Below are 144,179 nucleotides of genomic sequence, written 5' to 3'. Positions count from 1 at the left end.
TCTCCTCTCGCTCCGCTCGCTCTGTCGCTAAATTCTCTGTTCCTTTTTCTCGCTCGCTCTATCTATCTCTCTCCTCTCTCTCGCTTCTTCCATTTTTTCCCTTCTCGCTCTCTCTCTCGCTAAAATTATCGCTCTCTTCCCTTTCTCTCTTACCCATGCGCTCTCCCCTTCGATCTCCTTTCCTCTTGTCTTTCTCTTGCTCCGGCTTTCCATTTTTTCTTCTTCTCTCTCTCTCACCCATCTCCTCTGACATTTACAGAAATACGGCAGTGATTCAGAGGCTCTCTTTTGAAAGGAGAACGAGAACAGTCAGCCCCGTCGCTCGCTTTCGGTCCCCTCCCTCCCTCTCTTTGTGCTAAAGCAGAAGGCTGTGCGGACCTCGTTGGCCCTGCGTGTCGTTTGCCATGCCACCTCACACAAATATAAACTGGTAACAACGAAGCTATGCTGCTAGCTTCTAACTCGAGTCAATCTGTTTGGCCCTTGGTGTGTATATGGAGTATTTCAGAAGCAGCACCAAACACCTCCTGAGAGCTGGATTTTTTCTATTCTGCCAGATTCACTGCACTCAACCCATACCTCTCCAGCTGTCTTAAGAGTTAGTCAAGCAGCAGTGGTGGGAAAAGTAGCCAATTGTCATACTTGAAGTAAAAGTAAGACGCATTATATAGAAAATGACTCAAGTAAAAGTTCATGTCACCCAGTAAAGATACTACTTGAGTAAAATGATTTGTTTATAGGATCGAAAGTAAATATAATGTTAAAATGTACTTTATCAAAGAGTATAAAATCATTTCAAATTCCTTATCTCAGGTCAAACCAGACAGCACAAATTTCTTCTTTTACGGAACAGCCAGAGGGCACGCCACACTCAGATGAATATTTACAAACAAAGCATTGTGTTTTAGGTGCAGTCTGCCAGATCTAGGAGAGCAGTCGGATGACCAGTGATGTTGTCTTGGTAAGTGCGTGAATTGGACCATTTTCCGTTCTATTCTAAGCATTCAAATGGTAACAAATCATCGTCAGGTGTCAGGCCAAATGTATGAGTAAAATAGTACAATTATTTTCTTCAGAAATGTGTGTATGGTAGAATATTAAAGTACGCAGTATTTTACAATATAATACCTATGAGAGTAGTACTTAGCACTTGTTGCTGTCTATGAGTGTCGAGGCATAAAGGACCACAATAGCGTCACAAAGTACTTACTCTGGATACTCACCGCCTGTTTAACCTTTCAACGAGTACAACCCACCCGGATACCGGAGCACCCCCCCCAGCACACACTGATTAGCATAGCTTAGCATAGCTTCAAAGTAGATAGTAGATCTAAATATCATTAAATCACAAGTCCAAACACCAGATGAAAGATACACATCTTGTTGAATAAAGCCACCATTTTCAGATTTTTTAAAATGTTTTACAGGGAAGACAAAATATGTAATCTTGATTAGCTAAACCAACGTTAGCAAATACCACACTATTCTAACTCCATCAGTTTCTTACTCCTTCAGGTGCATCCCAATTCGGCTCACCTAAGATATTCGATTATCCACTAACCAAATGAAAAAACTCTTCAGCTGACAGATCTGATAACATATTCATGGTATAGGATATTTTTGTTAGAAAAAACAGTGCATATTTCAGGTAGAAATCACAGTTTTACAAATGCATCCCACCATCAAAATCGACTAGAATTGACTAGATAGAGCAACAGTGTATGACCAAATTTAACTCATCATAAAACATTTCATAAAATAGACAAAGCCATAGCAGGGAAAGACCCAGTTCTTGTGATTTCATGACCATATTTCAGATTTTCTAAGCGTTGTTCAGCGAAAACACCAAATAAATCGAGTAAGTTAGCATACCACATGACAAACGTTACCAAGAGCATCCGATTCAGCCAAAGAGCGCTATAAGTAATCACGCAAAATATATTAATTTTTCAACTAACCTTCTCAGAATTCTTCGATGACACTCCTGTCAACATAATTTACAAATATACATATACAGTTTGTTCGAAGAGGTGCATTTAGCCATACAAAACCGGATCGGTTACCAATAAAAAATACTAGGAAAGTTAAGCCTCAATATGCTGACGTCATCTATTCAGAGTGATGCTAGTTTTAATTGAAGGCTAATCATTCATACTTGACTCTAAAAAAATACAGGGTTGACAGCAATTCGAAAGACAAATTAGTTCTTAATGCAACCGCGGATTACATTTCTTAAAATATCTTACTTTTCAAATACAGGGTTGCGCAAAGTGAAGCCTATACAAACAAATATGGCGAATTTATGCGCTTTAGAAATATTGCGGACAGAAACTACGGTTTATCATAATTAAATAGTTGCTGTACTGGAAGCTGTCTTCCATCACTATTCTTGGGCAATGTATCCTTTTCTATGTATAAACGTCCCTTTTTGGTCGATAGAGTTGCTCTCATGTCTTCCGAAATGTCCACGCAACCAACGACCGACTCCCTAAAACGTGTGTCCAATACTTGTCAGAACGCTACAGCAAAGAACATTCTCAAATCGCACGTAAACGGATATAGAATTGATGATAAAGACGGTCTCAAATTAACTACACTTAATGATGTTTTTAAAAAACTATAACGACTGAAAACATGACCGATGAAATAATTGCTGGTTAAGAAAACGATTTGGAACGAGGAGGTCCGAATGGCCTTTCACCTTGAGGCGCACGTTGAGAAAAGGACGTCTGCTGTACATTTTTGTCATTATAATGGGCTGGTGAACGTCCATTCGACTTTCATTGACATAACGTGGATTGAACGTACAGACACCCAGAGGAGACAGTAGGCAGTGTCGGTTTCTTCATAGCATTCACTGTGGCCTCTATAAACAGACCCCAGATCAGAGGGTAAAAATTTCTGAAATCTGACCTGTCATGAACAAAATAGTGCTGTAGAAAATTGTTCTGTAGCACTCAGAGACAAAATTCCAACTTAATAAGAAAATAGAAGGTGTTTTTCTATACCAATAATAACAATAATATGCATTTGTAGATCAAGAAATTAGGCAACGCAGGCATGTTAAGTTTGGAGACACAAATATCTAATTGGGAAGCAGCACCATCCCCCTATATAGTTCAAGAAGTTTTAAGCATGCAATCTACCGGCCGTCTCCTCTGGCCCTGTTTGGGTTCTGGAGGGGTCGCCAAGATCTGTCGGAGTGGGGACACGGCGAGGGTTTGGAGTGGGACTAGGCGACGCACGACTGGTGGAGGCAGGATGATTGGCGTTAGTTAATTAGTGAGGCCTGTGTTGCGGGTCCCTATTTTTTTAATGAGTCTTTCGCGATGAGTCTGTCTCATCTGTCTTTCTGTCTGCTAAACATTGCAAAACGTCCTTCAGAGACGCTGCTAGCCAGGCCAGCCAGCTAGACTGGCTGCTGTCATAAACAAGCCAGTCCCCCGGGCAGTGCCAGCTCTCCTCCACCCTCTGTCCATGTTTTTCATCCTCTCTCTTGTTCAACTCTTTTTAATTGTTCTAAGTTTCTCGCTCTCTCCTCATCGCTAATCCACTTGTCACCCCGCTCTCTCTCGTCCCTTGCACGGTCTCACCCCTTATCTAACTATCTTCTGTCTCGTATCCTGGGCTCCGTCGTCCTCTCGTTCGTCGTCTTGTTTGTGTTCTTGCCGTATGTCTTTCACTGGTCTTCCCTTTTCTCCGTTGTCTCCATACCACATGATTCTCTAATCTCCTATGTCTTTGTGTTCGAGTGGATCCTCCTTAGATTGAAGGATCTAAATCTATCATCACTCAATGTAAAACACAGGACATCTCTCACCCCATGTGACGTCACAGCACACAACGCACAACATCACCAGATGACATAATCAAAAAGGCCAGGTGACAGGGAAGGAGTATGGTAGACGGATCCTTTCCCTGTCACCTCTAGAGCCCCTTAGTCAGACATTGATGAGGAGAATAAATATGTGATGAAGGGAGAAATGACGTGATGGAGTGAAACGTACGAACACAGCAGTAGGGTGTATGAAAGTAGATGTAACCTGGGTGTTGAGTACTGTAGCAGCAATTAGGTGGAAGATGTGAGATAGAGGAAGTGGGGCCTCTCAGCCGTGTGGTGCTCAGATAGTGGTTGTGTGAGATAAGAACTACAGGACAAGAAAATGGGGAAGAAGCCGAGGGAAGATATATAGTGTGTTGACGAGACAAATTAAAAATTGGAAGGTGGACAAACACTGAATCTAAGGGGCTGGACTACGAAGCTGGTAGGACTGTGGAGGTGTGGAAGAAGTACTGCCGTATCGGCTCTGTCCTACTCGGTGGGTGTCGTGTTGTGGGTCAGTAAGTATATGACATCGCTGGTGGAGCAGTAGCTGCATGCGTCAGGGAGCTTGACCCTAGCTGTGACTCATCAGCGCTCATCCTCGGACGTCCGAGGCGTGAGATAGGTAGCATGTTGATCAGAGGCTATTCATGACATCAGGTATGGATTTGCAGTATCCAAACCGACGACCACTCCACTCACAGGACAGCACACACACACTTACACACACATGAGCGATGGTTTTGTCAAAGCTCTCGGTCCGCCTCAGACTAGGCCGTGCACCGTCTGTGATGGCACGACGCGAGCGGTCTGCTGTGATCTAGACATTAGCCAATAACTAATGATGGGCGGGATGCTGTTTCCAGGAGGGCATGATGAAGGACATGATTCTGAATTGGGATGCTCCCTAAATGTTTCTGAAAAGAACTTACGCTGCGTAGGTTGTTCCACACTTATGATCGAGAGCCCGTGTTCACTATTTGCGCTTATTACTTTGGGACAACAAAATGCTTTGGTAGTGATCAGACCCTAAAATACTGTAGTTGCACATATCTAATGTGGTCTCATGGGTAGTGGTAGAAAGGCATTAATGTTGCTCATGGCGGACCCGATATATGCTCATAGGACAGGTCAAGGATTCCAGATTACTTTACTCTGGATGGTTGTATAAAGGGGTATAAGCAACACGAACTGGCTACGTTTCTGAGTGCTGTATATACGTTTTCAAGAGTGATGGGGTTCCCAGCCATTGACTCTTGTCGCAGCGTTTTATTCCAAACCGTACTTGGGATCGTGCGCTTGTGCAGCTTCTCCTTCACAAATTCTTCGGTAGTTTTCTAACAGTTCCGTATTTACGTTTGTTTAAAAAATTCTAAAATGCAACTGTTCACTATTGCCGGCTTTTATTATTTCGTTTGCGTTCTGGCATCTTTGCTTGGTTGAACAGTCTTTGGTAACACCTCGGGAAACGGTCGCTCGGTTTAGACCAATTTTCCTGAAATCGCAGTCTTTTGATCCTTTGATTGCCTACGGATTCAAGAAATGAGAGAGTGTTGTATAATATGATATTAGTTCAGTGTGTGTGAAATTAAAGGATGAGAAAGTTGCAGTTTGTTTTGTATATACTAACCTCTGTCTCGGGGCAGAGATGGCTTTGGTTCATTAGAAATGGTGCAATTCCGTAACTTGTGATTGGTTCATGTTAGTCAATTATTGTATATAAATAATCATCTGAATAGATGCGTAGAATTTGAGGCTATTTTACTTTTTGTGAGGGTTGCTTTCTTTGGTCAAAACACGTTGTATGATGTCGCGGTTCAGGAGATTTCTCGTACTTCTGAATAATATTCTGGCTGCGGTGAGATGTGATTGGGGATGATTCGGTTGTGTTAATGTTTTTGCTGTTTTGAAATGCGTAGAAATATGTGAAAGATGGTTATGATTTATTTTGATGAGTGGTAATGATTAATTAGTGTTTTGGGGTGATGTAAGTAATTATTTTAAAAAATTTATAGAGTGTGTAGAAGTGTTTTGGTTATGATATATTATGTGGAGATAGTAGACACTGATGGTTATACGTGTGTATTGTAAAGTGTCCTCCGCCTAACTACGCCACCTCTCCCCATATCTGTTTAATGAAAAGAATTTTAAATTGACATGTGGTTTAAGAGTGTATTTGTGTGTTTCGGATTAATGTTTTAGATTATATTATTAGTTTATATGCTTCATACGTGGAGGTCGGGGGTGATCTGGTGGGGTTATTAGTGAGGGGGATAAAGTATTTGGGCGTGTTTACGTGATAGAGAAAAAAAGTCTAGTATTATCGTAAATCATTGTCTTCAAAAAAATTGAGAATAATGAATTTTACATCCATATTTTATACAAGATTGTATTTGATGCTTGATGATCAGACAATGGTATGATTCAGAAACGCTCTAAGCCAGCTGTTGGAGTTCAACAAGTTGTCGTATGAGTGTGGAGTGTGTTGGATTTGTAGAATCGTCTGGTTGGTTCGTCTCTAAAGGATTTAATGCATTAATTGATAAGTTCAATTTCAAGATTATTTATTCGATCATTAACAATCATTAATAAGATAGTATCAGGTGACATACTTTTCTTGAGTATCATATATGTTATTTTAAAGTATAAGAATGGCACTTTTCACCATGTGTTACTAACTTAAGAAGCTGGAGAGATGGGTTGAGTGAGTCATCTGGAGTAGCAATCAAATCAGCTCCAGGAGTGTTTGGTGGCCTCTTGAATATCCCAATATAAAAGGGCCAACTCATTGTACCGATTGAAGCAGCGCTAGCTTCGTTGTTAACATTATTTGTGAGGTGGATGGACGACACGGGGGAACGAGGTCCCCAGCCTCTGCTTTAGCACCAAGAGAGGAGGGATGGCGAGAAAGGCTGAGCAGTAGGGGCTGACTGTTTCTCGGTGCTCCTTTTAAAAGACCTCTGAGATCAACTGCAGTATTTCTGTATGTCAGAGGAGATGTGAGAGAGAGAGAAGGAAAAGATGAAAGGGCGGAGCAAGGAAGACAAGAAGGAAGGGAGAATCGAGGGGGAGGACAGCATAGGGTAAGAGAGAAGGGAAGAGACGATAATTAGCGAGAGAGAGAGGGAAGGGAAAATGGGAAAGCGGGGAGAGAGGAGAGAGTAGATAGAGCGAGTAGAAAAAGGACATACAGAGACACTTTTAGCGAGCAGAGCGAGGCGTGAGCGGCAGAGGAAGATGCAGAGGGGAGAAGTCTCTCTCTCTCTCACCTCTCTCTCTCTCTCTCTCTACACCTCCTCTCTCTCTGCTCTAACCCTCTCTCTCTCTCTCGCTCTACACCTCTCTCTCTCTCGCTCTACACCTCTCTCTCTCTCAATTTGCTTTATTGGCATGACGTAACAATGTACATATTGCCAAAGCTTATTTTGGATATTTACAATATAAAAATGAGAATCAAAATTGTCAACGGGACAACAGTAACAACAATAACCAAGTGTCAAATTAACCATACATTCAACAATAACAATAAGCATACAGTAGAGGACATGCGCAGGTTGATTGGTCTGTCAGACACTGTCCCTCAACTTATGGCAGGCAGCAATGTAGTGCGCTGCCAACCCACAGCTCTCTGCGTCCTCCCCCAACAGGACGGGTAGCCTATCCTCATCAGAGGGGTCTTTGAAACCTTGAATAAGGGTTTCACATTTGGGGAAATGACACACTCTAATTGTTTTATATTTTTGACATTTTGTGCAGCTCCGTCTCAGGTTCTGCTGTTGTGCAGTGGTTGCACAGCCTTTCCTCTACAGGGAGCCATGTTTTCCTGTGTCTACCCTTCTCAATGGCAAGGCTGTGCTCACTGAACCTGTACTTTGTCAATGTTTTTCTAAGGTTTTGATCAGTAACCATGGTCAAGTATTTAGCCACAGTGTACTGTTGATTTAGGGCCAGATAGCACTGCATTTTGCTTTGTGTTTGTGTTTCCCAATAAGCAATATAGTTTTGTTTTGACTGTTGTAATTTGGTTTATTCTGATTGATTGGATGTTCTGGTCCTGATGCTTCAGTGTGTTAGTAGAACAGGTTTGTGAACTCAGCCCCAGGACCAGCTAGATGAGGGGACTCTTTTCTTTGCTCAGCTCTTGGCATTGCAGGGCTTGGTAGTGATATGAGAGGGGGTCACTGTATTTTAGATGTTTCCAAAACTTAATTGCTCTTTTTTGAGTTTTTATTATTAGTGGATATTGGCCTAATTCTGCCCTGCATGCATTGTTTGTAGTTTTCCTCTGGACATGTAGGATAATCTTACAGAACTCTGCATGCAGGGTTTCAATGGGGTGTTTGTCCCATTTGATGAAATCTTGTTTTGCAAGTGGACCCCACACCTCACTGCCATAAAGTGTAATTGATTCAATTAGTTTTAGCCTAATTTTAATAGGTATTTCAATTTGAATTAGCTTTTTAATGGCGTAGAATGCCCTGCGTGCTTTCTCTCTCAGTTCATTCACTGCCTCATTAAGGTGTCCAGTTGAGCTTATTTTTTAACCCAAGTAATTGTAGTGTGTACAGTACTCTATATTTTGTACCAATTGAGAACTTTGGTCTAATTCCCTGATCTGGATCTTCTCTGGGAAATCATTATTTTAGTATTTTTGAGGTTTACTGCTAGGGTCCAGGTCTGGCAGTACTGCTTTATCAGGTCCAGGCTCTGCTGTAGGCCATGTGCTGTGGGTGACAGCAGGCATAGGTCATCTGCGAAGAGTGGACATTTAACTTCTGAATTGTGGAGACTAACACCAGGGGCTGAGGATATTTCTAGAATAGTGGCCAATTCGTTAATGTAAATATTGAAGAGTGCAGGTCTCAGATTGCAACCCTGGCGAAGGCCCCGCCCCTGGTTAAAGAATTCTGTTATTTTCTTACCAATTTTAATGCTGCACGTATTGCCAGTATACATTGATTTAATTATGTCATATGTTTTACCCCCTACACCACTTTCAATAACTTTGTAGAACACTCTCTCTCTCTCTCAGATCGCCATCTCTCTCTCTCTCTCTCTTCGCCTCTTCTCATCTCGACCCCTCTCTCTCTCGACCCCACTCTCTCTCGACCCTCTCTCTCTCGTCGACCCCTCTCTCATCTCCTCTCTTCCCGACCCTCTCTCTACCCCTCTCTCTCTACTAAAGCCTCTGTCTGGCTGGGAGGCTAACCATGTTAACACATAATATAGACTGACAGTCGTCTGGATTTATTCAAGTGATGGAGATAAAGGAGAGAGATTCCTCAGGAAGGAGAGGAGGAGAAAGTGCCTCTGGTTGTTTTATTCTATTAGCCTCTCTCCACCTCACCGTGCGATTTTGGCTAATTGACAGAGTAATGTGACGACATGACATGGAAAATTGGGTGTGGCGTGCTTTTGTGTTGCGGGTGGGGGGGGGGAGTAGTGGTCTTTGTGTGTGCGCACTCCTGTCTCTGTGTTTTACTCTGCGAGTGAGCCGTGAAGCCATACTCTACAACCACTGCACACAATAAATGAGTTACCATATTTTCTCATAGTACGCCTCAATTGACATCTCAGCCCTTTGAGACAATTACAGTACATCATTAACAGATGGTGGAATTATTTAAAACCTCTCGCCATGTCATTTGAAGAAAGTGACACTCGATTAAAAAAAAAAAAAAAAAAAGAGATCATGATCGACAACACATTCAACTCAATCGTGTAATTGTGTGCCTGAGGTAAGCGGGTGTGTGCGTGTGTAGGACTTGTTGCTAAGCTACTGAATAAAGAGACGATGCCCTGCTTAAGTGTTCCAGAAATACCTCTAACTGGCAGCCAGCCCTCTCCTCTCTCCGTTAATCTAGTGAGCAGATCATCCCACTTTGTAATGGCCTGTTGAATTAGATAGTTAGCAATAAAGCTGCTAGCTGCTCGTTTATTACACGTGCGATCCTTGCTAAGATGGCTCCTAAACGAGACACTTAACCTCCAATATTATATCTCAGTCTTATCAGAAATAAAGCTTCTCTCTCTGAGTGTTGTGTGACTGTTGATCAACGGTGCTGTGTGTTGTGCGCGTGAGTCTTGTTTGTATCGATTGAGCTTCAGTCACGTGCTACGAATACTTCGTATGAACCCGAAACACACACGCATGCGCGCGTCAATGTATTGCGTTCTCTTTTTTTCAATTTGTTTGTGCTGTTCTGTGCTCATCACAACACACTCAAGGTTCAACACACACGCACAATAACAACGGTTTTATCTGTTGTTCCAGCTGACGGTTTATCCGTCTGCAGTAAAAAGATAATATTGGATTAAATCAATGCTGCCTTCAGCCAACTGAGCTCCCAACTCAAAGTAATGGAAGGGCTCCATTGGCATGGCAACAGCAATCAAAACAGCTGCTATTATTTTAGGAACTATGTACTGAACAAAAATATCAACACAACATGTAAAGTGTTGGCCCCATGTTTCATGAGCTGAAATAAAAGATTCCAGAAATGTTCCATACGCACAAAAAGCTTTTTTCTCTCAAATGTTGTTTACATCCCTGTTAGTGAGCATTTCTCCTTTGCCGAGATGATAATCCATCCACCTGACAGGTGTGTCATGAAGCTGATCAAATAGCATGGTCATTACACAGGTGCACCCTGTGCTGGGGACAATAGGGCCACTCTAAAATGTGCAGTTTTGTCAAACAACGCAATGCCACAGATGTCTCAAGTTTTGAGGGAGCTTGCAAATTGGCATGTTGACTGCAGGAATGTCCACCAGAGCTGTTGCCAGAGAATTGAATGTTAATTTCTCTACCATAAGCCGCCTCGTCGTCGTAAAGAATTTGGCAGTACGTTCAACCGGCCTCACATTCGCAGACAACGTGTAACCATGCCAGCCCAGGACCTCCACATCCGGCTTCTTCACCTGTGTCATCGTCTGAGACCAGCCACCTGGAAAGCTGATGAAACTGAGGAGTATTTCTGTGTGTAATAAAGCCCTTTTGTTGGGAGAAACTCATACTGATTGGCTGGGCCTGGCCCAACCATGTGAAATTCATAGATTAGGGCCACAGATTATGTCATCTCTATTGCACTCTCCACTGCCCTTTCCCAGCTCGACAAAAGGAACACTTATGTGAGAAGGCTATTAATTGACTACAGCTCAGCATTCAACACCATAGTGCCCACAAAGCCCATCACTAAGCTTCTACCCTCCCTCTGCAATTGGATCCTGGACTTCCTGACGGGCCGTCTCCAGGTGGTAAGGGTAGGTAACGACACATCCGGCACGCTGATCCTCATCACGGGCCCCTCAGCGGTGAGTGCTCAGTTCCCTCCTGTATTCCCTGTTCACTCATGACTGCATGGCCATGCACGAGTCCAACACCATCATTAAGGTTGCCGATGACAGAACAGTGGTAGGCCTGAACACCAACAACGATGAGACAGCCTATAGAGAGGAGGTCAGAGACCTGACCGTGTGGTGCCAGAACAACAACTTCTCCCTCAACGTGATCAAGACAAAAGGAGATGATTGTGGACTACAGGAAAAGGAGTACCGAGCACGCCCCTATTCTCATCGACGGTCTGTAGTGGAGCAGGTTGAGAGCTTCAAGTTACTTGGTGTCCACATCACCAACAAACTAACATGGTCCAAGCACACCAAGACGGTCGTGAAGAGGGCACGACAAAGCCTATTCCCCCTCAGGAGACTGAAAAGATTTGGCATATGTCGTCAGATCCTCAAAGTCATACAGCTGCACCATCGAGAGCGTCCTGACTTGTTGCATCACCGCCTAGTATAGCAACTGCTCGGCCTCCGACCGCAAGGCACTACAGAGGGTAGTGGGAACGGCCCAGTACATCACTGGGGCCAAGCTTCCTGCCATCCAGGACCTCTATACCAGGCGGTGTCAGAGGAAGACCCTAAAAATGGTCAGACTCCAGCCACCCTAGTCATAGACTGTTCTCTCTGCTACCACACGACAAGCGGTACCGGAGGGCCAAGTCTACGTACTAAAGACTTAACAGCTTCTATCCCCAAGCCGTAAGACTCCTGAACAGCTAATCAAATATTTACCCAGACTATTTGCATCTCCCTCCCCTCTTTTACACTGCTGCTGCTGTTTATTATCTATGCATAGTCACTTTTAATAACTCCACCTACATGTACATATTACCTCGACTAACAAGTGCCCCCGCATATTGACTCTGTACCGGTATCCCCCTTTATCTATCTTTTACTTACCACTTATTTTTCTTAACTGCATTGTTAAGGGCTTGTAAAGTAAGCATTTTACTGTAAGGTCTACACCGGTTGTATTTGGAGCATGTGACAAATTTAAAATTTGATTTAATGAATTTATTTTAATTGACTGATTTCCTTTTATATGATCTGTAACTCAGTAACATCTTTGGAATTGTTGTATGTTGTGTTTTTAATATTTTTGTTCAGTATAATTATGATACGGCAGCATTATTATCATTATAAAAGCAGGAAAATGCATGTTTTCTGGTTGAGAAGACGGCAGCCTGTGACAGACTTTGCCCACCTCTCCACTCCTGGCCAAGAGAGCCTTCCTTCAGAATCTCAGCACGAGGGGGATCGCCTAGCAACCAGGGTTATAACTGTTGAGAGAGAGATTACTCATTTCTAGGCACTTAAAAAATTGGAGTCCATTAGTGACCGAAGAAAAGTAATGATTATGGTAATTGTTCAATAATAAAGACGGTGACACTATGGTATTTAATGTTAATAGGAACTTTTCAATACTAGTTATGATAATGCCTGATGGCGTCGTGACTTTGCTTTTAACTTGAATCTGATGACTGTTGTTTATCTAATCAACTAACTATGTTTAATTGATACCCCATTTAGATTAATCCTGTAACAATTTACTCATTAGGAATTGGGGCACCATGATAGCGGTTGTTTAGAGTTACCATCTCCCGAATTAAACTCGAAAGGCTCATCATGGGTCTGAGCTAGTATTCCCCCCCTTTGTGTCCTGGGACACAACCCCCCCCCCCCCCCCCGACCAGCGGTTGGTGTTTGAGGCTCAAACGAAAAGGTTGGACCCTTTTGTACGGGTTGTCAGCAGCCGCATTGTTAGTAGATTGGCTATAACCTTTCAACCAAATCTTCTGGTGTCGTCTGCCTGTTGTGGTCTGCCATTCACCACAGCGTCCGTGTGTGGCGACCGTTCCAGTACCTGCGAACTGAGATGAGGATATCTTTCAGCGATATTGCACAGTGTTTCACCAGTCGGAGTCGCCGGGTCAGTGGCAGGACTAGTTTCATTGTAAGGGGTTTCAGTCCCCCTCAAAGTGGAAAATATATCATCGGAAGCAGAGTCATCTCTGAACGTTGATGCTTTGTTTCCTGAGACGGCCGCGGTGCTTGCAGAAGTTTCTGAAGGACAAGAGAAGTTCATCTTAGCTACAGTATCGCATGACTCCAAGAAGGAGTGAAGTTGCTCACTCACGGAGAATGCTGGCTTGAAATCATGAAAAGAATAGTCTCCGGTTTGCTGATTGAATGGGACGAGATATCGTAATATCTGCACCAAGAGGTGTCTAAATGTCTGTTTCCCAACGAGTCCTGTCGACAGATATTCCTTGTGGATCACTGTGTTGCAGCCAGCGTGAGGAGACAGTATGGTCAGTGGAGACGGCATGGTTACTTGTGACCACAATTGGTTGTTTTTCCAATCCATCAGTGTGGGACCAAACGATCCATCAAGTTTGCTCCGAGTAGCAGGTGTTCAGTTTTGAGGCTGGTAACATACACAGGGTGAACAAGCGATACATTTTGGAAGTGTAGTTTCAGCATGGGTCGCATTGTGAGAGGCGAGGTAGTCTGAGTGAAACCTCAAGTTTAGTGTCGCATCATTCCGTAAAAAAAAAAAAATGTACTTCTTGACGCTAGGGGCCAGATTTATTTTTATTTTTAATAACGTTCCCAACGTAAACTGACTTTCTCAGGCCCAGATCGTAGAATATGCATATAATTTACAGATTAGGATAGAAAACACTCCAAACTTTCCAAAACTGTCAAAATATTGTCTGTGAGTATAACAAAACTGATTCTGCAGGTGAAAACCTGAGGAAATCCAACCCGGAAGTGTTTTTATTTTATTTTAAATCCCTGTTCTGTTGCTTGCTCCTCTTCCATTTAAAAGGCGTATTAACCAGATTCCTTTTCCAATGGGTTCCTCAGGCTGTGACCAGGCTTTAGACATAGTTTCATGCTTTTATTTTGAAAAATGAGCGAGATTTTTCAAAACGAGTCAGGTGTCCTTTGATTAGTTCCTGCGCGGGAGAGGGGTAGCTCAACATTTTCTTTCTCTCTTTTATTGAAAAGGTTACCGTCCGGTTTAAATATTATCAATTATGTATGTTAAAAACAACCTGAGGATTGATTATAGAAAACGTTTGACATGTTTCTACGAACATTATGGATACTTTTTAGAATTTGTATGCCTTTCAGGAACGAGGCTGTGGTTTTCTGAACAACGCGCAACCCAAATGGCGTTTTTTTGTTAAAACTAATATTTATCGAACAAAAATAACATTTATTGTGTAACTGGGAGTCTCGTGAGTGCAAACATCCGAAGATTATCAAAGGTAAGCGATTTAATTTTATTGCTTTTCTGACTTTCGTGACCAAGCTAATATAAGGCTAACTGTTCTAGCATTGACTGATACACTCACAAACGCTTGGATTGCTTTCGCTGTAAAGCATATTTTCAAAATCTGACACGATAGGTGGATTAACAACAACCTAAGCTGTGTTTTGGTATATTTCACTTGTGATTCCATGATTATAAATATTTTTAGGATTATTTTTGAATTTGGCACTCTGCAATTCAGTGGTTGTTTAGGAAAATGATCCCGGTAACGGGATCCGTAGCGTCAAGAATTAACCAACGTTTAGCCGAGTTCACAGCCCTTTTGAAATCATTGAACAGTGTTTGAGAGATGAGCGATATTGTCGAGCCCGACTCAATTAGCGCATCACAGGTTAAGCAGTCCTCCACGACTGTTTTGAGGTATGGCGTCTGAGTTTTGTTTTCTGGTCATATTCTTCACAAAGTGGAGTGAGTGATCGCAACGGCGTGATGGGTCATTTGCGTTCATGGTGAAAACAAATCGACTTATCGGCGTTTGAGTGGAATTGGCTGTTGGGATGTGGGTCACCTTGTGCGTCACAACATTTCTATCTGAGTCTATAGTCAAAGCCCGTGGGCTTGTTTCTTGATCGAGTCGGCCCTGGATAGGGTTTCGAAGACTTCCGGCGCCGAAAAGAGATGGCCGCCTCGCTTCGCGTTCCTTGGAAAATATGCAGTATTTAGTTTTTTTACGTGTTATTTCTTACATCGGTACCCCAGGTAATCTTAGGTTTCATTACATACAGTCGGGAGGAACTACTGAATATACGATTAACGTCAACTCATCATCGTTCCTACCAGGAATATGAACTTCCCGAAAGGATCAGTGTTTTGCCTTCACCCAATACAATGGATCTGATCCAGCCGGCGACCTGTGCGACGCCGAAAAAGGGGAAAACAGGCGGTCTCGTGTCAGGCTTCGGAGACGGGCACATCGCGCTCCACTCCCTAGCATACTACTCGCCAATGTCCACTCTTGACAATAAGGTTGATGAAATCCGAGCACGGGTAGCATTCCAGAGAGACATCAGGGATTGCAACGTGCTCTGCTTCACGGAAACATGGCTAACTCAAGGGACGCTAACGGAGTCGGTGCAGCCAGCTGGTTTCTTCATGCATCGCGCCGACAGAAAAACAACATCTTTCCGGTAAGAAGAGGGGCGGGGGTATGCCTTATGATTAACGAGAGTGTGTGATCATATAACAACACACAGGAACTCAAGTCATTCTGTTCACCTGATCTAGAACTCCTCACAATCAAATGTCGACCGCATTATCTACCAAGAATTCTCTTCAATCATAATCACAGCCGTATATATTCCCCCCCAAGCAGACACATCGATGGCCCTGAACGAACTTTATCTGACTCTTTGTAACTGGAAACCACACACCCTGAGGCTGCATTCATCGTAGCTGGGGATTTTAACAAGGCTAATCTAAAAAAACAAAACTCCCTAAATTCTATCAGCATATCGATTGTGCTACCAGGCTGGAAAAACACTAGACCATTGTATACTAATTTCCGCGACGCTTATAAGGCCCTCCCCCCCCCCCTTTCGGAAAAGCGACCACGACTCCATTTTGTTGATTCCAGCCTACAAACAGAAACTCAAACAACAAGCTCCCGCGCTCAGGTCTGTTCAACGCTGGTCCGACCAATCTGAATCCACGCTTCAAGACTGCTTCGATCACGCGGATTGGAATATGTTCCGCATCGCGTACAACAACAATATTGACGAATATGCTGATTCGGTGAGCGAGTTCATTAGGAAGTGCATTGACGATGTCGTACCACAGCAACGATAAAACATTCCCAACCAGAAACCGTGGATTGACGGCAGCATTCGCGTGAAACTGAAAGCGCGAACCACTTGCTTTTAACCAGGGCAAGGTGACCGGAAGCATGACCGAATACAAACAGTGTAGCTATTCTCTCCGCAAGCAATCACACAACAGGCTAAGTCTAGTACAGAGACAAAACGAGTCGCAATTCAACAGCTCAGACACAAGAGGTATGTGGCAGGGCTACAGTCAATCACGGATTTACAAAAAGAAAACCAGCCCCGTCGCGGACAGGATGTCTTGCTCCCAGACAGGCTAAACAACTTTTTTGCCCGCTTTGAGGACAATACATGCCACTGACACGGCCCCCTACCAAAACCCTGCGGGCTCTCCTTCACTGCAGCCGAGTGAGTAAAACATTTAAACGTGTAACCCTCCAGGCTGCAGGCCCAGACGGCATTCCAGCCGCGTCCTCAGAGCATGCGCAGACCAGGCTGGCGTGGTGTGTGTGTTTACGGACATATTCAATCAATCCTTATCCCAGTCTGCTGTTCCACATGCTTCAAGACACCATTGTTCCTGTTCCCAAGAAAGCTAAGGTAACTAGGCTAAACGACTACCGCCCCGTAGCACTCACTTCCGTCATCATGAAGTGCTTTGAGAGACTAGTCAAGGACCATATCACCTCCACCCTACCGGACACCCTAGACCCACTCCAATTTGCTTACCGACCCAATAGGTCCACAGACGACGCAATCGCAACCACACTGCACACTGCCCTAACCCATCTGGACAAGAGGATCCTTGTGAGAATGCTGTTCATCGATTACAGCTCAGCATTTAACACCATAGTACCCTCCAAACTCGTCATCAAGCTCGAGACCTGGGTCTCGACCCCCCCTGTGCAACTGGGTCCTGGACTTCCTGACGGGCCGCCCCCAGGTGGAGGGAGGTGTAACAACATCTCCACCCGCTAGTCCTCAACACTGGGCCCACAAGGGTGCGTTCTGAGCCCTCTCCTGTACTCCCTGTTCACCCACGACTGCTGCATGGCACGCTCCAACTCAATCATCAAGTTTGCGGATGACACTACAATGGTAGGCTTGATTACCAACAACGACGAGACGGCCTACGAGTGAGTATAGGTGCCTCTGAGTGTGGTGTCAGGAAATAACCTCACACTCAACTCAACAAACAAAGGAGATGATTGTGGACTTCAGAAAACGCAAGAGGAGCACCCCCCTATCCACATCGACGGTCAGTAGTGGAGAAGTGGAAAGTTTTAAGTTCCTCGGTGTACACATCACGGACAAACTGAATTGGTCACCCACACAACAGCGTTGTGAAGAAGCGCAGCAGCGCCTCTTCAACCCAGGGAGCTGAAGAAATTCGGCTTGTCACCAAAAGCACTCACAAACTTCTACAGATGCACAATCGAGAGCATCCTGTCGGCTGTATCACCGCCTGGTACGGCAACTGCTCCGCCCACAACGTAAGTCTCTCCAGAGGGTAGTGAGGTCTGCAGAACGCATCACCAGGGGCAATATCTACCTCCTTCCAGAATCCCTTAGCACCACCCGTTGATCACAGGATGTAAGCATAAGATCATCAAGGACAACACCCCAACCACTGCCTTTCACCCCGCTATCATCAGAGGCGAGGTCAGTACAGGTGCATCAAAGCAGGAGAGAGACTGAAAAACACTTCTACTCAAGGCATCAAGCTTTGTAAACAGCCACCACTAACATTTACGCCGCTGCCAAACATACTGACTCAACTCCAGCCACTTTAAAAATGGGAATTGATGAAATATGTAAAAATGTACCACTAGCACTTTAAACAATGCCACTTAATACAATGTTTACTATACCCTACATTACCCATCTCATAGTATATACTGTTACTCTTTATATCATCTAATCTGCATCTGTGCCATCTTTATGTAAGTTACATGTACCACTAGCCACTTTAAACTATGCCACTTTATGTTTACATACCCTACAGGTACCATCTTCATATGTTATGATGTAGCGCTTTAGCCGTTGTATATCGCTATTCTAACTGCATCTGCCATGGCCGTTTCTGTTGAGCCACCAGCTTCATTGCATTACTATCTGTTTATGGTACTAGATTCTTTATCCCTTTACACTTGTGTGTGTATAAGGTAGTAGTTGTGGAATTGTTAGGTTAGATTACTTGTTGGTTATTACTGCATTGTCGGAACTAGAAGCACAAGCATTTCGCTACACTCGCATTAACATCTGCTAACCATGTGTATGTGACTAATAAAATTTGATTTGATTTGAGTGAGAGCGAGGGTAATTTGATCGTTTATGTCCTCGCTAGTGGTGTTTAATTTCGGTGGACCTGTTCTCCGGCAATTCCACGCCTAGTCATGGTGACTTATCTTTTTCCTCTTTCTCAAATCTTTTGTGCTTTTTTACATCTCTTAGCATATCTTCTAGAGCAGGTATTCATTTTCCAATGAAATTAAACCATCTATTGTTCAGCGAAATAACAACACAATGTCAAACACAGGTAGCCTAGTCAAATAATTAACACCCAATCACGTTAATCGTTACTCTAGGCCAGACATTTAGAAACAAAAAATGACAATTTTGAAAAATAAGCCACAGGAGTTTTTTGAGCGAGAATAAAGATGACTTTGAGTAGTAAGACATATATAAAAGCAACAGATACCATTAAGAAGGGGCTAGAAGCGTCTTATATGGTGAGCTACCGAGTGTCTAGGACAAGCAAGCCCCATACTATTGTGGAGGATGTAATACTTCCTGCTGCCATGGATATGTCTGGGACAATGCTGGGGGAAAAGGCAAAACTATACAGACAATGTCTTCATCAAACAACACTGTTTCACGACGCATCAGTGACATGGCAGGGGATGTTTTGAAACAATTACTGCTTCGCATACAAGCCAGTGAATTATATGCGTTACAGCTGGATGAGTCAACAGACGTGGCGGGTCTGGCACAGCTCCTGGTATGTGTCCGTTAAGTTTATKGGGGCTCAATTAAGGAAGACATCCTCTTCTGCAAACTACTGGAAACCAGGACATGAGAGGATATTTGTTTTAAGTACTGGACAGCTTTGTGACATCGGATGGACTTTGGTGGTGAAGATGTGATGGTATCTGTACTGATGGCGCAAAAGCCAAGACAGTGAGACGTAGTGGAATGGTAACGCTCGTGCAAGCAGTTGCTCACGACGCCACTTGGGTACACTGCAGCATCCACAGAGAGGCTCTTGCTGCCAAGGGTATGCCTGACAGCTTGAAAGATGTTTTGGACACTACAGTGAAAATTGGTTAACTTTGTTAAAGCAAGGCCCCTGAACTCTTGTGTATTTTCTGCATTATGCAATGATATGGGCAGCGAATATGTAACGCTTTCACGCGCTGGTTATCAAGGGGCAAAGTATTGACACGTTTTTTTGAATTGAGATACGGGCTTAAAGTTTTCTTTACTGACCATAATTAATGGCTGACCATAATTAATAATGAGTTCTGCTGTTTTGTCATCCAACTTGATCATTGTGTTCATTAACTGGTCATCTTTGGTCTGCATCATGTGGACTAGAACATTATTGCTTTGAGTGTTGTTCATCAAAACTGCATGTATGTTTTCAAGTTGCGCACCCCTGTTTGTAGATAACTCGTCAGATTTATCTAGTTTGGTGTGGACTTCGTCATATTTATTTTTTGGCAAAATCGCGTTGTTCCTGTAGAAGACGATTTTGTGCTCATTCTTTGTCATAAGTTTTTCCCATTTCTTTTAATTGTTCCATTCTCAAACGCAGTTCCTCAGCTAGGAGTGTATATACACTGCTCAAAATAATAAAGGGAACACTTAAACAACACAATGTAACTCCAAGTCAATCACACTTCTGTGAAATCAAACTGTCCACTTAGGAAGCAACACTGATTGACAATAAATTTCACATGCTGTTGTGCAAATGGAATAGACAACAGGTGGAAATTATAGGCAATTAGCAAGACACCCCCAATAAAGGAGTGGTTCTGCAGGTGGTGACCACAGACCACTTCTCAGTTCCTATGCTTCCTGGCTGATGTTTTGGTCACTTTTGAATGCTGGCCTGCTTTCACTCAGTGGTAGCATGAGATGGGAGTCTACAACCCCACAATAAGTGTGGCTCAGTGCATAGTTGCAGCTCATCCAGGTATTGGCACATTAATGCGAGCTTGTGCAAGAAGGTTTTGCTGTGCTGTCGGGCGTAGTGTCCAGAGCATGGAGGCGCTACCAGAGACAGGCCGAGTTATCATCAGGAGACGTGAGGGCCGTAGGAGGCAACAACCCAGCAGCAGGACGCTACCTCGCCTTTGTGCAAGGAGGAGCACTGCCAGAGCCCTGCAAAATAACCTCCAGCAGGCACAATGTGCATGTGTCTGCTCAAAGACGGTCAGAAACAGACTCCATGAGGGTGGTATGAGGCCCGCGCACAGGTGGTTGTGCTTACCGTGCAGCTGTTGGGCATTTGCCAGAGAACACCAAGATTGGCAAATTCGCCACTGGCGCCCTGTGTCTTCACCGATGAAAGCAGGTTCCACTGAGCACATGAGCACATGTGACAGTCTGGAGACGCCGTGGAGAACGTTCTGCTGCCTGCAACATCCTCCAGCATGACCGGTTTGGCGGTGGGTCAGTCATGGTGTGGGGTGGCATTCTTTGGGGGCCGCACAGCCCTCCATGTGCTCGCAGAGGTAGCCTGACTGCCATTAGGTACCGGATGAGATCCTCAGACCGCTTGTGAGACCATATGCTGGTGCGGTTGGCCCTGGGTTCCTCCTAATGCAAGACAATGCTAGACCTCATGTGGCTGGAGTGTCAGCAGTTCCTGCAAGAGGAAGGCATTGATGCTATGGACTGGCCCGCCGTTCCCCAGACCTGAATCCAATTGAGCACATCTGGGACTCATGTCTTTCGCTCCATCCACCAACGCCACGTTGCACCACAGACTGTCCAGGAGTTGGCGGATGCTTTTAGTCCAGGTCTGGGAGGAGATCCCTCAGGAGACCATCCGCCACATCATCAGGAGCCATGCCCAGGCGTTGTAGGGAGGTCATACAGGCACGTGGAGGCCACACATCCACTACTGAGCCTCATTTTGACTTTGTTTAAGGACATTACATCAAAGTTGGATCCGCCTGTAGTGTGGTTTTCCACTTTAATTTTGAGTGTGACTCCAAATCCAGACCTCCATGGGTTGATAAATTTGATTTCCATTGATAATTTTTGCGTGATTTTTGTTGTCAGCACATTCAACTATGTAAAGAAAAACGTATTTAATAAGAATATTTCATTTATTCAGATCTAGGATGTGTTATTTTAGTGTTCCCTTTATTTTTTGGAGCAGTGTATATAATTTGTGGTAAACCGTGGGGTGTTGGGTTGAGCGTGCAGAGATTGACATAGAGACAGGGAGGCTTTAGGAAAATATATCATACTTAGACAGAAAATAAATATATCAAAGAAATAACTTAGGTTTTGCTCGGTCTTCCTTCTCTCTCTTAACTGGTGTCCGTCTCTCTCCCTTCTCTCCCGTGGTGCCATCGTTCTCCTTTTATTTAGCCTCCACGGCTGGTTGGCACTTTCCTCTAATTACCTCCACTTAGCTGTCCGTGTCGGGGTGCCCAGCTCCCGTATTCCCAGCAGAGGGAGCCAACGTCGCCTCACGTACATCCCCTCTATTACCATCCCCCGGGGTAGACCTCCTGGTATACCACAATATATATTTGCTTTTGTCATTAGTTTCCTGGTTCTCTACACCTGTCCATTCATTTCAACCGTTTCTTGCTCGTGCTTTTGCTGTGCACTGCAGTACTGGACCAATGTCAATCTCTGCTGGCGGCCATACTTCAGGTCTAAACTGGAGAGAACCTTTACAAGGCCTGCATCTGATGGTTTATTTTGGAGGGTGTTTGTCGCAATTTCTGCTGTTCTTTTTTTATTATTGCATTGTCATCTAACATTCTAAGCCCTTTGGTATAGTTTTGGATTATATCGCTGCTGTGGTCAGCGATCAATCTTTCCATGTTGTGAGGGTTCACTAATTTGAGTCGTTGGAAGCTGCAAAAAAACAATTTTAATGAATTTATAGAAGTTAATGAATCAATTGGATCAGTAATGTGTGAGTTGGACTTCAATGAATTTGCAAATGTAAATGATTTACCAATATTAATGATTAATCATACCTGTATAGGCTATCTGGGAACTAAACTTGAATTAACCTGAAAGCGTTGCTGTATCTAGGTTAAGGTGGAAACGTTTTTTTTTTTTTAAATGACTCATTGGTTGGAACAAATTAATTTGGTCCTTATCTGAATATCAACCTGGTGGAAGTGTTTGTGTGGCAATTTAAGTTGCTTGTTTATTTAACTAGGCAAGTCAGTTGTTAAATCGAATGAGACAACAATATCCAATCAGTTGAGATTGGTTGGATATTATGAAGTGTAACCAGTTGTTACAGATATGAGAAGATGTTGTCACATTGGATTTATAATTTTTCCCCCCAAAGAAATTGCTGCAGATTCTTCACCACAAGGGGTCACTTACCCCTGAAAGTTGAACTCCTCCATCTCCCAAGGTGGGGTTTCCGCTGTAAAAAAAGGAAAATGGCTTCCCTCTTTGTTAGCCTCTAATGCAAAGATAGCCGTTCTTGTACAAGAATGTTCACTTCAAGCACAAAAATGGTCCCCTTCAATTCGGGAATGGGGGTTTACTAACGACGTCTCATGTTCAACCCAGTCGGCGTTTCTAGCTAGCAATGTTACTGGAATTCGCGGTAACATGAAGAAATATTCGCCACGTCTATTCTCTCTCCCGAAGCGCGAGAGACGGAGAGATAATACTTTGCTTTGACCGAACAAATATATTTTCTCAAATTACCTTAATCGGCTGGCCCTTATGTCCTAGTTCTGGAAATGTCATAATTCACCCTACACACTCTGACCCTTTGACTCCGATGTTGTATACCTGACAATCTTTCCCTTCTATCTGGGTCGAAAGCAAACACACACTCAACGACAATCCTGCCCACTGCTCTTTGGTGTATAATTTCATTATGCCATACAATTCATGTAGACTGCATTCAACAGTAAGGCCCAATTTTGTTTTTGATTCCCCTATGTCGTCACTTTACTTTAACATTAATTTGACTGTTATATATCTAATCAACTATGTTTGTTTAATTGTTACCCAACTTAAATTAATCATATAACAATTAACTCATTGGGAATTGGGGCACCACGAGAGCGGTTGTTTAGAGTTACCATCTCCCAAATTAAACTAAAGGTCTTTACTTATTACATCTATAAACAGTGAACTTATTAATCATAACCTTGTATCATATCATCATTCTGAACAGTTGTAACCTCCTTGCATCTGCAAAAACGCAAGCCTTACTAATGATTCAGTACTACATAAATTGGTTTAATTATTCATTTACTAGCCAACTAAATGGTAACACAGGATAAACTTACACATTTAATACATTAGAAACAGGTCCCTAGTGAACTGACAACAATATGGCTGCTTGTTACAAAAGACAGAGAGAGGGACAGACACTTAACGTTGGTACATTTAGAAACTACTCTCACTTATACTTTGCACATGAACCGCCGCCGGCTTGGAGTAAGAAAACATGAATGTATTTATGTGAAAATGCCTTGGTTTACTGTGTATCTCTCCGAACCGGGCCGCCTTTGAAAGGGGGTTGGGAATTTTCGCGGCACGCTTGTAAGGCTCTTGTTGTCCAAAAGGGTTTTCTCTGTTTTTCTCCTCTGCAGTCATCCGGTGACTTGTTGTGTAGTCCTGAACAGAAATACAGAGTTTATTCTACTTCCATTCACTCTTGAAGATGCTTATTTGAAGATAGGCTAGCCAGCCATGTCGATGTTTCCCAGTGGGGGTGATGAGAGTAGCGGAATACAATGGTGTGAAAAGAGTAGTAGAATGGTCCCACTTAAATGAACTTTTCTAGATACTTTACTTATGACAGCTATTCAGCCGTACCAGTGATTGTCCGGAAGTTGACTTTATCGTCTCTACCTCGTGTTGACATTCAGAGTTCAAACCACTTTAAACCTGACTTGCAGCTCTACATCTCTCTGGTCTGATATGGTAACTCTTAAACAGTTTGTTCAAAAGGGCAGTTCCGTCAGGCTGACACGCTCTCTGACCTCACTCAGGGGCGTGACTTGTCACTGTGCAGAGTTATGTAAAACCATTATCTCTTATGGCTCCTAAAATCATGTCCCTCTCTTAACAAAAACACTAATAATTGTTCATATTTCATGCGCAAAGATTTGGCTGGAAACTTTATGTAGTGTGTATACTTTCCAAGTTACAGTATTTCCTTTATAACATTTTTAATGGCATCACAAAATAACACACCATATGACATTAGTGTTCTTTAGATCGCCTCTGACCATTCCCCACGTTCTATGTTTGAAGACGTCGGTGTCCGCGACGTGGCTGGTTTTCCCTTTTGTAGTCCGCGATTGTCTGTAGATCCTGCCACATACGTCTCAGACACGTGGGCAATTTTTTACAACTTTGGCAAAGCGTCTCGTCTCTAAAATGTCGTGTTCGTAACATATTGTAGTTTTGGGAACCGACAAAATGTATTAAGATCAGATGTTTCTTCGATGAGAGAATTTGCTTTGTCGGCCTAGTTTCACCTAGCTCCATCCTCTCCCACTACCCTTGACTGGACTTCCTCCTCTGACTACCATATTTGGTGGTGAGAAAACGTTGTAGCCCCTGTGACGTGTCTGATTTACCCCTTCTGTCTGTGTTATTCGTGTGTGAAGGCTAATTGTAATGCTAATAGTGGTGTCACTGTTTCTCTAGGTTCTGACGGAGCAGGGCTGCGTTTTCCAGGAGAGACATGGTTGGGAGAGACCAGGATGGTTCAACCAGGACGGTGCTGCCCCAGTAAGAAACACGCATCTGAGCGGTTGCTGGTCTGAAATCCTTGATCTGTCTCCTGCTGTTGTGCCCTTGGGCAAGGCACTTAAGCCCTAGAAACGGTTCCAGGGACACCTGTCACAATGGATGATGATGAATTGTTCTTCTTGAAAGGATTTGAAAGCAAGTTCATACCATACAGAGAGGTTTTTGACCATTGTCCTAATGTGTGTTTGTGGTTGTAGGTTCTGGACTATGATTGGTACGGGGCTTATGATATTAGCAAGAACCAGAACTACAAATACAACGAGCTGCTTGGCAAGGAGTACACATTTGACTACCCTCCACATCACAACGTGGTAAGCATCTGTTTGTACTTTCAACTTCTACCCGGTACAACCAGAGGATGGGACTCCCCCTCTGAATCTGGTTCCTTTCCAGGTTTATTCCGGCTAGTATTTTTTTCCCCTTGCCACTGTGCTGGCAGTTGCTTTTTGGGGTCTTGGTTGGGTTACTGTAAAGCACTTAGTGACCGAATGTTGCTTCATGAATTCATTTGACAGATTTTTCAGCTGAATTTTCAGTCCTTACAGGGATGTGTATTTTGTATTTCAGATCAAAAATGAGTGTCTGACGTGCAGACATGGAGTCTCGGTGTTTAACATGTCCTACTTTGGAAAGTTTTACCTCACCGGGCCAGATGCTAAGAAGGCTGCCGATTGGCTATTCTCCGCAGATGTCAACAAAATTCCAGGTGAGTCTTCGTGCACGACTACCACAGATCGTTTGCATACACAAAAATGCGTGCACACGCCCCCACCCCACACTGCTGGCCCCTGAATAATGTAGCCCAGCAGTACCCAGTGAGGCAGGAGAGGAGATGCAGGACTGTTTAAATTACAGATGAGCTTTGAGGTACAGTCCAATCCATCTGTCCCCACACACATCCTCTGGCCCATGCTGCATGTGAACACTGGAACATTGTGGCTTTGATCTCACTTAGTCATAGTGAGAGGTCTTAGCTAACCTCATGCCACCACATGGCCTAGCCATGACCCCGTGTCTAACACTAGGATGTTCTTCATCCATAGGGCCTTGAACTTCTCCTGACTCGGAAAAATGGCTATACATTAAATAATGTTATGGGTCAGGTGACATGGTCACGTCCTACTAATCAGTCAATCAATGACGTGTGTATATCGCCCTTTTTCGAGCAAACATTTGTCACAAAATGCTTCATAGGACTACTCTTCACACCTCCCTTCTGCTGTATGCGTGTGTCCTCCAATGTGCTGGTTTGATTGACAGCTGGATCCTTGTGTTGCAGGCTCTACTGTGTACACCTGTATGCTGAACAAGAGAGGAGGATCTGAGGCTGATCTCACAGTCAGCCGGCTAGAGGCTGGCACTGCCAACCTGCCCCTGGCTCCAGAGTCCAACGGTAAGAGGAGAGTGGGATGTGGGATTTCATTAATTTCGATATTAATTTTATGTATTTGACAGGGACATTGCACATGTATCATTAATCATCATCTGTGACTTACTTTTACCACCTGTGACTTAACCTCAGAAAATATATACCACTTAGCAGAGTGATCCCAGCGGAAACGGAACCCACAACGTTGGCATTGCTAGTGCTGCTCTCTCACCAACTGAACCTCACAGGACCTATTTACATATTGTGACTTAAATCCTCTGACTTAACCTTTAGAATGGATGTTCTCTGATGTTCTCTCTGAGAAGCCCTTGTAGAATATTTAACTTCTCTGGGATATGTGGGACGCTAACGTCCCACTTGGCCAAAAGCCAGTAAAAATGCAGAGCGCCAAATTCAAATAAATTACTATAAAAATCAAACTTTCATGAAATCACAAATTAAAGCTACACTTGTTGTGAATCCAGCCAACATGTCTGATTTCAAAAAGGATTTACGGCGAAAGCACACCTTGCGATTATGTTAGGTCAGTACATAGCCACAGAAAAACAAAGCCATTTTCCAGCCAAAGAGAGGAGTAACAAAAAGCAGAAATAGAGATAAAATGAATCACTAACCTTTGATGATCTTCATCAGATGACACTCATAGGACTTCATGTTACACAATACATGTATGTTTTGTTCGGTAAAGTTCATATTTATATCCAAAAATCTGAGTTTAGGCGGGACGCTACTGTCTCACTTGGCCAAAAGCCAGAGAAAATGCAGAGCGCCAAATTCAAATAATTTAAGTTTGATTTTTATAGTAATTTAAATCACACATGAAAGATACCAAATTAAAGCTACACTGGTTGTGAATCCAGCCAACATGTCAGAATTCAAATAGGCTTTTCGGCGAAAGCAAACGATGCTATTATGATGAGTTAGCACCATAGTAAACAAAGAGAGAAGCATATTTCAACCCTGCAAGCGCGACACAAAACGCAGAAATAAAAATATAATTCATGCCTTACCTTTGACGAGCTTCTGTTGGCACTCCAATATGTCCCATAAACATCACAAATGGTCCTTTTGTTCGATTTAATTCTGTCGATATATATCCAAAATGTCCATTTATTTGGCGTGTTTGATCCAGAAAAACACCGGTTCCAACTTGTGAAACGTGACTAAAAAATATCTCAAAAGTTACCTGTAAACTTTGCCAAAACATTTCAAACTACTTTTGTAATACAACTTTAGGTATTTTTTAATGTAAATAATCGATAAAATTGAAGACGGGATGATCTCTGTTCAATACAGGATTAAAACAAACTGTAGCTAGCTTTCTGGTCACTCGCCTCATACTAACAGGACACTTCCAGTGACCCTCGTTCAAGATGGCCGTACTTCTTCATTACACAAAGGAAAAAACCTCAACCAATTTCTAAAGACTGTTGACATCCAGTGGAAGTGGTAGGAACTGCAAGAAGGTCAATTAGAAATCTGTATACCCAATGAAAATCCATTGAAAAGAGAGTGACCTCAAAAAAATAAAATCTGAATGGTTTGTCCTCGGGGTTTCGCCTGCTAAATAAGTTCTGTTATACTCACAGACATGAGTCAAACCGTTTTAGAAACTTCAGAGTGTTTTCTATCCAAATCTACTAATAATATGCATATCTTATCTTCTGGGGATGAGTAGCTGGCAGTCGAATTTGGGTATGCTTTTCATCCAAACGTGAAAATGCTGCCCCCTATCCTAGAGAAGTTAAGTAACACGGCGGCGCTACAGTAGCTTGCTTGTAACTAGCAGTGGTCAGAGACGCCGTGGCCGAAATCTGTCTTGCGTGCTACTTGCTAAAATGACATACTGCCCAGTCAAAGCTCTTTTCTGTCCTGGCACCCAAATGCTGGAACCGGCTTCACCCTGAAGCTAGGACAGCAGAGTCCCTGCCCATCTTCCGACTATCTTAAATAATCACACAGCACCTCCTTCTCTCCCCTCTCCCACCCTGTGTGTAAAATGAATAAAAATACAAATAAAAACTTTGCAACTAACACACTCAGTTGACTTTTCCCCCTTACTAGCACCGACTTTGCTGATAGCTACATTATTGAGGACAAATGTACTATGATACAGTATGTGGTTGTCCCATCTAGCTATCTAAAGATGAATGTATGTTGCTCTGCATAAGAGCATCTGCTGAATGGCTAAAATGTCTACTTTGAAGTATATTGTAGAGACACTTTTGTAGGAGGGCTTGGGGTGTGATCACCATGAAGTGTGGAATAAATATAGAGACTTTTTCACCGGGAATCGACGAGTACAGACGTTCCTGCTTTTTGCTACCTTGAAGTATTGCCTTGCCTAACCTCTTTCCCGAATCTGCAATGTTGTGTTATGTTCGTTCCACGAAAAGAGTGCCTTTTTGTGTCCCTTTTTGATATTTTAAGTAGAAATTGTGCACCAATATAGAATTTTAAGTCTTGAGAATTCAAGAAATCTGATTTGTAGTATGACTAAAGACTTGCTAAATGGCCTAGTCAGTATTTTGACATGTTCCTCTGTGCACTTTCTGTGACTTTTAACCCACGTGACCCCGAAATTTCTCCCATGTTTTCACCATCATCGTAAATCCCTAGTTATTTTGTTGCTTTGACAGTCATGTATGATTTATTTCATGTGATTTAGGGTCAACCTTGTTAACGGAACTGAACTCTCATTTTAATATGGTGAAACTATTCCTTTTCAAAATAAACATTGAACATCTAATAGTTGAATCGTTGTGAAAAAGCAGGTGAGCTGGTCTTTATGGTCATTTTCAGGTTTTTTTTGTGGTGGAAAACTGAGCTGGTTGAGCATAACACGTCAACCCTGTTACCCATAGATAAACAGGCTAGAAATGTTTTGACAATTACATTTTATTTGATTGATGTTCGATCGGGTTCAAGTCTGGGGTTTGGCTGGGCAACTCAAGGACATTCGGAGGCTTGTCCTGAAGCCACTCCTGCGTTATCTTGGCTGTGTGCATAGGGTCGTTGTCCTGTTGGAAGGTGAACCTTCGCCCCAGTCTGAGGTCCTGAGCGCTCTGGAGGAGGTTTTCATCAAGGATCTCTCTGTTCTTTGCGCGGTTCATCTTTCCCTTGATCCTGACTAATCTCCCAGTCCCCACAAATTAACTTTTAACAAGGCACACCTGTTAATTGAAATGCATTCCAGGTGACTACCTTATGAAGCTGGTTGAGAGAGTGCCAAGAGTGTGCAAAGCTTTCATCAAGGCAAAGGGTGGCTACTTTGAAGAATCTTAAATATATTTTGATTTAACACTTTTTTGGTTACTACAGGATTCCATATGTGTTATTTCCTAGTTTTGATGTCTTCACTATTATTCTACAATGTAGAAAATAGTCAAAATAAAGAAAAACCCTTGAATGAGTAGGTGGGTTCAAACTCTTCTCTCTCTCGATGGTAAAGTTTTTTATGAAGCTGAACATGTGCTCTCTCTTACAGAATGTGAAATGTAAAGTTATGTTTGATCAAGTTGCACTCATCAAAAGGCATCACATTAAAACGTTATCAGTGCAAAGTGCCTCTGAATGATTTCTCCAGCTTGCTCACAAAGTCAACTTCTGAAGCAACATTGAAGTCATCCGGGGACCCGTGTGGAAGGGAAAACAAATTGAAATCGGAGAACTTCTCTGACGGGTTGTTTGCCTGATCAATGCCCTCCAATGTGGAAATGTGACTCCACATCCACTGATGTGTGCGCCTGCACTGTGGGTACTCACTTTTATGCATGTTTGTGTTTACTGGACAGTATAGATGAGTAAACACCTATGTCTCATTCGTTCTGTCTGGAATCTCGCCCTCTACCAGGTGACGCATACTACCTGGCCATCGGTGGCGGTGTAGCAGAACACAACTGGAACCACATCAAGACTGTTCTCCAGGATGAGGGTTTCAACTGCCAGCTGGCTGACTACTCTGAAGACATGGGCATGATCAGCATCCAGGGGCCCAAGAGGTGAGTGTGAACCCCCCCCCCCCCCCCCYCCMMMCAGGTGCCTTAATGTTACCCTTACACTAACCATCCAGTGGCCTAAGAGGTGAAACTTGCTCATTGGTGCATCTCAAAGGGAACCACACAGGGTGGCAGGTGCATAGGTTTGGGGGAGACGATGACAGAGGTGAGCCCCCCTCATGGGTGCAATAACAGGTCCTTATCACTGTCCTGAGCAGAGGGGTTATGCCCATTTTGAAACTGACCCCTGGAACATCTCATTTGAAAATCATGGGCATTAATATGGAGTTGGTCCCCCCTTTGCGGCTATAACAGCATCCACTCTTCTGGGAAGGCTTTCCACTAGATGTTGGAAAATTACTGCGGGGACTTGCTTCCATTCAGCCACGCGCATTAGTGAGGTTGGGCGATTAGGCCTGGCTCGCAGTCGGCGTTCCAATTCATCCCAAAGGTGTTCGATAGGTTTGAGTTCAGGGCTCTGTGCAGGCCAGTCATGTTCTTCCACACCGATCTCGACAAACCATTGAATGTCATTGTATGCTGTAGCGTTACGATATCCCTTCAATGGAACTAAGGGGCCTAGCACAAACCATGGAAAACAGCCCCAGACCATTATTCCTCCTCCACCAAACTTTACAGTTGGCACTACACATTTCGGGCAGGTAGTGTTCTCCTGGCATCCACCAAATCCAGATTTGTCCGTTGGACTTCCGAATGGTGAAGTGTGATTAATCACTGCAGAGAACACGTTTCCACTGCTCCAGAGTCCAATGGTGGCGAGCTTTACACCACTCCAGCCGACCCTTGGCATTGCGCATGGTGATCTTAGGCTTGTCTGCGCCTGCTTGGCCATGGAAACCCATTTCATGAAGCTCCCGACTAACAGCTCTTGTGCTGACGTTGCTTCGAGGCAGTTTGGAACTCGGTAGTGAGCATTGCAATGGTCTCTGACGTCAACCGCAGCAAGGATACACAGAAATCATCATACACAGAAATCTTGCCTCAGGAAAGGGCCTGTTATTTCCAAGTCAAACCTAGGAAGGAGTGCGTCATACGTTACACTCAGGAAAGGGCCTCTCCTTGTGATGAAACACTAGTCTGTAACTGTATCCGGTAACTGTTAGAGCCATGAGGAATAGGTGCAACAGTCATACAATCTTGACCATAGTACTCATTGTGGTCTGATTTCATGCCACTTGAGCATAACAGCCTTGCTAAGTTATGAAACCATTGACATTGGAATTGCAACGTTCGTTTTCTCTCTCTCACTACACGGCAATTTAATCAACCCTACAGTTCCCTTACTGCATCTAGTATGGGCAAACAGTGTGTGTGGCAGCTACATTGCCATCCCCCTGGGTTTATCAGTATTAAAAACGGTAAATGATTCCCTGAATGCTTACGAAACGGAATGGCAAATAACCCTGCTCAATAAAGACTCCCTCATTTCTCATATGTCTTCAGTTTCTGAGATGAGGCTCTCACTTCTGCTTAGAGTAAGCCACTAGTCATCAGCACAACCACTACACACACACACACACACACACACAGTTACACACACACAGTTACGCGCTTGCGCACCCATGCACAGTTACACGCGCACGTACGCACTCAGTTACGCACGTACGCACAGTTACGCACACACAGTTACACGCGCACGTACGCACTCAGTTACACGCGCACGTACGCACTCAGTTACGCACGTACGCACAGTTACGCACACACAGTTACACGCGCACGTACGCACTCAGTTACACGCGCATTTACGCACACACAGTTACACGCGCACGTACGCACTCAGTTACAAGCGCATGTACGCACTCAGTTACGCACGCACAGTTACACGCGCACGAGTAACGCAACTCAGTTACGCACGCACCAGTTACACGCGCACGTACGCACTGTTACGCACGCACAACGTTACACAGACGCGCACGCACGCACAGTTACACGCGCACGTACGCACAGTTACACGCGCACGTACCAGCAGTTACGCGCGCACAGTTACATGCGCACGTACGCACTCAGTTACACGCGCACGCACGCTACAGTTTACGCACCGCACAGTTACTCAGTTGCACGCACACACACATAGTTACATACGTTTACAGCAGTTACATACACATAAAGGCACATACAGTCGTGGCCAAAAGTTTGAGAATGACACAAATATTAATTTCCACAAAGTTTGCTGCTTCAGTGTCTTTAGATATTTTTGTCAGATGTTACTATGGAATACTGAAGTATAATTACAAGCATTTCATAAGTGTCAAAGGCTTTTATTGACAATTACATGAAGTTGATGCAAAGAGTCAATATTTGCAGTGTTGACCCTTCTTTTTCAAGACCTCTGCAATCGCCCTGGCACGCTGTCAATTAACTTCTGGCCACATCCTGACTGATGGCAGCCCATTCTTGCATAATCAATGCTTGGAGTTTGTCAGAATTTGTGGGTTTTGTTTGTCCACCAACCTTTTTGAGGATTGACCACAAGTTCTCAATGGGAATTAAGGTCTGGGAGTTTCCTTGGCCATGGACCCAAAATATCGATGTTTTGTTCCCCGAGCCACTTAGTTATCACTTTTGCCTTATGGCAAGGTGCTCCATCATGCTGGAAAAGGCATTGTTCGTCACCAAACTGTTCCTGGTGGTTGGGAGAAGTGGCTCTCGGAGGATGTGTTGGTACCATTTTTTATTCATGGCTGTGTTCTTAGGCAAAATTGTAAGTGAGCCGACTCCCTTGGCTGAGAAGCAACCTCACACATGAATGGTCTCAGGATGCTTTACTGTTGCATGACACAGGACTGATGGTAGCGCTCACCTTGTCTTCTCCGGACAAGCTTTTTTACGGATGCCCCAAACAATCGTAATGGGGATTCATCAGAGAAATGACTTTATCCCAGTCTTCAGCAGTCCAATCCCTGTACCTTTTGCAGAATATCAGTCTGTCCCTGATGTTTTTCCTGGGAGAGAAGTGGCTTCTTTGCTGCCCTTCTTGACACCAGGCCATCCTCCAAAAGTCGTTGCCTCACTGTGCGTGCAGATGCACTCACACCTGCCTGCTGCCATTCCTGAGCAAGCTCTGTATGGTGATGCCCAGATCCCGCAGCTGAATCAACTTTAGGGAGCGGTCCTGGCGCTTGCTGGACTCTCTTGGGCGCCCTGAAGCATTCTTCACAACAATTGAACCGCTCTCCTTGAAGTTCTTGATGATCCGATAAATTGTTGATTTAGGTGCAATCTTACTGCAGCAATATCCTTGCCTGTGAACCCTTTTTGTGCAAAGCAATGATGATGGTGGCACGTGTATCCTTTCAGGTAACCATGATTGACAGAGGAAGAACAATGATTCCAAGCACCACCTTCCTTTTGAAGCTTCCAGTCTGTTATTCGAACTCAATCAGCATGACAGTGATCTCCAGCCTTGTCCTCGTCAACACTCACACCTATGTTAACGAGAGAATCACTGACATGTCAGCCGGTCCTTTTGTGGCAGGCTGAAATGCAGTGGAAATGTTTTTGAGGGATTCAGTTAATTTGCATGGCAAAGAGAACTTTGCAATTAATTGCAATTCATCTGATCACTCTTCATAACATTCTGAGTATATGCAAATTGCCATCATACAAACTGAGGCAGCAAGACTTGTGTGAAAATTAATATTTGTGTCATTCTCAACTTTTGGCCACGACTGTACACCGTTTCTGAGATGAGGCACTCACTTTACTTAGAGTAAGTCACTAGTCATCAGCACAACGAATATGTTCACTTACAGTAACTGCTGGTTTACTTACAGCAATAGCACAACTAACATGTCACTTACAGTAACTGCTGTTTTACTTACAGCAATAGCACAACGAATATGTCACTTACAGTAACTGCTGTTTTACTTACAGCAATAGCACAACGAATATGTCACTTACAGTAACTGCTTGTTTACTTACAGCAATAGCACAACTAACATGTCACTTACAGTAACTGCTGTTTTACTTACAGCAATAGCACAAACGAATATGTCACTTACAGTAACTGCTGTTTTACTTACAGCCAATAGCACAACGAATATGTCACTTACAGTAACTGCTGGTTTACTTACAGCAATAGCACAACTAACATGTCACTTACAGTAACCTGCCAGTTTACTTAAAGTAATTCATCAGCACAACCCGTAACGTTAGTCACATACAGTTACCCTAGCCTTACTCACTGTATAGCCTTCATTTAAGTCACCCTGGACAGACGTGGGTGAGCAAAGCTGCTCTAGGCCCAAAACTTTTTTAAACGTTCCGGTTTTCACTGTGAAGGTGAACTTGCTGTGGACCTTATCGTTATGGCTGTCCCCGGGCCACCACCTGCTCCGTCTGTCTCTCTGTCGCAACAGACTAACTCCAGCTTGTAGAAATGACTGTCCCCAGCCCCCATACATATTAGTGTCTTTTTCATCATGTCTCCCCGCCCCCGTCATCTCTCCCTTCCTCCCTCGTCCCCCTTCCCACAATCCTGAAATATGAATGAAATGCTGTCACAACACGTCTGAAACCCGAATGAGTCCCCAGTGTAGCGACGAGGAGGCAATGAGAGGATATTGAAGAGAGGGTGGGGGGGGGGGTTCTCTCTGGTCTGATTTGTATCGGAGTACACGGATAGGCAGGGGCCACATACCTGTTCCCTTGTACTGTGTGGGCTCTGTGTATCACATATACATAGTTGGGGCTGAATTAGTTGTTCTGCAAATAGTTTGATGAAGTTTTAATTAGTGCAATCTCAATTTAGAAATGTTTAATTCGATGTTGTCACGTAATAGTGCAATAGGAGTTTTACAACAACACAAATTAGGAGTTTGGTTAGATTTGGGGGCGATATGCAGCCAGCTGTGTGTGTGTGTGTGTGATTTTTCATTAGGAACAGATCTGTGATCCTGCGCTAACTGCCGCACTAAATGGGTAGTCTGATCAACTAATTGGCTGTTTCACAGCCCACACTATCCACGCACTAACGCACACACTCACAGGGTTTATAATTAGACAGCTTGTCGGCCTCTACAGTTCAGTAAGCATGACGTTTCAGAGGGAAGGGAGTGGGCGGAGGCTGTTCATGAAATATCGGAGCGCTTTATACCACTTTATACCACTGATCCATTCGACGGCAACTCATACACATTGCCTCATACATAAAAATAAAATAAAAAACCTGAAACCACCTACCTTCACGAACAAAATATATTGTTATCTCTCTACCTCCACATATTCCCCTGGCCCTACACCCTATCGCCCTCTGTACCTCACACATTTATTTTGTCCTTATGAGTTCCTCTGCTTAGTGGTACGTGCTTGCACATGCGCACACACACACACACACACACGCTCTGGCAGAGCCTAAACATCCATTACTCGTCCGCCGTCCACCGGCAGCCGCTCCAACTCTGAGATTTACCTCTAAAGAATGATGCGTCTGACCTCAGCCAGCCGTTCAGCCATTCCTGTACCTAGAAAAGCCCTGGTCCCTGTCGTAAATGGCATATTTTGGCATATTTTTATACAGAGGTTTGTTTATCAACGTAGCGGCTCACAGTCCACGTCTCTGCCCTAGTGTAAACATCCGTCACTTTGACTGCCGCCAATGTAGCGACGCTGTGTGTGTGTCTTGAGGACGGAGCCTTATTGACCTGTACCCGGAGACGTCGCCGCCGCCCTCCCTAAATGAGGGAGCCATCTCGATCTCAATTTAGAGTGCAGTTACTCAATTGTTTAAAACGCTGTCCCCTGTCTCCTCCCCTTCTTCGGGCACTTGTTGTAAAGGATTTGACGGGTGAAAACAATATGGTGGAGAAACTCATCATTATGCTGGAGGAAAGAAGGGTACGAGCCAAATGAGGGAAGCATCACAGTGGAAGAGGTGCTCCCTCTGAGCTCATCGTCTAGGCTGTTTTAGCCCAATAGCCCTCTCAATAGCCCTGCAAGCCACGCAGCTGCTACCAATGACTACAGTCAGGGGCCCTTCAGTGATAGCCTGATCGCAAATTGGTTTGTGCTGTCTTGCCAGCTCCTTACAGTCATTGTCTAGTTTGGCAAGACGGCACAAACAGATCTGGGATCGGGCTACTTCAGTGACAAGGCACTTTCCAGAAAGCAGATTGTGTGTGCGCGCAGAGGAACTCATAAGGACAGACCCGGGCACAGTGTCGGGGACAACACCCAACCAAACCTGAACACTGGCATGAAATATTAATGTTTTGTTTTTGTCTACTCCATCATGAGTGTGTGTTTACACTGCCTGTCTGACTTACAGTTGAAGTCGGACGTTTACATACACCTTAACATTTAACATTTAACATTTAAACTCAGTTTTTCACAATTCCTGACATTTAATCCTAGTACAAATTCCCTGTCTTAGGTCAGTTAGGATCACCACTTTTATTTTAAGAATGTGTAATGTCAGAATAATAGTAGAGAATTATTTATTTCTACTTATTTCTTTCATCACACAGTTTACATACACTAAATTAGTATTTGTAGCATTGCCTTTAAATTGTTTAACTTGGGTTAAACATTTTGGGTAGCCTTCCACAAGCTTCCACAAGTTGGGTGAATTTTGGCCCATTCCTACTGACAGAGCTGGTGTAACTGAGTCAGGTTGGTAGGTCTCCTTGCTCGCACACGCTTTTTCAGTTATGCCCACAAATTTTCTATTTTCTATGGGATTGAGGTCAGGGCTTTCCAATACCTTGACTTTGTTGTCCTTAAGCCATTTTGCCACAACTTTGGAAGTATGCTTGGGGTCATTGTTCATTTGGAAGACCCATTTGCGACTGAGCTTTAACTTCCTGACTGATGTCTTGAGATGTTGCTTCAATATATCCACATAATTTTACTTCCTCATGATGCCATCTATTTTGTGAAGTGCACCAGTCCCTCCTGCAGCAAAGCACCCCCACAACATGATGCTGCTACCACCGTGCTTCAAGGTTGGGATGGTTTTCTTCGGCTTTCAGGCATCCCCCTTTTTCATCACAACCTAACGATGGTAATTATGGCCAAACAGTTCTATTTTTGTTTCATCAGACCAGAGGACATTTCTCCTAAAAGTACGATCTTTGTCCCCATGTGCAGTTGCAAACCGTAGTCTGGCTTTTTTATGGCAGTTTTGGAGCAGTGTCTTCTTCCTTGCTGAGCAGCCTTTCAGGTTATGTCGATATAGGACTCGTTTTATTGTGGATATAGATACTTTTGTACCTGTTTCCTCCAGCATCTTCACAAGGTCCTTTGCTGCTGTTCTGGGATTGATTTGCACTTTTCGCACCAAAGTACGTTCATCTCTAGGAGACAGAACACGTCTCCTTCCTGAGGTGTATGACGGCTGCGTGGTCCAATGGTGTTTATACTTGCATACTATTGTTTGTACAGATGAACGTGGTACCTTCAGGCGTTTTGAAATTGCTCCCAAGGATGAACCAGACTTGTGGAGGTCTAGAATGTTTTTCTGAGGTCTTGGCTGATTTCTTTAAATTTTCCCATGATGTCAAGCAAAGAGGCACTGAGTTTGAAGGTAGGCCTTGAAATACATCCACAGGTACACCTCCAATTGACTCAAATTATGTCAATTAGCCTATCTGAAGCTTCTAAAGCCATGACATTTTCTGGAATTTTCCAAGCTGTTTAAAGACAGTCAACTTAGTGTATGTAAACTTCTGACCCACTGGAATTGTGATGCATTGAATTATAAGTGAAATAATCTGTAAACAATTGTTGGAAAAATGACTTGTGTCATGCACAAAGTAGATGTCCTAACCGACTTGCCAAAACTATAGTTTGTGGTTGAAAAACGAGTTAATGACTCCAACCTAAGGGTATGTAAACTTCCGACTTCAACTGTACATTGTCTGTAGTGGACTTTTCTCAGATGAACAGGTTGACTGCTAGGTACTTTGGCTGACGCGAGCTCTGCTGCCATTGGTGATTGACAGATAAACTGTTGATCCCTTTGGCAGTTGCTGGTTAGAGCAGTTCCTGATTGACAGGTGATTGGCTGATACTGGTCTTATTGACAGCCGATTCGCTGACGTGGTGTTCTGTGTCTGTCCACAGTCGAGAGGTGCTACAGGAGATCCTGGATACAGACCTGAGTAACGACGCCTTCCCTTTCTCTACACACAAAGTCTGTAACGCTGCCGGACACAAAGTAAGAGAAAGGGCCTGTCTGTCTTCCTTCCTGGCTGGCTGGCTCTATTGGTCTGTCTGGCTATCAGTTATTTTCCCCTTTCATTCCCACCCTTACACACACACACACCTGCCTCATCAAATGTATAATTTAATATGGTACAAATTACTCTTCTTCACACAGTGATGTCAATTGCCAATGGGATTCAAGTAGTGAATTTGAATAAATGTACACTTGTTTGAAGAAGGGTTGTTTTCTCCTGAGTGTGCATGAGAGAGAGCAAGGAAAGAGGCGATGGTGCATATCTCCGCGTGTGTGCGTTCATGCGTGCACAAAGGTGGTTGTTGCACGTGCGCGTTTGTGTGTCGCCGCCTGCGTGTGTGTTTGTTGTGTGTCTTGGCCTAGTTGTGTATTGTGTGAGGAACCTGAGTGAGTGTGTTGTGCCTGTTTCTGGGACAGATGGCCTGGCTTACATCACCCCTGTGACTGACTGAGACCTCATGTCAAACACTCTGCACACTTCTCTAACCTCCCTCTCTCTTTTTGTTCTATTGCTCTCTCTCTCATCTGTCCCGGTCCTCCTCTCCATGATTCATATCTCCCTTGAATCTAAACATTTTAGCCTTTCACCATCCAGTCTTTTCGTCCTCTCTGCCCCATTTCAGAGTTGTAGAAAACATTTACGTCTCTGTACATTTAACACATACCATCTTAATTTGACCAGTTTCTCACAGCAGTAAAATAATCCTGCAGGAAATCTGAATAATGTGGATTAAAATGAATGGGTATTTCTGTAGGGGTTGATGTGTTTTTCGTTGGGGCAAATCAAGTGTAAGTGGAAATTCCAAACGTTAGAAGCCTTTTTTAAACCTTCAACACACTACAAGTTGCAACAGTCTGACAACAGTGATCAAATTAAGAGACAACATCTCCATACATGTTTTAGCTTGATAGCTGTAATACATTTTGGAGTGTTTTATAAACATCCCAATACAGCTCTAACTATTACACTGTAATTACAGTACAGTATAAAACACTGGCTCCTCCGTATGTTTCCCGGTAGATGAGCAGAGCAGCGTTGGAACGGAGTGGCTCTCCTCTCCCAAATAAAGACAGCTCTATTTCGAACTAAGCCTCTGGCTCAGTGTCGCTAATGCATTCGGTTTTGATTTAGCGGAATTATGTCATCGTTTTTTTCCTGGAACCCTCTTGTTTTTTGGCATCTGCCTGCCTTCACTAATGCCCCATCCTGTCCTACATTAAGTACGGTCTTGATGGCATTTTAATCTCAATGATGGTCTCACTGCTGTGCTGTAAACACTGTCTTTGCCTGTTCCCCAACTCACTCATTACACGTCATTCTCTCATACAGGTTTACCATACCGTGAGGCGGGTTGTTTGGTTTGGGGGGGGTGTGCGTGCACGTGGGGGGGTGTGCATGCATGCACATGCGCACACGTGCACACACCCACCCACACGCACACCCACCCATATGCATGCACGTGGGTGTGCATGTGTGCCTGCATGTGCATGCATGATTATTATTTGTATGTGTTATGTGAGAGGATCTTGGCCTAGTTCTGTCCGGATCCCTAGAGTTTCCTGCTGTGTGTGGGGGGGATAAAGGGACCTGTGTGAGGCTGTGCTGGCCAGATGGTGTGGCTGACAGGGCCTCCTCTGGGGCTGCCTCTTCAACTATCCTTGCTGTTGTCACATCTCCTCTGCTTCTCCTCACATTCCTCCTGCTGTCCTGCTTCACCAGTCTCTCACCCTCTCTCCTTCTTTAGTCTCTCGCCCTCTCTCCTTCTTTAGTCTCTCGCCCTCTCTCCTTCTTTAGTCTCTCGCCCTCTCTCCTTCTTTAGTCTCTCGCCCTCTCTCCTTCTTTAGTCTCTCGTCTCCTGCTCTTCCTCTTTTCTTCTCCCTATCCAGCTCTATCCCTAACACATTTTTATCAGTCCCCATCCTGTTCCTTTCCTTCTTTCCCATGCTTCTGTTCATCCTCCCACGCTCTCTCTCTCTCTCCTCTCTGTTCCCTCTCTCTCTGCGAGGAACTTCTTCATTAGAATGTACGGCAGCCAGGCATACAGACCATGTCCTTGAAGACGTGGTGTGTGTGTGGGAGCAGTAGATAGTAGGAGGGTTACAGAGCAGCTGTGCTGTTCTCCAGAAGGGTTCTCTCTGTCAGACTAGACCAGTGTGAGCTGCCTTCCTGCTCTCAAGGACAACTCGTACACAATTCCTCTCTTCATTCCATCTATATTACGTTGGGTTCTGGCCATGCAATTTTAAAGTCTCATTGCATACAGTTTGTTGGAAAGAGGGAACCTATCGGTTGCAATTACTGTATCTTATTAGAGCCCCGTCATGTCCCAGGACGTTTTAAATGATCACTTTGTTCGTTCGCTCACTTAACTCACTGTCTTTCGCTCATTCAATCACTCGCTCATGAATTCTCATTCTGTCCCCCCCTCCCCCCCTCTAGGTGCGTGCCATGCGTCTGTCCTTCGTGGGCGAGCTGGGCTGGGAACTGCACATCCCTAAGGACTCCTGCTTGCCCGTCTACCAGGCTGTCATGGCTGCCGGTGCCAAGCACAGCATCATCAACGCCGGATACAGAGCCATCGACTCCCTCAGTATAGAGAAAGGTGTTTGTGTGTGCGTGTGTGTGTGTGTGCCAATGACTCCCTCAGCATGGAGAGAACTGTGTACTCCAGCATCGAGAAAGGTATAGTACAGCTTAGCTCTGAAAGAGTTTGGTGGCAGAACAACAGTTTTTCCGGAACCAGCTGTGGTGTTCTGAGCTGAGGGGCTGGTGGGCTGGTGGCAACACAACACAACACAACCACCAGCTGTGCTTCAGCTGTGACGCGTTCCAGGAAAACATAGGGCTATTAGTGAGATGTGCCAGGAAAAGTTTGGACTTTACTACCCCTTTTCATCTGTAACGGCAGTGGGATAATCACACACTACAGATTTCTTATTAGCTTAGTTTGGCAATGACACGGAGTACAAGGTGTGGAATGTTAGCTTAACTGACTAGTACCCAGGCTAAGAGTACAGTGACAGTCCTATAAATGTCTTAACTGAATGTATAGACTTCCATAGGCAGCAGGCAGTGTATCAGATGTACAGATTTCCATAGGTAACAGTCGTAGTGTGGTCACGATACCAGTATCGCGATACCAGGAAGTAAGGAAGCAAAGGAAACAAAACGTGAAGCGGACAGAATATCTTGAGGAAAACAGTCCCGAGGTTGGAAAAAACTGCCTTATGTTGTCACCCAGAGTCACATTTGTTTTACAAAAGTAGATTTTAAAGGACCATAGAGTTTTGTCGGCTTCGTGCCTCATTTTTTGCCAAGGATAACCTGGTATGGTAAGTATCGCGATACTGGTGTCGGGACAACACGGAGCAGAAGCTGTAAGTGAAACAGAGCGTGTTTTGGTTCATTAGATAGATACCCGTGTCCTTTGAGAGAACAGCAGTAGCATGACTAGCAGAAATAAGAAACCCGTTACAGTGGCTGTTTGATGTATCAGCAGTATCCTATATTGTTAGCTTGTACTTCAACATCACTCGGGATCAACCACAGTGTACTGTGTACCCGCTCTGTTTAGTCTGTTGACAGGCCGGGGGAGCTGGCAGTGTATATGCATTACAGTAACTTATTTGTGTCGGCGGGTAACCGCAGGGTGCATGTGACGTGCTGAGGTTAGTTGCATGGCCGCTTGCCACGTGCTTGCATACTCTAGCTTACAGCTTGCTCCCGCCGGCTAGCCCTTGTGGTGAATTGGGGAGAAGCTTCATGCACAAGTCTCCCCTTGCCTGGACAAAGCCTCTCCATGACCAAGACTCCTGTCGGGCCTCCTCGCGGTGGCACATGTTAACTGGTTGTCTTGAAACTCCAGTCTAACCGGCTGGGGATCTCGGGAGCAGCAGTGGGCCCCAGAGATGCGTCTGTACAGGCCCACCTCTGTGTGGACAAGTCCTGGCAGCCATCAACCACTGTCCCGCTGCCTTGTGGGTTAGTCTGGTACGACAAAGGCTTGGGGAGCACACCCTGAGAGAGAATCTGTCCAGACAAATTTGTCAACATCCTTTGCCAGTTCCATGATGGGATGATGGCTCGGGTGGCCATAGGAGGGCAGGAGTCGGTGCCCTTTAGAGTAAGCATCGGTGTGAGGCAGGGGTGTGTGTGCTCACACCGGTACTCTTTAACATCTTCCTTCTACATGTCACCCAGCTTCTCCAGAAAGAGTTTGAGGACAGCAGGGGTTTTGCAGTGGACTTCAGGTTGGATGGAAACCTATTCAACATCAGGAGGCTCCAAGCAACCACCAAGGTTTTGACGGAACGGGTTCTTGAGCTGCAGGATGCTGATGACTGTGCTCTTGTGGCCCATACTCCGGAAGAGCTTCAGTCTGTCCTTGTAGCAGCTGTGATGGTCTATAGCAGGACGGGACTGTCTATCAACACCACCAAGACAGAGGTGGTCTGCCAATGGAGATCCAGCCCTCCACCCACCATGCCTGTCTTCACCATTGAACACAAATCACTGGCAATAGTTCCGTCCTTAAAATACCTGGGCAGCATTCTTTCGGACTGCAGCATTGACCTCGAATCAAAATAGGATCAAGGAAGCATCAACTGCCTTCGGGAAACTCCTAAAACTTCCTAAACAGGAATCTCCACAACAAAGTTGCCGTCTGCATCACCATACTTTTTTACAGCTATGAAGCCTGGGTCACTTAGTCGCCACAACATGCAGCTCGAGCGATTCCACATTAGACGCCTGCCTTGCATCCTGGGAATCCCCTGGTGCAACCGTGTGCCCCATACAGAAATACTTGCTAAGACCAACTGCAAGAGTATGGAGGCCATGGTCACTCAACACCAACTGGCTCGGGCATGTCATTAGAATGTCTCAGGAGCGCTTGCCAGGGAAGATCCTGTATGGCCAGCTACATCTTGGCCGGCGGTCTGCAGGGGGGACCAGCTACATCTTGGCCGGCGGTCTGCAGGGGGGGCCAGCTACATCTTGGCCGGCGGTCTGCAGGGGGGCAGCTGAAGCTCTACAAGGACCAGCTGAAAACGTCACTGAAGAAGTACAACATCAAATCCACAGACCTGGCGGCAGCTCTGCCAGAGCGGTGTACAGAGGCGGGGAGAGGAGCATAAAGAGACAGCAAAAACAGCTCCGGAGACATACAACCATGGCTGACCCCGCCAACACAGACTGCATATGCCCCACCTCCAATAAAGTTTGTGGATCTCTGACTGGACTCTACAGTCACCAAAGAATTCACCGTTAACTCAGAAGTGGAAGGGATCATGGAATACGTTGGACAACCATAAGCAACTTCTCTGAGTGCTTAACCTCCGCGCTCTTGCATGCGTTCATGTTTCTGTGTATAATGAATGAAGAGGAGGCTGGTGGGAGGAGCTAAAGGAGGATGAGCTCATTTGTAGTGGCTGGAATGGACTACATGTAAAGGTATATGCATGTTTGACTCCCATGAATTCCTTTCCAGCCATGACCATCCTCCTATGGCTCCTCCCACCAGCCTCCACTGACTGAACGTGAGTGTGTAAGCATACATTCCATCTGTCTCATCCATTCTGTGTCCTACCTCTTCCAAGGTTTGCCGTTTTGGCTGGGTAGTGACTCCCCTCCTCTCTCCCCAAGGCTACAGACATTGGCATGCTGACCTGCGCCCTGATGACACGCCTCTGGAGGCGGGACTAGCGTTCACCTGTAAGATGAAGAGCACCATTCCCTTCCTGGGTCGGGCCTCTCTGGAGAACCAGAAGGCTGAGGGACTACGTAGACGCATCGTCTGTTTCACCATTGACGAGTGAGTGGTCACGGTCGCCATGGCAACTTTTCTTTTTACCTTGAGGACATGATTAAATGTCACCGGCATTATTTTCTTAGTTAGAACGGTGTGTGTTTCTCTTCTCTTTAAAGTCAACATGACCAATGGCCTTAATGACAACCATAGAAATAGAAATGACAGAATCATATTTTCGAAACTTAGCCCACAAGTCTTCCCTGCTGTTGGTGTACTGTAGCAGACCTGGTTTGGTCTAAATGTGAGGGACTAAGTGGTTTCCAGTAATTCACTGAAACTGCTGTGGTTTGATTAGAAGGGATTCGGTAAGAGGTGGATTTAAAGGACTGTCAGCCTGACGTGATATCGTTTTCTGAGTTGATTCACTGAGACTACTCTGTCTGGTTCAGGTCTGAGGTGCAGATAGAAATTCAATGAGTGGGGCTGACTATTATACACGCAGACAATCATATCTGTTCTACACAAGACATTTCTGTCTGAAACGCTCTAACGTTACATCACCTAAACAGGTCTGTTTGATGTAGTGAGCCGTCTGTCTCGCTCGGTCTCTCTTTCTCTGGCGCTCTGTCTCTCTCTCTCTGGCGCTCTGTCTCTCTCTCTCTGGCGCTCTGTTTCTCTCTCTCTGGCGCTCTGTCTCTCTCTCTCTGGCGCTCTGTCTCTCTCCTCTGGCGCTCTGGTCTCGTCTGTCCTCTCTTTCTCTCTGGCGCTCTGTTTCTCTCTCTCTGGCGCTCTGTCTCTCTCTCTCTGGCGCTCTGTCTCTCTTCTCTGGCGCTCTCTCTCTCTCTTGGCTCTGTTCTCTCTCTCTCTCTCTCTGGCTCTCTCTCTCTCTGGCGCTCTCTCTGGCTCGCTCTCTCTCTCTCTCTCTGGTGCTCTCTCTCTGGCGCTCTCTCGCTCTCTCTCTGGCGCTCTCTCGCTCTCTCTATGGCTCTATGGCTCTCTAGCGCGCTCTCTATTTATATATTAAAATATAATAGTCATACTTGTCAAAGGGACAACATTACCAAGGGTCAAAAATAACCATTTAACAATAACAATATAGAGGACATGTGCAGCGCTCTCCTCTCTGTCTCTTGCGCTGTCTCAATCACATACATAAAATATTAACATTTTCCCCCCAGAGGTGTGTTTCCGTCAAACCTATTTTTTAGCCGATAAAAGGCTGTGCGTGATGATGTAGTACACATAAAAGCACTTTAGTGTATGTATTCAGGTACCGAATAGAAAAACCTGAAGTTTCATGTGTTTATTTGCAATTTCAACTGATGGTTTTGTCACAAAACTGTTGCGATAAATAGCATACCTCCTTGCCCAATCTGGTTTTGGTGCATGCTCAAAAGACGGTCAGAACAGACTCCATCTTGGATGATTTCTTTTGATTTTCCCATGATGTCAAGCAAAGATGCACTGAGTTTGAAAGTAGGCCTTGAAATACATCCACAGGTACACCTCCAATTGACTCAAATTATGTAATTATAGCCTATCAGTATGAGCTTCTAAAGCCATGACATCATTTTCTGGAATTTTCCAAGCTGTTTAAAGGCACAGTCAACTTAGTGTATGTAAATGTTTGACCCACTGGAATTGTAATACAGTGAATTATAAGTGAAATAATCTGTCTGTAATCAATTGATGGGGAAATTACTTGTCATGCACAAAGTAGATGTCCTAACCGACTTGCCAAAACTATAGTTTGTTAAAAATAAATTTGTGGCGTGGTTGAAAAATGTGTTTTAATGACTCCTACCTAAGTGTATGTAAACTTCCGACTTCAACTGCATATACACACAGTACCAGTCAAAACTATGAAATAACACATATGGAATCATGTAGTAACCAAAAAAGTGTTAAACAAATCTAAATATATTTTAGATTCTTTAAAGTAGCCACCCTTTGCCTTGATGACAGCTTTGCATACTCTTGGCATTCTCTCAACCAGCTTCATGAGGAATGCTTTTCCAACAATCTTGAAGGAGTTCCCACATATGCTGAGGACTTGTTGGCTGATTTTCCTTCACTCTGTGGTCCAACTCATTTCAAACCATCTCAATTGTTTTGAGGTTGGGTGATTGTCGACTCCAGGTCATCTGATGCAGCACTCCGTCACTCTCCTGCTTGGTCAAATTGACCTTACACAGCCTGGAGGTGTGTTGGGTCATTGTCCTGTTGAAAAACAATTGATATTCCCACTAAGTGCAAACCAGATGGGATGGCATATCGCTGCAGAATGCTGTGGTAGCCATGCTGGTTAAGTGTGCCTTGAATTCTAAATAAACCAGACAGTGTCACCAGCAAAGCACCATCACACCTCCTGTTTCATGGTGGGAACCACACATGCGGAGATCATTCGTTCACCTACTCTGCGTCTCACAAAGACACAGTGGTTGGATCCAAAAATCTCTAATTTGGACTCATCAGACCAAAGGACAGATTTCCACCGGTCTAATGTCCATTGCTCGTGTTTCTTGGCCCAAACAAGTCTCTCTTATTGGTGTCCTTTAGTAGTGGTTTCTTTGCTGCAATTTGACCATGAAGGCCTGATTCACGCAGTCTCCTCTGAACAGTAGATGTTTCTGTTACTTGAACTCTGAAGCATTTATTTGGGCTGTAATCAGAGGTGCAGTTAACTCTAATGAATGTATCCTCTGCAGCAGAGGTAACTCTGGCTCTTCCTTTCCTGTGGCGGTCCTCATGAGAGCAAGTTTCATTATAGCGCTTGATGGTTTTTGTGACTGCACTTGTAGAAACTTTCACATTTCTTGAAATGTTCTGTATTGACTGACCTTCATGTCTTAAAGTAATGATGGACTGTCATTTCTCTTTGCTTATTTGAGCTGTTCTTGTCATAATATGTACTTGGTCTTTAACCAAATAAGGCTATCTCCTGTATACTTCCTCTACCTTGTCACAACACAACTGATTGGCTCAAACGCATTAAGAAGGAAAGAAATTCCACTAATACATTTTTAACAAGGCACACTTGTTAATTGAATTGCATTCCATGTGACTACCTCATGAAGCTGGTTGAGAGAATGCCAAGAGTGTGCAAAGCTGTCATCAAGGCAAAGGGTGGCTACTTTGAAGAATCTCAAATATAAAATATATTTAGATTTGTAAAATTTGTTATTATTCTACAATGTAGAAAATAGTACAAATGAAAACCCTTGAATGAGAAGGTCTGTCCAGACTTTTGACTGGTACTTTATATCTAATTGGCAGCCCCGCACCGATCATCATTCAAATGATAGCCTACCCTCGATATTTATTGGAAATTTGCATGAAACTCCAAGTTTACTTCAATTGTCGCATAATCTATTTAATCTACAAAAAAATATATCCCACCTTGTCTAGCGTATTTTGTTTTGTCGACAAATTTGCTGTTTCCATTAGGCCTGCCTTTTTTTTTTCATCCGCATGAAATGGTTGGATGGAAACCTGGTTTGTCTCTCCTCCCAATTCTTCCTCTCTTCTCTTTCCCCATCTCTCCAACATCACATCCTCCTGAACAGGTCTGTGTGACGTAGCGTGAACCTGACACCTCTGTCTGTTCCTACTAACAGGAAAGTCCCGATGTTCGGCCTGGAAGCAATCTTCCGGAACGGCGTTCCCGTAGGCCATCTGCGGCGCTCCGACTACGGATTCTTTATTGACAAGCAGATCGGATACGGATACATCCGCAACCCTGACGGAGGAGTGGTAAGTAATGTATAGTTGGCTACACACACGAATCAACTCAGCCGCCCACACAATTTTGTCATCACCACAAGTAGAAGAAACATTAACAGGCTTTTTTCCCCTTCTTCGTTGGGAGATGGGTTTTCTATTATAATTGGTGGTATTCTGGCCGTTACGCTCAGTGACGATTGGCAGACAGGAAAACACTGCTTGTTTCCAGCTCTTTAGAAACGCTTCATTGCTGCTCTGCTCCTCCTCCGGCTAGGAAGCGATGACTCCTCTCAGAGCACACTGTGTTGCGTGCCTGTGGGCGTGCACGTTCTGGAACGGTCTCTTTCTCCTATTATCCGTCATTTATTGGCTCTACCCTGATCAACTCAGCCTTCCAGACAATCTCGCCCGAGCTTTTACTTAGGATAGACAATATTCGGGGACTCTATTGTGTTGGAGCAGATGCCCAGATTTTCATATAATTATACCACGTCATCATATCATATGCATATCGTGCAGTTTAACAACTTCATATTTGATTCTGAGTGGCAATTGAGTCAGATTCTAGTACCAGGGCTTTGACACGCACACACCACAAGCTTTGGTTGCTACCTCGGAAACCGAGGACTTTTTCCCCCCCAGCATTTCAAAAGAAACCTTAAATAAAGCTGGACTCGTTAATTGGTGAAACTGCCACGTCCGTTTTTTGAGATTACGACAACCAGGACATAATTGCACAGCAGAGTATTTACAGCATTTAATTTTTTTACCGCACTGCCGAACCAAACCGTTAACAATAAGTAGTCACTGGGGTGAAGTGGTGCGGTGGGTTCCATTTTAAAGGGCTTTATACTTTCCAAGCTGTTAACCCCCCCCCAGAAACCCTGGTTATTTGTGTATCATATGTGTACATTCTGTGTTGTTTTCCTTACACCCCTCCCAATAATAAAACCTGTAGTAATAGAATACGGCCCGGTGGGCTAACCTGGTACCACCTCGGTGTGTCCTACCGGGCCGAGCAGGTTCTGACTCAGTGGATGACCTTTGCCTTGTTCACTGAGATACTGCTGCACTGTGTGTGTGAGAGAGTGTTACAGGGCTGTGTGCGTTACGGAGTGAGACACCACATGTCTAGGTCTCCACCTGTTCCACAGGATAGATATATATATATATATCTCCCTGTCACTTATCATTGGGCTCACATCCCCTCCCGTCACAGTAGCATGGCAGAGTGCGAAACAGACACACCCATCCACTCACAAAGCCCTGGCGTTGGCCCTGCGCTACAGCGCTCCACATGCCCTCCTACGCTGCGTTAAGGGTCAGTCAGCGTCAGAAGCAGCTCATCATCCCATGGCTCTGGAACCTCCACCACTCAACCTCTCCTCTCCTTACTTGCTACTGCTGCTAAGGTCAGAGTGGCAGGGAGGGATTCATCTGCCTCACTGATTACTGAAAAGCAGAGATGGAGGACAGTGAGAAAGGAGAGAGCGAGAGGGAGAGGAAAGAAGGGATAGATTGAGAGGAAAGAAGGGAGGGAGCGTGCAAGAGGAAAGGAGGGAGGTAATTGGGGTGGGATAGAGGAGCGAGGGAGGGAGAAAACAAGTCAAAGCAAATGAGAGAGAGTAAGCAAGAAGTACTGAGGGAGAGACTGGGAGAGAATGAGGAGGGGGGAAAGAGATGGAGTGACAAACTGCTAATGATTAGGGGAGAGCAGGGCAGGGGCTTGGCTAGGGGCGGGGCCGAGGGTTAGAGGCCAGTTGACTTTGACTGCGGTTGGGCTAGGGTACAGACTAGGAGCTGGGTTAGGCTTGCCTCCAGCCCAGCTCGTTTTTGGAGAGTTATAATTAGCCAGAACGGGAAAGAGCAGGGGCCACAGCGCTGCGAGGAAGGGAAGCAAAGGAACAGACTCATTGGGCCGGAATAGTTTTGACATTGAGATGTGAATGAACTGGCTGTTTCGTGACCTCTTATTACATTTGGGTTTCATTGACCCTTGACTCTTGTGGGAATTGGTCTATATGGATCGGGCTAAATTGAAACAGTTTGGAGATGATGGGGAAATTATTAGACCAAAGATGAGTATACAACATTATACCTGACACAACATTACGCTGTTGATAACAAAATCTGAAAATACTCTGGATACATTCGGTAACGTGATAAGAATAGTCCTGGAAAATGTGGGGTAGGTGCAACATAAGACAAAACAATGACAAGCGTTTGAGTGAGAGGACTAACTGGTGTCTCCCAAGTGGCCACACACACCTCTCCAAAGTGTGTACAGTTCCTACGTCATTTCAATGCGCTTTTATGACTCAAGAAGTCTTTAACTATAAGGTGTTTTTTTTAGCTCTCCTATCTGAGGAACTAAATCAAACACACGTTTAGTTGTTTTGGAACACAAACCTGCATCCCTGCCATCACACAATTACTGTTGAAATCTAAAAACGGTCCATTATAAATCGCAATCTGCATCAGGTGGGCATCATTTTAAAGCTTGATCTATTGCTAATATGACTAGATAAGCTATAAAATACGCTATTACAGTGTTAGGCTTTTACAATGCAATTCCGGGGAAATTGGTAACATTTTTGGTGCGCATACAAAAGATCATGAGTGCATTCAGGTGCATGTGCCATGGCAAATTTTCCTCAGAATAGACAAACAGGCTCATTCTGTTCAAGACAACCCAGGGTATATAATAATCTTGAAACTGTTCTCTGGAGAATAATGGAATCACTGGAGAGTAATGGATGAGCTCTGTTCGAGACTGTCCTATCAAAGTGATCTGAAGAACTGTAATATCCTATGTTTCTCAGTTGTGGCTGAACAAGGACGTGGTAAATATAAATCTCAGTTTTTTTTCTATATATCGGCAGGACCGAACAACTGCGTCGGGGAAGCTCAGAGGGGGGTGTGTGCCTTTTTTGTTAACAACAACTTGTTGTTGAGTACCTCATGATAAGCTGTAGACCACACTATTTTCCAAGAGAGTTTATCTATATTTTTCGTAGGGGTCCATTTACCACCACAAACCGATGCTGGCACTAAGACCGCACACAACCAGCTGTATAGGGCCATAAGCAAAACAAATGCTCACCCAGAGGCGGAGCTCCTAGTAGCCAGTGACTTTAATGCAGGAAAACTAAAAAAACTTTTTACCTCATTTCTACCAGCATGTCACCAGTGAAAATAGAGGCAAAAGCTCTAGATCCCCTTTACTCCACACAGAGAGATGTGTGTAAAACTCAAACAGGAAGTACCAGTGACTCGCTCAATACAAAAGTGGTCAGAAAAAGCGAATGCTAAGCTACAGGACTGTTTTGCTAGCACAGCCTGGACTATGTTCTGAGATTCATCCGATGGCATTGAGGAGTTTACCAACACCAGTCACCGGCTTCATTAATAAGTGCATCGACGATGTTGTCCCCCACAGTGACAGTGTGTACATATCCCAACCAGAAGCCATGGATTACAGGCAACATCCGCACTGAGCTAAAGGCTAGAGCTGCCACTTTCAATGGCCGTGACACTAATCCGGACGCGTATATCATGGGTTACAAAGTGGAATCCTAGCCGCGAGCTGTCCAGTGACACAAACCTACCAGACGAGCTAAACTAAACACTTCACGGCTAACACTGAACTATGCATGAGAGCACCAGCTATTCCGTACTCTGTATTCACTGTGTGATCACGCTCTCCGTAGCCGATGTGAGTAAGTCCTTTAAACGAGTCAACATTCACCAGACCAGACGGATTACCAGGACGCGTACTCAGAGCATGCACTGACCAGCATGCAAGTATCTTCACTGACATTTTCAACCTCTACTTGATCTAGTATGTAATACCTACATGTTTCAAGCAGACCACCATAGTCCCTGTGTCCAAGAAGGCCAAGGTAACCTGTCTAAATGACTATCGCCCTGTTGYACTCACATCTGTATCCATGAAATGCTTTGAACGGCTGGTCATGGCTCACAAGACCATCATCCCAGACACCCTGGATCCACTCCAATTCGCATACAGCCACAACAGATCCACAGATGACGCAATCTCTATTGTACTCCACACCGTCCTTTCCCACCTGTACAAAAGGAACTCCTATCTGAGAATGCTGTTCGTTGACTACAGCTTAGCGTTCAACACCATTGTGCCCTTCAAGCTCATCACTAAGCTAAGGATCCTGGAATTCCTGACGGGCCGTCCCAGGGGGTGCTGCTTAGTCCCCTCTACTCCCTGTTCACACAAGACTGCATGGCCGTGCACGACTCCAACACTATCATTAAGTTTGCAGAAGACATGATGGTGGTAGGCCTGATCACCGATGACGATGAGACGGCTTACAGGGAGGAGGTCAGAGAACCGGCAGTGTAGTCCCAGGACAACAACCTCTCCCTCAAGGTGAAGACAAAGGAGCTGATCGTGGACTACAGGAAACAGAGGGCCTTCATCCACATTGACAGGGCTGTTGCGGAGCAGGTCGAGAGCTTAAATTTCCCCGGTGTCTACATCTCTAAGGAACTATCATGGTCCTCAAACATCAACACAGGTGTGAATAGGGCACGACAATTTCTCTTCCCCCTCAGGGGGCTGAAAAGATTTGGCTTGGGCCCGCCGATCCTGAAAGTTCTACAGCTGCACCATTGAGAACATCTTGACTGGCTGCATCACCGCTTGGTATGGCAACGCTTGGCATCTGACCGCAAGGTTCTACAGAGGGTAGTGCTTTCGGCCCAGTACATCACTAGGGTCGAGCTCCCTGCCATCCAGGACCCCTATACCAGTCGGTGTCAGATGGTGTCAGAGGAAGGCCCTAAAAATTGTCAGACTCCAGCCACCCAAGTCATAGATTGTTCTCTCTGCTTCCGCATGGCAAGTGGTACCGATGCACCAGCTATAAGACTGCTAAATAGTTAGTTAGTTAACCAATAGCATTGAACCTTTTTCACGAACTCTTTTGACTCATTATACGCTACTGTTTCATATCTATCCCTTTGCCTCGTTACTTTATCCCTACCTATATGTACATATCTACCTCAATTACCCCGTACCCCTGCATATGTTATTGGTACTTGTACCCCATCTATATAGACAAGTTATCGTTACTCATTGTGTATTTATTCCTCATTATTTTTAAACGTCTACTATTTATCTTTTTTTCTCTGCATTGTTGGGAAGGGCCATAAGTAAGCATTTCACTGTTAGTCTACACCTGTTTTTTTAAGCATGTGACAAAATGTGATTTCATTTCGTGAAGCGCGAGGGGCTCAAGTTCAGAACGACTTTCAATCAAACCCAATACGTCGCTGTGAAGTGCAGCTCTGACGTTATGTATAGCATATTACTGTACAGCCACTACGTTCCAATTTAGCCGTTCATCAGTGCCCAAATCTGCCATTTCAACCCGTATATGGGTACAGAAAGAGAAACAATGAAATACAGTATCTCAGGGATCATCAACTAAATTCAGCCGTGGGCAGATTTTATTTTTTTCTTGAGAGGATGGTCGGGGGACAGAAAATAAATATAAAGTATTTGTACTCTGACGCAAGAAGCCCAACCAGATATTATATTTGACTAAAACATAATAATTTCAAAACTTTATATTAGTCTTAAGTTGTTGTTTTTTACGGCGCCGTATATGCCACTCCACAGAGAACTATCTAGAAAAAGCAGCTGAGATGCGCAATAGGTTTCTACGAAGAGGCTATTCTCCACAATGTGTGGATGAAGCTCTTAATTTGGTATTGGGGAAAACACGAGATGAACTGCTACAAAAAAGACCCACTAGAGCTAAAGAACACAACTACATATACTTTGAACTCGCGAAAAGTGGGAGATGCTGGCATGTTTTATCATCGGACCCAGCTTTCCCTGCTGAATTTAAGAATCCACCACTAATTGTATGTAGGCGAGGTCGCAATTTACGCCATAAATTGGTCCATGCAAACTGCCAGCCACACAAGAAAATCAGCCAGGCTCTTTTACGCCCGCTTCGAAATGGTAGCTATAAATGCAGAGGTTGCGCACAGTGCAACAATATGATGAAGTGTGAATATTTCTGCCACCCACATACGGTTCCAAATAAATCCGATTATTACGTGCTGCACTACCCATGTTATCTACATTATGAAATGTCCATGTGGACTGTGCTATGTAGGTAAAACCTCTCGTTCTCTCAAACATAAAAGTTCAATCAGGAAAAAACGACAGCGATTATCCAGTCGCAGTACATTTTAATGACCTAAAACATGACATTTCTACCTTTTTTTTGGATTTTGTGGCATAGAGAAAGTTAAGATATCAGACAGGGGAGGTGATATAAATAATACTCTGAGCAAAAGAGAATGTTTTGGCATTTTCACCCTCCAGACATTATTTCCTAAAGGTCTTAATGATGAAATGCCTCTATATTATGTTGTTAATGTGAACATGAATTATGCCCCTACTTCTGATTACTCTGTTTTTCTTACGCTGTACCCGATGATTTATGAAAACTTGCTTGATAGGTCGATGTCCTCATTGTGGTTTTACATACGTGTTTAATACGTTTTATGTACACACTTTATTTGAATATTTATGAAATGCATATTGTTATATTTGGTAGCACTTTGTTTTTCCTTTGCCTCCATCCCCATTCGATGCGTGGAACGGATGTGGGTGGGGCTAGGTCTACATAAGGGTGCTAATTAAAAAAACTCACAAAAGCTCTGACGAAGGCCGATACGTAAAGCTTATTAAAGATCAGTGATACTATCAAGAAATATATTAAAAACATTTTACCTTGGAGCTTTCGGAGGCCAAAGAAAATCTGCCATGCACCACATTTGTGACACTGGGTGCCAGTTGACGAACCCTATCTAATCAGGAATAGTGCTTTTGGAGAGCGGAGTCAGGTCATTAAGAACAGTCTAAGGTTCCCTAAGCTTTCAGATCTCAGGATGGATTAGGAACTTATTTTAAAGACTCGGAGTTCCTCCATCTCTGAGTAAAGGTGTGGATTTAACGATGTCTGTGTGCTCTCTTCCATTCTTTATTCTCTCTCGCCCTTTCAATCTCTCTTTCTCTATCCCCTCTTGCGCTCTCGCTTTTTCTCTCTCGCTCTCTCTCTCTCAGGTAAATGCTGACTTCATAAAGAGTGGGAAGTTCACTCTGGAGAGGATGGGTGTGGTGTACGAGGCCAAGCCCCACCTCAAGTCGCCCTTTGACCCCTCAAACAACCGCGTGAAAGGCATTTACCCCGACAACTACCACAACGTTTACAAGGCCAACGCACAATAATGTATATCAAGGTGTGATTGGACAATGTGCCTGTTTGTATATGTCCCTGATCTCCCCCAGCATATCCCCATGTTGGAGTCAGACCTGAGTCCAAATACTTTGAGCTTTTGCTCTAGCCTGCCAGGAGTGCCGCTGGGCAGGTTTTTACATTTTGCTGGACTTTTCTATTGGTTCGATTGAAACAGGCAAGCTTAATCAAGCATAGCTAAAGTATTTGAAATGACATGAAATAGTATTTGAACCCATGTCTGGTTGGAGTATCATGTGAGGTACATGTTTACTGTCTCTGTCTGGCATAAAGCTTGAGAATAGCAGTGTTTTTAAATCCATATTAATGAGGTATAATTCCATGTAAAAAGAGCCCGTGAACCACAGATTAGAGTCGCAAGTTTGGTAGTCCTGCAGTACCATACCTCAACACCATGTTATTCTCATGGCTGAAGGCAAAGCTACCAGCTACTTCTGTAAGTCTTAAAATCACCTCTGATTATCAAGTAGAAAATATGATAAATTGATTAACAAATAGTTAACAAAGGGTAATATATTGTACTTAACGTGCCTTGCTTTGTTGTACTACTAAAAAAAAATGTATACATTTTTGGTGAACTGCAATATATTGTTAGTTTCATTAATGTCTCTGGTGCTGCTATTGGTGAGCATGTTTTAAGATCCGATTGGTTCAATTGCACTTTTGTGTTCATATTAGTGTATGCTAACTCCAGAGCTGATACCAAATGAAATCTGCTTGCTGAATTGGACTCTAATAAAGCATGAATAACATTACTTGTCTGTGAAAATATAGAAGAAATGAAGACTGCTCGCCTGTGAAATCGTCAATACGCTTTATTGATTCATTTCAAATACAATCCATAGACAATGTCATTTGTTTTAGCGTTGTATTTTCTGTTCTTTGTGAACTGAACATAATGTTTCAGATGTTGCAAGGCATGCTGGGTCATGTGGTCTTAATGTTGCCTCACTTCTTCCTGCTTCAATGTGATCTCACATATGAAGATCAGGTTAGTGACTTCAACGGCCGCTTTAGAAGACACGAAGGTCTAGATTCCTGTTATTTTAGATCTCATGTATATGCAGTTATTGGTGTCAATGATTGCCATACAGCTTAAAATGATAACTTATGCCCATTAAAATCAAACTTAATTTCATATTTATCTGATCTTTCCCACAGATTCCTTTACCAATAAATATCTGTACTGGAGTAGGAATGTTTAGTTTTTTTATTCACTGTGAAAGTGAAGGGATCATTTAGATACAATATTATACTATTGTATTATAGTACAATAATAGTGTTCTCTTGAATTCTGTGAATGTGATTATGATATTATGCTAGTACTGTAGTAGGCCTTCCTGATGCCATTGGATCAACTGGATGTGATGTGCCATCCCCTGCACTTGTTGTGGAGAAGTACTTCACCAGAGAGAGGAGGGGGGGGGGGGGTGCGGGGTTGATATTCAGACGGGAGAGGGCGTCTCCCGGGGGCTGCACCATGGTGGGCTCACTGCTTTGTCCCCCCCCCCCATGGGTAACAGGGCCTCTGGTGCTGTGACATCACTACAGGAAGCTCCTGCCTCTCCCAGTCGCTCTGTCACAGGACCACAGAAACAGTCACACAAGGTGACACATAGTAGTGTGATGACCTTAAATGTACTATGAACTTTTGCCTGGTCTCGTGTGATGGTTACATGCACATTTGAACCAATGAACTGTGTGTTTTATCATGCGTGTTATGCATGGTATTTGTACATGTCTGTGTAGTGGTTCTCTATGTGTATATGGTACAGTTAGTCTCCGGTAACGCAGGTCCCTGACGATGGGCTGTGCCAGTCTGGCATACATATGCCTATCCAAACACTGTGACCTGGTTGACAGGGAGGGCAGCACGATTCAGCCTGAGACCATGGGCGCAGGTTCAGGTGAGGATGCCATGGTAAATTAAATCACCGACTCCCGCCACTGTCCATGTCTCTCGATCACAGCTGCCATCAGCCAGTCAGAAACACACATCCAGTCATAAAATGTATTTATAAAAAAGTGTTTTACAGGGCCAGCCATAGTAATACGGCACCCCTCGCAAATTAGGGTGCATTGACAGATTTTATGCCTTGTCAGCTCGGGTATTTGAACCAGCAACCTTTCAGTGACTGGCCCAACACTGTAACCGCTAGGCTACCTGCCACCCTCATTTCATAGAGATCTGTGGTAAACTGTTACTGTAAATTATAAAAACCAAAAGTATTGCTGCAGGGACTTGCTTCCAGTCAGCCACGAGCATTAGTGAAGTCGGGCACTGATGTTGGGTAATTAGGCCTGGCTCGCAGTCGGCGTTCCAATTCATCACAAATATGTTCGATGGGGTTGAGGTCAGGGCTCTGTGCAGGCCAGTCAAGCTCTTCCACATCAATCTCAAGAAGAAAATTCTGTAAGGACCTCACTTTATGCACGGGACCATTGTCATGCTGAAACAGGAAAGGGCCTTCTCCAAAACGTTGGAACCACAGAATCGTCTAGAATGTCATTGTATGCTGTAGCGTTAAGATTTCCCTTTACTGGAACTAAGGGGCCAAACCACCTCCCCCACCAAACTGGCCCTATGCATTGGGGCAAGTAGCATTCTCCTGGCATCGGCCAGGAGTGAAGCGTGATTCGTCACTCCAGGGAATGCGTTTTCACTACTCCAGAGTCCAATGGTTTGGCATTAAGCATGGTCATCTTAGGCTTGTGTGTGGCTGCTCGGCCATGGAAACCCCTTCCATGAATCCCTTGACGAAAGGGTTCTTGCGCTGACGTTGCTTCCAGAGGCAGTTTGGAGGACAGACGATTTTTACATGTTTACGGTCCCGTTCTGTGAGCTTGTGTGGCCTACCACTTTTCAGCTAAGCTGTTGTTGCTCCTAGACATTTCCACTTCACAAAAGAGCACTTGCAGTTGCCCGGGGCAGCTCTAGCAGGGCACAAATTTGACAAACTGACTTGTTGGAAGGGTGGCATTCTATGACAGTGCCACGTTGAAAGTCACCGAGCTCTTCAGTACGGGCCACTCCACTGCCAATGTTTATCTATGAAGACTGCATGGCTGAGCGCTTGATTTTACATACCTGTCAGCAACGTGTGTGGCTGAAATAGCTGAATCCAGTCATTTGAAGGGGTGTAAACATTATTTTGGCCATGTAGTGCATGTTGTTAGATATCTATACTCCCATGTGGTTTATTGGTGACGCAGTATGTACTGCAAACACTTTTTTGCTGAATAGGATTTCAAATCCAATTTTATTGGTCACATACACATATTTAGCAGATGTAATTGCAGGGGTAACAAAATAACAAAATGCTTGTGTTGCTAGCAGTGCAGTAGTTTCTAACAATACACACATCTAAAAGTAAAAGAATGCAATTAAGAAATATATAAATATTAGGATGAGCAATGTCGAAGTGGCATTGACTAAATACAGTAGAATAGAATACAGTATATACATATGAGATGAGTAAAGCAGTATGTAAACATTATTAAAGTGACCAGTGATTCCATGTCTATGTATATAGGGCAGCAGCCTCTAAGGTGCAGGGTTGAGCAGCCGGATAGTACCCGGCTAGTGATGGATATTTAACAGTCTGATGGCCTTGAGATAGAAGCTGTTTTTCAGTCTCTCGGTCCCAGCTTTGATGCACCTGCACTGACCTCGCCTTCTGGATGATAGCGGGGTGAACAGGCCGTTGCTCCGCAGTGTGTATATGAAAAGTCTGTACGTAATATTTTACTGTCCTGTACGCAGTGTACTCACAGGGAATTGCTTGGTGGCGGACTTGTTACAGGCCATGTAGATCAGTATTTCCCAACACTATTCTTTGAGTTCCCCCAACAGTACACATTTGTATTGTAACCCTGGACAAGAACACCTGATTCTAATCATCAATCCCTCAATGAGATGAAGGAGGTGTGTCAAACTGAATTCACCAAAATACTCCCAAGCCTAGATTGCTGAACAATTAATCAAATGGCCACCGGACTATTACACCGGACCCCCTTTGTTTTGTACACTGCTGCTACTTGCTGTTTATTATCTATGCATAGTCACTTCACCCCTACCTACATGTACAAATGACCTCAACTAACCTGTACCCTGCACACTGACTAAGTACCAGTACCCCCTGTATATAGCCTCATTATTGTGTTAATTTGTATTATTATTTAATTTTTTTACTTTAGTTTATTTGGTAAATATTTTCTTAACCAACAGTGCAGTTCAAGAAGAGTTAAGGGTTTGTAAGTAAGCATTTCACGGTAAGGTCTACACTTGTATTCGGCGCATGTGACAAATAAAGTTTGATTTGTTGGCTGACAATTTGTTAACTACACTATTCTTATGAACCACATAGCATTACAGCAGTATGTACCGGTACGTTATTTTGTTACCTAAGTTGGCTACTAATACATCAAACTTTCCAGGCAGTATATTAACTATCTGCTATCTAACTAACTACCCAGCGTTAATGGACTTGATTATTTACATCATTCTTAGCTAAGAGTGAGGTGTTCTCTATTTTGTGTCTGGAAATAGCTAGCCAACGTTAGCTTGGGTGCTTGACTGCGGTTGTGAGGTCAGAACGCTCGGAYCAACCCAACTCCTCGGCCAGAGCGTCCAGTGTGCGCTCTGAACGCTCCGAGAGCGAAACTCTCTGAATTTACGAATGGACAATATGACAAGGCTCTGAATTTACGAACGCCCAGAACACACGCTGTGTTCTTTGGCACTCCAGATTGAATTTACGAACACACCCTAAAATGAACTAATAGTATGTAGTACAGTATGTTAGTATGTGCATTCGAACAGAGCTCAGGTTGATATGTGGCTTAATATGAATCAGGTTAACATTTATTGTATGTGTTGGTGTGTGTTGCAGGGCCCGGTTTCCCAAAAGCATCTTAAGGCTAAATTCATCGTTAGAATCTAGGACCATCGTTAAATCTCTGAGACGGTTTCCAAAACCATCGTACTAAAGTTGCACTTGAAATCGCTATTAACTGTCTGCCCCAGACCACTCGTTGAACAGCTGTGTCGGTAGATGCTTTTTTTGTTGCCATTGCGCATCACTTTATACACAGAAGATCACCCCTAAACATAGAATCAGGATGTTTATCCGTCTTTCTGTGACCGCCTATAACCGCAACTTCAATACAGCTACGACCGGAAGTTATTTTTCTTGGCAGGTTAGGAGAGCATTTTCGCTAAATCTTGCTATTTTCCTAATCTTAGCCTAATTCTCCTAACCTGCTATGTTAATTCTCCAAACCTGCGGCGTAAGTTCTCCTAACCGGCTACGAAAAAGTCCCTTCCGGCTGTAGCTATATTGAAGTGGCGTGAAAAGAGTGTTTCTCCGATAACTTCAAAATGAAGTTGGCAATGTCTTTGCAATTGTTACAAACGAAGGATGCTTCAAATACAAACGGATAACTGCAGTAAAAGATAAATACAGTATAGGCTGCATAGGCCTATATAATTCAATCCATATTAAAATACATTTCATGTTCAATCAATTGAGTTCTATTTACAGTAGCAGATTGTAGGGTACCGTCTGTCATTTTTGCCTCAATATAGTTAATGATGTGTAACAACATGCTCAATGACGTGCCAAATCTGTGACTTTGTGCATTTATAAGTGCATTATTATAGGGTTGACCTAAGCATTAGAATAAGCCACCTCAATATTTGCAGCCATATAGGCGATAATATCCCTATAGGAGCTGATTCGTTATCAGTGTTGTGGAGATATGAATGGAAAAAGCTGATCTGAGAGCAGTGCTGCCTTTCTTTCGATATCAATCGACACATGCTCCAGCGACGCACTTAGTGAACTTTCCCACTGTGGTATTTTGGTATGGTATCTTTGCCCATTATAGTAATGATGTGTTGTTAAAACACTCAACTAGTCTAACTAATGGTATCCACAACTGACTCTGGGAAGTAGATAAAGGGCCTCATTGTCAAAATCCCGAAGTATCCCTTTGAGTTCCATTGCTATCAGGAAACCAAGTGTCTTCTGCTGGTTAGTGTGATGTGTGAGTTGATTTACTCTGCTTAACATACAGTCCCAGTCAAAAGTTTGGACACACCTACTCATTCAAGGCTTTTTCTTTATTTTTACTTTTTTCTACGTTGTAGAATAATAGTGAAGACATCAAAACTATCGGGGGAGAAGGGCCTTGGTCAGGGAGGTGACCAAGAACCCGATGGTCACTCTGACAGAGCTCCAGAGTTCCTCTGTGGAGATGGGAGAACCTTCCAGAAGGACAACCATCTCTCTGCAGCACTCCACCAATCAGGCCTTTGCCACCAAGCCACTCCTCAGTAAAAGGCACATGACAGCCTGCTTGGAGTTTGCCAAAAGGCACTTAAAGGACTCTCAGACCATGACAAACAAGATTATCTGGTCTGATGAAACCAAGATTGAACTCTTTGGCCTGAATACCAAGTGTCACATCTGGAGGAAACCTGGCACAATCCCTACGATGAAGCATGGTGGTGGCAGCATCATGCTGTGGGGATGTTTTTCAGCGGCAGAGACTGGGAGACTAGTCTGGATTGAGGGAAAGATGGATGGAGCAAAGTACAGAGAGATCATTGATGAAAACCTGCTCCAGAGTGCTCAGGACCTCAGACTGGGGCAAAGGTTCACCTTCCAACAGGACAACGACCCTAAGCACACAGCGAGGTCAACGCAGGAGTGGCTTCGGGACAAGTCTCTGAATGTCCTTGAGTGGCCCAGCCAGAGCCCAGACTTGAACCCGATCGAACATCTCTGAAGGGACCTGAAAATAGCTATGCAGAGATGTTCCCCATCCAACCTGACAGAGCTTGAGAGGATCTGCAGAGAAGACCGGGAGAAGCTCCCCAAATACAGGTGTGCCAAGCTTGTGGCGTCATACCCAAGAAGACTTGAGGCTGTAATCGCTGCCAAAGGTGCAATTATTTTCTAAAAAAACGTTTTTGCTTTTTCATTATGTGGTATTGAGTGTAGATTGATGAGGGGAAAAACAATTTCATCCATTTTAGAATAAGGCTGTAGCGTAACAAAATGTGGAAAAAGTCAAGGGGTCTGAATACTTTCCGAATGCACTGGATCATAGTCATTGGAGGGAGACAGATTTACGTCCAGATTGGTGTGCGTGTGCAAGCGTGCATGCATTGGTGTGTGTGTGTGTTACCTGTTAATGAAGCTAAAGTTATTTTGCAAGTAGCCATGGTCCACGTTGCTCTTGCACAGCTCCAGTTGATTCCGGGATAGTAGTTCACATAGTTATCACACATCTCCATGATCCAAAAGCCTCCCTGGATCAACATGAGAGAAATATAGAGGGAGAGAGTGGAGTCAGGTTCCTAGATTTACCTCTGTCCTAATAATGCCGGAAACAGCAGGCAGCTGTCAAGCAGCACTGAGCACTGTGTGTGTGTCTGTCTGCCCGTGCACGTGTGTGTGCAGTATCATCAGCCCAATGCGGCTGTCCACTGCTCTGAACATCACAGAGGAGAGTTAGCCAGAGCAGCATCATCATCCTCCAGCCCAGAGCCTGTATCTGACCCCAGATTAGTGAAATCTGGGCTGGGCAGTAGAGCCTCTCTAAGTAGAGCCTCTCTGAGCCCTGTCTGTGGTTGGAGGATATGCCTACATTAAACCCATAGAGCTGCTTGGCTACAGTTAGTGTATAGAGGCTACTCATAACACTTTGTGTGCATGTACTGTACGTGTGTGAGGTGTCTCCACTTGTGTGCATGCCTGTGTGCTATATAACATGTACAATATTCCTTTTTTATTATTTTACCCTTTTTCTCCCCAATTTCGTGGTATCCAACTGGTATTACAGTCTTGTCTCATCGCTGCAAGTCCCGTACGGACTCGGGAGAGGCGAAGGTCGAGAGCCGTGCGTCCTCTGAAACACAACCCAACCAAGCTGTACTGCTTCTTGACATAATGCCTGCTTAACCAGGAAGCCAATGTGTCGGAGGAAACACTGTACACCTGGCGACCGTGTCAGCCTGCATGTGCCCAGCCCGCCACAGGAGTCGCTAGAGCGCGATGGGACAAGGACATCCCTGCCTGGCCAAACCCTCCCCTAACCCAGAAGACGCTGAGCCAATTTTGCCCCACCCCGTGGGTTTCCCGGGTCGTGGTCGGCAGCGACAGAGCCTGGTTGTACAATATTCTTTATTGATACACGTATGGCTGCACCTGCAATATAAACATATTGTTGCATACTACTGTAGGCTGGATCTTGTCCTTTGTGTTGTACTACACTTTGTCAGGAGGACATCACCCCGAGGGGAGGACAAACACACTCAAATCAGGCAAAGTTCGGGCATATGTGTTCTAATTATAGTCAAATATGATAAACTAACAACAAGTGTACTGTGGTTAACAGAATATTGCCGTTGTTCTTTTTAAAACAGGCATCTCTGTTGTCCGGCAGCAGATGCAGTGACAGACTGTAGCAGTAGTGTAGATCATCACTTTAGTTTTTGTCTTGTTATGCCCTCAGGCATTTCCTTCCTTTTCCATGTCTGTAATAGTCCCTTCTGTCTTTCACTGTTCCCATTCCTTTAACTGTGTCATCTTATTCCCCACACCCACGCCGAACACACACATGCACGGGCTCACACACACACACACACACACACACACACTGAAATGTATCTAATCTTATTCCACCTCCTTAGACAGTTGTGACCGTAAAAAGAGGAGCCGACATACTTATAGGCGGCACGGTCACCATCTTCTGTAGCATTCTGATTATCTGGAGGAGACGACAACAAAAATACTCCGCAAACACATCCATTAGATTGTTCTCAAAACACGACACTATCCGACAGCGATGTCTTGTTTTTATGTCGCTTATAGTTGTCTTGTCTATGAGCTGAATACAGGGCAGAGGAGAAAGTCTCGCTTGACACCACCCATTGGGCACAGACGTCTATTCCACGTTGGTTCAACGTGATTCCATTGAGATTACGTTGAAACAACGTTGATTCAACCAGTGTGTGCCCTGTGGGCAGTATCTTGTTTCTATACCACTCCGAGAAGTCTGGAAACTGCTTAGAGGAGCTTGAGACATAGGAAAGAGTTGTCGTATTACAGGCAGACAAGTCTCACTTGACACACATTTTATGTTGCTCGAAATTGCATCTAGTCTAGTTCGAGGGATGAACTGAATACAGGAACAGGGAGAGAGTTGTAATACAGGCAGGCAGTGTCTTACTTGACACCAGTGTTGTGTTCTGCAGAAGCCCAAAAGATGTGTCTTACCTCACTTAAGCCTTGAGCATTTAGCAATACCCTAACAGATGCCAGACAGACAGTCAGCACTTACTAATACCCTACAGTACTTCACCTGACCTGAAACTGACAGAGAGAGAGAGAGCTCTGTCCAGGTGTTCGGTGGGTGGGTGGGTGGGCGGAGTGTGTGTGTGTGTGTTTCTTGTTTAAATGTGTTTGTTGGTGCATGTGAACCCTGTTACCTGATAGTGGGTGCTGAAATGCTTATCCTCCTGTACTACCTCCACCTCTTTTAATACATTTTTTTTATAGGTAATTTTGCTGTTTGCTTGAGTAATTGGAGATGCGGATTGTGAAGAGCATGTCTTGTGGGGTAGGTATGGGTGTCGGTGATTTCATGTTATTTGATTATGCAGACAATCTGGAGTTTTTGTAAACAGCAACACTGTATTTCTCCTAAAAAACTAGAAGAGAAGTAGTTCATGTCTCGTCAACCCTCGACCGGGTAAGAGTGGCGTGCATGTCGTTGACGTTAGTTCTGTATGTGCAGTTAAGGGCAAGGTCGAATCGTCTAGAATCTTACCAAACCGTAATCAAGATGGGACAAGACCAGAGTCTGAACAACTACTACGGTTAATTTGTTTTCTTTTTATACCCCTCTCCCCTACCCATATTCACAACAACTTTGTCAATATGACTTGTCCATTATAATTGATAGAATAATGTTATACCTAGGAGTAGCTTCCTCAACTTGCTCAATGAGCAATGTCGGAGTGGCATTGACTAAAATACAGTAGAATAGAATACGTTATATACATACGAAATTAGTAAAGCAGTCAGTATGTAAACATTATTAAAGTGACTAGTGTTCCATTATAAAGTGACCAGTGACTCCATGTCTATGTATACAGGGCAGCAGCCTCTAAGGTACAGGGTTGAGTAACCGGGTGGTAGCCGGCTACTGATGGCTATTTAACAGTCTGATGGCCTTGAGATAGAAGCTGTTTTTCAGTCTCTCAACTTTGATCCACCTGTACTGACCTCACCTTCTGGATGATAGCGGGGTGAACAGGCCGTGGCTTGGTTGGTTGATGTACTTGATGATCTTTTTGGCCTTCCTGTGACATCGGGTGCTGTAGGTGTCCAGGAGGGCTGGTTCGAGCCCAGGTTGGGGCGAGGAGAGGGATCCTGTTACACAAGGATTGGCAATCTACCTGTTTTAAGGTTCCCCGGTATTCACCGAGGTTGTCATCTCTTGTTTCATGATGGGCATGGGCACATGTAGCCTATATCACCGAGGGGGTTTTACGCATGGATGAATAGGTAATGTCAGCTCACTTTCGCTCGTCTAAAACGTGATATTTTATGAATAAAGCTTTGGTGATTCACTTTTTCCCCATGCGGTCTCAAACCCTTTATCAACGTTATTGACGACATTTACATGTTTGTCATTTGGCAGATGCTCAAGTTGCACATCTGCAGATTTTTCACCTAGTAGGCTCGGGGATTCAAAACAGCAACCTTTCGGTTACTGACCCAACACTCTTAACCGCTAGGCTACCATCCCCCTACTACTGGATTGCATTGGGCAGGACAAAACTAACAGCCTTCATTGAGAGGAGGGGAGGCTATGCTTGGTTTTTAATCAAATACAACGAAATGGGGGGGGGGGGGGAATCATCAGTTTATGTTTCTAAATAGGAAGTATACAGGCACCAAAAGCATAATACTCTTGTTCCATGCGGATATGGTAAGTGTGCGTCACGGCTGGCGTTTCGCTGTCAAAATTCATGCGATAACCAACCTTATTACTGCCAAAACCAGCTTTAGGTTTGTTTTAATTAGCACTTTGTTTAATGGACACACCTCAAATATTTCCTGAGCGCAACAATATTTCCTGAGCGCAACAAGCTGATAATATTAAAAGTAATTTTCCTTTTAACAATAGCTTTTTTTTCGTTTCAGTATGTTCAAGCCCTCCGTAGACTACCCTTACCCTAGGCCTACTATAACAAAGGCTGGCTCAACAGCAGTGCGTCGTGTATAATTTTTTTTTACCCTGGCAATTTATGATATCATTACATTTGACATGTATGTATTGTTGTTGTTTTAAAAAAACGAATAGATTGGTTGTTTTTAATTTTATGAAAACCAAACGTATTCGAACGATTCACCACCCTGGTTGTAGTGGTGAGAACGTCCGTGGCGCTCATGCAACGCAAATTCTGGAGTGTGAATGCTATCTGTAAGACAATTCCAATCTGTTTCTAAAACATTATATTTGGGAGCATTATAAAGTTAAGTGGACATTCTCTCGTTCTCTTTATGTTGGATCTTTGTCCAGTTATTGTGAAAAGTTTGGACGTGCATAAAACCCTCATAGTCTGCGTTGTTCGTTTTTTTTTTTTTATGTACTGTAATATGCCCACGGGGAGCAATTAAAGATGGTGCCTGTAAGTGTATTTAGACATAGCCTATTTAAAACAAGTTCTTGTTTCATTTTGTGTAGAATTATTCTCACTTTTTAGGCCTTATCAATAATGAATTTAATCTTGCTTATTGACTCTGTTTGGCATGTCCATGCTCAGCCATAATGCAATTTACAGTAGGCCTAGCCCCTATATCAGTATGAATGGTATGTATACACTGAGCGCACAAAACCTTTGAAAGTTTGTCTTTTGTTTGATGACCATGCGGTGAGCTATGCATGCCTAGTTTGCAAAAGCCCCGCTTGGTGACGCGGCATAGCCATACCTATTGCCACCTGTTAAGGAGCAGTCCAAGAGCATCAAGCATGTTTTGCAAGAAACACTATGCTCATATGCCTCTGATACATTACGATGTATCCCGGTTAGCTGGGACACACTCTCACCCTATCAAGGGTAATGCCCTATGCTTTTTCTCTCTCCTATCCATGACATCTCCAATCTAAGCAGAGCAAAGCAACAGGTTTATCACTCATCGTCATGCCCCTCCATGACCAGGGACACCCTGGTTAGCAGAGATCACTGTCTTTATAACCAGTCCTGTAGCCACCATTACACAGGGATCTGCTGACCTAAACATACGGAGAGATTTGACAGCCTGACCCAGTAGCATGTGGGAGGATAAATCTGAAATGCAACAAGCCGGCCACTCTTTTAAGATCCAGAGTGGCAGTGTCCCTCCTACGCAAACAGGCAATGTGTTTTTGGGGAAGTGGTGTGACCTACACAGATGCTCTGCACCCAAGGATTATATGCTTCATTGCAGGACTTTTTTGGGGGACAGAGGGAAGATCTCCAAAGGTCCAGGGTTTCTTGCCTGTCACAACCCTCTGTTGTGTAAAGTACTTAAGTAGAAATACTTTAAAGTACTACTTATGTCATTTTTTGTGGTATCTGTACTTTACTATTTCTATTTTTGACAACTTTTACTTCACTACATTCCAAAAGAAAATAATACTCATTAGATTTTGAATGCTTAGTAGGACAGGAAAATTGTGAAATTCACACACTTATCAAGAGAACAACCCTGGTCATCCCTACTGCCTCTGATCTTGTAGACTCACTAAACACAAATGCTTGGTTTGTATTATGTCTGAGTGTTGGAGTGTCCCCCTGCCTGTCGATAAATAAATCCAGGATTAAAACGGTGCTGTCTGGTTTGCTTAATATAAGGAATATACCCCCACCGGCAATCTGGTAGAATGTGAAATAAATCATGAGATAAAAACAAATAAATTCATATAACATTGTAAATCTACTGAAGACATCATATAGCCTCAGAAATGGTGACAAATTATTGATACACATTCATGGACGTAAAGGCCTGTTGGTTAAGAGTTCAGAAATGTCCGTTGCTGCTTTTTCCCATGTGTCCAGAGTGGACACCATGGCCCTGTGGATCCTGGCCGTGGAGAGCTCCATGAGAACAATTTCCTTAGATGTGAGCAGCCATTGTTGCAATGGTAACTGATGAGGTGGAATCCACCTTTTGTATAATCATTTTCTTAGCGGCTATGGTTCCTGCCAACCACACTCCGTTGGCGCTCTGACGAGTGCAAATCAGTCATCACAAATTAACATCCCTATTGGATCTAATTGCATTATTTTATCTATAAGTACAGAGATTACATCCTTGACTTTCCCCCAGAATTCAACCACCCCAGGCATTTCCACAGCAGATGCTGAAAAGTACCAAGGTCCCTCGTGGTGCAGAACTCACATAATGGTGATGGACTAATATACCCATGTGATGTCTTTTTATGTCATTTTTTTCCTCTATGGCTTTTTGAGGGTGTACGTCGCTTACGCAAAACCAGTCTTTAAGCATTTAGCCCTGTCACTGGGACATGTCTATTGTGCTTGAGGCTTTCTCATGGCAGCCTCTTGAGCCACTGGAAAGCCAAGAGATGTAATGCTTCTCTAAAAATGTATTGTATTGGGGCCCATGTATCTAGATTTGTATCGAATCGTCTTCATAGTCGTCAGGGATATGCATCTTTCCCTATCTTGAGAGAGTGGAGGATATTGTTTTGGAAAATACACTGAGTCTACAAAACATTAGTAACAACTTCCTAATATTGAGTTGCACGCCCTTTTGCTCTCAGAACAGCCTCAATTCGTCGGGGCATGGTCTCAACAAGGTGTCGAAGCATTCCACAAGGGTTCTGGCCCATGTTGACGCCAATGCTTCCCACAGTTGTGACAAGTTGGCTGGATGTCCTTTTGGTGGTGGGCAGTAGAAGTGTGTGGGTGAAATCAATGGGGAAGCCAAGCCAGGCAAACTATTTTACAACCAATTTTGCGATATTTTTTTATTTTCTCTATAACCCGTTAGAAATGCGTTTTATATGGCACCGTGATAGCCAATTTAACGCCGGTAAGCCATAGCCTGCAATCGTTTCACAGACAGTTCCAAAGTACAAGTGTCACACAGTGGCAGAATAAATTCAACCGCATCAAATAAAAATATAATGTTATTTGTCACATGCGCCCAATACAACAGACCTTACAGTGAAATGCTTACTTACAAGCCCTTAACCAACAATGCTTTAAGAAGTTAAGAAAATACATAAAAATAAGTGTTAAGTAAAAAATAGTTGAGTAGAAAATATAAAATAAAAGTAACAAATGATTAAACAGCAGCAGTAAAATAACAAGCAAGGCTATATACAGGGGGTACCGTGCCAGAGTCAATGTGCAGGGGCACCGGTTAGTCGAGGTAATTGAGGTAATATGTACATGTAGGTAGAGTTAAAGGGACTATGCATAGATTATAAACAGAGAGTAGCAGCAGCGTAAAAGATGGGTCTGGGTAGCCCTTTGATTAGCTGTTCAGGAGTCTTATGGCTTGGGGGTAGAAGCTGTTAAGAAGCCTCTTGGACCTAGACTTGGCGCTCCGGTACCGCTTGCCGTGCGGTAGCAGAGAGAACAGGCTATGACTAGGGTGGCTGGAGTCCTTGACAATTTTTAGGGCCTCACTGCCTGGTATAGAGGTCCTGGATGGAAGGAAGCTTGGCCTCAGTGATGTACTGGGCTGTACGCGCTACCCTCTGTAGTGCCTTGCGGTCGGAAACCGAGCAGTTGCCATACCAGGCAGTGATGCAACCAGTCAGGATGCTCTCAAAGGTGCAGCTGTAGAACTTTTTGAGGATCTGAGGACTCCACATACATTTGCGTTTCATCACAGTTAAAACTGGAGAGCAATAGCTATTTTGTTTAAATCCACAAAGAAAATATTGCATGCAACAAACAGTGACCCACACAGCATGGTCAAATGCAAGTTAAAGTTAGTTGGCACAGCTCATTTCACCATTGGTTTACTCAAGTTATAATAACATCCTTACTAAAATGATTTCAGAAGCAGCGAGATTAAAAAGGTCTAATGGGAAACACAACCGCAATGCACTTCCTCTTTGACATGCCATAGGCTAACTATAGGGATAAAGTCCCCCGGCGAAGCCCCGGAAAACAGACTCCGAGCACTCTAACTATTGATTCAAGACCACGGAGGTGTCGAAAGCGTTCCACAGGGATGCTGGCCCGTGTTGACTCCAATGCTTCCAACAGTTGTGTCAAGTTGTCTGGATGTCTTTAGGTGGTGGAGCATTCTTGACACACACGGGAAACTGTTGAGTGAAAAAACCCAGCAGCATTGCAGTTCTTGACACACTCAAACCGGTGCGCCTGGCACCTACTACCATACACCGTTCAAAAGCACTTAAATCTTCTGTCTTGCCCTTTCACCCTCTGAATGGCACATACACAATCCATGTCTCAAGGCTTCAGAATCCTTCTGCCTCCTCCCCTTCATCTACACTGATAGAAGTGGATTTAAAAAGTGACACCAAAAATGGGTCATAGCTTTCACTTGGATTCACTTGGTCAGTCTTTGTCATGGATAGTCTTACAGCCCGGAAAGGCTCGTTCCACCAGAGGTATGGCTACCTCTTAGGCACTGGTCTAAGGCATCTACTTATGGGAGATTTGTGCTATGACATGTTGTGGTGGTGTACCAGTTTTATATGGCTGTTTCCCCCACTTATTGTAGATTCAGAAAATGTCAGAAGGGACAATTCTTTTTAACACCCCAACCACTTCTTTCACCTTGTCAGCTCGGGTATTCGAACCAGCGACATTTCAGTTACTGGCCCAACACTCTAACCGCTAGGCTACCTAGTCGTGGCAGTTTAACAGTCTGATGGCCTGGAGATAAAAGCTGTTACTCAGTCTCAACTTTGATGCACCTGTACGTTCTCTGCCTTCTAGATGGTAGCGGGTCAAACAGGCCGTGGCTCAGGTGTCTGAGGTCCTTGATGAGCCCTTCCTGTGACACTGGTCGCTGTAGATGTCCTGGAGGGAAGGCCCCTAGTGATGCTTTGGGCTGACCGCACCGCCCTCTGGAGAGCCCTCCGGTTGCGGGCGGTGCAATTGCCGTACCAGGCGGTGATACAGCCCAGCAGTATGCTCTCAATGGTGCATCTGTAGAAGTTTGTGAGGATCTTAGGGGCCAAGCTGAATTTCTTCAGCTTCCTTAGGTTGAAGAGGCGCTGTTGCGTCTTCTTCACCACACTGTCTGTGAAGGGACCATTTCAGATTGTCAGTGATGTGTGCACCGAGGAACTTCAAGCTTTTGACCCTCTCCGCTGCGGCCCCGTTGATGTGGATGGGGGCGCGCTCTCTCTGCTGTTTCCTGTAGTCCACGATCAGCTCCTTAATTTTGTTGATGTTGAAGGAGAGGTTATTTTCCAGCCTCCACTCCACCAGGGCTCTCAACTCCTCCCTGCAGGCTGTCTAATCGTTGTTGGTAATCAACAAATTGAGCAGGATGATTTTACCTACATTTACATTTGAGTCATTTAGCAGATGCTCGCTCTTATCCAGAGCGACTTACAGTACTGAGTGCATACTCTTTCGTACTTGTCCCCCATTGGAATCGAACCCACAACCCTGGTGTTGCAAGCTGAGTCACATGGGACACCACAAAATTTCCCTGTATCTGCCTATATAATTAACATTAAGACCGTCACCTATTGTGAAGTGGAAATTGTATGATCTTCAATTAATATTTTCCAGGCGGTATTGATATGTATTCATTTGTGTTAGACCTGAGTTCAAATAGTTTATTTTTTCTTCTAATACTTTGAGCATTTGATTGAACCTACTTAGAGTGTCTGATGGGTGGGAATAGCACTTTTGGGAGTATTCTATTGGCTCTATTGCACCGGACAGGCTCAATCAAGCACAGCTAAAGTACTTGAAAGAAAACAAATACTATTTGAACCCAGGTACGGTGTGCTTGTTTGTGTGTGACTGGTGCCGTCCCTGGAGTGTTTGGTTACCTCAGCTCCCACGGCCCAGGCAGCCAGGATGTGGCGACAGTAGTTGAGGCTGGCTGGCTGGCTTCATCTTGGAGTCACAAGATCTGCTGTACTGGGGGACCGTAATCCATCTCAGGGGGATACACTCCATGTGGTGCACTATGGCCTTGTTACCTGGGGTTACCACTGACTTGTAATGGAAGGAAGACAGGGGGAGGAAGAGGAGGATGGGGAAAATGCTCTGGAATGGACTCCATCGTGTTGACTTCACTCATTCCTTAGCCCAATTCCAAATCAACTCCTGGCACCTATCCAAAAGATTGGGTGGGGCTACGCAATAAGGTTGGGGAGGGGTATTGTCATATTGATTACACTCATCCACTTATCCAATTTTCTTGGATCTATTCGAATGCCTAGGGGCTAGAGCACTGTTAACTGTAACCACCGATAAATCCACTATAATTGAGAATTTCAATAAGCATTTTTCTACGGCTGGGCATGCTTTCCACCTGGCTACCCCTACCCCGGCCTTGCGCTCCCCACAGCAACTCCCCCAAACCTCCCCCACTTCTCCTTCACCCAAATCCAGATAACTGATGTTCTGAAAGAGCTGCCAAATCTGGACCCCTACAAATCAGCCGGGCTAGACAATCTGGACCCTTTCTAAAAATTATCTGCCGAAATTGTTGCAACCCCTATTACTAGCCTGTTCAAACTCTCTTTCGTATCGTCTGAGATTCCCATAGATTGGAAATCTGCCGCGGTCATCCCCCTCCTCAAAGGGGGAGACACTCTAGACCCAAACTGCTACAGACCTATATCTATTCTACCCTGCCTTTCTAAGGTCTTTGAAAGCCAAGTTAACAAACAGATCACCGACCATTTAGAATCCCACCGTACCTTCTCCGCTATGCAATCTGGTTTCCTAGCTGGTCACGGGTGCACCTCAGCCATGCTCAAGGTCCTAAACGATATCATAACCGCCATCGATAAGAGACATTACTGTGCAGCCGTATTCATCAACCTGGCTAAGGCTTTCGACTCTGTCAATCACAACATTCTTATTGGCAGACTCAACAGCCTTGGTTTCTCAAATGATTGCCTCGCCTGGTTCACCAACTACTTCTCTGATAGAGTTCAGTACGTCAAATCGGAGGGCCTGTTGTCCGGACCTCTGGCAGTCTCTATGGGGGTGCCACAGGGTTCAATTCTCGAGCCGACTCTGTATACATCTCTGTATACATCAATGATGTCTCTCCTGCTGCTGGTGATTCTTTGATCTACCTCTACGCACCATTCTGTATACTTCTGGCCCTTCTTTGGACACTGTGATAACTAACCTCCAGATGAGCTTCAATGCCATACAACTCTCCTTCCATGGCCTCCAACTGCTCTGAAATGAAAGTAAAACTAAATGCATGCTCTTAAAACGGTCGCTGCCCGCCCGTCCAGCATCACTATTCTGGACGGTTCTGACTTAGAATATGTGGACAACTACAAATACCTAGGCGTCTGGTTAGACTGTAAACTCTTCTTCCAGACTCACATTGAACATCTCCAATCCAAAATTAAATCTAGAATCGGTTTCCTATTCCGCAACAAAGCATCCTTCACTCATGCTGCCAAACATACCCTCGTAAAACTGACTATCCTACCGATCCTCGACTTCGGCGATGTCATTTACAAAATAGCCTCCAACACTCTACTCAAGAAATTGGATGCAGTCTACCACAGTGCCATCTGTTTTGTCACCAAAGCCCCATATACTACCCACCACTGCGACCTGTACGCTCTCGTTGGCTGGCCCTCGCTTCATACTCGTCGCCAAACCCACTGGCTCCAGGTCATCTACAAGTCTCTGCTAGGTAAAGCCCCGCCTTATCTCAGCTCACTGGTCACCATAGCAGCACCCACCCGTAGCACACGCTCCAGCAGGTATATCTCACTGGTCACCCACAAAGCCAATATTCCTTCGGCCACCTCTCCTTCCAGTTCTCTGCTGCCAATGACTGGAACGAACTGCAAAAATCACTAAAGCTGGAGACTCTTACCTCCCTCACTAGCTTTAAGCACCAGCTGTCAGAGCAGCTCACAGATCACTGCACCTGTACGTAGCTCATCTGTAAATAACCCATCCAATCTACCTCATCCCCATACTCTATTTATTTATTTATCTTGCTCCTTTGCACCCCAGTATCTCCACTTGCACATTCATCTTCTGCACATTCTACCATTCCAGTGTTTAATTGCTATATTGTAATTACTTCGCCACCATGGCCTATTTATTGCTTTACCTCTCTTATCCTACCTCATTTGGACATGCTGTATATAGATTTTTCTACTGTATAATTGATTGTATGTTTGTTTATTCCATGTGTAACTCTGTGTTGTTGTGTGTCGAACTGCTTTGCTTTATCTTGGCCAGATCGCAGTTGCAAATGAGAACTTGTTCTCAACTAGCCTACCTGGTTAAATAAAGGTGAAATAAAATACATAAAAATACAGTTGGATTTAGGATTGGGCTTCGATGTTCCAGCCATAGAAACATAATTAATAAGAGTAATTTGAATTCTGTGGAATTACTCAAAGTAATTCTAATTTTAAGATTCCATCAATGTATAGGACTAGGTTTAGCGGTTTACCAACCATCGCGATGTGGTTCTTTGGCCTGTTGGGGGGAAGCTGGAAGATGTGACACCAGTAGGTGGTCTCCTGGGTGGAGATGATGACGTCGGTGTTCCGGACCTCCAGGGTCTGTATGTCCTGGGGCAGGGAGGGGGACGGGGTGTCGGAGCAGAGCAGGCGGGCTCTCTGCACCCCCGTCTCGATATGGGACGGTTTGAGCTGCTGGAGCAAGCGGATTGGCCGATTCAACACTCCGTAGATCAGGTGGACAGTGCCCTCCTGCCAATCACAAGCAAGCACAAAGATCAGTCTCTATATTATGCCTCTCTTTACCCGCTACTGTTCTCTCTCTCTTTATATCTCCCCTCTTTCTTTCTCCCCCTTCTCTCTTTCTTTTTCTCTCAACCCTTTTCTTTCTCCCTCCAACCCTCCCAGTACAGAACAGTATAATAATATGTTATCTCTATGTGTTAGCTCTCTGGGGTCACGGGTGCTATAAAAAAAATGCTCTTACCACCTGCCACTGATCTGTCTCTCTCTTTCTCTCTCTCTTTCACCTCTATGATGTAGTCTTGTGGGTCGCAGGTGCTGAAGGACCTCTTGAACAGCAGGGAGAATCCCTCAGGTGTCTGAGTGGCTGCCATCAGCTGGCAGTCCTGCTGGCTGTCCAGACTCACACGACCCTGACTGTCACTCCACGCATCCTGGAGTAACACAGAGAGTGAGAGAGATGCGCGCGCGCACACACACACATGCATGAACACACACACACACACACAAACAAACACACGCACAAGATGATGGTCAGATACAAGGTCCATTTTGTATGTTTCAGCACTATGGATAGCAGCACACATGCTGGACAATTGCAATTCAAGAATCCCAGAGTAAAATGTACACAGTTGAAACATCTCATAGCCAACTAAGTAGTTACATACAAATGTGACATCATTCTGTGGATGCCTAACCCTACGTTCAGGTGAGCAGGCAAGATACATACCCCAGGAGCCAATCGTAACAGCTGAGTCTGTCTCCTCCAATCACGTTGTCCGCATGTTACACGCCCCGAAATAGAACCCTCCACCCAAGACGAGTTTTCTTTTCTTGTATGATTGCTCTGGGATGGGTCGAAGAGTAAACACTCCAAAAAAGCCACACATTTAGTAAAAATCCCAAATTAACCAGAGACACTCCATGTGTCAGAGTTAGTTAGGCTCTGTGCACCTCAGTCTCCATTTTGGAGCGGTTTCATTGTGCTGTTGTGACCGCAGTGGTCCCAGGCTTTTAACAGATGTTCAGAGTTCTCTCTCTCTCGCCTTCTCATCCCTCACTCTCTCCCCTCATCCGTCCCTGTTGGACCTCCTCCCTGGTACAGGGATCAGAGGGGCCATTCAACATTCGTTTGGATAGAAGGAGCAGCTAAGCAGCGCCTCCTCATAGAGAGGCAGGCAGGCCCGGGACGGGTCCAGGCAGAGGCAGGAGGAGTGAAAAGGGATGTATAATGTATGTGTGGTGCCCTGCGATGGTTTAGAATAAACCACCAGATCCGCTCACTGAGATAAATATGGAGCGAGAGCGAGAGAGGAGGGGGGTTGGGCTGGCACACCGTTGTGACCTTTCTGCTCCCAACCAAGAGAGGGGGAGGGGTGGAAAGAGTGATGGAGGTGGTTTGGAGGGAGAGAGAGAGAGGGGAAAGGAGCTGAGAAAGGAGAGGGAGGGAGGGAGGGAAGGAGGGGAGGGCGGGAGAGAGAGGGAGGGTGCAGAGAATGATTGAGGTGGTGAGGTGGTCTGGAGTTGTGAAAGAGAGCCATGTCAGCCTGACCGAGCTGTAGATGGACGGACGGTGAAGTGTAAGGGATGAAGGGAGGGATGGGAAAAGAGATGGAGGGAGATGGAGGCTGGGAGAAGTGTTGGGTGGGCGAGTGTTTTGTCAGGCTATTGCTATGGAACTCATCAAGCCCATATAAGCCGGCTTCTCAGACATACAGGAGTGCTGGGAAAAGAGGACCCCACATAGACAGAAAGTAAGCTGGGATCATTCCTATAATGAGACTCCTGTCCTCACATGGAAAGTGCCAGCACTTGTTCTTTTGAGAGCATTGCAAAATGTAACTGATGTGAAATGTTTATTTTGAGAAAATCCGATTTTCTCCATGTTCATATCTGATGAGTCACAAGATGTATAGCTAACATTTGGATGATCATATGTTTGTAATAGTTTATTAAGTATACAGTATTTCAGGTCATTTGTTTTCACACTTGGTATCTTCATGTTTGAACATTCAACATATTTTTTTGTCTATATGCATCTATCTAATCTTGTGAAAAATTCCCCACTTTAGGATGATCACGACGAAGGCACATCCTGCCTGACTCTCTACCATCAGAATGAACCACCTCTTACATACAGTAAAGCAATACAGCGGGTACCAGCTACAATATGGCAGAACTGCTTTTTCCTTGTTCAAGCTTGTTCTGGGGGCAGCTTTGCCTCGTGGGCAGAAACAAATGGGATGGGTTAAGTTTAGGCAAGTTATCCCAATTTGGTTAAGGTTAGAGCTGTGCTCTCTTTCATCCAACCAGTCACATTTGTTATGCCGCCTATGCAGAAATCAAACCCGTAACCTTAGTCAGCATCACACTCTCTAACTACCAGAAACATGGTGAAAAGTAGTGCACCACATAGGAAATAGGGTTTGAGATACAAAGTAGGACTAGTGCCCTTCCTTACCCCAAAGTAGAACTAGTGCCCTTCCTTACCCCAAAGTAGGACTGGTGGCCATCATCCTACAGGACCACTACGTCAGCGTTGGTGAGTTCCCCGCGGTCGGACATCCCCAGAACCAGGCCGTGTTTCATCTCGCTGCCCCGCACCTCCAGGTACAGTTCCTGGAGGGGGTAGGAGATGTTCCTGGACAGGTGAAGGTGTCCACAGGGGTCAAGGGGCATGTGGTAGAGCAGCAGCAGGGGGGTGGAGGTGGGGATGGATCCTCCCCAGGAGGGGCTGGTAGCAGGATCTACCTGGTAGGAGGCTACCAGGATCACCACCAGGGTGGTTAAGACGGTCAGGTACACCAGAGTCACGTCCTGCAGCCACAGGTCCTTGTCGAGGAGACGCATAACCTGGGACACACGATACTCTGGATTGGTTGGTCGGTCAGTCGGTTGCTTGGTGAGTTGGTTGGTCCGTCAGTTGGCCGGTGTGTCAGTAGGTTGGTCTGTTTAAGGTAACTCCATCTTCCTCTTCTCTACCTTTATCTCCTCATTCAAAGGATGGTCTTCTTTGTTATACGGACTGTCAATGCGGAAGTATTCCTCTTCCTCTTGTCGGTCTTCTGTCGTTCTTACACTTTCAGTCCATTACAGGCGTCTGTTTTTTTTTCACTATTTACCACCCTTCACTATACTCTTCATCTCCAGGCGGTGTCCAATGCTAAAGTCTCAAAGTCTTTCACAGTATCCTGTCTTCTTAGTTCCTTTTTCAAAGTAGTCTTTTTCTCTTGATTGAATTTTATCGATAACTGGGCGCCAAATCTTTTTTTTCTCTGACCTGTCTCCTCTTGGTTGTTGTTTCTCCTTCGGAAATGTGACTGTCTCTGGGTCCCGACTCGTCCCTCTCTCTACTCCTAAAAGGCAATCCCATGTGACCTCCGACTCTTTATCTGTCTGAATGACGTTATGTTTGTTGACCAAAATGTGATTTGTTTTCTTTAAGCCCGTCGRGTCGAGCGCGATTCTCGACATCTGCCAGTCCGTAAGTGATCCGAATAGACCATGGACATTATCAATGGCAATCCAGTTGGACAAACTGAGTTTTATTGCCTATTCAATCTCCCCTGGTTTTGGCCCTTGTGGGCCAATTGGGGACGTTTGGCTGGATGTTAGGGTTGAAACGCTGTATCAATAAAATCACCTGGGAGCACGAACAGCGGAGTGCGGAGTTTTCCTTTTCATTGTTGAGATCACCTACAGTATAACTCCATCACCTGCGAAAAGGTACCTGGATGTGCGTATGTTCTTTAGCTTTAGTACAAGTCTGGCACTGAGTCTCTGACCTTTAGTCACTGTCTGTCTGATCCCAACATGTACACGGGCCATTGTAGGGCCAGCTAGGAGTTCTTCCTGACCGCATGACTTGACCAGGCAAAACTCTGGGACCTTGTGCCATAACAAATGCTTTGAGGTTATGATTTCAGGAAACGCAAAAAAAAATCGGTTTAGTTTGGTTTTGGTTTTAATTTGTTGTGACATGAAATCATGCCTTTCTCCATGCAAGCCAGACACTCAATGGTTAACTCCAGTTCGGACATATAAAGTTTGTGTGTGAACTATTTCTAAGATGCGTACTTTCAGTTTTTCCGAACTCACTTCCTTGTTCAAAAGAAGGGAGCTGGAACTGCTGATGCTACCACACGTGCAGCTCAAATACACTCCGATTTAAGGCGTTTACATGTCCTAATAATTTGAACGATAGCTTAGAAATCCAGGTGTTTTAATCGCCGTATGCTTACTTCGATTATGACCGTACGCCGATTAAGATAAGCAGAGTAAGGTGTTTACGTGACTAATGCCATATTCTGCCTACTGCCATAATCCGTTTAATAGCGAAACCTTAGTGTGCATGTAAATGTATGAGTGCATTTTAATGAACATGCCAGATGTAGTCCTGGTAGGGGGATAGAGTCATTATTTCCGTCTGGAGTAAGACAAAAAAGATCTGTAATGAGAATAGAGTGTGCGTGTGAGAGAGATAGAAGTACGCACACACATCTAGCTATTTGTCCTAGTTGCTGAAATCTCACCAGGTGTCAGTTTTCTAGGAACAATCACCTTTCACCTGGCTTTGGAGGAAGCTAATTCAAACAGCAGGATGCACAATATCTCTGAGGTAAAACAACATTAACTCTATTGTCCTGCTTTTCTGTATGTGTGTGTGTCTCTCTCTGTCTCTGTCTCTGTCTCTGTCTCTCTCTCTCTCTCTGTCTCTCTCAACACACCATTAACCCCAACAATTGTCCTGCCCATTCCTCCAGGGTTGAAGGAAGCAACAATCAGAACGCTATTAAATGTGTTTTTCTAAATCAAGAAACACGGACACCTTCTTGTTTGCTGAAAAGGTTAGCCTTAGCCCCCCCGGCCATCAGGGTTTGAAGGGTGAGGGTGTGAGCAAGGGAGGGATGAAGGGATGGAGGCAGAGGGAGGTTATGAGTGCAGCTTAGAGCCACACACACACACACACACAGCTAGAGAGGCAGCATGAGTAATGTAATGAGGGCCTGAGCCCCTGAGGCCAGGGGTCTGCTGGGATTGATGCCCTCTCACTCTGTGAGACGTGACAATACACAAAGGCACACACACACTGTATTGACTGTCTGACACTGTATTTATTCTCTTAATCCCTTACTGATGCTCCACTGATGCAGCTGCAATACAAAATACATGCCACAAAGGAAGCTGTGAACTAAAGATGAGAGAGAGAGAGAGAGCGAGAGAGAGGGAGAGTGGGACTCCCATATCTACTGGGTGAAATACCACAGTGAGAAAAGGGCAACCAGTGAAGAACAATTGTACTATTTGCACATCGTTACAACACTGTATATAGACATATGACATTTTAAATGTCTTTATTCTTTTGGAACTTCTGTGAGTATAATGTTTACTGTTAATTTATATTGTTTATTTCACTCTTGTTTATTATCCACTTCACTTGCTTTGGCGAGAGAGAGAGAGAGAGAGAGAGAGACCCTCTCTGGAACAAGCCAGTCACTCCTGGAACATCCCAGCATACTGTTCTCTTTTCAGACAGGACTGCATAGGAGAAGATAAAGCAGGATATGACATGACAGATCAGCACAGGACGGGACAGGACACTTCCTTACTGGTCTGGACATGGTTATCAGGATATGGTAAGACCCAGATGCAGACCGTGTTGAAGTAACAATGTTAATTACAGCAACAGAGGCAACGGTGCAGGATGGCAGGCAGGGTCAGGTCAGGCAGAGGTCGGAAAACCAGATGGAGGCAAAGGTACAGGACGGCAGGCAGAGTGGCCAGGCGGGCGAGTTCAAGGTCAAGACAGGCAAGGGTCAAAAACTAGGAGGGTGGGAAAAAACAGGAGCTGATAGGGAAAACGCTGGTAAGCTTGACAAACAAGACAAACTGGCAACGGACAAACAGAGGACACAGGTATAAATACACAGGAGATAATGGGGAAGATGGGCGACACCTGGAGGGGGTGGAGACAATCACAAAGACAGGTGAAACAGATCAGGGCGTGACAATGGGACAGTAACATAATATAGAATAGCACAGTATACATTAGGAACTAAAGTCTATATTGTTCAGTACAGAATAGATAAAATGTTTGCCATATTGTAGCATGATTTATAAACAGTATATGTGGCTGTAAGAAACACTATGTCACACTCACAGTGCAATATAGAGATATTGACCTCAGCTGACTACCAGCTGTTATTCTGTTCCCTCATTGGGCAACGTGTAGGGGGCCTGGGACCATAAAGGTTAACAATTACCATAGGTGTGTGTCCCAAATGGCACTCTATTCCCTACACTATAGTGCACTACTTTAGACCTATATACCCGATAGGCCCTGGTCAAAAGTAGTGCACTACATTGGGAATAGGGTGCCATTTGGGACACACACACATACATAGAGGTTAATTAACATCCAGTACCATAAAGCAGTCCTAGAGGGGCCTGTGGGTTGTCTGTGTGGAGGGGCGAACTGGAGTAACAGAACAGAATAAAATAACCTCCCTTCTGTCTCCCTCCATCTATGAATAATACAGAGCCTTGTCACTACAACACAGCCCAATCTCAGCCTCCCTCCTGTAATATTTGGAAGTTGAATAATTAATGCAATAAAAAACTTTTCTTCCCTCTGAGATGAGCTCTGGGGGTGAGGAAGTGAGGTGAGATGGACTGGGGGGGAGGAAGGGTCTGTGATCGTAATCGAATTAATGTTTTCTACCAGACACTGTCTCGTTTGCTTTTTCCATATTTTTCCCGATCCTTTGCTATCCAAATCGTCTCATTTTATTGTACAGTCTGTCTATATAGGGAAAACTGATACCTAGTCAGCTGCACAACTGACTGCATTCAACCAAAATGTGCCTTCCACATTTAACCCAACCCCTCTGAGAGAGATGTTGGGGGGCTGCCTTAATTGACATCCACGGAACAGTTGTTGTTAGGCATTAACAGCCTTGCTCAAGGGCAGAACTGCAGATTTTTCCACCTTGCTGGCGCAGGGATTCGAACCCGCGACCTTTTGGTTACTGGCCCAACACTCTTAACCACTGGAATACCTGCCGCCCCATATAAAGTAGCCGAATTCTAAAGCAATTATAATTACTGTAAACAGATTTGTGGGACGAAGAGATTTTAGAGAATCCATGCATCTTTTACAAATGCATATTCCTGTCTTTCAATGAAAACCCCTATTTTTGTGATCCATATTTGATTCAATTTAAATGATCAGGGAATACAGACAGTAAGGAATTAGACAGCGATATCTTATACCCCTCTCTACCTCCCCCCAACTTCCCGTCACCAACCATCCTTTATACAAATGGCGTTCCTAACTACCTGCTTCCCAGCGGGCCTCAGCACCCGCCTAATAGACATTTTGCGGTCTTTCAACGTTCAAATTTGTAATAGGTTATGCACATTTGATCTGCCGTCTCAGCAGTACCCAGCCATACCCTAGCTACCCAGTGGGACTCAGCACCCGCTAAGTAGCCCAGTCACTGATGATTACCATTCTGGCTGAAACTCCTGAAGCAGCTAGGCCCAGCAGATGGACCACTGCTTGTTTTGGCCCCCAGACACGTTGGTTGGTTGGTTGGGCTGGATGTGTTCTTTGTGTCCCAGTCTGCTCTCTCTGTTTCCACTCTTCTGCTCTAGCTCGCTCTTTCTGTATGGGTTCTCTATCTCTATGCTCTCTCTCTCTCTCTCTCTCTCTCTCTCTCTCTCTCTCTCTCTCTCTCTTCTCTCTCTCTCTCTCTCTCCTCTCTCTCTCTCTCTTCTCTCTCTCTCTCTCTCTCCTCTCTTCTCTCTCTCTCTCTCTCTCTCTCTCTCTCTCTCTCTCTCTCTCTCTCTCTCTCTCTCCTCTCTCTCTCTCTCTCTTTTGTCTGCACTCTCCTCTTCTCTCTCTCCTCTCTGCTCTCTCTCTCCTCTCTCTCTGCCCTCCCCTCACTCTTTGCACTTCGGTTACACTTTATAATAACTGTTATGAATAAGCCATTATAAATGCTTATAAGTATATATACATGTTTTATGCATTATTATAAATGTTGTAGGCTATAATTCATTATGAATTGAAAGGCTTATGGCGGTTATAAATGCGTGCAGCTGCTGTCCGTGGTGCTGAAACATACAAACTTCAATCAGTTGTGTGTGTCACATGTTGATGGGGCTGCTGTGAGAAATGTCAGAAATATAGAAACAGACTATGTTAATACCTACCAAAGTGTACAGAAACTTGCCGTGCGAGTAGCCTAGTCTTAGCCTGGTTGCCAGTCTGTTTAGCTAACATTCCACTCCTTGTACTCCATGTCATGTGCCAAAGGAAACTGACTGGCAACCAGGCTAGTCTAGCCTATTAAATTGCAGTGGTTCATAACCGCTTCATGAAAAGTGGGCAATTAAACTGATGAGTAGATCTTCTTATATAGTCGTCCTATCGAAGATGAGAATGACAGAAGTGGTGGCGAATCTAACTCTCACCACATCGACATCTTTCCGAAGCCTGAATCTCAAGAGTCGATTTCTTAATGACTCAACTTGCCACGGTCTTACCATTTCCATACTCTAAATGGGCATTTGGGCATAGGAGGACCGCTGATTTAACGACTAGTGCTCTCTGATCATCCGCGGTTTATCGGATTCAGCAGTGAGATTTCGTGTTTCGTGTGTTTTTGTTCCGTCTCCATCTCAACGCCTTCGATTGGAGCACCCCCAACGCCGATCATTTTAATGCCTACTCGTCTTAATTTGGTCTGCGAGCGCAAGAAAATAGGCTACAAAGCCAGGCTACAACGCGCAGTACACGACAATCAAACATTTTTGAGCGACTACCCTGCAGAAGAATCTGACCGAGTGTCAGCAATACGGGCTACAGTAGCTGGCTGCCTGGATTTACCAACTGCAGCCACAAGCGCCCGTGACCACATTACCAGTTGAGCCAAGACTTGTAGGGGAAAAATAACAGATTCAAATCCATGACTGTTATTTCTCAAAGAAGCCCCGAAGCCTGGAAATCTGACCCCTTTTAATGGTGAATAACAGCTTCGTGATATGGAGCTGTCGTGTTTCCCCCACATGACCGTTACACTTGCTGTCCTTATATGCGGTATCGGTGTAGGGTCCGTATTTTGAAGATACCAGGCAGTCACAATAGCCTACAACCTATCAAACTTAATCCAAGTGGATGCTGATGGTGCATGACTGCCGTATAAAAAAACACAGTTGGTCGACTCTTTTGATGTAGGTTATTTTGAGATTAGCATAAGCAGCTTTGGAGACGTTTATATTTTTTTGCGTTACATAGCATTGAAAGGAGCCTGGAATTTGCCTTAAGACTTTTCTATCGCCAACTGAATGAGGATATCGGAATGAGGGGAGAGCTACACAAGCAAAACAAATAAACAACGTGAAAATAACGAAAGGACAACAGCGATTTGAACGTGGTAGCTCGTGTGGACTCAACACTATTTCTTTTGAGGTGTTAAGAGTTTTTATTGAGTTTTTATTTCGTTGTGATTTTGGTAGACATTATGAACTCATTTTTTACTTCTTAARTCCTTTCCATAGTTCGTGTGACATAGTTCTTCGTGTAACGGTTTTGTGGACTGGTCACTTTGCGGAAAGGAAAGAGGTCACCATAACTGTTTTGGTTACGCTGAAGCAGTGGCAAGAAGCTAATCAGCATCACCCGAGGCTGCCCCGCGACCATTCGGGGTTTCATGTGCCAGCCTCACTGATGCTCGGAATAGAGCTCTCACGAGCCATSAACAACTCAGATGCGACCCGGTGCATTTCAAATATCTGCAAAGGTAAGGTGTTAGCCTAGCCATAGCTCCAGCAGCATGCTTTTGCCTAGAACGCGTGTCCTGATAGTTTCCTTCTGAAGTAGCTGTTGTTAGTTGTATAATTTCTCGACATTTGCATGACTAAACTTTATCTTTCTCGAATCAAGCTAAAAATGCTGTGTGGCTTTGTGTTATCGGATGACGCTATAATCAGGTGTACCCATGCTTTGTTGTTCTTTGGGTTGACATTTAGACTAATTGTTGGCTATTGATTATCATCCCGAAAGACACTGTTGTTACACATTTTCATAAAACGAATCATCGCCACAGGCCCACGATCAAACGATCACAACTTGGAATAATTGAAGTCTTGTGTTTTCGAGTTTCCTCTCTCTACAGTAGTATTTAGGCTGCTGTCCATGGTGCTGGAGTGCACAAACTTGAATCTAGCGTCTAGCTCCCTACTCTCTCTCTCTCTCTCTCTCCCTCTATCTCTCTCTCTCTCTCTCTCTCTCTGTGTGCGTGTGCGTGTGTGTGTACAAGCTAGTTAAGCAGGGAGAGTTCAGAGTTGAAGCGGTTTTGCAGAATGTACCCAACTGTTTAGGGCTGGCTACTGACAAAACTTAAGTGGTATGATCAAACCAGACTCAAATTTCCCCCTCCTCCTTGTGTGCTTGTCTCTGTCTCACCGCTGCTCTCCTCTCCATAAAATAGTCTGCATCTGATGCTGTGTTATGATGCAGCCCTTATGTGACAGTGGAACCGCCTGCAGAGAGGTCTGCATGGTCATTGGTCACCATCATGCTAACACAAGTCTACAGCAGGCAGGGGAGGAAGGCTATGGAGACACGACTACAGAAAGCTGGGCTAGGGAAGCTATAGACGAGAGAGTGGCTGGAATGGACGTTCCCATTGTATTTCTATGTTGGAAGCAGGGTCTGTGCCAGCATGGACACCATGCTAAAGCAGGCTAAAGCAGGCATGGGGCCTAAAGCTGTGGAGGCCATAGAAATAATATCACTAGAACTGACATTCCCTATCAAGTTGACGTTCAGTGATGCTTGGAYTGACTTCTATAATAGCAGGGTTTCCATGTTACATCAGGCAGGGGAAGTCTGATGAAGGTTATGGAGGCAGTGTCTGCATTATACCTTGAACCCAGAACCTTGTTGTGTGCATGTGTGTAACAKTCTGTCATGAGAGCCCCAGCATGGTCACAATGTCTGTGAAGGACAGCAGGCAGGGGGCGATTAGGCAGGGTCTGCAACAGTCACCAGCAGTGATGTCATATGTCATCCCTGATGCTGTGTCTCTCTGAGTGGAGAGGGAGGAGGGGCGGAATCTGTTATCCCCAGTGGTGACTCGTTCTGTGACCCTTCCAACACCCTTGGACCCCTGGAAACAGAGCAATGAGTGACTGTTTTCCTGCCTCACTGCCTCCCTCCCTGCCTGCCTCCCTCGCTCCCTGCCTGCTTCCCTGCCTGCCTATGTCCCTTCCTGCCTTCTTCCCTGCCTGCCTATGTCCCTCCCTGCCTGATTCCCTCACTGCCTGCTTCCCTCACTGCCTGCCTGCCTGCCTCCCTGCGTGTCTGCCCCCCCCCCCTCCATCCCTCCCTCCTTGCCTGCCTGCCTTCTGGTCTCGTACTCCCTTACTACTGATTGGGAAGGCTGACTGAATTGGGGGAAGGGCATATTCTCAATGATAATGTTGAACAGTTCCCCTCTTCCCTGTCCCTATTGTCTTCATCTCCCATCCCCCTCATTTAGTGACACCTTTACATGTTGCGCACACACACTAATGGCCAGAGCCGTCTTCATCGAAAGAGTGATTGCGATAAATACGAGCCCATTCCAAAGGGTCATCCCAGCAGGAGGAGGACACTGAGGAAGAAACGGGTCCAGATCTCTGTGTTTTCATTCCTCCCCAAAGACTACTCATATCTGTAGTAATGCTGTCCACGTGGTGACAAGACAGTCCATTGGGATTKTTACATATTCTTACACTGTACATATTACTTGTAGGCTGGGGCTGCCTGCATTCTTACACCACATACAGTAAATTCCATACAGGGCTATAGTAGGCTGAATCTACCTTACAAGGCCTGTACATGCATGTTCATCAAGGGAATAATCAAGATTGGGCAGCACAGAACCATTGCCTCTAGAGTCTCTTGTGACGAACTTAACCAGCATGCACAGCAAGTGAGATTTGATTCTGAGTGCCAAGATTATTAACTCCGGTCTCTGTCATGTGATGTGTGTGGTGTCACCCTTTGTTCTCCCTAGTGGGAACCATGCTTTACTCTCTGCTCCATTGTCGCGTCCTCTTAATTCTGTCTTTGACTCACATCTAAGCCCAGTAGTTTGAGAGAGCACCACACACACACACACACACACACACACACACACGCACACGCACACGTGCACACATGTGATACCCACTACCCTATATTACATCCCCACTCCCATTTTCACAAGTCCCCTGACACCACGACACCCTCCACCCAATCCCGACAGTTGGGGAAAGAAGAAACACACACATGTAAATACAAACACAGGAGAAACACATACACACACATGTAAATACACACACACAGGAGAAACACATACACACACATGTAAATACACACACACAGGAGAAACACATACACACACATGTAATATACAAACCCAGGAGAAACACATACAACACATGTAACACACACAAACACAGGAGAAACACATATACACACACATGTAAACACAAACACAGGAGAAACACATATACACACACATGTAAACACACACACAGATTGAGAGAGAAGAGCACAGCAGCAACCCCATGAGCTACACCATTACAGCTGTTTTCAATCACTTTGGTGCATTTTTGTCAGATGTAAGTGGTATATTTTAAAAACTCTAGACTAATAACACGTGTAATGCCCCTTGTCTTATACTCAGAACGTTTGATTTTGCGTTCATTGGAGTTAAACACATCTTTCACCCCTGAGTCATTCATGCAAAATCAACATTTTCTGCGAAATACCATGAGAACATTTTTTTTTTGCAAATCATATTTTTCATTGACAAGTATGTCAGTCTTACAGTTTCATTATCCTTATACCAGCGGTTCCCAAACTAGGGGTTGCGACCCCGTGTGGGGTAGCCTGATATGAAAATGGGGTCGCCGGGAGAATTTCAAAAAGCCTGGTGAAAAAAGATCTATACAGATTTTGTTTTTCATTTGATAAATMAAATATTCTAATATCATTGTAATGTGGTTAACCTGAAAAATCGAAATGAAAATGTTTCTAAAATTATTTTTAAWAGATAAAATTCAAACAATGAGAGGGCGCCCTTAGATCGTGGGAAAAGGCTGCACTTGACCGTTGCATTTGAGTCACGGTGAATGGCTAGGCCTGCTATGCTTCTGCAAAATACACCGCACACTATAGGCTAGTGGGATAGAATGGTGGGCTTTTGCACATATGGGGCTCCGTCTATGGTGGGACGGCAGGCAGGCCTCCGCACTCTAGTTATTGTGTCTCCCTCGGCCATATGGACGCGTTGTATGATATACAGAGAGCAACTGGCAGCAAAAGAGCTGAGCGCAGAACTCGGAGATATACTGCAGCAGGTAACTTCGATTTAAAATCAAATCACATCCAGTACGCACACGTCTGTTCGCATTATTGTGTGGAGATACGGAACAATTTACTATTTCACACCGAGGCTTGGTGGTTATCAATGGGGAGAATGTTGGAAAGATTTTTCGAATTGACGGAGGAATTGTTGTCATTCGCAATGAATGTAAAAAAATAAATAAATAAAAAACGTTAACTTTCTGTGTGAGGACAATAAAGTGTGTCTCCTTGCCTACGTAACAGATATAGGCTATTTGGAAAACTGAACAAACTGAACACAAACATGCAGGGGAACTACAAAAACATTATACTGATGAGTGGATTCAGAGGAAAGACACACACGCACGAAGAAACGCACACACGCACAAACACACACACACACACACACATTTTCACCACAGTCTCCCAGCAGCAGCCATCATGCTCCCAGCCTTCCAGCATGTTACACATGTCCCCCCCCCCTCCTCTCGCCTCTTCCCCACCGTCCTCCCCCCTCCTCCTCTGGCCCCTCCTCCACTACCATCATCATGTAGCTCTGGCCTCAGCCCTCAGCTTCAGTCACAGGGTGCTTAGAGACCTGGTTGCCATGCCTCCTTCAGCAGGGCTATGACCGAACAACATGAAAGGCTGCGTCTGAAATGGCACCCTATTCCAATACAGTGCATTACTTTTGACTGGGCTCTGGTCCAAGGTTGTGCACTATAGAATAGGGTGCCATTTTGGACGACATCAGTCTCCACATTAGACTCACCAGCCTATGAAGAAAGGGCCTGCGGAAATTAATTCAATGGATATCAAGGCACTGGGATGTAATGTTTCCCAGTCTGTGTTATAACCCAGAATGCCACATGCTCTGTGATATGTTCTTCATACAGGACGAAGTACATACTGTACAGGATATTTCTCAAGTCGTGTCTTAGATGGTTCTTCAATATTTTGGCCCGTTTATTAGGTACACCACCCCGTTCACAGGAAGTTAGAATGGGCAAAACGGGTGACCTAAGTGACTTTGAGCGTGGTACGATCGTATGGTAATTTAGCAGACACTTTTACCCAAAGCGACTTACAGAACTGYCAGTTAACAGTGACACATACAAAATATTCAGGATATGGCACACGTAAGAATCAAACAAACAACCTTGTTGTTACCAGCATCGTATGTTCTTTGCACAGTAGGCAGACAGGATGCATCTCAACTCTTTTCTTCGGTGGCTGTTGGATGACTCTTGGAGGCTTTAAATGCATCTTTGTTATGATGTACTGGCTTAACGGCAGCAATTTGAATGTGCATGTTGTTGTTGTTGAATGTATGGAGAAAGACACACGGCAGGTTACAACTGTGTGTCAGAACATAGTGGTTAGTCCATACCAGACACTTCTCCTAGCRCTGTTTCAATGCACAGCCGCCTACAGTCACCACGGCAACACAGAGGCAAACMGCAAGAGCGAGAGAAAGGAGGCCGAAATAAATAACAAGGAAAAGACTTGAATGGCGGTCTGCCAAAACAAAGGATGGAGATATAAAAAGATGAAGGAAAGAAGAAAATAAACTATTTTAGTGGCGCTGACTGTACATGCTTGCCCTACAGAAGCCACTCTGTAAAGAGGAAGAGGGAGAGGAGACAAAGGGGCTTTTTATTTCATTCTGGTGAACAGAAGTTAGAGGAGATAACTTTTCCAGTAAAATAGAAAGCAGGGCTTGGAGGTTAACCTTCAGCTTCTAATAAATGACCTCTGTTGATATTCACTCAGCCAACAGTCTCAACCTTTTTATGTTACTGTAACCCAGGCCCCGTTACATGTTGTTCTGCCCAGAGAGTACCCCCTCAAGTGCAACTGGCCATTAGGCCAAGGCCGCGTCCATAATGGCACCCTGCGCACTACTTTTGACCAGGGCCCATAGGGATCAGGGCCTAATTTCCCAGTTGCATGTAACTTAAAGACATTATCCTGTACTTTGGCGACTAGTAAGTGTTTTCTAAACCTCCCACTTTGGGCTGGATGTGTCAATGTGTAGTTCTATGAGCAGAATTACTGTCTTACCTCAATTAGCCAAGAAATCCCTAGTTTGAAAGCAACTGTTTTCTAGAAGCTGTGTGGCACCATTTTCTTGACATTTACCCCCGTGTGGGCCAGCCAACTAGCAATTAGAGTTTCAGCCAATCAGCCCCCCGGCATTTGAGTGACAGGTAGCATGAGGCACACACAGTAGAGAGAGCGAGARCAATAATAGGATGCCCACATCTGCACATTTGTGACTTAGTATGCAATTTTCTGGGACAAATACTGACTAGAAAGTATACAAAAGTACCAGAGAATACWTTTTAAGTGTTTCCCAAACAAGAATCACGTAGAGTGGGTCAAAATAAGAAAAGCTGCTCTCGGATCAGCTTTCTCCATTCAAARCGTACTTTAACATTATTCCACAATACTGATGACAGATCAGCTCCTGACCTAGAGAGAAATTACCACCTATGGCTGTTTTATATATTTATTTTTATTTAACTAGGCAAGTCAGTTAAGAACAAATTCTTATTTTCAATGACGKCCTAGGAACAGTGGGTTAATTAACTGCCTTGTTCAGGGGCAGAACGACTAGTAACCTTTCGGTTACTAGTCCAACGCTCTAACCACTAGGCTACGCTGTAAATAGGCTATTGAGGCAGTTTATTATGCTTACCCAATAATAGTGCACTGAATAACAGATTGGGCACATCATTGTGCACATGTTTTAAAACATCATGAAACGGATTGAGGCAAAAATGAAAAACTGTAGCGTAGTTACAAAAACTAAATTGATTGAACATGACATTTATTTCAATAGGATTGAAATAGCCTATGTAGGCCCGTGTAGCCTATATTTTCATGCCATCATCTCAGTTTTCATTTTATCTTTCACTTGTTGTAACAACTGCCAATGCTTTGGCAACTTTGTATTGGTAGTCAACTTCGTTCTGAAGATATTGGCAGTCACAGTCAGACAGATAGCATAAACATATTGATTCTATGTTTAGCTGAGATCTTCTGTGAATAAATAGTGATGAGGAAGGGCAAAAAAGCATCTAATGATGCACTTTGGCTGCTCTATGAGTGGTCTGGATCAATCATAGATGTGCGAAGGTTTAAAGAGCCACGTTACTAACGAAGGCTCAGGGGAACACCTCGGTTCTAACGATGGTCTTAACGCTACGAAGGCTTTGGGAAACGAGACCCAGGTCAAAAGTAGTGCACTATATAGGGAATAGGGTGCCATTAAAAAAAAAAAAWTCACCTTTATTTTATCAGGGAGTCAAACTGAGACCAAGGTCTATTTTACAGATGAACCCTGAATTACATAAATTACAGAAAATACACACATCAAACTATAAATACAAAATGCAAGCCGAAAGAGAAACAAGGACATAAAAACAAACACATTAATCAGTAATAAGGTCCTCAATCAGCCTTCTGAATTGCCCTAGAGGGACCAGAACATCAAATTGAAGATTGTTCCACAAATAAGGTGCATAAAAGCTAAAAGCTGATTTACTCAACTCAGTAGAGACCAAAGGAATTTCCAGAGTTAGACGTCCCTGAGACCGGGTGTGGTAACTCTTATGTCTAAAGTTTAGTAACGATGTTAGATACAGTGGGGCTTTTTGTAAAAGGGCTTTATAAATGAAAAGATAGCAATGTATCAACCTACGTGACATCAAAGTGGGTCAACCAACTTACTGGTAGAGAATGCAGTGGTGAGTACTAAAATTGTTGCGCTATGATAAACTGCATCTAACAGCTTCAATGAAGCGGCAGCTGCGTTCATATAGATGATGTTGCCATAGGAACGTTGACTGAATAATCTGCGTTCTTCTATTTAGCAGGCAGGCAGGACCTGTTGTTATAGAAGAAGCCCATTTTTATTCTTAGCTTCTTAAYGAACTCATCGATATGGTTTTTAAACCCTTTCCTGCAGTCAAATCACCAAATTGCCCTCTATTGGCCCCATGGGTGTAATGTTATTCATATYTTTCATCATTTCATCATTAMTAAACATTATTTCTGAAAACCCACTGAAATTCCGGTGTTTCTATGTTAAACGGTTTTGTTATATTTCAGTCTTCTGTGATCTATATAAAGTGTAATATTGGGATGCAAACTCAAAATGTTATACGTTTCAACTCTGTATCTGACATGGTACAGGTGTCATATTTTGTAAGCCCGTAACCATGTGTGTGAGGTGTATACTTTTGTTTCAAAGTAGATTTGTTCAAGATTACTGAGAAACACTCTGTGTGACCCTAATCTGGCCACTGCAGTAAAATGTTACTAAAAACCAGCTTTTCATCATTCCAAGTGCCCAGATATTTGTAAGCAGGGACACGATCAATGTAGACATATAAACTACATATTCATAAATCATCAGAGTTGTTTTCATGCGCTCTAGAGAACAACATGTACTTCGTTTTACCTGCGTTCAACACTCATTTCAGGTCAATAAAGTTTTTCAGTAATACGATGAAGGCAGACTGTAGTTCAGATGGAGCCTGATCAACCGTGGGGGCAATAGCATATGCAACAGTATCATCGGCATACAAGTGCAGGTTACAATTCTTTTACAGACACGTCAATATTGTTAATGTAAAAAGTATAGGACCCGGAATCGAGCCCTGCGGGACACCTTTCATAATATCCAGGAAACCTGATTTAACGCCATCAGTAGATATGCATTGAGTTTTATCCGTCAAGTCATTGTTAAGACAGTTACATGCAGCCTGGTCTAGGCCAATTGAGGAAAGCTTCTGAATTAGCAACGAGTGATCTACAGTATCGAGAATGCCTTCGACAGGTCAATGAAGAGGGCAGCACAATGTTGCCTTTTATCTATACAGTTAACCACACAATTTATAATAATAATTTGGGTCGCAGCCCTTCTCTTATGAGTCTTCCCCACGTTGTACACTCTGTGAATAGGCCAGGTTAGCGTTATGAAACCAGGCTGACTGCTATGCYCACGTTAAGTTTCACTTTCCTTTGAGCTGCTCTCGAGATCAGGCTGGTTTAACAAGGCTTAATCCGGGTATCCTCAGGGGTACTAGCATAGATATAGAACACTAGATAGGCTGATATTATATAGCACCTATATATGGTCTGTGGTTACTAGTACCCCATGTTTAGAACCAACAATGACGTATAGCAGTGAATAATCAACACTAACAAGACAGTGAAGTTTCACACCGCACAGACCAATTCTTCAAAGGTTCACGGACGATCAGAGCATTGAATGCCAGACATGACGTGATCCTGCATGGTGTGCTTTCTCTGCAAAGATATTCAGTATACAACAACAGCCGTGTCTGTCTGATGGGGATTGTGATCGATAGTGTTCTTTTGTCATGTTCTCATTCTAGAACAGATCATGTGATTCAATGCAATGTGGTGTTCTGGGTATGGTATTGTATATGTGACGGATGACAGTTTGGCAAGCTGAGCTCTTATGGAGTATCTGTCTGTGTGCTTTCCAGGATCTTTACGTTGACATTAAGCTGTCTGCCTTCTAGGCAAAGTGTGTGTATGTGTTGTGTGTGTGTGTGCGGGGGGTCCGTCTGTCTGCTGACAATGTGCTACTTACTGTTCGATCTTCCCCTCCTGCTCGAAGAGAAAGGCATTAGCCCACTGTTGGGGTCATTTGGAAGTGAAGACTAGCTAACAAGGTTATCATGATGTAATATGGGTCTTGGATCTTTTCTCAGAAACCTACCCACTCATATCATCTTTGTTGCCTGCCTCTTGTGTATTATAAGGTTTGGCTGGGTACAGGTACTGTAGGTCAGGTGTGTCTGTGTGCGTGCTTCTATGTCTCTGTTTTACAATATGTATGTGTATTTGTGCATCTAAATGTCTGTTGTCTGTCTGTACAAACCCATTTCCTACTCTGCCTGGGGTGTCAACTGACCTGACCCCGCCCTCCAAGCTAAAACCAACCAATAACCATCAGTCTCTCTGATTGGTCCTGTGTTAAGACAAAAAAGATTGAGGGAAAATCATTAGGATTCTCTGATTGTATGGCATCGGGGAGCTAGTGTAATTGAATTGTTTTTAATTCTCCTGAGACTCCTGAGATAAAAAAAAAAAAAGAGAAGTGAATTACATTTGTTCCAGGGCAGTGAGTTATTATATTCTCAGCGTTCTGGTCTAGGAGTGTCATGGCTGTTTGTAAGATGTGTTAGAGAGAGACAGACAGAGAGCTCAGTTGACAGTATTGTTGATGGAAGTAGACACACAGACAGACAGACAGACAGACAGACAGACAGACAGACAGACAGACAGACAGACAGACAGACAGACAGACAGACAGACAAGACAGACAGGCAGACAGCACAGACAGACAGACAGAACAGACAGACAGACAGACCGACAGACAGACAGACAGACCAGAACCAGACAGAACAGACAGAAGACAGACAGAACCACTGACAGACAGACAGACAGAACACGTGATGTAATGCTAGACTGAAAGCTTGTTTGCATAGTTAGGATTGTCAGGCCCTGTTGCTTGCCTCTTGTGTGTGTTTTTCCAATAGTCCTCTCTTCATAATCCCTCCAACTACAGTCATTATATCCAGTATGAGGCTGCCTAGATATGAATTAGAAGAAATTCCTTGTTGGCCACTGCTGATGATTTCTAATCAATATTTATACTGCTGATGATTCTAATCATATATACTGTTGATGATTCTAATCAATTATACTGTTGATGATTCTAGTCTTCATATTATACTGTTGATGATCTAGTCTCATTATACTGTTGATGATTCTAGCTATATTATACTGTTGATGGATTCTTAGCTATATTGATCTGTTGATGATTCTAAGCTATATTATACTGTTGATGATTCTAGTCATATTCTACTGTTGATGATTCTAGTCATATTATACTGTTGATGATTCCTAGTCATATTATACTGTTGATGATTCTAGTCTTATTATACTGTTGATATTCTAATCATATTAACTGTTGCTGATTCTTATCATATTATACTGTTGATGATTCTAGTCCTCATTTATACTGTTGATGATTCTAGTCATATTATACTGTTGATGATTCTAATCATATTATACTGTTGATGATTCTAGTTATATTATACTGTTGATGATTCTAGTCATATTATACTGTTGATGATTCTAATCATATTAATACTGTTTTGATGATTCTAATTATATTATACTGTTGCTGATTCTAATCATATTATACTGTTGATGATTCTAGTCTCATTATACTGCTGATGATTCCTAATCGTATTATACTGTTGATGATTCTAGTCTTATTATACTGTTGATGATTCTAATCATATTATACTTTGCTGATTTCTTATCATATTATACTGTTGATGATTCCTAGTCTCATTATACTGTTGATGATTCTAGTCCATAATTATACTGTTGATGATTCTATCATATTATACTGTTGATGATTCTAGTTTATATTATACTGTTGATGATTCTAGTCATATTATACTGTTGATGATTCTAATCATATTTATACTGTTGATGATTCTAATATATTATACTCTGTTGCTGATTCTAATCATATTATACTGTTGATGATTCTAGTCTCATTAACTGCTGATGATTCAAATCGTATTATCTGTTGATGATTCTAATCATATTATACTGTTGATGATTCTAATCATATATATACTTTGATGATTCTAGTTTTCTATTATACCTTTGATGATTCTAATCATATTTACTGGACATTATCATTTACTGTTGATGATTCTAAGTCTATTATACTGTTGATGAATTCTAATCATAATTATACTGTTGATGATTCTAATCATATTATACTGTTGATGATTCTAATCATATTATACTGTTGATGATTCTAGTCTCATTATACTGTTGATGATTCTAGTCTCATTATACTGTTGATGGATTCTAGCTAATATTATACTGTCGATGATTCTAGTCATATTATACTGTTGATGATTCTAGTATATTATACTGTTGATGATTCTAGTCATATAATACTGTTGATGATTCTAGTCATATTATACTGTTGATGATTCTAGTTATATTATACTGTTGGACGATTCTAGTCATATTATACTGTTGCGATTCTAGTCCATATTATACTGTTGATGATTCTAGTCATATTACACTGTTATGAATTCTAATCATATTATACTGTTGATGATTTCTTATCATATTATACTGTTGATGATTCAGTTCATTATATGCTGATATTCTAATCGTATTATACTGTTGATGATTCTAATCATATTATACTGTTGATGATTCTAATTCATATTATACTTTGATGATTCTGTTTCTTATTATACCTTTGGATGATTCTACATCATATTATACTGTTGATGATTCTATTCATATTATACTGTTGATGATTCTAGTCTCATTATACTGCTGATGATTCATCATATATACTGTTGATGATTCTAATCATATTATACTGTTGATGATTCTAATCATATTATACTGTTGATGATTCTCAGTCCTCATTATACTGTTGATGATTCTAGCTTATTATACTGTTGATGATTCTAGCTATATTATACTGTTTGATGATTCTAGTCATATTATACTGTTGATGATTCTAGTCATATTATACTGTTGATGATTCTAGTCATATATACTGTTTGATGATTCAGTCAATCTATTATACTGTTGATGATTCCTAGTCATATTATACTGTTGATGATTCTAGTTTATATTATACTGCGACTGATTCCTAGTCATATTATAACTGTTGATGATTCTAGTCATATTATACTGTTGATGATTCTAATCATTTATACTGTTGTGATTCTTATCATATTATATACTGTTGATGATTCTATCTCATTATACTGCTGATGATTCTAATTATTATACTGTGATGATTCTAATCATATTATACTGTTGATGATTCTAATCATATTATACTTTGATGATTCTAATCATATTATCTGTTGATGATTCTATTCAATATAACTCTTGATGATTCTAGTCTCATTATACTGTTGATGATTCTAATCATATATACTGTAATGATTTAATCATATTATACTGTTAATGATTCTATCATATTATACTGTTGATGATTCTAATCATATTATCTGTTGATGATTCTAGTCTTCTTATTATCTGTTGATGATTCTAGTCTCATTATACTGTTGATGATTCTATCATATTAATACTATTGTATTCTGATCATATTATCTGTTGATGATTCTAAATCATATTATCACTGTTGATGATTCTAGTCATATTATACCTGTGATGATTCTAATCATATTATACTATTGATGATTCTATCATATTATACTGTTGATGATTCTAATATATATACTGTTGATGATTCTAGTCTTCTTATTATACTGTTGATGATTCTAAGTCTTCTTATTATACTGTTGATGATTAGTCATTTTTATTATAACTGTTGATGAATCTAGTCATCTTATTATCACTGTTGATCGATTCTAATCATATTATACTGTTGATGATTCTAGTCTCATTATACTGCTGATGATTCTATCATATTATACTGTTGATGATTCTAGTCATATTATACTGTTGATTGATTACTAATATATATACTGTTGATGATTTGTAGTCTTCTTATTATACTGTTGATGATTCTAGTCTCATTATACTGTTGATGATTCTAATCATATTATATCATTGATGATTTAATCATGTATACTGTTGATGATTCTAATCATAGTACTGTTGATGATTCTATTAATACTGTTATGATTCTAGTCATCATTATACTGTTGATGATTCTACTCATTCTATGATTTACATATTATACTGTTGATGATTCTAATATATTATACTTTGATGATTCCTTAATCATATTATAACTGTTGATGATTGCTATCATATATACTGTTGATGATTCTAATTCTATTATACTGTTGTGATGATCTATTGTCATATTATTATACTGTTGATGATTCTAGTCATTTTTCTTATGATATTATACTTGTTGATGATTCTTAATCATATTATACTGTTGATGATTCTTAGTCTCATTATACTGTGATGATTCTAATCAATATTATACTGTTAATGATTCTAATCATATTATACTGTTGATGATTCTAATATATTATACTGTTGATGATTCTAGTCTTCTTATATTAACTGTTGATGATTCTAGTCTCATTATACTGTTGATGATTCTAATCATATTTATACTATTGATGATTCTAATCATATTATACTGTTGATGATTCTAATCATATTATACTGTTGATGATTCTAGTCATATTATACTGCTGATGATTCTAATCATTATTTACTATTGATGATTCTAATCATATTATATGTTGATGATTCTAGTCTTCATATTATACTGTTGATGATTCTAGTATTCTTATTATATTGTTGATGATTATAGTCTTATTGTACTGTTGATGATTCTAGTCTTATTATACTGTTGATGATTCTAATCATATTATACCTTTGATGATTCTAGTTTTCTTATTATACCTTGATGATTCTAATCATATTATACTGTTGATGATTCTATTCATATTATACTGTTGATGATCTAGTCTCATTATACTGCTGATGATTCTAATATATTTACTTTGACTATCAAATTTACTGTTGATGATTCTAATCATATTATACTGTTGATGTATTCTAGCTATATTAACTGTTGATGATTCTAGCTATATTATACTGTTGATGATTCTAGCTATATTATACTGTTGATGAATTCTAATCATATTATACTGTTGATGATTCTAATCATATTATACTGTTGATGATTCTAGTCATATTATACTATTGATGATTCTAATCGTATTATACTGTTGATGATTCTAATCATATTATACTGTTGATGATTCTAGTCTTCTTATTATACTGTTGATGATTCTAGTCATTTTATTATACTGTTGAGATCTAGTCATCTTATTATACTGTTGATGATTCTAGTCATCTTATTATACTGTTGATGATTCTAATCATATTATACTGTTGGTGATTCTACTCTTCATATTATACTGTTGATGATTCTAGTCTTCTTATTATATCTGTTGATGATTCTAGTCTTCTATTATACTGTTGATGATTCTAGTCTTCATATTATACTGTTGATGATTCTAGTCTTCATATTATACTGTTGATGATTCTAGTCTTCTTATTATACTGTTGATATTTAGTTTATTTACGTTGATGATTCTAGTCTTCTTATTATACTGTTGATGATTCTAGTCTTCATATTATACTGTTGATGATTCTAGTCTTCATATTATTCTGTTGATGATTCTAGTCTTCTTATTATACTGTTGATGATTCTAGTCTTATTATACTGTTGATGATTCTAGTCTTCTTATTATACTGTTGATGATTCTAGTCTTCATATTATACTGTTGATGATTCTAGTCTTCATATTATACTATTGATGATTCTAGTCTTCTTATTATACTGTTGATGATTCTAGTCTTATTATGCTGTTGATGATTCTAGTCTTCTTATTATACTGTTGATGATTCTAGTCTTCATAATTATATATAGTGTTGATGATTCTAGATTCCATTATAACATAGAGCTGTTAGTTATAGCGTTATTATGGCATTGTAATTATCAGTTTATAGTGAAAATGCATAATCCTAATCCAATGTCTCTTGCATCATATGAAATAAATGGCCTCTATATACACTACCGTTCACAAGTTTGGGGTCACTTAGAAAGGCCTTTGTTTTTKAAAGGAAAGCACATTTTCTGTCCATTTAAAATATCATCAAATTGATCAGAAATACAGTGTAGACATTGTTAATGTTGTAAATGACTATTGTAGCTGGAAACGGCAGATTTTTAATGGAATATCTACATTATGCATACAGAGGCCAATTATCAACAACCATCACTCCTGTGTTCCAATGGCACGTTATGTTAGCTAATCCAAGTTTATAATTTTAAAAGGCTAATTGATCATTAGAAAACCAGTTTGCAATTAAGTTAGCACAGCTGAAAACTGTTGTCCTGATTAAAGAAGCAATAAAACTGGCCTTAGACTAGTTGAGTATCTGGAGCATCAGCATTTGTGGGTTCGATTACAGGCTCAAAATGGCCAGAAACAAAGTACCTTCTTCTGAAACTCGTCAGTCTATTCTTGTTCTGAGAAATGAAGGCTATTCCATGCGAGAAATTGCCAAAAACTGAAGATCTCGTACAACGCTGTGTACTACTCCATTCACAGAACAGCGAAAAGTGGCTCTAACCAGAATAGAAAGAGGAGTGGGAGGCCCCGGTGCACAACTGAGCAAGAGGACAAGTACATTAGTGTCTAGTTTGAGAAACAGACGCCTCACCTTCATTTCTCAGAACAAGAATAGACTGACGGGTTTCAGAAGAAAGTCTTTGTTTCTGGCCATTTTGAGCCTGTAATCGAATCCGCAAATGCTGATGCTGAATGCTGATACTTTAATCAGGACAACAGTTTCCAGCTGCGCTAACTTAATTGCAAACTGGTTTTCTAATGATCAATTAGCCTTTTAAAATAATAAACTTGGATTAGCTAACACAACGTGCCGTTGGAACACAGGAGTGATGGTTGCTGATAATGGGTCTGTATGCCGATCTAGATATTCCATWAAAAATCTGCCGTTTCCAGCTACAATAGTCATTTACAACATTAACAATGTCTACACTGTATTTCTGATCAATTTGATGTTATTTGAATGGACACATTATTTTGCTTTTCTTTCAAAATCAAGGGCATTTCTAAGTGACCCCAAACTTTTGAACGGTAGTGTATGAGGTCTTCTTGGTTTTAGATGGAAACTCCTCTGCTCGAAGTTTAATTAGTGCTAGGCACAATAAATAGATAACCTTTGGACGCTGCTCACAATTTGCTCTCTATTCATTTTTCCATCAATCGTCTTCCGTCCTGGAGGCGTACGCTATGTGGGAACACAATTTGCTCCAGGTCAGGGCAAAGCTTTGGTCAGCTGTGTCTGATCTATTTCCTGTTTTATCTGTGTGTTCCTTCAGCTGAGTTATTCACCATGTAGTCGTGTGATGCCAGACATCACACCATAGATTGGTTAGTGGTAGCTAGATGGTGACCATTGTCAGTCGTGTGTTTGAGCTGTACGTGTCTGCCTCTCAGTCAGTGTTTCTTACTGTGTGTCTTCTTGGAACAATGCTGATGAATCACAAGATCACAAAGCTGTAATTCAGGCTTAATTGAATTGTCCGTCTCAATTATGTGTGAATTGGTGTGTACCGTCTTGGCCCTGTCTTTCACACAAACATTAACTAGGTGCATCACAGCACTATGGAATGCGTGGGTTGTAACGACTCGCCTCAGCCTCTCAACACCAGAAGCCAAGGGTACATGTTAATATGCTGTTGCCATGACTACAGGCTGACATTTTGTGCTCCAAGGGGTGTGAACTGATGTGTCTGTTATAGTAAGGATGTCATGTTGACCTGTCAGAGAGCAAGGTTGGGGACGGTTGAATGGGCATAGTATGACCCTGATGTACTGAATGTGTTGGCTTCTCGAGCTGTGTACGTTCTGTATACATAGACTAGCTGGCATATGTCATATAAGACATCATGTCGTATATGTCCCCAGACAAGGGGGCCACAGGCAAAACAATTTTGTCTTTGTCAAAAGGATTCTCAGATACAGATCTGACTTAAAGGCGGTGCATGGTCAATCTGATGTCGGAATTGGCTGTACACCATTTACTGCGATGCCGCTCTCCGCAAACTTCAGGGCTTTCATACTTCTTGTGCTTAACGGAGCAGAGCAGAGCTATTGTGAAGGAGGTTGTCAAGGAAGTGAGTTAGTGTTTATACAGCACGTACCGCCCCCACCTACCGTCAAYCAATCATATAAATGCGGAGCTATACGGCGCCATCCGCATTTTTACTAAATTTGATTTGGCCTCTGCATGCCACCGGAGGCTCCGCAATTACGTCACACCCTCCATACGAAGCCTCCGACCACATCTTTGGATCAAGCATAAATTGGCTTTCACAGTAAGCATATGGCTCAGTCCTTTTGGCCCCCTTGGAAGTATAGGGTTGGGTATCACCTCAGTCTATATTTTACTGACATAGCTCACAAAAAAAAACATGTATAACATGTATAATGGAAATATATTTGTGCGATGTTTATGTTTTGCCAGGATTTTTTTCTCACCATGTGATATGACCCAGGAAAAACTGTGTGCCATAGTTCTGAGAAATGTTCAGGTGCATTGCAATAATTCATGGTGCGGCACCAGCACATAAACAATGTGGAACTTGATGAACTCCCAAGCCTGTATAACAGTTGGTTTACACTGTCATGGTCAGTTGGGCATATTTTAGCTGTGTCACCGTGTCACTGGCAGCATCATGTTCATCTGGACCCTGTGACGTGTCTGTCTCTCTGATAAACTCATCCCCCCCCCCTTCTCTCCATCTCACTCATTCGTCCCCCCTTCTTTGTGTGCCTCATTTCTCCAGTCTCGGTGGGGATTGATGGATCTCTCTTTTTTTTCCTCTCGGGTGCGCGCTCTCTTTCTCTATCTCTCTATTCCGCCACCTGCCTCACCACTGCGCCATGCCTCACAGACGCTGGAGGAGGGAGATGACGGGATGATAGGAGGACAAAAGAGGGAACTGTTGTGTTCATATCTTAATCTTTAGCTAGATTTCCGTCCAATTTGGTACAGATTTTCATGTGAATATTATAGAATTTGTATGAATTTTTTTTGACATTTTACCACCAGAGGTGTTTCCATCAGACTGACTTTGTTGCGGATAAAAGTCTGTACAGATATGGGATCTTAATTTGAGCCAGTTTGCTACAGCAGGAAAATAATCCTGCAGCAACAGGAAATGCAAAATATTATGTTGATTATAATTAATGGTCATTTTTGTAGGGGTTGGCACATTTTTCGTAAGGGAAAAAAGTGCAAATTACAAACTTCAGAAGCTTTTTTTCAACCTCAAATTCACTACAAGTTGAACATTTCCTGCATTGCAGTGTAGTTTTTTTTCTCAAAGGAACTCAGGCTTTAAGCTTACTCTTGAAAGTTGTAATAGTAGAATGCATAAGGTGAGATTTCGAAATTGGGTAGTGCATCATAAGTTCCTCTTGTCATGTCAGTCATTGCATACCTTAGAGAGCTATTTAGGTTGTCCGAAATGTCCAGATCTACTAGCCCACGTCAGCTAATGTTTTTTTTAGCCCATAGATACTGTTGTAATTTATTAGTCACTCAAATATCGCATGAATACACATTAGACATGGCAAAATGTACACAATTCAGTGGCGATTTTAGCATGTAAATCTTGGTGGGGCAAAAAAGAAAGAAAGTGGGATGCATGCCAGCAAAGCCACTACAGAACATAACACTAAACAATATATTAATTGCACTATACCGGTTACAAATGGTGCCCACAAACTGTTAGGGCCTACATAAAGCTTTCCCAACAGCAGTCCCAACATCTACCACTGCTACACCTGGCTGTCAGCGGAGCCTTGTCTGGCAGCGAAACAGTTCATTCAGCCTCATTTACTGCCTTTTAGCTTATATGGCTGACTTGCTTAAACAAATGTGGTTTCTAATGACAATTGAGATTACAAACTGTGGCATAAGGGGACGACAAGCGGATAAGAGGCAATGCGTAATTTCGATTAAGACATTAATGAGTGAGCTAGGACGGACAAAGTCAAAATAACTATTTGTTTAGCACTTTTGAAATGTACAGCGACAGAATTCAGAACATGAGCCGTTCTTACAGTGCTCTCCCTGTACACCAAGTCAGAACCGTAGGATGAATAAAGGCGGCATATAATCAGACAATAAAAGCTCTAATAATATTCGATGATTACATTTCTCTAAAACAGGTTATAGGCTACATGTGCACCACCAAGTCAGAACAGTAGGCGAAATGAAGAGGGGTAAATAGACCAAATTATTAGGGTGAGGCACATGGGCTACTAACAGCTTACTACACAACATACACTTAGTATTACTTTCTTAACTACAGTATACATATCTCCCTGGCATATTACATAATTTATGCAGAAGCATACAATACATTTTTGGACTCACCTTGTTGTGCTGTGCTCACTTGAACAGGAAGGTGGTCCTTCGTGGGCAATTTTGTCATCAAAGTCTGGCATTCTCTGACTTTATGGTGCTTTCAAAACAACTGGGAACTTGGGGAAAAAACAAGGTCGAATCATGATGACGTCATTGATCTTCAGGTCGTAGCTCTAGAAAGAGGCCGGATTTACAACTCCAGTGTGGATGACCATTGAAAACGTATTTTCCCAGTCGGAGCCTGTTTATTCCCTACTTCCCAGTTGTCTTGAACTCACTGAAGTCAGGTTAACAGTTGTTTTGAGCGCGGCACAAATCATGCTTCATTGACAGCATGGCCAATGTTGAATGTTTATCATTTTAAACTTGGAAAGATCATCCGAGATAAGGGACCACACAACCACTCCACTGAATAGCAGGCAAGTGATTGCTTTGCAATGCTTGCAGTTTGCCACTGTCACTGATTCCTTCCAAACCACTCATTGTTGAATTTGTGGTGTAATTTGCTTGTTGTGTAATGTTTATGGCCGATGAGCACCGATACGTTTTATCTGTAATTTCTCTTCATTATTTCTCTTCATATGACAAGGATTAAAAAGGATTTGCCAGTAGATTGACTAATAGCTAAGATGTTGAAAGTATGATGTTGACATGATCAGTCCAATCAAAGGTACTGTACATATAATGTGATTTGATTTCATTTTATCTGTGGCCAATGACCTTGAGCCTTCTTGGATGGGCACTTCTAATATAACTCTATGGCACCACCCATGTAGCTAGAATCTTTTAACTCTACCTTTTAGTGGTTGACCGATTATGATTTTTCAACGCCGATACCGATACCGATTATTGGAGGACCGAAAAAAGGCCGATACCGATTAATTGGCCGATTTTATTTTTTAAATTTTTATTTTTTATTTTTTTTATTTAAGCAGACCATGCGATTATCTGAGGACAGCACCCCGCTTACAAACACATGAAAATAATTTTTCAACCAGGCAGATGCGACACAAAAGTCAGAAATTACGATATAATAAATGCCTTACCTTTGAAGATCTTCTTCTTTTTGCAATCCCAAATGTCTCAGTGACACAATGAATGGTCATTTTGTTCGATAAATTCCTTCTTTATATCCCCAAAATGTCCATTTATTTGGCGCATTTGATTCAGAAATACACCGGTTCCAACTCGCCCAACATGACTACAAAGTATCTAATAAGTTCCCTGCAAACTCGGTCCAAACATTTCAAACAACGTTCCTAATCCAACCTCAGGTATCCTAAAATGTAAATAATCGATAAAATTTAAGCCGGGATAATCTGTTTTCAATACCGGAGAAAAATGACACGGAGCGCGCTCCTGTTCACACGCACAAAAATAGTAGGGACCTTCAGAGTGACACATGGAATGAATAGCACTACTTCTTCATTTCTCAAAAGAAAAACATCGACCAATTTCKAAAGACTTTTGACATCTAGTGGAAGCCATAGGGACTGCAACCAGGTTCCTAATAAATAGGGTTTCCAATAGAAAACCATTGGGAAATCCTATGACCTCAATTCTTTTCCCCCTGAATGGTTTGTCCTTGGGGTTTCGCCAAATCAGTTCTGTTATACTCAGACATTATCTTAACAGTTTTAGAAACTGTAGAGTGTTTTCTATCCAAATCTACCAATTATATGCATATCCTAGCTTCTGGGCCTGAGTAACAGGCAGTTTACTTTGGGCACGCTTTTCATCCGTACGTCAAAATACTGCCCTCTAGCCTTAAGAAGTGTTAAACAATATATCTAAAAACAAAAAGTGGTAAGAATTATTGGCACCTCTGTTTTCAATACCTGAGCCTTTTTCTAAAATGTTTTATGATATTGGAGAACACGTTGGGAGGGATCTTAGACCATTCCTCCATACAGGATCTTTCCAGATCCTTCGTCTGCTCTTATGAACGGCCCTCTTCAATTCAAACCACAGGTCTTCAATGGGGTTCAAGTCTGGAGACTGAGAAGGACATTACAAAATGTTGATTTTGTGGTCTATTAACCATTTTGTTGTGGATTTTGATTAGTGCTTGGGGTTATTGTCTTGATGGAAGATCCACTTGTGGCCAAGTGTCAGCCTCCTGGCAGAGCCAACCAAGTTTTTGGCAAAAATGTCCTGGTACTTGGTAGAGTTCTTGTTGCCGTTGACCTTAACAAGGGCCAGTGGTGTAAAGTACTTAAGTAAAAATACTTTAAAGTATTACTTAAGTCATTTTTTGGGGTATCTGTACTTTACTATTTATATTTTTGAAAACATTTACTTTTACTCCATTACATTCCTAAAGAAAATATGTACTTTTTACTTCCATACATTTTCCCTGACACCCAAAAGTACTCACATTTCGAATGCTGCAATTGAGTACTTTTTCCACCACTAAGTACATTTAAAACCAGACTATTTTAGACTTTTACTCAAGTAATATTTTACTGGGTGACTTTCACATTTACTTGAGTCATTTTCTATTATGGYATCTTTACTTTTACTCGAGTATGACAATTGAGTACTTTTTCCACCACTGGAAGCAAAATAGCCCCACAACAAAGATCCACCACCATATTTTACTGTAGGTATGAGGTACTTTTCTGCATATGCTTGTGTTTTTCAACGCCAAACCCACCACTGGTGTGCGTGGCCAAAGAGCTCTATTTTCATGCCATATGACCATAGCACCGGGTCCAATCCAAGTGACAATGACCTTTTATCAAACTCCAGGCGGTGCTATGGTCAGATGACATGAAAATAGAGCTCTTTGGCCACGCACACCAGTGGTGGGTTGATAAACAGTATATTCTTTGGGGAGCAATTTCAATAGTATAAAATAATATTTCATTTAATATTTGATTTGATAGTCTTTTTTTGCTCATCTTTATCAAGGGTGCCAATAATTATGGACCTGACTGTATATAGCCTATACATACAGTGCAATCATATCATAGATTAATTAGCTAGACATGGGTTGAATGGGTATATGGGATGCATCCTAAATGGCACCCTATTCCCTATATAGTGCACTACTTTTGAACAGGGCCCTTTGGGACGTAGCAGTGGTCTTATATAACAGTCCACTTCACAATGTAGTCACGTTAAGTTGGTGAAATCAGTCACTCATGTCCCGTCCTAGCACTTTATGGATAGAGTCACAGTCACAAATTAACCTTGAGTCCGTCGCTGCTGTTAGTGTGTTGACTCAGAAGAATGTTCTGTCACAACATTGAAATGTAAAGGCCATGGTGGAAGAGACAAGGTGTTCGTTTACTGGCTGTTGTCATGGGTAGAGGTGAAACCCATGAGACAAGGATGTAACATGTTTCGTGTGAAAGGGAGAGACATGAAGAGCGGGAAGCATAATAAACAATATCCTGGGCCTAGCAGACGCTCGCTACGCTCAGGTACATTCTGTTAATCTTGATGAATTTCATGTTGCATTTGTCCTCTCTCGCCCTATCTCCTATCCTCCACTCTTCTCCTCCACCCCCACACATCTAGTCAACACACACACACGCTGCACCTGTACGCTCAAATAAGCTTGTGAATTGTTTCAGGTACAGTATCTGCTGGTTGCCATGGGGACTTTGTATCCATCAGAAACCACAGAGGGTGTGGAGAGAGGGAGAGAGAGACCGTGAGTGAGTGAGTGAGTGAGTGAGTGAGTGAGTGATGAAAGGAGAGACACAATGTGGACTAATGCTCATGAAAGCGCTGAGGTTCAAAGCATTGAAAATATGTTTTAATTGTAGTCTGTCAGAGCAGAGGGACAGGTGTCAGGGAGATGGCATGGTGTCCTTGAAGAAGAAAATGAAAGGGGTTAGGAAAAAAGTGACAAAAGATGGGAGAAGTGTCTTTGAAGAAGGGAAAGTGGGTAGTTTATAATCGATTGCATTGACAGGCTTTTATTAGAGCATCTCCATACCCAGGCTCTAGGAAGTGTCAGTTTAGAGTATGAATATTTCAGGGAAAAGCTGACGTTTATTGATTTTAGTCATACGGTACAACAAGGACGGTGGCTGCTTTGTGATTCCTTACCTAGGTCAGTAGGCCTATATACTCTGGGACTTATTGAAAGATGGCAAAAGCCAGCATAATGTCAAGATTGATCTTTAAAGTGAAAAGTGTTGGTTCATTTTTTTCCGAAACTTCAGTCGGCTCTACGGTTCATGCAACTTGGTTCGGAGGCGAAGTAGCGGCAGCATTTCGTTTTCATGCAATCAGGAAATCTCAGTTTCTGTGTGCCACTGACCCAAGGGTTTTGTACCTGGTCAGTCATGTGCTCAGCTGCGATTGCTTTTTAGATACCGCCATCCTCAAGTAACTCAATTTCTCTCTGTAATAAAAACTGAAAGCGTAACGCCAAAAGGCTGCCTAATATCCCGGAATAAATCTACTTGAAGGTCTGAACAGGTGAAAAAAAATAGACTTTGTGATTCATAAATCAAGAATATTCCCCCGGGTATATGTTTCATCCATTTTGAAATGTCTTAACGTTTCTACATTTAAAGGCATAGCGACAAAGCCTATCTATCATTTACTAATGCTATTTGGTTAGATGGTGCCTAGAGAAGGGGTTATGCAGTGCAGTGTAGGTCGGGCCACACAAGGTTTGTGTCCCAAATGGGACCCTATTCTCTATATAGTGCAACACTTTTGACCAGAGCCCTATAGGAATAGGGTGCCATTTGGGATGCAGCCAAGGATGTCCAATCCATTTCTTTCGCCCTCCATTGTCATTCATGTGTTCAGGAAATTAGTGTATCTCTCTGTCCTACAAATAACTTTGAGCCTATTCAGTGGAGGGGAAAATAAGGAATTGCATCAATTAAAATCAGTACAGTACAACGAAAGGTTTTACAGTACATATCTACTGTTAGGATTGGATTTATTTACTATTGACATGGACTGGAGGTGACTCTGTAAGGCTAACGAATGGTCTCTTTTGCTTAGGTGTGCACTGCTAAAAATAAGAGTACTTTGCGGTTCTATGTAACCTTTTTGAGGGTGAACCAAGCCATTGAAAACCTGTTTGGTTATAGCACCATTTCTTCTGGCACTTTATGGTACATTAGGTGGGTTCTTGGTGAGATAGAGCTCATGGAGGTTTGTACGGTGAGGCTAAAGTGTGTACTTTCTATGCACATTGTCCTTACAGAATGAAGAAGACAGCCGAGCGAAGAACATTCAAGTTGTATGGTTGTCACTAACCTCGTCCCCAGGCTCGAATTGCGGGCTCATACAGCCTGGTGACACTGTGCAGCAAAGTGGAACTTGAGGCAGGAGAGGGAGTGCTACAACTGTATTAGATGGGACTTTGTTTTTGAATGCAGATTTTCAACATTTTTCAATCTTATATCAAATTGACCATATTATTTTTGGAAAGCGTTCGGGTGTATAAAGTTAATATGGGAAAACTATTTCTACTATTTCTATTTTCCAAATTCACTTCCTTGTTCAAATCATCTTCTTCTATGATATAATGGCGGTCTGCAAACAAACGTTAAAGGTTCATGCCGCCACCTACTGTGCTGGAGTGTGTGGTCAATCACAGTTGGCAACATTTCTAAATCCTCCTACCTAACTCAGTACTTCTGAGAAAATAAAAAAGAGCCCTACTAACTTCTAATATACAATCCCCATCCCCCAAATCCCTTCCAAATCCCGTCCAACCTCAATGACCATACACTTCAGTGTTCCATAAACTATACACCCGTAATAAATTGTCCTGATCAGAGCTCTATAAATATCCATCAACGATTATCTATCAACACCCCATTCATATCCAGAGAACGAGCGCATAAGATTCACCACTTTGTTTCAAAATGTATGACATGATCTTTCCATATACAGTATATCGCTCATTGAACCATAGACCCGATTATTTGTACTTAGAAACACTCCCCATAGGCTGTCCATACAGAAACAACTGTATATTATCATCAACTTTATTCTTCAAGAAGAACATACAACATGTTTCAACATCCACTATAGCTTGTTGAATAGATTTGATCACATGAGACATTCCTTCCCCTCTTCCAAATATCTCCATCAGCATATAGGGAAGCCCCAATACCCYTACCTACATTGAAAACACATTGTTAATCATAATGTTGAACAAAATAGGACTGATAGCACTGCCTTGAGGAGTACCATTGTCTACTCCATAGGCATAAGATGAAATGGATAGAACGATTGACCAGCCGGCTTGGGTAGCAATCCTAGATTAAATAAGAAGGCCAAACCCAGTTATATAATCTCCCACCAATACCAAGTATTTCCATCTTAATCAGTAGGCCTTCTCTCCACACAGTGTCATGAGCATTTTCAATGTAAAAAAAAAAGACAGTTAGCCAGTTACTTTTTCCAGAGCATTTTTTTCAACTTCATTGCTCACCTTTACTAATGCATCCAAAGTAGATCTACCTTTACGCTATCCACTTTGACATTGACTCAATAAACCTTCATGTTCCAGGAAATATCATCTTTTCCATCAGTTTACACAAGTTAGAGGTCAGTGCTATTGGTCTGTAACTATCAGCACATGAAGGGTCCTTACCAGGCTTTACAAAAGGTCATATTACCGGACGTTTCCAACCGGAAGCTATAACCCCCTCACTACAAATCTTATTAAATAATCTCAAGAGAACATGTATGACCTCATCAGGTAGATGAGCGGGGTGGCAGGTAGCCTAGTGGTTAGAGCGTTGGGCCAATAACCGAAAGGTTGCTAGATCGAAWCCCTGAGCTGACAAGGTAAATATCTGTCGTTCTGCCCCCTGAACAAGGCAGTTCCTAGGCCGTAAATAAGAATTTGTTCTTAACTGACTTGCCTAGTTAAAAAACTAAAACATAAAAAAAAAAGATGCTTAAACATTACTTAGCATTACTTAGCATTTAACATTACTTAGCATTACTTAGCATTTAACATTACTTAACATTACTTAACTGATTATGACCCGAGGCTGTATATCCACAACCTATTAAGGCTGAACGCATCTCATGTATGGTAAAAACAGCATCCAAAGAAGAGTAAACAGTATCCCTTTTCTTATAGACATGAACATTCCAAATCTCACACCTGCGTTGCKTATGTACTGCATCCAAAATAACCCCACTATGTACCCTAGCAAATGTCTTCCCAACAAGTCAGCTTTTTCTTCATCAGTTAGGGACATTTTTTGACCCACAACCAAACCTGCAATTCGAGTGGACTTGCTTCTTCCAGTAATCTTCTTCAATATAGACCATACATCCCACAGCTCAGTACCCCTGCCTATTGTAGAGCAGAACTGTCTCCATGCATTGCTCTTGACAGACTTAATGACCCTACGTACTAAAGCTCTCTTCCTTTCAAAATCAACTCGATTTTTCGGAGTCATATTCCTCTGTAAGCCCTATTTCTTTCTCGAATAGCCGCAGTGCACTCTTCAGTCCAACAAGGAACCATCTTCTTTTTCTCACCCACTTCACTCACTGGTACGTGTGAATTCGCAGCACTCAAAATCAGAGAGATCACAGAGGCAGCACAAACATCAACCGGCCTCTCTAAAGACAACTCTCCAACAGACTTTAAGCAATGATCACCAAACTTGTCCCAGCCTGCTTTATGAAAGAGTACCGTTCAGAAGATGGGGCTATCTGGAGTAGTAACATCAAGGTTCATGGTACACGAAATCAGGAAATGATCCAACAGAATCATTCATTACATCCCATTCACACATAGATGCAATAGAGTTAGAAACCATTGTGAGGTCCAGGCAGTATGTAACCCCTCTAACAACATCAACTCTTGTACCACATCCATCGTTAAGACATACGGATGCTCTTGTTTCCATCCTATCTTACACAATAGTACCATTAGCMTCTGTATGTGTGCTTCCCCATAAACTAGTCTGTGCATTAAAGTTGCCGCACCATATCTCTTGATATTTCATCAAACATCGCTACAGATAGTTGACAAGGGTTGTAATTTTTTTTCAACTTAATATTACTACCTGGACTGTAGATTTCCACCATCACACATTCATATTCAGATGGGACAGGTATATTACGATATACAAGACCTTCCCTTATGAACGTAGCACACCCACCAACCTGTCCTATTGATCTATCAGATTTGATTGAGCAATAACCAGGAATAATAAAATCAAGATGTGGTCTAAGCCATGTTTCTTGAACACATATCACATCTGGTTTGATCTCAAAGTCTAGATGGCGATGGACTGAGAGATCAGCCAATTAAAACCAGCGATTGTTTCGTATGCTCCTGCTATAGACTAATTGCCTGCCGCTATAGACTAACTGAATTCTTCCACTGCTCTATCGTTGGCTACGTAATTCAGTCTGAGACTACAATCGTTGAAGTAGATTGTGGTGATGTCAAAATGAGGGGGGTTGTACAAAGCAAAATCATCAGCGATTGGATCATCTCTAACCAATCAGAGTATCAAAGCTAATGATGAATAAAATGAGTTTTCCTGGGTAGCCAGGAAAATAGACTAACCTAACGTAGTAGCCGTAAAAAGATGCCTGTTCCCACTTCAGTCTTTCCAGGGGAAAGCCGGATGTTAGCGTTTTCTGGCGGATCCGCATAGGCTAGCTAGAGACTTCCAGTCAAGTCCCGTTCTGAGGCGCTGTGAACCAGACGGTTCATCAGAAAGAGAGAGACGACCGTTGGACGAGATTAGGTTGTCACCGTTAAAAATAAAGAACGTTCTAGGAGTGAGAACACTTCTAGTTAATTATTTGGTTTCTCTGAGCTAGCTAGTTGAATCATCCCCTGTGGTAGTGTCCCTATTTCCCGGTGCGTGTCTTTCACCCCCCCCCGTGTATTCTCTTTCTCTCCCTTTTCAACTTTATGATGGTCGAAAGTAATTGGCAAGACTCCTATTGTGGTTTGTGCCATGTTTCATTAACGTACCAACTTGTTCCTTCCGACCCACTGTCTGTGTGTGTTAGAGCCAGAACTACTGTATGTCAGTTTGGGTGTAGAAGAGAGTGAGAAAGAGGGATAGAGAGAGGGGAGAGAGAGGTGTGTGTGTGTCTATTGTCTGTTTTTGAGTGTGTCTCTGTCTCTGTGCCACTGTGTGTACCCGTGAGCATGTCTGCATTGTGTGTGTGTGTGTGTACTGTACACAACACCACCCCTAACATCTGTTATTCCATAAGACACACGGAAGCTGAGCCAACAAGATTTCTCCATTGTTGAACAATGGTGTGTCTCCTGTAGTTTGTGGCGGGACACGCTTGATGTTTTTCTGCTCACACGCCTTCCCGTGTGTCAGTGGTAAATAATTAACGCGGCACGTCGTGTTACGGCAACACATCTCTCGCACACTATCATTAGGTCATCCCTAGGGGACACTATAGGGGACACTAAGGGTTTGGCCTCCACAGCGCTGTGGCTCTCCTTGCGTGTGCACGTGAGTTTGTGTGATTATAGCACATACTGTACATGTGCTAAATTACCCAAACCCCCACGGACCAGGAAAATCTGATCAGACCCCCTACTCACAGAAGACTGAGGGAAAAGGTATTTGCATTGGTAGCTTCCTCAATCTTCTGTGAGTGGGAGTCTGATCAGATTTTCCTGGTCTGTGTGAGGTTTGGGTAATTTAGCACCCGCAACATAATTAGCCACAGGTCAGAGTATAAGGGCACAGGGTGAGACCCAGATGCAGACACGGGAGGCAGATGGTTCGAGTCTCTGATATTTGTTAGTATCCAAGGGGCAGGCAAGAGAATGGTCGTGGACAGGCAAAAGATCATAACAAGGTCAGAGTCCAGGAGGTACAGAGTGGCAGGCAGGCTCGAGGTCAGGACAGGCAGTCTGGTCAGGCAGGCGGGTTCAGAGTGAAGGCAGGCAAGGGTCAAAACCGGGAGGACTAGAAAGAAGACTGCGAAAAGGATAAAGCAGGCGCTCGGAGTAACATGCTGGTTGACTTGACAAAACAAGACGAACTGGCACATACAGACAGAAAACACAGGTAGAAATACCCAGGGGATAATGGGGAAGATTGGTGACACCTGGAGGTGGGTGGAGACGAGCACAAGGACAGGTGAAACAGATCAGGGTGTGACACAGAGGTTAAACCTATCAGTCCTGAGACCCCAGGACTTTCACTTATCTGCATGTCCAGCCCTTATATTTAGCCTCACAATTAAGTGTTTTACCTCACAATTAAGTGTTTTACCATCTTCTTCAACACAGAACAATTTGACATAAATAGTTGCATTCATGAGTTTTATTGACAAATTTCACTCGCAAAAATAAGGTCTGCCAAAAACAAAAACCTGATAAAAATGAATTCATATGAATGCTGTAAGTACAGAAATTGTTGGCTCACTGGGAAATGGGATAACTGTTTGGAGTTTGGAGTTAAGGGATAATGCCCGAGAAGCCGGTGTTTGGAGAATATATTGGCACGGGTGTTGTTGGGCCCGAGTGGAAGACAAGAGCCAGCAAACCGTACCAATATATCCTCCAAATACTGGCTTTGAGGGCATTATCACTTTTATACAACAGGTTAAAAATAAAGACAAAATAAATTCATAAAATAAATTCAAATAATGATCAACATATTTTCATAATCAAAATTATTTCGGTGAATTTATTCATACGATTCCATCCTTCCACAAGACATAGTCCCGACACAAATCCAGGGTTGCTACCCAAGCTGGCTGGTTGTTTGTTCTACGGTTCTGTTGCTAGAGAAGCGACCCAGTCATACAGTCTTTTTTTTCTGTGTCTATTGACGCGACCCAGTCGTTCGTTCTAAATGTTCCATTGCCATACTGGCTAGCAACGTAGTTATCCCTTGCTTGAAAGTGGTACCTTAAGGCGTTTGGAAATTGCTCCCAAGGATGAACCAGACCTGTGGCGGTCCACACATTTTTTTCTGAGGTCTTGGCTGATTTCTTTTGGTTTTTCATGATGTCAAGCAAAGAGGCACTGAGTTTGAAGGTAGGCCTTGAAAAACATCCACAGGTACACCTCCAATTGACTCAAATGATGTTAATTAGCCTATCAGAAGCTTCTAAAGCCATGACATCATTTTCTGGAATTTTCCAAGCTGTTTAAAGGCACAGTGAACTTAGTGTATGTAAACTTCTGACCCACTGGAATTGTAATACAGTGAATTATAAGTGAAATAATCTGTCTGTAAACAATTGTTGGAAAAATTACTTGTGTCATGGACAAAGTAGATGTCCTAACCAACTTGCCAAAACTATAGTTTGTTAACAAGAAATGTGTGGAGTGGTTGGAAAACAAGTTTTAATGACTCCAACCTAAGTGTAAGTAAACTTCCGACTTCAACTGTACATACTATACACATTTTACCTGCACAATCTATTTTACAATAGTAATATTTTGTTTGTTTTTAGTCCTGGCCTTCCTCTATTTGTGATGTCCATCCAGTTCGATTTCTATTTGTTACTGTGCTATTTCACAAAAGTTCTAAAYCTATATACATTTTACAGACGCCGCATGTTTTACATTTGTTATCTTGTTGTTATTAGTCCCACCCTTCAGCTCCATTCAAACCATCTATCTCTTAACACCATCCATTTTGGATTTCCATTTGCCATATATTTTTTCAACTGTGCTGTGATGCTTCACAAAAGTACTGAACCTTTCTATTCTCATAGTTTCTACAGATTGTAAATGAAAGATAAACATTTTTGCTAAAATAATTATTATATTATTGATAGATTGACTATGACTTTTTAAATCACCCAGTATTGTTATCTGCAGTGTTAGTTCTAGGTAAATGTTGCAATTCTTCAGCCATTCCTGGACCTGTGACCAAAATCGAGCTACATATGAACAGTACCAAAATAAATGATGACAGAGTCTAATGAGTCTAATGACTCTGCCTCCTCGCAGAAAAATCTGCAGAGCTGAGAATATTGTATCCCCCATATATATAACATTCTATTGGTTGCAAGAATTTTTTATAACAATGTACATTTTAATCCAGGTTGCATCACATCCTGCCATGATTGGGAATCCCATAGGGTGGTGCACAATTGGCCCAGCATCGTCCGGGTTTGGCCGTCAATGAAAATAATAATTTGTTCTTAACTGACTTGCCTAGTTAAAAAAAAGGTCAAATAAAAAATGCAGAAAAAAATAGATACAAAAAAAAAAGCTTTTGTTTTGAATCCGGCGTTGTTTCATAAACCATTCATAAACCATTCATAGACCATGTGCCATGGAATCGGTACATCGAAAATCTCTTCCGAACTATTTTGCAATTCATATGGCACAGCTGTCAATTTATGAAACTAGTATGTATTTTTATTTATCACAATTTTCTTGAACCATTTTTGGTCTTTAATGCAGTGCCGACAGACAAGTTCCTTACTTTTCCCCCTTCCACTTGCCTCTTCCATTTTTGGGTAATGCTGCAATTAGTTAGTTGTAATTTTAGGTAGAGCAGACATTTCCATAAGTTTGTGTCAGCTGAATGTGTGACATAACTCTACCAGTCCTATTTATGATATCATTTACAAAGATTATACCTTTTTTTWAAATTATTATCGAAAAAATATTTCATTTTTTAATCAATTAGTATATTTGAGTTTAACCACAATATTTGTTGTGTCTTTTCAGGTGGATAAACTGAAATTGCAACCTATGGCTTGTTTAAAAAATAACTACTTTGGAGATTTCGTTTTCAAATAACCGAAAGTGAGCGGTTGTAATCTGAATAAAGAGAAAAAGGCCATTCTTGAACATGGGGTGAGACATTCTTACTAATTTACTAGAGAACCACTTCGGATTTAAGTATAACTTTTGTATGACTGATGCCTTTAGTGAGAGGTCTAATGCTTTAATATTTAATAAGTTCTGCCCTCCGAATTCATATTCATTATATAAATAGGCCCTTTTCATTTTATCTGGCTTGCCATTCCAAATAGAATTGAATATCTTTTGCTCATATAATTTAAAAAGCAGGTCACTAGGTGTATGCAAACCATAAGCAAATAGGTAAACTGTGATATGACTAAAAAGTTAATCAGGGTGATTTTTCCACAAATAGACAGTTATTTTCCTCTCCATGGTAGCAAGATCTTATCTATTTTTACTAACTTTTTATAAAAATTTATTGGAGTGAGATCATTTCTTTATTTCGGGATATGTATACCGAATATGTCCACATCCCCATCAGACCATTTTGTTKGTAAACTACACAGTGATGTAAAAGTAGCATTTTTTTTGTGATCCAATACGTAATATAGTACACCTTGGTTTTTATCCAGAGAGGTTAGAAAATTATCTAGATCCTGTGTGAGGCTGTGTATGTCACTGAGCTAGGAGTGGTGGGTGCGGAGTCAGGCTCAGAGAGCAGAGGATTTGGGGTTTCCRTAATTTATTCCGGACAGAACAAGGTCACGCCAAATAACAATAGGCGACAAATACTGACCTACCCAAAACAGGACATAAAAACAGTCCAACAAAATAACAAACGCAACCATCTACACACAGAGCAGAAAATAAGCCCGCACAAAAGCAGGCGGGCATAAACGGCTTAAATAGCCCTGAACAAAAACCCCAAACGAGAAACAGGTGAAACCAATAAAGACACAACCAACAGAAAAGGAAAAGGGAATCGGTGGCAGCTAGTAGACCGGTGACGACGACCGCCAAGCGCTGCCCGAACAGGAAGAGGAGCCACCTTCGGTAGAAGTCGTGACAGTGGAGGGATTATAATTGTTTTTAAGCCATGGATTTCTAATCCCTTAATATTATTGTTGGATCTGATTTTAACAGCTAACTTTTCGATGGCAATAATAAATAGATATGTCGATAGTGGACAACCTTGTTTTACTCCTCTTAACAGTTGAAAACTTTCTGAGATGTAGGCATTATTTACTATTTTATACCTAGCTTTACTATACATAACTTTAACCCATTTTATAAGAGATTCTCAAAAATGTAAACATTCCAGGCATTTATATATGAACTCCAGCCGTACTTTATCAAAAGCCTTTTCAAAGTCAGCTATGATACCAGGCCTGGATTCCCTGATATTTCATAGTATTACATTTTTTCCAGTACTTGTCCTATATTATCTCCAATGTATCGTCCATGTAAAAAATCTGTCTGATTAGGATGAATAATATCTGACATAACCTTTTCAATTGTATGCGCTAAGCATTTAGCTCGAATTTTTGCATCACAACACTGAAGTGTAAGAGGCCTCCATTTCTTTTTTTTAAATGGACTGGATCCTGTTTCAATAATAATGAAATCAGACCTTGTTGCGTGTCGGATAAACTAATAATGGTCCTCTGAGTATATAAAAAAAAAGTTTGGTATATTTCCACTGGTATGCCATCCAGCCCTGGAGTTTTCTCAGACTTTACTGTCATCATGAAGTTCCTCTATATTTTGGCCTTCACATGAGTCTTTCTGTACAGATGTTCATTTTACATTGTTAATAGGAAAATAATCTATACAATTAGCTTAGTGGAGATGGAGGAGACTGAAGGGAAAACATTCTTAACTTCTTCAGCACTGTCCAATTTACAGTAGCTATTACAGTCAAAGAATACCATGCTATTGTTTGAGGAGAGTGCACAATTTTGAACATGAAAAGTTATGAATAAACAAATTAGGCACATTTGGGCAGTCTTGATAAAACATTTTGAACAGAAATGCAATGGTTCATTGGATCAGTCTAAAACGTTGCACATACACTGCTGCCATCTAGTGGCCAAAATCTAAATTGCAACTGGGCTGGAATAATACATTATGGCCTTTCTCTTGCATTTCAAAGATGATGGTACAAAACAAATACATAACGGTATTTTTTTCTTTGAATTATCTTTTACCAGATCAATTGTGTTATATTCTCCTACATTTCTTTCACATTTCCACAAACTTCAAAGTGTTTCCTTTCAAATGGTACCAAGAATATGCATATCATTGATATGCATCTATCGTCTTGATAGATGTTCGAGAGTCAACACCTTTAGTTGTGCTACCTTTTTGGTTTGCTTCCTGTCTTTAAGTTTGATGTGGGTTAGAACTTCCGGCGCCGACAGAGATGGCCGCCTCGCTTCGCGTTCCTAGGAAACTATGCAGTATTTTGTTTTTTTACGTGTTATTTATTACATTGGTACCCCAGGTAATCTTAGGTTTAATTACATACAGTCGGGAGGAACTACTGGATATAAGAGCAACGTCAACTCACTATCATTACGACCAGGAATACGACTTTCCCGAAGCTGATTCTGTGTTCTGCCCACCACCCTGTAACAATGCATCGGATCCCAGCCGGCGAACCAATACAACGACGCCGTAAAAGGGGMAGACGAAGCGGTCTTCTGGTCAGGCTCCGTAGACGGGCACATTGCGCACCGCTCCCGAGCATACTACTCGCCAATGTCCAGTCTCTTGACAACAAGGTTGATGAAATCCGAGCAAGGGTAGCATTCCAGAGAGACATCAGAGACTGTAACGTTCTTTGCTTCACAGAAACATGGCTCACTCGAGACACGCTATCGGAGTCGGTACAGCCAGCTGGTTTCTTCACGCATCGCGCCGACAGAAACAAACATCTTTCTGGTAAGAAGAGGGACGGCGGGGTATGCCTTATGATTAACGAGACGTGGTGTGATCATAACAACATACAGGAACTCAAGTCATTCTGTTCACCTGATTTAGAATTCCTCACAATCAAATGTCGACCGCATTATCTACCAAGAGAATTCTCTTAGATTATAATCACAGCCGCATATATATTCCCCCCAAGCAGACACATCGATGGCCCTGAACGAACTTTATTTGACTCTATGTAAACTGGAAACCACATATCCTGAGGCTGCATTCACTGTAGCTGGGGATTTTAACAAGGCTAATCTGAAAACAAGACTCCCTAAATTCTATCAGCATATCGATTGTGCTACCAGGGCTGGTAAAACCCTGGATCATTGTTATTCTAACTTCCGCGACGCATATAAGGCCCTCCCCCGCCCTCCTTTCGGAAAAGCTGACCACGACGACAGAAACTAAAACAGGAAGCTCCCGCTCTCAGGTCTGTTCAACGCTGGTCCGACCAATCTGATTCCAAAAAAGAAAAAAAAGCCAACAACATTGACGAATACGCTGATTAGGTGAGCGAGTTCATTAGCAAGTGCATTGGCGATGTCGTACCCACAGCAACTATTAAAACATTCCCCAACCAGAAACCGTGGATTGATGGCAGCATTCGCACGAAACTGAAAGCGCGAACCACTGCTTTTAACCAGGGCAAGGTGACTGGAAACATGATCGAATACAAACAGTGTAGCTATTCCCTCCGCAAGGTAATCAAACAAGCTAAGCGTCAGTATAGAGACAAAGTAGAGTCGCAATTCAACGGCTCAGACACAAGAGGTATGTGGCAGGGTCTACAGTCAATCACGGATTACAAAAATAAATGTCTTGCTCCGAAACAGACTAAACAACTTCTTTGCTCGCTTTGAGGACAATACAGTGCCACTGGCACGGCCCGCTACCAAAACCTGCGGACTCTTCTTCACTACAGCCGACGTGAGTAAAACATTTGAACGTGTTAACCCTCACAAGGCTGCAGGCCCAGACGGCATCCCCAGCCGCATCCTCAGAGAATGCGCAGACCAGCTGTCTGGTGTGTTTACGGACATATTCAATCAATCCTTATCCCAGTCTGCTGTTCCCACATGCTTCAAGATGGCCACCATTGTTCCTGTTCCCAAGAAAGCTAAGGTAACTGAGCTAAACGACTACCGCCCCGTAGCACTCACTTCCGTCATCATGAAGTGCTTTGAGAGACTTGTCAAGGACCATATCACCTCCACCCTACCTGACACCCTAGACCCACTCCAATTTGCTTACCGCCCCAATAGGTCCACAGACGACGCAATCGCAACCACACTGCACACTGCCCTAACCCATCTGGACAAGAGGAATACCTATGTGANGCACACTGCCCTAACCCATCTGGACAAGAGGAATACCTATGTGAGAATGCTGTTCATCGACTACAGCTCAGCATTTAACACCATAGTACCCTCCAAACTCGTCATCAAGCTCGAGACCCTGGGTCTGTGCAACTGGGTACTGGACTTCCTGACAGGCCGCCCCCAGGTGGTGGGGGTAGGTAACAACATCTCCACCCCGCTGATCCTCAACACTGGGGCCCCACAAGGGTGCGTTGTGAGCCCTCTCCTGTACTCCCTGTTCACCCACGACTGCGTAGCCATGCACGCCTCCAACTCAATCATCAAGTTTGCAGACGACACTACAGTGGTAGGCTTGATTACCAACAACGACGAGACGGCCTTCAGGGAGGAGGTGAGGGCCCTCGGAGTGTGGTGTCAGGAAAATAACCTCACACTCAACGTCAACAAAACAAAGGAGATGATCGTGGACTTCAGGAAACAGCAGAGGGAGCACCCCCCTATCCACATCGACGGGACAGTAGTGGAGAGGGTAGAAGGTTTTAAGTTCCTCGGCGTACACATCACGGACAAACTGAAGTGGTCCACCCACACAGACAGCATGGTGAAGAAGGCGCAGCAGCGCCTCTCCAACCTCAGGAGGCTGAAGAAATTCGGCTTGTCACCAAAATTACTCACAAACTTTTACAGATGCACAATCGAGAGCATCCTGTCAGGCTGTATCACCACCTGGTACGGCAACTGCTCCGCCCACAACCGTTAGGCTCTCCAGAGGGTAGTGAGGTCTGCACAACGCATCACCGGGGGCAAACTACCTGCCCTCCAGGACACCTACACCACCCGATATCACAGGAAGGCCATAAAGATCATCAAGGACAACAACCATCCGAGCCACTGCCTGTTCACATCCAGAAGGCGAGGTCAGTACAGGTGCATCAAAGCAGGGACCAAGAGACTGAAAAACAGCTTCTATCTCAAGGCCATCAGACTGTTAAACAGCCACCACTAACAGCCACCATGTAAAAAATGTATCACTAGCCACTTAATATAATGTTTACATACCCTACATTACTCATCTCATATGTATATACTGTACTCGATACCATCTACTGCATCTTGCTGCATCGTGCCTATGCCGTTCTGTACAATCACTCATTCATATATCTTTATGTACATATTCTTCATCCCTTTACACTTGTTTGTATAAGGTTGCTGTTGTGAAATTGTTAGGTTAGATTACTCGTTGGTTATTACTGCATTGTCGAAACTAGAAGCACAAGCATTTCGCTACACTCGCATTAACATCTGCTAACCATGTGTATGTGACAAATAAAATTTGATTTGATTTGATCATTGCTTCAGGGCCTGAGCTACAGGCAGTTAGATTTGGGTATGTCATTTTAGGCGAAAATTGAAAAAAAGGGATGGATCCTTAAGAAGATCCTTAAAGTACTTTACTTCCTCTTTCAAATTATCATTCAGGGAATCATGAGTGACTCAATCATTTGTAACAAGTTTCAGTGAAAAGTTATTGGTAGCATTTCTATGTTGAAGATTGAAAAAAAATATATCCTAATTTTTCGCCATATTCCATCCAGTTAGCTTTATTTTTATAATATATTACACTGGATCTTTCTTGAATAAGTTCCTCCATTTATTTTTGTTTTTCCTCTAACTTACTCTGAGCCTCTATGGTACAGTTTTTATTGCTATCTATCTGTACTTTTAGTCCTTCAATTTTCTTTGTTAATATGGACTCTTTGACCTAAATTGCTTTTGTTTTATAGATGAGTACTGAATGAGTACTAAAGGCACATTTAAAAGTGTCCCATACAAAACGTGATCTGCTGTACTTGTGTTATGTAGGAAAAAGTCAGTTATAAATTMTTCTGTCCTAGTTAAAAACAAGTTATCATCCAGTAGGCTTCGATTAAATTTCCAATACCCTAGCCCACGTGGAAATTCTGTAAGAGTAATATATATGCCAAATATGTGATGGTCCGACCGCATTCTGTCCCCTCTCATCACTTTTTAAAACTTTTGGTGCCAGAGMGAATGACATAAGGAAGTAATCAAGACGGGTAGCTTGATTGAGCCTCTGCCATGTATGTCTCACTAGGTCAGGGTATTTAAGCCTGCATATATCCACTAATTCCAATATATCCATGACATTCATGATTTCCTTGAGTGCCTGAGGGTGATAGTTTGTAGTGTGATTTCCTTTACGGTCCATAGAGGTTATTAATATCTCCCAGTCACTTGTGTTAGCTTATTACAGTATTATAGACACTATGTCCTYGGATTTCCTCTGATTGTCCACGTAGAAGAACCCCCTCAAATTCTAACGACTCTTGTGTAGCTTGTGAGCATCATAGAGCAAAAGATGTTACACATCGTGAGAGTCTCAGCTTCCATATATAGCTTTTAATAGTTTGTAGTCAAACCATTCAGACTCAACAGACATTTTTGTAAAAAGACCCGGCCCCGGGCCTCTTTGGGATCCACCCTTGTCTCACAAATGCCGCTCTAGCTCAGCCCCCGTTAATCAGACAGACTAATGGATACAGAAGAAATAGATGAATCCAATGGTACAAGAAGTCTGCAGCCCAAACACACAATGTTTAAAAGGGGTTAGAAGTTGAAAACCTGCCGACGTTACGATTCATTAGGTTAAAGCGCATTGACCCAAAACTAGCTGGTCAGCACAACCAAGTCAGTACCATATAAATTGAATGATATAGCTAGAATAGAGTGATTTTATGTCTATGGTCAATACTCCCAGAGGCACACACAGACATATTACCCAAAGATATTTGTCATATTTTGTAGTACAATACTCTTTTTATGATATATTTTTTTAACACTACCCTCTGTCCTTTCTGTATGAGACTTTTATTCTGTTGTCTTTTAAATTCTCTTTTCTGTTTCTTTCCAATTCTTAGCACAGATCTATTGATTTCATTTGAGGACTTGAGCTGTAAATTTGATTTGTCAAATTACAGTCCATCCGGTAGGTATGTGCTGTTTGTAGACAGCTTGCTAGATTGACTTTATCAGATCCGTCGGGCCAAACAAGGTAAAGGGCCTTTGGCAAAGACAGGTTCTTGCTCTCTCTCGTTGGACCTCAGACACACTGTAGCTGGACAGGAGAAGAGGTTACGTTGGTTGGAAAGTCAGTGAGTGCAGTCTCAGATTGGTGTGTCAGTCAGTGCTAAGGTTGGTTGGTTAAGTTGTTACTTTAGCTGTTACCTCAGTTGTTATGATGTGATAGCTGGACTACCACCGTTGCCATTATAAACTCAGCAAAAAAAATAAACGGCCCTTTTTCAGGACCCTGTCTTTCAAAGATAATTCGTAAAAATCCAAAGAACTTCACAGATCTTCATTGTAAAGGGTTTAAACACTGTTTCCCATGCTTGTTCAATGAACCATGAACAATTAATGAACATGCACCAGTGGAACGGTCGTTAAGACACTAACAGCTTACAGACGGTAGGCAATTAAGGTCACAGTTATGAAAACTCAGGACACTAAAGAGGCCTTTCTACGGACTCTGAAAAACACCAAAAGAAAAATGCCCAGGGTCCCTGCTCATCTGCGTGAACGTGCCTTAGGAATGCTGCAAGGAGGCACGAGGACTGCAGATGTGGCCAGGGCAATAAATTGCAATGTCTGTACTGTGAGACGCCTAAGACGGCGCTACAGGGAGATATGACGGACAGCTGATCGTCCTCGCAGTGACAGACCACGTGTAACAACACCTGCACAGGATCGGTACATCCGAACATCACACCTGCGGGACAGGTACAGGATGGCAACAACAACTGCCCGAGTTACACCAGGAACGCACAATCCCTCCATCAGTGCTCAGACTGTCCGCAATAGGCTGAGAGAGGCTGTACTGAGGGCTTGTAGGCCTGTTGTAAGGCAGGTCCTCACCAGACATCACCGGCAACAATGTCGCCTATGGGCACAAACCCACCGTCGCTGGACCAGTCAGGACTGCCAAAAAGTGCTCTTCACTGACAAGTCGCGGTTTTGTCTCACCAGGGGTGATGGTAAGATTTGCGTGTATCGTTGAAGGGATGAGTGTTACACCGAGGCCTGTACTCTGGAGCGGGATCGATTTGGAGGTGGAGGGTCCGTCATGGTCTGGGGCGGTGTGTCACAGCATGATCGGACTGAGCTTGTTGTCATTGCAGGCAATCTCAACCCTGTGCGTTACAGGTAAGACATCCTCCTCCCTCATGTGGTACCCGTCCTGCAGGCTCATCCTGACATGACCCTCCAGCATGACAATGCCACCAGCCGTACTGCTCGTTCTGTGCATGATTTCCTGCAAGACAGGAATATCAGTGTTCTGCCATGGCCAGCGACGAGCCCGGATCTCAATCCCATAGAGCATGTCTGGGACCTGTTGGATTGGAGGGTGAGGGCTAGGGCCAATCCCCCCAGAAATGTCCAGGAACTTTGCCGGTGCCTTGGTGGAAGAGTGGGGTAACATCCCACAGCAAGAACTGGCAAATCTGGTGCTGTCCATGAGGAGGAGATGCACTGCAGTACTTAATGCAGCTGGTGGCCACACCAGATACTGACTGTTACTTTTGATTTTGACCCCCCCGAGCTGAGTTTAGAATCTTCTGAATGGCCCGGCCAAAGGTCACTGCCAAAGAGGCTCTCAGTTTTGGTTAAAATACTTGTCAGCGCTTTCTGTTTTCATTTGTCTCTGTATTGACCTCTATGTAAGGTTCAGTGTTCAGGGGTCATCCATCCCTGACTGCCCAGTGGACCCTGACTTAGTCCTCGTCACACTCATATAATATATTACGTCATAGAGGTTGCGACCTTTCTCCCACACAGCTCCCTCTCATCCTCTCTGTTAAGAACACAGAGATGCTGCTCCATCTCTTCATCCATCTATCCTCAAACCTCTCTCTCTTGCTTTCTCTCGCTCTCCATCCCTCAGTTCCATCTGGGTCTCCATCTCCATCAAACCTCTACCTCTTTCTCTCCATCTCTTTTCCCCGGGCGCCAAAGACGTGGATGTCGATTATGGCAGCCCCCCGCACCTCTCTGATTCAGAGGGGTTGGGTTAAATGCGGAAGACTCATTTCAGTTGAATGCATTCAGTTGTACAACTGACTAGGTATCCCCCTTTCCCTTTCCTATCTCTTTTATGAACCGGTCGCTCTACTCTCATCTCTGCATCTCTCTCCTCAAAACCTTTCCACCCATCCTCTCCCTCTCCTTTTATTTTATCTTCCCATCTCTCCCTTTCCTCTCTATCACTCCTCTCAATCGCTCTACGCTCTGTCTTTCCACTTATACCTCTTTGCCCTCCGTCTCACTCTATTCATCTCCCTTCCATCTCCCCATCTCTCCCTCCCTCCCTTTCATCCTTCTCTCTATCTGTCCCTCCACGACTCATTCTCCTGTTTCTTTATCTCCTCTATCTGTGTTTCAAGCAGTGAGACAAAGTCTAGATTATGTATAGGAAGGATAATTCAGTGAGCGTTACTGGGGATGACACAGAGTTAATCCACTTAATGAACACAATGCACTCTCTCTCTCTTGCTCTACCTCGCTATCTATCTCTTCACCCTTTCTTTCCCTCTATCTCTTTTTCCATTCTCTCTCTCTCTCTCTCTCTCTCTCTCTCTCTCTCTCTCTCTCTTCTCTCACTCAATTACCCCCCCCCCTCTTTCATTCTTTATTTTCTGTAGGCCGTTGATGGAGAGGATTTCGAATGACAGCCGGGACAGTGGTCATCACAGGCGGTATTTTAGCTACAGTTATATTACTGTGCATCATCGCAGTACTGTGTTACTGTAGGCTGCAGGTAAGCCCCTCTTACAACCCTCTGGTCCTCTCTTCATTGTGGTCAGGCCATGTACTGTCACTGAACTGTTACCGTCACAATAAGCATCAAGTCACTCCATACCTCTGATCGAGACCTCTGACTGGGTGCTTAATAATCTGCTTCAGTAAAACTGAAAGCCAAAAACAAAAAGGCATGGCACACCATGTAATTCAATCTAAATTGAAAAGCCTTTATTTAGTTTCCTTTAGCACTGACGCACTTCAGCAAACATGTCTTCATCAAGGCGTGCCCCTCTGGACTGTTCCCCTCTTCTCCGAGGTCAGACTATGCGGCACAGGGAGCTCCACGTCACAATCACCGCACGCTCCGTAAGCAGTTAGACATCACAACATCACAACATCACACACCCTTTGAATATTCAAGCTGCACATACTGACTTGGATATGTCCCGCCTCGCACAACTTGCTGGGTGACTGTTTCTCAGAGCATTCAGAACTCTCTCACTAGACTACATGTTTTGATGCAGAAAGGGTTCTTTGGTTCTGGAATATCTGATGTTTTGTGATCATCAAACCTTCAGTGTGCAGATAGAACTGGGTAGGGTAGAGCGGGGTAACTTGAGACAAGATGTACAATGTAGTGTACAAAGGCTGTGTGGAGAACTGGGTAGGGGAGAGTGGGGTAACTTGAGACAAGATGTACAATGTAGTGTACAAAGGCTGTGTGGAGAACTGAGTAGGGGAGAGTGGGGTAAATTTGGCCACTTTTTACATTATAAGGTATAAAGACTTAGTGTGTTTAACTGGGTAGGGGAGAGTGGGGTATGTTTGGAACCTTATTTACATTATAGTGTAAAACCTGGTAGGGGAGAGTGGGGGGTGTTGAGACATTTTTACAATGCATTACCATAAGACAGTAAGTGGGTCAGAAAGAGACGACATTTAATTAACGAACCATCCATTCCTATTCCATTCAGCTAAAAGATAGACATCCAGCTCCTTTTCTCAGAGTCATGTTAATGTAATTGTATAAATACTTGGTTAATCTCCCATCTCTCGCTCATGCATGCTTATGCTCTTTTCCAGACTCCCTCTCGGTGTAATGTTGCGTAACAGATCACTGTAATGTTTGGTAACAGATTACCAAACTGCAATGTGTGCCACATGAGACAGCTTCATAAAGGCAGCATAGATTTAAAACAGACCTGCCATCTCATTCAAGTACTGTAGCTGTCCATTTGAATGGATTGCTCTTTGTGTCATCTCCTGAATGTTCTGCTGTCACCTGCACTTTGAATACCAAGTATTGTTTCTCTTCATGTTGGTAATGGGCTTTCCAAAAGATACTTTTAAGTCTTAAAGTTTTTGACACTCTTGTTTGACCCAGGTTGGTCACAGATCAAATAGACCTAAGACTTTTTTTTATTCTTAGTGATAGACATGCTGTGATTGTTAATGTTCTTATCTCCTCAGTCTCCCCTCTTTCCCTCTCTCTGACCTTATTATTGTTGTACGAAGGAGAAGATTTCTTATTCTCAAGGATATGCAGTGAATATTGACGTTCCCCTCGTTTCTTGTCTCCCGGACAGTATTATTGCTGTAAGAAGGAGGAGTCTGAGTCGGAGGAGGAGGAGCCCGACTTCGCTGTGACGTCCCGCCTCCCGCCTGTACACTCCAACCACAACATCGTGGCGGCGTCGGCCGCCGCCTCCAACCCCAACGGCCCCGCCCTCTTCACACCGCCGTTGGCGCGTAAACTGACGCGCTCGCAGACATTCTGCCCATCGTGCACGCACCATGAGCTGCCCTTCTACCTGCAGCACCCGGACGGACTGCGGAACGGCGGCGACCGCATCAGCTACCGCAGTGTCCAGCAACACGACCTGGACCTGCCCTTAGAAATGCCCAGCTACCACAAACTCAACCTGACCCGGTCGGTCACTATGAAGGACATGTTCAACCGCAGCTGCAGCATCAGCACTGACGTTTAGTGGCATTAGCGCCACCCGGTGGCATTGAGGACTCATGGAAATGGATGGATAATACAATGGGGACAGACAGTGGGACTGTGATTCTCCCATGAACCTCGGTCTTACACTCAATTATAACCACACATTAACTGGCGAAAAGATAAATCTGCGAGTTTGTCCTCTCCTCATTCTGCTTGGTCTGTGGTACAGTAGGAGGTTGACCCTGAAATAGCATAGAGTTTCTACACTGTCTGGACTCATACTATTGGATTACCCTAAACCTAAACCACCTTCTGGTTGAAATCCACCAAATCAACTCTACCTTTAAATAACAAAAAACAGACTTTGCGTAGTTGCTGCTAAAGAAACCAAGAAACCATGGTGATAAGGAGGAGGGTTATGGAGGCTACTCGCACTAGTGTGTCTCTCCGCCAATCTCCAGCCTGATCACCAGAAAGGGGCCGGAGCAGATCACATCCCAAGTTATGGATTATTCATCCATCGCATCATGGTTTGGAAATGGAGGAAGAGGGGGGGGTACAACATGTCAAAGACCGTAAAAATGTTGGAGATAAAAGGCTTGTGTTGGAAAGTAGGGGGTGGAGTCTGTTTTCTACATGCAGTTTTCTGGGGGGGGAAGGGGGGGAGCCGTGTTGCTATGAGAGCATTAGAGACGTGCTGCTTCTCATGGAAGACCAACCAGTGGGGATGGCTTGATCTTTTCTTGTACACAAAGCAGGAGATTGGGATTCTGTTCTTAATCTCAATGTGGATTAAGTTAGGATGAGAGGTGTGTGTTTTACATACCAAGGAAGTGATATATGGAGATAATCCTAGCCAGCGCTGTACACAACACGTTATCCTACTTTTTTTAGACTCTAATTGGGTTGCAATAACATTAAAAGGACATTAAAGGGGGGGCGTTTAAGTTAAGTTATTTATTCATGTGATTTACCAAACAGAATGTGCCCAGGGTTGGCTTAACCCGTTGGGATAAACAAGCTAAGTGGGTTTTGAAAATAGTTGTCCTTTTCTAAAGTTTTACTTCAGTCGTTATCATTACTGAATATTGCGAAACAGCATCTATACTATTTATGTCTGATGAGTGCTGAGAAACCATACAGACGAGAAAAAAAAAAGATATTTTATACACTTTACTATGTCATTTATGGTTATCTTGTTCACTGGAGTTTCAAATCGTGATATTTTCACCGGATTCCTTGTGTTGTCTAAAACCTGAGACCCATAGGCTAATAAATCTAAACAACATCTTGTGGTTTATCTTCATTCGATTGGATTGGACTTGGTTTAGCTCCCTCTCCACTCGCCTTGTTGGACTAGGAGGATGAACTCTGCACTCGATTTAGAGGCCTGGGAGAGTATGATCGTTCTCTCTGAGCTCTGCGAGCAGGACTGAAGGAAGCGCGCCGTGCTCTGTGCGCAGTATAGTCAGGATGGGGATGGAGAGGCTGCGGTTGTGTTTTCATGCCCACAGGCCACTCTTTCTATCAGATTATTTACTGCAGAGATTAAATCAGAGTGAATGTGGGGTGGGGGCTGGAATCTGATTGGCTCCCTCATGTTATTGTCCTCTCCATCTGTACATTCAGTGGTATTGGATGCTTTGCCTCTTTCTTCTTCTTCTTCCTTTTACCACCACCAGTTGACTAGCGAACACGGTTGTTGTTTTGTTTGTTTATCCCAGCAAATTAAACAATTTATCCGAACGGTATGGGCCTTTTTATTTAGTCGATCTATTCTTGCATCATGTCCATTCATGCAAACAAACACACAGGCCCGCATACAGTGCATTCGGAAAGTATTCAGACCCCTTCACTTTTCCCATATTTTGTTACGTTACAGCCTTATTCTAAAAGGGCTTAAATGTTATTTTTACACAAGAATCTACACAAAATACCCCATAATGATGAAGTGAAAACAGGTTTTGAGACATTTTTGCAAATATATAATTTTCTCTTGAACAGAAATACCTTATTTACATAAGTATTCAGATCCTTTGCTATGAGACTCGAAATAGAGCTCGGGTGCTTCCTGTTTCTATTGATCATCCTTGAGATGTTTCTACAACTTGATTGGAGTCCACCTGTGGTAAATTCAATTGATTGGAAAGGCACACACCTGTCTATATAAGGTCCCACAGTTGACAGTGCATGTCAGAACAAAAACCAAGTCATGAGGTCGAAATAATTATCCGTAGAGCTCCGGGACAGGATTGTGTCGAAGCACAGATCTGGGAAAGGGTACCAAAAAATGGCTGCAGCATTGAAGGTCCCCAAGAACACAGTGGCCATAATTCTTAAATGGAAGAAGTTTGGAACCACCAAGACTCTTCCTAGAGCTGGCCCCCAGGCCAAACTGACCAATCGGTAGAGAAGGGCCTTGGTCAGGGAGGTGGCCTAGAACCCGATGGTCACGCTGACAGAGCTCCAGAGTTCCTCTGTGTAGATGGGAGAACCTTCAAGAAGGACATCCATCTCAGCAGCACTCCACCAATCAGGCCTTTATGGTAGAGTGGCCAGACAGAAGCCACTCCTCAGTAAAAGGCACATGACAGCACGCTTGGAGTTTGCCAAAAGGCACCTAAAGGACTCTGACCAGGAGAAACAAGATTCTCTGGTGTCTGATGAATGTCTGATGAAACCAAGATTGAACTCTTTGGCCTGAATGCCAAGCGTCACGTCTGGAGGAAACCTGGCACCATCCCTACGGTGAAAAAGGGTGGTGGCTGGAGGATGTTTTTCAGCAGCAGGGACTGGGAGAATCATCAGGATCGAGGGAAAGATGAACGGAGCAAAGTACAGAGAGATCCTTGATGAAAACCTTCTCCAGAGCTCTGAATGTCCTTGAGTGACCCGGCCACAGCGTAGACTTGATCCTGATCTAACATCTCTGGAGAGAACTGAAAATAGCTGTGCAGCGGCGCTCCCCATCTAATCTGACAGAGCTTGAGAGGATCTGCAGAGAGGAATGGGAGAAACACCCCAAATACAGGTGTGCCAAGCTTGTAGCGTCATACCCCAAAATACTTGAGGCTGTAATTGCTGCCAGAGGTGCTTCAACAATGTAGTAGGTAAAGGGTCTGAATACTTATGTAAATGTGATTTTTGTCATTATGTGGTATTGAGTGTAGATTGATGAGGGAAAAAACGATTTAATCCATTTTAGATTAAGGCTGTAATGTAACAAAGTGTGGAAAAAGTTGAGGGGTCTGAATACTTTCCAAATGCACTGTACATACATAAATGTATGCATACATAGTATCTTTCAATATTTTCTCTTCCTTTTAAAACTGAGCCCCACAGGAAATGTAGTGTCATAAGGAATTGTATGAGAGACCGATATTAAAGATGGAATCAGCGCCACTGGCCGCCCCACCACCGTTGTTATTGTTTTTGTTGCAGAGTTGAGGAGCTTCGCGCAGCATGCTAAGAAAATTGCAGTACATATTGTGCTCTTCTATCACACGTGCAATGCTATCCGAGGGGGGAAAACTGTTTGTTGTTTACAGTAACTTCTTTGTTGTTGTAATATCGCAAAAGGACGTGGTTGTTTCACCATTAACGATTCCATGTTTAAGTACATGATTATATTACATTTATTTAAACTTTTATTATAAWTTTTTTTKACAGTATTGGTGTTCTTTGCTGAACTACAGTATTGCATTTTATGATACACTTTCGTTGTTTCCAGCTCTCTATGGTAAAACATGTTTCTGTCATTGTTTCAACTGTATGACTAAAGAACACATGGTTACTAATAAAAGTTTGTGAAAATCTCTAGTATTTTATGTACATCTATACTACTGTAGTTGTTACAACGAAAGCAAATTTTTATTTTATTTTATTTTTTAACCTTTTTTAACCTTTATTTAACAAGGCAAGCCAGTTAATAAGAACCCATTTTAATTTCCAATGACGGCAATTTACTATGGACATGGCTACGGACCTCCCCCTAAAGACCTCCCCAAATCTTATTTACTCAGAGTTATACAACATCACATATTCATCAGCATCAATTATAATGTCCATTGAGTTATGAAATATGGAGTAGACAGTCACTGTAAGTGACATCAAATATGACAGACRTTGGATGGATATATAAATGCATATGAAACAAGTCACTTCCTAACATAGTTGAAGACCAGTGACGGGAAACATGGCCTCTAACCACCACAGCTATAAAGTTTCTTTCCAGTGCTTACGGTCACACCTCTTTGAGATGATAGTGATGAAAATAAAATGTTTTTTTTCTGGAAATGACACTGACATGAGAATGAATCCGAGACGTATTTTGCTGATAAAGCATTGGGTCGGGATAGTGTGGGGTGTTTCACACAGTAAAACGGATGATGCGATTGCAGAGGCAATTACTCAGAGGCAAGGAACTCAATCCTGGTTCATGTAAGAATTAAATAGACCTGCCACAATGGACAGACAGGACACCGATTATGTCATTGTCTCCTTTTTGTCTTTTTGTTACACAGAGGTAAAAAAAAGTGCCTTATAATGCATCCACATTGTTCTGCTATGACCAATAATTTGACATATTCAAATGACTGAGACTGTTATAAAAGACATTATTCACAGCTAGAATCTTTGGTTGTAAATGAACCCTCTACTCCACACATYTGTGACCGACTGCCTTGATTCAGGCTTATGTAGCAACATTTGAAATTGTGTTTTTTACATAAAAGCAGACACAGAGTTATAAAATGGTACATCATTTGAGGAACAATGGGAAAGTAATTCTGCTTTGAAAGTTGATAAACTTGTAACGTCACTTTTGAGAAAATGGCCTTTGAATATTTTTGGTACCTACTGGAGAGCTCTTCTTTGTCTACACCCATTCAGCATTGTTCACACCCTCTTAAACTTTAGCCGCCACCCAAACTCTGACCATTTTATTCGTCCTAGCAGAGTTGGTTAGGCTGTTTTCATGTTATCCAGAGTGCTGGTGACTGTAACTGTGCTGCTGGCAACAATTTAATTACTTTTTTTTGCAGACGTTTACTGACATTGGCCATATTCAACGGGTGTTGAGTGTTCGTAAATTCATCAGTTATTCTGCGCTCTGGCACACTCAGACGAGAGTGCTCTGAAATCGAGAGTAGAGGGCCAGACTGGAATTTACGAACGCAGCCGAAATGATTACTTGCATAGTGGAGTTCTTTGTTAAGACATGTAGCTGCTACCTAGCTAAACAATGAACCATATCCCAACTCATGACGTTACTACCCTGCATGAATCTGCAGGTAACTTATAGATATCCCGCATGCCCTCCGACGAACCATCAAACAGGGAAAGCGTCAATACAGGCTAAGATCGAGTCGTACTACACCGGTTCTGACGCTCGTCGGAGGTGGCAGGGCCTGCAAACCATTATAGCACTACAAAGGGAAGCACAGCCGAGAGCTGCCAGTGACACAAGCCTACCAGACAACGCTAAACTACTTCTATGCTCGCTTCGAGGCAAATAACACCTGAAACATGCATGAGAGCAACCAGCTGTACCGGAAGACTGTGTGAACACCCTCTCCGCAGCCGATGTGAGTAAGACCTTTAGACAGGTCAACATTCACAAGGCCGCAGGGCCAGACGGATTACCGGGACGTGTACTGCGAGCAGGCGCTGACCAACTAGCAAGTGTCTTCACTGACATTTTCAAACCTCTCCCTGCCGAGTCTGTTAATACCAACATGTTTTAGCAGACCCCATATGCCTGTGCCCATGAACCACTAAGGTACCCTGCCTAAATGACTACCGACCCGTAGCACTCACGTCTGTAGCCATGAAATGCTTTGAAATGCTGGTCATGGCTCACATCAATACCATTATCCCAGAAAACCTAGACCCACTCCAATCTGCATACCGCCCCAACAGATCCACAGATGATGCAGTCTCTATTGCACTCCACACTGCCTTTTCCCACCTGGACAAAAGGAACACCTATGTGAGAATGCTATTCATTGACTACAGCTCAGCATTCAACACCATAGTGCCCTCAAAGCTCATCAATAAGCTAAGGAACCTAGGACTAAAAAGCTCCCTCTGCAACTGGATCCTGTACTTCCTGACGGGCCGCCCCCAGGTGGTAAGGGTAGGTAACAACACATCCACCACGCTGATCCACAACACGGGGGCCGCTCAGGGGTGCGTGCTCAGCCCCCTCCTGTACTCCCTGTTCACTCATGACTGCACGGTAGGGCACAACTCCAACACCGTCATGAAATTTGCTGATGACACAACAGTGGTTGTGCCGTGGGGGAGAACTTTGTGGGCTATACTTGGCCTTGTCTCAGGATGGTAAGTTGGTGGTTGGAGATCCCTCTAGGGGTATGGGGGCTGTGCTTTGGCAAAGTGGGTGGGGTTATATCTGTTTGGCCATGTCCGGGGGTATCGTCGGACGGGGCCACAGTGTCTCCCGACCCCTCCTGTCTCAGCCTCCAGTATTTATGCTGCAGTAGTTTGTGTTGGGGGGCTAGGGTCATTCTGTTATATCTGGAGTCTTTCGCCTGTCTTATCCGGTGCCCTGTGTGAATTTAAGTATGCTCTCTCTTTTTCACTCTCTTTCTTTCTTTCTCTCTCTCGGGGGACCTGAGCCCTAGGACCATGCCTCAGGACTACCTGGCCTGATGACTTCTTGCTGTCCCCAGTCCACCTGGTCGTGCTGCTGCTCCAGTTTCAACTGTTCTGCCTGCGGCTATGGAACCCTGACCTGTTCACCGGACATGCTACCTGTCCCAGACCTGCTGTTTTCAACTCTCTGGAGACAGCAGGAGCGGTAGAGATACTCTCAATGATCGGCTATGAAAAGCCAACTGACATTTTCTCCTGAGGTGCTGACCAGTTGCACCATCGACAACCACTGTGATTATTATTATTTGACCCTGCTGGTCATCTATGAACATTTGAACATCTTGGCCATGTTCTGTTATAATCTACACCCGGCACAGCAAGAAGAGGGCTGGCCACTCCTCATAGCCTGGTTCCTCTCTAGGTTTCATCCTAGGTTCTGGCCTTTCTAGGGAGTTTTTCTTAGCCACCGTGCTTCTACACCTGCATTGCTTGCTGTTTGGGGTTATATGCTGGATTTCTGTACAGCACTTTGTGACATCAGCTGTCAGAGACCTGGCCATGTGATGCCAGGACAATAACCTCTCCCTCAACGTGATCAAGACAAAGGAGATGATTGTGGACTACAGGAAAAAGAGGACCGAGCATGCCCCCATTCTCATCGATGGGGTTGGAGTTGAGCCGGTTGAGAGCTTCAAGTTCCTTGGTGTCCACATCCCCAACAAACGAACATGGTCCAAGCGCACCAAGACAGTCGTGAAGCCTATTCCCTCTCAGGAGACTGAAAAGATTTGGCATGGGTCCTCAGATCTTCAAAAGGTTCTACAGCTGCACCATCGAGAGCATCCTGACTGGTTGCATCACTGCCTGGTATGGCAACTGCTCGGCCTCCGACCACAAGGCAGTACAGAGGGTAGTGCGAACGGCCCAGTACATCACTGGGGCCAAGCTTCCTGCCATCCAGGACCTCTATACCAGGCGGTGTCAGAGGAAGGCCCTAAAAATTGTCAAAGACTCCAGCCAACCTAGTCATAGACTGTTTTCTCTGCTACCACACGACAAGCGGTACCAGAGCGCCAAGTCTAGGTCCAAGAGGCTTCTAAACAGCTTCTACCCCCAAGCCATACGACTCCTGAACATCTAGTCAAATGGCTACCCAGACTATTTGCATTCCCCCCCCCCTCTCCACACCACTGCCACTCTCTGTTGTCATCTATGCATAGTCACTTAAATTAATTAACTCCACCTACGTGTACATACTACCTCAATTAACCGGTGCCCCCACACATTGACTCTGTACCGGCACCCTGTATATATTGTTATTTTTTACTGCTGCTCTTTAATTACTTGTTACTTTTATCTCTTATTCTTATCCATATTTTTTGAAACTGCATTGTTGGTTAGGGGCTCGTAAGTAAGCGTGTGACTAATAAAATTTKATTTGATTTGATTTTAAGGGTACTATGGTGTTGAAGGCTGAGCTATAGTCAATGAACAGCATTCTTAAATAAGTATTCCTCTTGTCCAGATGGGATAGGGCAGTATGCAGTGCAATGGCGATTGCATCGTCTGTGGATCTATTGGGGTGGTAAGCAAATTGCGGTCTAGGGTGTCAGGCAAGGTAAAGGTGAAATGACCCTTAACTAGCCTCTCAAAGCACTTCATGATAACAGAAGTGAGTGCTACGGGGCGATAGTCATTTAGTTCAGTTACCTTTGCTTTCTTGGGTACAGGAACAATGGTGGACATCTTGAAGCAAGTGGAGACAGCAGACTGGGATAGGGAGAGATTGAATATGTCCGTTAACACTCCAGTTTGTCTGTGCATGCTCTGAGGATGCGGCTAGGGATGCCGTCTGGGCCGGCAGCCTAGCGAGTGTTGACACGCATAAATGACTTACTCACGTCGGCCAAGGAGAACAAGAGCCCACAGTCCTTGGGAGCCAGCCGCGTCGATGTGTTATCCTCATAGCTTTTCCGGGAGCAAGACATCGGTGTCCGCGACGTGGCTGGTTTTCCCTTTGTAATCCATGATTGTCTGTAGACCCTGCCACATACGTCTCGTGTCTGAGCCATTGAATTATGACACCACTTTGTCTCTGTACTGATGTTTTGCTTGTTTGATTGCCTTACGGAGGGAATAATTACACTGTTTGTATTCGGCCATATTCCCAGTGACCTTGTTATGGTTAAATGTGGTGGCTCGCGCTTTCAATTTAGCGCGAATGCTGCTATCTATCCACAGTTTCTGGTTTGGGTAGGTTTTAATAGTCACAGTGGGAACAACATCCCCTATACACTTTCTGGTGAACTCAGTCACTGTGTCCGTGTATACATCAATGTTATCCTCCGAGGCTACCCGGAACATATCCCAGTCCGGCTGATTAAAACAATCTCGAAGCATGGATTCCGATTGGTCAGACCAGTGTTGAATAAACCTTAGCACGGGTACTTCATGTTTGAGTTTGCCTATAGGAAGGGAGGAGCAAAATAGAGTCGTGATCTGATTTGCCGAAGGGAGGCAGGGGAGAGCCTTGTAGGCATCCCGGAAGAGAGAATAGCAGTGGTCGAGTGTTTTCCCAGTGCGAGTACTACAGGCAATGTGTTGATAGAACTTCGGTAGTGTTTTCGTCAAATTTGCTTTGTTAAAATCCCCAGCTACTATAAATGCGGCCTCAGGATATATGGTTTCCAGTTTGCATAAAGTCCAGTGTAGTTCCTTGAAGGCAGTCGTGGTATCTGCTTGAGGGGGAATATAGACGACTCTGACTATAACCAGAGAATTAAGAGAATTATGTTGGGAAGTAATAAGGTCCGCATTGGATTGTGAGGTATTCTAGGTCGGGTGAACAAAAGGACTTGAGTTTCTGTACGTTTTCACAATCACACCATGGGAGGTTAATCATGACACATAAACCACCACGCTTCTTCTTCATTCCTGTCTGTGCGATGTACTGAGAACTGTGGTGGAAATTACAACATTATGTTATTCACATTATTTTTCTATGAGTACTTTCACACTCTGTCTGTTCTTCTGAGAGGAGTCTCTGAGGCTTAACGCTGACAGTTGATTTACGATGCCTTGGCGATAAAACCTGAAAACTGCATTCCATTATTAGTGTCTGTGTGAAATGTTGGCCAGGCAAATCCTCCCTCCAGTTTATTTCKCCCACATCGCAGATGAATACTGCACTTCATCATTTGTGGGAAGAACCTAGTGTCCTATGTTTTTTATTTAACCCTTATCTTACCAGGTAAGTTGACTGAGAACACATTCTCATTTACAGCAACAACCTGGGGGATAGTTACAGGGGAGATGAGATGAATTGTAAGCTGGGGATGATTAGGTGACCAGGACGGTATGATGGCCAGATTGGGAATTTTGCCAGGACGCGTGRGTTAACACCCCTACTCTTACAGTAAATGCCATGGGACCTTCGGTGACCACAGAGAGTCAGGACACCTGTTTAATATCACATCTGAAAGACAGCACCYTAMACAGGGCAATGTCCCCAATCACTGCCCTGGGGCATTGGGACATTTTATTTTTTTAGACCAGTGGAAAGGGTGCCTCCGACTGGCCCTCAAATACCACTTCCAGCAGCATCTGGTCTCCCATCCAGGGACAGACCAGGACCAACCCTGCTTAGCCTCAGAAGCAAGCCAGCAGTTGGTATGCTTGCTACATTAGTTTTTATGTATAAACAAGTAGTAAATGACCTAGAGACAGACATTTGGCACCATGTAAAACTTGCTGTCTGTTGCGTGAGAGTACAATGTACCCTTGTAGAATTTTACATATCTGTTATTTGTCACGAAGACTCAGGAGGACTATAAAGAGTTGTAACCTAACCCTGCTTATTTGGGCTATTGACAATCACCCTTGGGTGACTGTTAATGCTCCATTATTGCAATAATAATTAATAAAGTTTGATGGTTTTAAGGAAATCTAAAAGTCTCTCCTTTGGTTAGAATAAATCAATGACAGAACCCAGCTGGCTGTATGGACGGTGACAGTATATTCCGGAGAGAGCCATAAAGGCCTGATTGGTGGAGTGCTGCAGAGATGGTTGTCCTTCTGGAAGGTTATCCCATCTCCACAGAGGAACTTTGGAGCTCTGTCAGAGTGACCATCGGGTTCACCAAGGCCCTTCTCCCCCGATTGCTCAGTTTGGCTGGGCAGCCAGCTCTAGGAAGAGTCTTGGTGGTTCCAAACTTTTTACATTGTGTTCAATGCTGCAGAAATGTTTTGCTACCTTTCCCCAGATCTGTGCCTCTACGGGCAATTCTTTCAACCTCATGACTTGGTTTTTGCTCTGACATGCACTGTCAAATGTGTGACCTTATATAGGTGTGTGCCTTCCCAAATCATGTCCAATCAATTGAATTTACCACCGGTGGACTCCAGTCAAGTTGTAGAAACATCTCAAGGATAATTAATGGAAACAGCATGCATCTGAGCTCAATTTCAAGTCTCACAGCAAAGGGTCTGAATACTTATGTAAATAAGGTATTTCAGTTTTTTATTTGTAATAAATCTGCAAAAATGTCTCAWCCTGTTTTTGTCTTTGTCATTATGGGGTATTGTGTGTAGATTGATGAGGAAAAATATATTTAATCAATTTTAGCTGTAACGTAACAAAATGTGGAAAAAGTGAAGGGGTCTGAATACTTTTCAAATGTACTGTACCCTCAAAACATGGTTAAAACTATAATTTTTAAATCATGGATGGTCAGTCCTTGCATCCATAGCTCTGCCTATGAATTTGAGATTGGTTACATTTCTCCAGGCCCATCCCTCAGCTTTTTAGCGAAACAAAGGCAGGGTGACGCTTTGTTATTGTTTTAATTAAGGACTCAAGCTTTAATGCACACATAATACTGGGCAGTGGATGATTGTAGTATGATTATAGTATCAAGACCAAGGACCACTTTGTCAGAGCCGTCTCCACGGAAACTGAAGCCTCGGCAAACACAATTTTAAAGTATGGTCAGGGCAGAGACACATCTCTAACTTAAGGTTACACCACCGCTAAATGATCACAAGCATTTTACATTCTCTAATGTAACCTTGAGAGAAGGGCTGAGAGAGATGGGAATCTGTAAATTAGTCCACGGTGACCGTGTGTGCGTGTTTGTGTGTGTATGTTTAGAGTAATTTACTTTAAAGGGTAGGAATCATGAGTTTTTACTCACCAAAGTAACTACACATTGTGGCAAAAGATTTAGTTGTAGTCATGATCTGATTACTTGTCATTTTTGTACAACTTCGGAATTATCTACAATGCACTATTGTCACCATCATTAAGAGAACCTACTCTGCTACTGAGTTGCATGGTAGCTCACTAGCTAGCTCGAGCTGGCTAACGTTAGCCACTAGCCATGCTAGCATGTAATTACATCCCAGGCCTAGTTATGGCAGTGGTGAGTTACAATCCACCAATCACGAGGAAGTGAGATGTAAACAAGCTATSGTATTACCAATCAGCGAGCATTCCCCACACGTGGGGCATCCTGCACGTTCAGCTTCAACAGGCCTTCTTGCCTCAGGCTCACGAAAGGGGAAAATCGTCCCTGTCTGCTCTAACTGTTTAGTACCTCATCTCACCTTGATTTTTGTCCTATTTGTTTTGTTAACCTTTTGGGACTGTGCTGTTGTGTGGTTATTTCCACCTGCCTGGAGCCTTCCTCCGATTGCCGGCTTGTTGACTGTTCCCCTTGTCTCCTGTGCCCTCTGCCGCCTCTGGAGTATTGCCCCTGGAATCTATCTACTTTGGATTACCCTCGATATATAGCTATTGGATTATCCGCCTCACTGACTCCTTGGGCCCGGTGAAATGGCCTCGCCCTCTGAAGAGCCCCTCTCCCTGGCTCTCGCTTAGTAACTCGGATGGGCCCCCGCCGTCAATCTGTTATTCTCTGCTCTCTCTTYGCTTTTGATCTGCTGGTGTTGTTTAAGTTGTGTTCTGTGGGTTCCTGCCTGTGCTATTTGGTCTTTAGTTGTTAACAATGTTGGGCTCTATGCGGACTGTGGTGGTTGGTTAGCTARGTTAGTTAGCTGGCTATGCTAGCTAGCAGGCTAAAATAGCTAACATTAGCTGGCTGGCTAGCTTGCTGGCTAAGATAACTTCATATAACATTCGTTATGTATTTCCAAAACATGTGGTTCCATTTTTGCTACATTAACTTTAAGGCTACCCTTAAAACACAAGTCACCAGATTTGATGAGAACTTTTATTGAAGAGGCCTCCGCTGCTGAAAATAAGTCACTGTCCCCCTGCCCCACTGACTGCTTCATTCTCACTCTTGGTTGTTACAAGCAGTGTGGCAGTGAGTGTGAGACAAATGCACTGTGAGCACCACCATCATTACTCACCGAAGTAATTGATGCTCTCGATCATTCCATTTCATCAAATGTCACATTTTAAGGAAGGGTTAAGGTAAGGGTTAAGTTAAGGGTTAGGTTGGGTTAAGTTAAGTTAAGGTTTTAAGGTTGGTTAAAGTTCGGGTTAAGGATTGGGTTAAGGTTTGGGTTAGGTAAGGTTAAGGTAAGGGTTAGGTTTGGGGTAAGTTATGGTTTAAGGGGTTAGTAAGGGTTAGGTAAGGGTTAAGGTTTGGGTTAAGGGTTGGGTTAAGGTTTGGGTTAAGGTTGGGTTGATTAAGTTTGGGTTAAGTTAAGGGTTTAAGGTTGGGGTTTAAGGTTAAGGGTTAAGATTTGGGTTTAAGGTAAGGGTTAAGTTAAGGGTTAAGGTAAGGGTTAAGGTTTGGGTTAAGTTAAGGGTTAAGGTTTGGGTTAAGGTTTGGGTTAAGTTAAGGTTTGGGTTAAGTTAAGGGTTAAGGTTTGGGTTAAGGTAAGGGTTAAGTTTTGGGTTAAGGTAAGGGTTAAGGTAAGGGTTAAGGTTTGGGTTAAGGTAAGGTTTAAGGTTTGGGTTAAGGTAAGGGTTAAGGTTTGGGATAGGCTTCAAATAAAAAACTAGAGTCCACGACTGTGATCAAACACACAACCTTCTGATCCAGAGTCATGAGATTACCCCTACCCACCACCCGTTTCCACAGCACCCTATGAAAATCCAAACTGAATTTATTTTAAGTGCTCACTATTGCSCCTAGTGGCTGGTATTGAARGTATTTCCTGACGTCCTCGGGATATGGATAGACGTCCAATTTCAACGTCAATCCTGAAGGACCTGGCTATTTATCTAACTAGCTAATGCTGTATGGTTCTGGCTGTGTGAAAAACTGATGGTGAATGTTYTGAAGCCAATAACACTTGCAAGCTACAGAATTGCTTCCACAATCACTGTCTTAGTTTTCRTCATAGGGTCAGCAAGTTGGYTATGGATGTMCCACCAGTCAAGAAGAGAAAAACAATATATTTTTTCAAAGGACGGGCAAAGGACTGTAAGTAAGGTTCTCAACTGCCTGCACACCACCCCTGGCAAACTAGCTGGCAAATTTGAGAACTTTCAGATGTCTTTAACTTAATCGCAGTGATCATGGGTCATGAATGTGTGTTCCATGTTTTAAAACTGTGTTTGGTGCTATCATGATCATAGCAGGAGAGTGACAGCCATGAACAGACAGACAAGCAGAGAGGGAGAGGCCACAAACCAACAGGTAAGTCAGAAGTGCCTCTCCAAGCCCATAGAGTTCCTAGACTGGTGATCTGTCATATTGTGAATCAATCTGAATGATCATATATGATCTCTGATGAAATGATAGCATCTTAAGTCTAGAGGGTGTATTGCATGTGTTAAAATCATTCAGGAGTGAGGCAGCCATGATGATACCAA

The 144,179-nt window shown here is 43.2% G+C and overlaps 2 protein-coding genes and 1 pseudogene across 3 annotated transcripts in view; 2 read left to right on the top strand and 1 right to left on the bottom strand.

The window, feature by feature from the left end:
- Positions 1-56,826, top strand: part of sardh (sarcosine dehydrogenase) — a 103,177-nt gene extending 46,351 nt beyond the window's left edge. For both annotated transcript variants that reach the window (XM_023983408.2, XM_023983407.2), the window contains exons 13-22: positions 25,160-25,243; positions 25,462-25,575; positions 25,832-25,970; positions 26,544-26,657; positions 30,508-30,655; positions 38,735-38,828; positions 41,290-41,452; positions 44,494-44,662; positions 48,217-48,352; positions 55,443-56,826. In XM_023983408.2, coding sequence (XP_023839176.1) covers positions 25,160-25,243; positions 25,462-25,575; positions 25,832-25,970; positions 26,544-26,657; positions 30,508-30,655; positions 38,735-38,828; positions 41,290-41,452; positions 44,494-44,662; positions 48,217-48,352; positions 55,443-55,607 — 1,326 coding nt within the window. In that variant the 3' untranslated portion in view covers positions 55,608-56,826. The remainder of the gene's footprint in view (positions 1-25,159; positions 25,244-25,461; positions 25,576-25,831; positions 25,971-26,543; positions 26,658-30,507; positions 30,656-38,734; positions 38,829-41,289; positions 41,453-44,493; positions 44,663-48,216; positions 48,353-55,442) is intronic.
- Positions 56,827-65,372: 8,546 nt separating this feature from the next.
- On the bottom strand, positions 65,373-78,441 carry LOC111962810 (dopamine beta-hydroxylase-like; annotated as a pseudogene).
- Positions 78,442-84,823: 6,382 nt separating this feature from the next.
- Positions 84,824-129,899, top strand: LOC111961265 (protein FAM163B-like). Its single transcript, XM_023983406.2, has 3 exons — positions 84,824-85,397; positions 127,728-127,843; positions 129,414-129,899. Exons 2-3 carry the CDS (start codon positions 127,751-127,753, stop codon positions 129,813-129,815), a joined length of 495 nt encoding a protein of 164 aa, XP_023839174.1. The 5' UTR covers positions 84,824-85,397; positions 127,728-127,750; the 3' UTR covers positions 129,816-129,899.
- Positions 129,900-144,179: the final 14,280 nt, after the last annotated feature.

This window comes from Salvelinus sp. IW2-2015, linkage group LG4q.1:29, assembly GCF_002910315.2.
Source record: "Salvelinus sp. IW2-2015 linkage group LG4q.1:29, ASM291031v2, whole genome shotgun sequence".
Classification (NCBI taxonomy): Eukaryota; Metazoa; Chordata; class Actinopteri; order Salmoniformes; family Salmonidae; genus Salvelinus; species Salvelinus sp. IW2-2015.
This window is presented reverse-complemented; position numbering and strand designations above follow the sequence as displayed.

Bases quoted from the DNA above. Each gene is read 5' to 3' on its own strand.
- LOC111961265 (XM_023983406.2), top strand. From the start codon at position 127,751: ATGACAGCCGGGACAGTGGTCATCACAGGCGGTATTTTAGCTACAGTT. The intron at 127,844-129,413 runs GTAAGCCCCTCT...TCTCCCGGACAG, and splicing joins TGTGTTACTGTAGGCTGCAG to TATTATTGCTGTAAGAAGGA.